Source organism: Alnus glutinosa, chromosome 11 (assembly GCF_958979055.1).
Source record: "Alnus glutinosa chromosome 11, dhAlnGlut1.1, whole genome shotgun sequence".
NCBI classification, from domain to species: Eukaryota; Viridiplantae; Streptophyta; class Magnoliopsida; order Fagales; family Betulaceae; genus Alnus; species Alnus glutinosa.
Genome location: NC_084896.1, coordinates 8,304,166 through 8,448,344, shown reverse-complemented (window position 1 = coordinate 8,448,344; position 144,179 = coordinate 8,304,166). Strand labels below are relative to the sequence as shown.

The window sequence follows — 144,179 nt, the reverse complement described above, 5'->3', positions numbered from 1 at the left end:
ATATAAAAGTGTGTGAATATTTACACTACATATATACATATACACACATAATGACATGCATATAAGTAGTTTAAGAATCATTTTAACTGGTTACTCGTAAAGAATTTTGCCACGTGTTTGAGCAAGGTGTTACGTATTCTACTAGCTAACTTTGATATTAAATGGATTGGATGAATGTTTAGCATTTCCTTCAAAGAAACGTCCTGGCATTAATAATAAATTGTGCTTCTGGAACTATAAAATTCAAGTAAAGGTTGCATGTAAATAGCTGAAGTCCAACCACTAATCATCCCATAGACAAATTACTTGGATTAAATGGTTCCTGGTTCATAACCTTGAGCATTATTTGAAACATGGGATTCTACCTACAATTATTATTATCTTTTTTTGGTTTTGTCTTTCATTATATTGCTATACAATTGAGGTTAGGATCTTCAAAATAAATGAAAAGTGACTTCACTTTACCATCTTGGACACCATTTGTTACAAAAAGTTGATACATAAGCGTGTCTAATGAATAACTTCAAAGCCTGAAACCATGTAGTACAATATGCTTGGTTCAATTACAATTGTGAGTCATGCCAACAGTTAATTAATTGGCATTAGTAATAAATTGTGTTTCCGGAATTATAAAATTCGAACTTTTATTTTACTAACTTGAATTATATGTAACATCAAAGTTTTACTTTAGGAAGTTCGTAGGGGGTGATCTGTCCGCTTGGTTTTGGTAAGCTTTTGATGATAATGCAATGGACCAAGCTGAATTGTGTTTAGTCTAGAACTCATGCCAACAGGGTAGATGGCGGCTACTGGGGCACTATAGGTTTGTAAAAAAGACTCAAACCCAACATCTCACAAGACAAGAAAGCAAACGTGAACGCAATCGGTATTTATTATATGTAGTTAACAATTTCAGCCCAAAGTTGTAGCCCAATTTGAGTTTTCTTCTTTCATCGAATGAGATCGAGCCACGTGGACTAAGAGCAAAAAAAATCAGCACTCAACATTTAGCCCCTAGAGCCACGTGTGACCTACCGAGTCACACGTGGCAATGTGGTTAAGGCTCTTCTACAGGTAATCAATTGGAGCGCATAATGTTTGATTTTTGCTGCTTCCTTGGGCTGCTAAAAGGACTCCTTAAGAGAAAACTGCACAATTGAAAGTAGTACTCTTCCCTTCATATATGTTCACTTTTCCTTTTCTTTGTAGCATGTTTTTTACTTGCTTGATTGTCTATTATCTTCCTTTTCTAGCAACCACCCTCCCTCAATGCTTTAGAGGATAAGGGTAATTCAGTTGAAGAAGATGACAAATAGTATGTTGTTGATTGGTCACAAGCTGTGTTCTTCTCATCTTGCTTGTCATAGCTTGGTGCATTGGATTTGATGTATTGCTTTGGGCTAGATATAGAGATGGAGTCAATGAGTTTGGACAAGCTCATTGGTGAAAATGTTGATGCTAATACTGATCCAACAACTGAGCAAGGACTATCATAACAATGGCTTGAAGACGATGATGCTGCGAATCTTACAAGGAATGTGAGCTTGGCTGAATTAAGAAGAAGTCATAAAAAAAGGTACTTGAACAGCAAGGAATCCAAGGTATGAAAAACTTCTTGTTCTTTTTCTTTTGTCTATTTATGTAAGTTGAATATGATCTTACTTTGTTTTTACATTTTCCATGAAAGATAGAAGTGTAAGATTGCACTTTGTTTGGACCTTCACTTGATTGAAATAGAATAGAAAGCCTTAAAATGGACTGATGTGGACTCGCTGGTTGTGAGCCATAAAATGGAATAGAAAGCCATGAGCCCCAATAAAACAGGATATGAGCAATAAAATATGAGGATTGTTGATGGAGATTTTATGAGCTCTTTTTTGTTGACATTTTCGGTCCAAAGTTGTGGCCCAATTTGAGCTGGCCTCTTCCATTGAATGAGATTGTGCCATGTGGATTGAGAGAAAAAACATTAGTCCTCAATGAAGATAAGATCAAATCTTAGTTATATAAGGAGATGACTAGAGGAAAAAAAAAAAGAAAAAAAGAAAAAAAAAAGATTATTTCTTGCATAATTTATAAGTTTAATGAGACCTCAAGGTACAAAAAGTAATGGTATTCTAAAATCCTCTATGCTTTTTCGAATTCTGTATTTTAAACCTAAATTTTCAATTCAGCTAATTTAACACCAAGTTAACAAAGATTTTAAATCTAAGGCCTCTGATTTTTTTTTTTTTCTCAAATAAATAACAAAAATAATATTGTAATTTTCATGAAAAAAAAAAAAAACTAGATTGGGGTACTACCCCAACCAGATTGGGGTGGCTCACGACCACTTCCGGCAAAGGAAGGGGTGACTCACGACCACCCCCTCCTAGGAGCGGAACCAGGATTTTAGTATGGAGGTCGAAACTAAATAAGCACATAGATACATATAATCTCTTTATGTGTATTTATGCTCATTTTAATGTAAAATAAAAACAGACTAGTCTTAAATTTAAATTCATACTAAGTCATAAGTTATAATATATACAAAAATTACATGTCTATCAAATTATCTTAGAAGAGAACTTTCATTTTGAATACAAAAGTTTCCTAATTTGCTATAACCATGTACCCAAAAAAAAAAATCATGTTTAAAATTAAAAACACTTGACATAAGAGTAGACATGTTATATGAATGATGAAAAAGTAGTATTTTTATAGAACTTTTAAATTTTTTTGGGGTTGCTGAAACCCTCCAAGAACTAATGTAGGTTTGCCGCTGCCTCCTCCTCCATTGAAAGTGGTAGTGAGCCACTCCAGTCTAGAATTTTTTATTTTTTTTAAAAAAAAAAAAAGAAAAAGAAAAGGGAATAATAATATTTTTATATCATTTTTATTATTTATTTGAGAAAAATGGTAAGAGATCTTAGATTTAACATCTTTGTAGACTTGGGTATTAAACTAGCCAAATTAAAAATTGGGTTCTAAAACGTAAATTTATTTATTTATTTTTTTTAAAAAAAGCACATGGAGTGGAGTTATGAAAACATTATTTTTTCTTGTAAAAACTTGTCAAAAGGTGAACTGTGTAATGTGTATGAAAATATATAAGACGGAGATTGCGGAGCGACTGTTGTAGCATGGTTGGAATGTGAGTACCAAGACAAGAAAGTCCTCCTGATCTGACATTGTGAAATGAGCCCTTCCACTCTTGTTTATGGTTAAAGGCTTAAAGCAATTAGAGCCCTAATGAGACAAGTTTTGCTAACAAGTTGGGAGACCAAAAAGGCAACAGTTTTGGATTCGTACATTGGCTTTACCCATCTTCTAAAATTCCCACAAACCCCATTTAAAAATGAGAAATGATTCTTTACTTCGATCTCCCCGTTCATGTAAATTGAATTTAATCTCACAAATTCAATGATAAATTTATAAAAAAGTTAGACAAAAAAAGAGCGGAAGGAAAGACGTGAAGCATGGGTCTTTAAAAAGTGATAGGAAACTCCAGTCTGGATGAGGATAAACCATGTGAAGGGTCAATACTCCAACAAAAGAATCTTCTTTATAATAATCCGAAAGTGGTAAGCTTAATAGTTTGTGCTTTGCTTTGTAGGGTGGGCAAGATTTGAGAGAAGTTGAATTTGTTGCTTTCTAGATTCTAGATTGACACTTGAAAAGCTTAGAAAATAAGCTTGATTGATTAAACATGGGCCGTTGGAGGCCTCAATCAGTTGCCAAGTCTATAAAGGACCACATGCAAGCCATCTTAATGGTTGCCAAGTCTACCACTTTAATACTTTTCCGGATTTCTCTTAAAATAAATGCTACACGAACCTTTGTTTTTTTTTAAAAAAAAATTTACTTTCAAGTGCTTACTTTTTATTATAGTAATGGTCATGTCAGCCTTTTACCTTTTATTTTTAATTTTTAATTTTTAATTTTTAATTTTTTTATTATTATCTCATCGGTCACTTATGAACAACTCACAATCTCTCATTTCTTTGCGTGGCTTTTGTAGGATGATTTGTCTTTATGGTTGTAAAGAGTATTTTGTGTTTTGAGTTGTTTGGTAAAGTCCGTTTGGCTATGCGATTTCGCATGCCAAAAGTGTGATTTTAAACGAAATCTTGAAAAGTGCATTTTTAAAAAATTACAGTTTAAAACAGGAAAAAAAAACATTCTCATTTTCAAATCGCAGGTAATGAGATGTGCTTTTAAAGAATAAACTGCGATTTTAAAGACTAAATTATGATTTTACCAAACTTATAGCTGCATGCATTTTTTAAAATCCCACGTTTTAAAATCGCTATTTTTTAAATCGTACGTTTATAAACCGCAAATCCAAACAGACCCTTAATGCATATGTCTTGACACCAGAAAAAGAAAGACAAACAAATTAACATACCATATTTTTACAGTTAATTAGATTACAAGACATTAATGGAGTAGTTTAATTGAAGATGCATATATATATATTTGGGGGAACTTGGGGAAGGCTTTAATTTCTCCCATATCCAGTTGGCATGAACATGGAAGCTAGCTTCAATATAATCAATGGTTATTCTATTAAAAAGTACTGAAAAAGCAACATATTAGTCAAAATGTTCGGCTGAAACTGTCTTACTGGCATGAATAAGGTGTACATTAGATTAATCGCAAACTGACAAATCTAAGTAACATGAGATTGTCTGCTAAACACACACATAAAACAAGCCTCATCCATAATAAATCCAGACATCTGCATGTGGATTCCTACGTTAAAAAGGTACATGTGATGTCCATGCCATCCCCAAACATGTTCAACACTACTAGTGAGCAGCAAAAGCAAAGCCTCTGGACGCCGCCCTCTGTGGACCCAAGAATCTCCTTCTCCAATGACTTCGCCGACATTCAGCAGCCGGCCGCTGCCAAGCAGGAAAACATCTACAGAGAAGCTCCCGTTTCCTCGGAGTTCGAATTCTGCGCCGAAAACTACACCATGATATCTGCCGACGAAGTGTTCTTTCAGGGCATGCTGTTGCCAGCTGTGAAGAGTATTGATGGTTGTTGCAGCGCCAACGGCCAGCAGAGAAAGATGACTTTGAGAGATGAATTGCTCGCTGTTGACGATGATTATGACGACGTCGTTTTCCCGAGGATGCCGAAGAATTCAAGCCGGTGGAGAGAGCGGCTGGGGCTCAAAAAGGGTAAAAAATATGATAAAGCTGATCATCGTGAGGTGCTGGAAACCGTAGCTGAAGAGAAGATGATGCCAGCTGCATTGGTTCACCATGAGGAGGTCTTTGTTAGCAAGAAAACGCAGGTAATTAAGCTGAAAACGTTAGATTTATTATTTATGAAATATATTTTATATCTAAAAAGTTTGAGGTGTACGTCCATTAAGTTGGATTCGTTGGATCAAATGATTTTGAATCATTGGATGTGTCCAAAAGCACTATATGATTTTCACTTTTATGTAAAAGACAGTGTCAGATGGCTTATTTCTTGTATCCTACAAATTCCTTTTGTGTAATCTTCATTCTAATTAAGGGTGTTTTAGTAGGGGTTTACATGCGGATGAGATTATTTATAAAATTCGCCTCCGATCCGCAAAATATAGATATCACTTTCAGATATTCGCGTCCGCCCCATTTTTTACTTACCGCATCCGCGTGATTATTGTGGTTATTATTCGTTATCTGCATATTAGGTAATGAGCATTTTGGGCCTTCTTAGGTCTTTATTAGGGCCTATTTTAAACATCTCGAAAATAATTTATTTTTATTTTTAGTGTTTTGGCCTTTTTTATTTTTTTTAAGCCCTAATCTTTTGAATTTTGATTTCACGTTACTTTTTTCTTTTTACCCAAGTGTTATACGAGAAATCAATATACCAATCAAACCGACGTAAGCATAGCATATACCTAATTCAAAACAACATCGTTTTGATGAATTATAATACATATTATATATAAAGGGTATGTGGATGCGGTATTAACCGCATCCGCATACTCCAAAACTACTATCTCATCTGCATATGCGGATAGTTGCAGATAGCGGATGCGGACGATTAATATCCACCCGCATGTACACCCCTATATTTTAGTTCACTTTAGAAAGTGTTGATTCTAGAGCAACTCCTATGAACATTTTGTCAAAAACCCTTTAGTATTTTAGAAATGGGACAAAGTAAGTTTTAAAGTAATCATTACTGCGATTGAACCTTGTAGTTTAAACTTGGGCCTTTTTCTTTTTTTCTTTTTTTCTTTTTTTCTTTTTTTTTTTATTGTCTTCATAATTTATCCCTTTAATTCCATACCTTTTTCCAACAGAAAATACATAGTGGAATTAATGAAGATTTGAGTTTATACTCATAAAGATGCACCATATATATACGCTAGACTTACCGGTTTCTTTGTTACACAGGAACTAGTCTTTGAGGGCATGAAGGAGGGTTAAGAAGTAGCAAGTGACAATTTTCAAGGGAAGCAAGGGGTGGCTAATTTTGAAGGTGTTGTACAAATTAATAGTACTGGGTTTCCTACTGTATGTTAAGATTTGATTTTACTCTTTTCTAACTCTTGGTATTATACTATTATCTTTCCCTTTTGACTCAAATAACCCCCTCCTCTCTTTTATTCCCATCGGAAAAAGAAGGGTCGGCTAGCTGTTTTTGTTCTGTACAAAATGTTTGCTGTTGTGAACTTCAAGTCGTGTATTAAGCAGTATTGATTAATGTTATCTGTCTACTTAATTTCTTTCTTTTTTTCCAGTATAATTTTTGAAAGAGATCTATGCCACTCATGATGTAGGTTCTACAAATCCAATCGTTGATTTGAAAAAAGATGTGTAAGAAATATACATATAACGTCTCTCATACAAATGAGTCCCCAACGTATCATCTCAATATGTAATTACAATCACATAAGCTGATACCCAATAATTTTAAGTGGTCATTGGCAAATCATACATAAAATCTAGCATCTCCCATCAATGAATTCTAGTTCCCCTCTCTCTCTCCGTAATATATATATATATATATATATATATATATATATATATATATATATATATATATATATATATATATATATATATATATATATATATATATATATATATATATAATCACCATATATCATATGCAGATTAACCTATTCAAAATTTAATGGTGATTTTCACTGTCATATCAAAAAATAAGCACTTACAAGTATATGTAATATTCCTCTTTATTTTTTAGCAAGCCCAAGGACGTGGGTGAAGGATACGTCCCTCCTCTCGGTGTGGAAACAACTTTTACTCCACTCAAATAAACAAATTATTGTTTAAAGCTACAAAAACTTCTACTCCCACACTTCTAAGTGCATACTCCCTGATGTGACAATAAAAATCACTATTGGATCCAATTCTAATAATCATTCATTAAAATCTAATGGTAATTTTCACTGCCACGTCAAAAAGTGCGCATTTGAAAGTATGTGAGTAAAAGTGTAGAATTTCTCATTCTAGAATGTATACACCAACACCTTGGAGACATACCACTCAAAAAGAGGAGGTTAATCAATTCTAACAAAATAAACCTACCTTCGATTTACCAATACCATATCCAGAAACACTTACAAATAAACTAAAACAGACGGGGAGAAGTTTGATCAACACTGCACAATCAATGATATTTTCACAAGGTATTTGTAATACAACACGTAAATGATCAAACCTCACTAATTAGGAAAACAATATTTGCTGAACCATATACAATAAAAGCAACTTTCAGCATAATTGAGGCTTTAAAAGAATAACATCGTGTAACTGAATATGCCTATTTGATCACTATAATTACAAGGCTTCTTGGGGTGGGTAAAAAGGTGTAAGAACCATTGGGTATTTACAGTTTCTACAAAATTACCGTCTTGTCTTATCCTGACGGGAAAGAATCTAAATGGTAGTTTCCTTTAACTGTACACCTGCATCCAATAAGCCCTGCATAACAGCTCTGAGAATCAGGTAGATAATGGTGTACTATGCCAGTGGTTATGCAAGCAGTTCAGCTGACAGACAACGAAAAAAAAAAAAACGTTTCATGTACTGTTGAAGGCTCATAACACATTTAACAACCAACAATATTTCACAAGATCAACAGATGCCTCTGCAGCTATAAACCATATGATAAGTTTAGCAGTTCATGTATTCCCAGATGTAATGTGAAAATATACAAACACTAAAATATTGAAAATACCATGAAAATAAAAAGATACAAATGATCATACTGAAAGTTGCAACATATAATAGCAGCTACTTGGGTTGCCTAGCATCATCATCCTTCACAGATCAAAATCTGTCACCAGTTAACCACTAATGCTCAAAATCAAATACTTCTCAAGTTTACTAAAACTAGTTTTTTACTTATTTTTCTACCAAATATGACTATAATTTCATAACCTTTTAATTGAGCCATATAAAGAGAGGATGAATTCTAGAAGATAATTTCTTTTAAAAGACTAATTTACCTCCCCTCGGGATGCGAGGGTGTGCTCTAGGGTGTTCCCTAGAACTCTTGGTCTCCCTATTCAATGGGAGTAGGCGTCTTAATGTCTCCTCGATCAGGGGAGTAGGATGTAATATGCATTAGGGCTTTGAGAACCTGATGCTTGTTTTGAGTTTTGTTGCATATCTTGTTTTTTTCCCCGCCCCCCCAAAAAAAAAAGAAAAAAAGAAAACGAATTCTGAAAGAATCTAACTTACAGGATACACGGGCACCTTCACAGCAACAAAGAGAGCTCTTTACCACCCTTTTGTGGATGGGAAAGCACTAGTTTTTTACTAGATCAGTCAAGATATACCCTCTGCAATAATTTAAAGAAGAAATACTGTGGTTATTATAAGCAAGAAATAAATTACAGAAGCCAAGTAAACATATGTTGTAATCCTATAATAGAAATAATAGCTGCACCATTCATCTTGTTTCCAGGACTGAGTGGGACCCAAATATTTCTCCATGGACTCTTTCTTACGCTCAGGATCCAGGCTGCAAGCATGAATCACATCGGTTAATTTTAGGTTCTAGACATTTAAAATAAAGTATTCTGAGAAACAAATGTCAGAACAAGTGAAAGAACTTCAAAATAATAACTGACCTATTTCTGAAGCCAAGAAGAGTATAATGTACAGCACTTGCGCAAGCAGAAACTGGAGCTATAGCAGCACCAGGAACTGCCCGAATAGCAGATGCCAAAACAGATCCGGCACCAGCTCCACGCTGGTATTTTTTCGAGGGAGTCCGAACCAAGGCAGAAGCAGATTTTCCCAAGCCATCACTAAGGCTTTCATAAGCCTGTGTTAACTCAAGAACATTAGAACCACCTCTAAAGAAAGCATGGTACATATCTTTTTCCTAACAGATAACTTCTTATCATCATCCATCAGTAACATGATTTCAACATCCAAAAATGCTTATAATAAATGAAGAAAAACTCCCAGATAATAAGAATGAATTCCCTTAAAATGCATTAATGAAACCCTAGTGTATAAGAGGTCAAGATCTGCCTATATAACTCTGATGCATCAAAAGCTACTTTGTGGGAAGGGAGGAGAATTGCATGAGCATGAAGTACCTTGATATTATATTGAAAGTTGTAGCTCTCAAAATCAAGATACTTCTAAGCTTGATCCAGAAAGGATGGTTATCACTTACAAATTTCAGACAGGACGACCTATACATTCAACTTTAGCTAGTAAAAGAAGTAACTTGAGGTAAATTGACCATGGAAGACATGGCAAGGAAAATAAATGTGGGGGGGGGGGGGGGAAGGGAAATTAGACAACATAATTGAATTTTAAAGTGCTATATCTTCATCAGAAACTCCAATTATGTCATGCTAAGATAATACAGTAAATCTAAGACCAGAGTTGACAGCTAGTCTAACACCTCTAGCCAGCTCTTGACAAAGACAAATCTTTGCATGTATTGCATTGACGACTAAAGATCCCTGTGTACAGGACATTTATTCTGTCGCACTCTTCTTCTTCTTTTTGACAAGATTTACAATAAGTCCATTGAAATAATACTATGGACAAACTGCCCTTGAAATCCCATAAGTAATTTGATGTGCTCCTAATGCTAATTGCAGTAACTAGAAGTGTCTTACTTGAAACCTATTCCTCCGAATTAATGCCGAAATGTGCAGATCAATGATCAAGTTTTGTAAGGACAAGTTTATAAAAGGCATAAGAATTTACACGTGTAAGTGCACAAGCATACACACAATTACTATATCTTTTAAATGTACAAACACACAGGCTCATAATACAATTTTAGTATTACAAGCTACTCAAAGAGTGATTAACAAGTGAGACATGGAAATTTTACCCGTTGGAATCCCTGCTGGGCATCTTTAGGCTGATCAGATCTTACATTTGTCTTCATTTTACTTTGTCCAGCCCACGGTACAGAAGGAGGAATGCTGGTAAGAATATACTCTGCTTGGAGTAAAATGTCATGAGCCCCTGCTGCCAAATGTACCCCAAGTCCAACAGCTTCAAGTGAAATGCTTCTAAGAAATGCAACTGTACCTGAGAAAAAATAATAATTATACTTTTGTCATTACCGAGAGTTATTTAATATTACCCTCCAAATATCAAGAGTATCAACAATTCGTGTGATTAAGGTTTCATGGAGTTTGAGTTGAGTTACACTGCAATCATAAAAAATAAAACAATTGATCAACAATTCATATGACCATACAAAATGGAAGTATAACATCAAAGATGATGATTAGAATTGATTTCATCCAAATAATTGCAAAAATGGACACGCGTTTTTTCAGTTATCAAAACAGAACTTGATATCTAGCCACCAAAAGAAAATAAAAAAAAAAATCTGGATAGCCACAGAGTAAGGCTAAATCTATAACGTAAACAAGCAACCCTCAACCATGCTCCCAGAAACAATTAAGAAAAAACCTAGAATCTTCTGGTTGTCTAATCTTATCTCTCAAATCAAACATCATATCACATAACTAAAGCAACCATTAACACTTGAATGTAATATAGTGACATGCACCACGGAAATCCTATATCATAAAAATAATGTCCATGCAGATCAGAGTGTTATTGAGATGAGAAATGGTGTCTTAGAAAACCAGGTGGCCCTCTCCTTCACTCCCAAAAGAGACTGTCCAGGAGCTTTTAGCTAAGTAGGAAACGGAGTGCGTTCATAGCTTTTCCCTCATAGATTCAGCAGCAAAAGAATCTCTTTACCAATAAGTCTTAGAAAAAGGCTTTGTTGACTTAATTAGGACAAAGTTTGATCCAAATCCCTCCCATAGAATCTCTGATTTAGGCTTATTTTAAACTCTTTGAAGCATTTTCACCACTGACTACACCCTTCAAAGCATCCGAAAATAACCGTACACTCACACAATCTTGCGGGCGGAAACACAAAAAAAAAAAAAAACAATAAAAAACAAAAGAAGAATAATCTGTCGCGATTCAGCTGAAACAATTATACAGATAAAGCTGAATAGCAGCAGAGGACTCTCATTGCCAACAAGTCTCAGAAAAAGGCTTTGTTGACTTCACTACAAAGTTTGATTCAAATCAGTAGCTCTTAGCTTTGTTTGACTTCACTACAAAGTTTGATTCAAATCAGTAGCACTTCAAATGACAATTCCCTCTTCCATCAGGAGAAAAAATTGAAGTCATTTACAAAACAACAGTTAATCACAGTAACTAGAGCTTCGGCTTCAAAACAATTTCACACTTCACCAATAAAATTTTCCAGTTATCAATCTAAGAAGCATTCATTTTATTTCTACTGCCAATGATAACCAACTAATAATCAAATCCCAAACCATCCAAAAATCATTAGGTGCTTGGGATTCCATGTTTAAGGACCCTAGATTTTACTGTTAGGGCATTATTGATAAATTAGTTCAATTTGTTTACCTCTTTGCATTCCCTTGAGTACTCTCCGATCCTTCCTGTAGTTCTCAACTGGCAAAGAAACCAGCTTCGCAGCACCGGAGCCAACAGCAACCAATGATCGGATAGTAGGAAGGCCTCGCAATATTTTATGAACCTACATTGTAGAAATATAATAATTTACTTTTTATACACAATAGTTAAGAAATGGCCAACACAATTGTTATATTCCCAATCATTAAAATGAATGCTACAAAATAACCTGGTTTTGCGAAATATCTTCCAACCAATCACCTATAATTGTTTCACAAACACTGCCCCAGCCATAGATGCCAACAGCATGGACATGCTTCAGCTGTAGCTCAACCCCCTGCCTCAATTTAGTTAAGTATGATCAGACATTTCATTCACACATCTCTTATTCACAAGCTTCAGCTACTTTTTTTTTTTTGCTTGCTTTTACTCACACACCCAAGAGAACTCGAACCCTGATGGCTACTTTCAAAATTATTATAAAGACTGCAAAATTTACCTTCCAGGGGACAAGATTTACAAGTTCTACATACTTTCCGCTTCTTAGAGCTGCGAGATCAACACTGCGGGGACTGTAGTCAACCCGAACAAGAATGGGCCATATATCAAATTTCTGAAACAAAATTTAGTACATTCAGTACATAGACTTTGACTATCACCAAAAACAAATACACTCAATGAAGAACCGAATACAAATTATCCAGCAAAATAAGGACTCCAATTGCAAAGTTGACTATCATAACTATTGAAAAGCAATATAATCTGAAGAATATAGCCAATCCAGACTGAGCAAAGACAACCAATAGAAGAGGGGACTGCTATCTCTCCTGGTATAAATAGGAACTACATGACTAAAGTAATTTTTATTCTGTACGGCTTTTGTTACACTTGCATTAAATTTCGTCTAACTAATCACAAAGACATCTTACACATAAAGATTATGGATGCGACTCATAATAGACAAAAACCAAAAGCACATTGGCCAAAAAAAAAAAAGACAATGCAGAAATATCTAGCATAGATAAATAAGTTATAGCCAACACAACTTGCCTGAAAGTAAGGAAGCATTGCCTCATTTGCAATCCTATGGTCCTGCAACAATTTTGAAGCATCCAAATCTTGGTAAGCAGGAGACTGGTCAACTGATGAGCTCTTTGCCCCAAAAAAGTTGATGAGAAAATCAAGTTGGGACTGATGAAGAGTCAATAGAATGGGAAGGAAAGCAATGCGTAACCTGAAAGGAAAAAATCGCAAGAACCAGCACTCATAACTATAAGCATCATGATAACCACTGTAAACCACGCCATCTCCATCTACATTATAGTTAAACATTAAAGAGGGGAAAAAGTCTGAGCATTCTTAATGACAGAACTTCAATACCAGCTAGCAACCTAACATGAGGTATCATGGTATACATACGAGGGGAGAATCAAAGACATTGTTGCTATCATTATATTATACATATGAGCATGGATTGGTTTTGAAAGCTTTTATGCAAAACCTAATATATATGCCAGAGACGGTTGTTGCATACAGTCACAAAAATTATCAAACCACTAATGTAAGCCTAGTAGAAAACTTCAAGATAGAATAACACATATAATAGCATTCTACGAGAAAGTAAAGAAAAATTCAAATGAAACAGAGGACGTACCGATACTCCTCGAGAGCGATTAGAGGATCTGGTCTGACAGCTTCTAAGTCCAGTTTCAATGCTTTTGAGGAGGATTCCCTAGGGTGATCTTTTGAGTGATAATATCCTAGCACCTTCAATTCAAAATGTAAAGAAATCTTCAGACCGTGTTCAAAAAAGACAGAAGGTAAAGATACTCGTAAAAAAAATAAATAAATAATAATTTCAACATTACCAGTTTCCATGGTGCATTCCGGCTCTGATCGTAAAGATGAAAATCTTGAACGGAAAGAGAAAGTTTAGATACACATACTCCACCAGCTGGGAAAACGTCGTATTGTAATCCCATCCCTAATAATGAAAGCTCCAGACATACAGTTTTATCCCTCCCACGATAATTATTAGAATCCTCACCATTGTCTCTAGAATTGTGCCAGTCAGAACCAGCATACATTCTCCATTTAACATCAATGTTCTTTAAAAGTACACACCCTGTAACCTTTCCAATATCACCATGTCTTGTATTGTCAATAAAAGGAAGCTTGCCTTCCATAACTCGTTTCACACCACTTTGCTCACTTGCTTCTGAAATGTGGTTTTCTACAATTCTTAAAAAGGCGTCCCCATACCATCCACTATTTCCTTTTCCAAGATCTCCATTCCCCACATTCGTGGATCTGCATTTAGGTATCTCATGCAAAGATTGTCTGCCTATAGACAATTCCGACAAAGTGCGCAACTCAGATAAACAATAGCCCTCTATAAACTCAGGAAAGTGACCTTCTTCTAAAAATGAGGTTTGACCACTATCCAATCCCGCTACAGGCACTGACCCATTGAAGGACAAATCATGAGATAAAATTTCAGGATTTTCGATATTTAAGCTACGTGCATCTCCTAGAAGGCTTTCATCAAGTGAAACACAAATGTGAGACTCACAAGAATCAAATTGGTTCATATGATTGTTATTAAAGTGAAATGCATCCTCACATATCTCATCCATCAAGCCAACTAGTCCAGGTTCACTATTTGTATCTTCACTTGCAGCATGCACTTGAGAAGTTGATGGCATGGAATCACCACTGAAGATTTTGGTTTCATCATTGATATTGTTCCTCTCTTGTGCCCTCTGAAAATTGTTCCACCTAGCCTGCAAGTGTGCAACCGTTTCCTCCACATCAGGAGCAAACAACTGTTGGAGTTGAGCAGCCAAACGAATCAGTCCGGAAGTGGTGTCATGACAAGTTTCCAAATAAATGTGAGATTTAGAACATTCAACCTCCCAGAGGAGGCCATTCTTACAGTTAGTTCTCAAGATAACTTCAATGAGTGCCTCCCGAGCAACTCTAACATAACCAACCTCATGAAGATGTTCCACACTGTAAGTGCCACCAATATTCTCAGGCCCTGACACTGTACAAAGCAGAAGCCCAAGATCTTGCACTCTAATTTTGCATTCATTGTCAACTGAGTTTGCCACAGTTGAATTTGATAGATTTAAGGAAGATGCAGCTAGAAGACAAGCAACATATTGCTCACCCACACATTTTTCTTCTTTGGCACTAGAAGAATGAGAATTCGAATCAAGAACTTCACTCCCAGCCCCCAAATTCTTTAAGTAGGGCTCATAACTTAATCCAATATCAACCAAGTTAAGAACAAAAGAAGATCCACAAGATGCATTAAAATCCCCATTCTGCATACTGTTGTCACCTGCTTGTTCAATCTCAGTAGAGGGTAAACTAAAAAAGGAGGATATTGCATCTAACCAATCCAAGCGACCACCTACAGCAACAAGTGTGCCACATCTGACATTTACAGATGTAAAAGCATGAACACTCTGTGGCTCCCACAGGTATACAATATCAGAACCAGCCAATCTAGTTGACAATGCATTGGAACCTCCTCCATCACCACGCTTCATGGTAGAATTGCTACATGAGATTAGAAGAAACTCTTTATCAGGAACCCCATGGATGGAACCCCACAATTTGCCTTCTCCATGGGCTAGCCAAAAAAAATTGGCACCTCCAATACCTCCAATATTTGAGACTGACAGCAATTCAAACTTCTGAATTTTCAGTTTCAGACCATACCATGATCCAGGAAGCTCACTCTGCATTGAACCTCCAATATTCTCCTTTGCATCTGGGCTAATTAAGATTTCTACAGAATCACATTCCACAAGAACTGATGTTTGAGACACAGAAGATCCTACCCTAGAATTGGCAGCATCAGAATCCATGCATGCCAATCCATTTATCACCTGGTTTAAAAGACCATGTAAGCATTTGTACTGAGAACTGCCAAGACTAATTGTAGCAGGAGATAAATGAACATGCAAGAAGAATACAGAACTCAGAATCATCTCTCGTCGAGTTTGAGAATTTAAATCTTCCAGATCTTTCACAGTAGACGCAGAAGCAAACTCATAACCCTTTCCCACAAACTTATATCTACTACCTGATTCCTCTGAAGTGGCTAAGAACTTTGCCCTCCTTGCTATCCAAGGACCAGTCACATGACCCTCCTGCCAAAGCATACTGATGACAGAAAGACAGCCTGTTTTATTTGTGATAGACAGAATGTTCTGAGAAGAAAATTTCTGATTCTGCATGTTACAGGAATTAATTCCAACCTCATCTTTACTTGCAGAAGAGACCAAGTAAATTTCAAGATCGCCAACATTCAAATGCAAAGAACTTGTGGCCGTTGAAGAATGTTTTTTCTGTAGACTTGCATCTGAAATTGGATTGGTCTCTTTATTTGCTCCCTTGTTCACAGCCAGTGGTGATGAAAGATCAAGAACAATAAACTGATCCCAGGAAGAGTAGCCCCTATTATCCTTGCCATTTTCAAAAGGGAAACATAGTATCACTCTAGCATTGGGGATGAATATATTACCACGCAACCTCTCTGATGAAGACAAGGTTGTCACACCAGAAGCAGAACCTCTTCTAACATCCCCATGAGATGATGCTTGCTTCCATTTGAAGGCCTCAGGTGGAAATTCATTCCTTTTGCTGTTCATCTCAGCGTATTTTACCACTTCCAACGATAGATTCAATAATGTATTTATCAGAGGGAAGTTCACCCACAAAAGAAAAGGTGACAATTTCAATGAAAACGATGTTGGCCTCATAAAACTGCCATCTGGCGAACTTGAACTCACAGAAAATTGGCAATGAGTGACGCCTGAAGTTTTAAGCAATGTAACTTTGACAACACCATCCTTACTTCCAAAAGGAAAATCTGCAGCAACTAAACCATTTATTTCATCCGAATAAGGATCTTCAGAAGGAGAGGCAAACGGAGGCAGAGCACCTTGAACTTCAGCTTGCAGTCGATGAATCAAATGAATTTGACCGTTATCCTCATCAGTACACCTCTTCAACCCAAAGTCCGAGGCATTTTTTTCAGTGCTGAAGTAATCAGCAACTTCAATACACTCCACCATTCCTTCAAACTTCATTTCTTGAGGACATACCTGCACACCTTATCAAATGTTTCAAGTGAGTGTAGAGGGATATCATGCCAAACAACTAGTGTAGAGCACAAAAAGTAAACCACAAAATGGACTTAAAAATTCTCGAAGCCCGATTATTACCTGCAAACAAAGAACAATGTCTCTGCACTCTGCACCCAGATAATGAACATTAACCTGATCAACCTCAGGATCGCATAAATGCTTTTGGTCTTCATCATGGAAGGAAAGCACAACAGAAATTTCAGCAAAAGTTGCTTTCACACTGGTTTCGACATGCTGTTGTTCTGTAATCAATCATCAAAGACGAAACAAAAAATCAAAGTTACACTGACAAATGTCTAGAAGCAATTTTAATTCAATTGGAATGAAAAAGTATCATATAATAAATCTTTGAATGAGAACCTATAAGAAACCATCACTCCCAAAAGCTTGAACTAATAAGAAGTGCACCAACAATGTATGGCAATGGCGCACTAGAAAATTCCCCCAACCAAAACCACCCCCCCCTTCCCTTTTCATCTGCAGCCCAGAAACTGCACTTAAACCACAAAATGAAATGGAAAACAAAAACAAACACTGAGATAGAAACTGAAAATGGTGGTTCCCAAAGACCTATTTCCCAAACACTGTTTAGACAAAGACCTATTTCTCTAGCGCCTTTCTTTCAAGTTCTCCTTTTGAGGCTAAATAATAATAAGAATGGACCCTAATCCGTATATATGGTTTTGCACAAGTGAATTCACCCTGGCCTCACCGAGGTTTTGACCAGGCACCAAATACCATTTACAAGCAAAGTAAACAGTGTTAGAGGCCAAAATGTAACATAAGTTATATACAAGTCAAAAATGCAATCTGTGTATTAATATGAAAGCAAATCTTATTACACAAGAACCAACTAACAAAATATTATGTGACTTAACTTTCATGCAAAGATTAATACACAATGCATAAACTAATTTGGCACAGTGGCGGGGAGAAGTGCACATACCAGATGGAATATGCAAAGATCCAGAAGCAAGGCTGGATGCAGCAGTAATTGCACTGAAAACAGAACACGTCAAGTTCCACATCCCACTGCTCGCTAATGCTGATTGGGAACTTCTCATTCCATCAAAACATTCAAAAAATTCATCCACACTACACATAAGCAACAGAATAAAATACTAGAGGCATTAGCATTATTCAAAACAATGATACTTGACTACCAATCAAGGTAAGAACTAGGAAATATAGGGGTGAAACAAATCAGAGTCTGCAACATTCAGTTGTGATTTAGAGCATGTTTGAGATTGTGTTGGGAAATAGAGCTTTTATATCTAAAAAGAGCTTTTAAGAAGAAGGGTTATTTTCAAGCTTTTCCCAAAAGTGCGTTTTGGCCTTTTTTTAGAGCAACAAAGTCAAAGAAGTGCTTTTTTAATCTTTTACCAAACAAACCCCTTTTTGCTTTGCACAGCTTTTATGTAGTAAAAGTACTTTTTAAGCTTCTTAACGTAATCTCAAACAATCCCTAACAAGTGTCCAATATTTGGCATTACTAGAAAAGATAATATGTGAATATGTCGGTATAAAGAAAGATTGACCCTTATTGCAAACTTATTATGCTTTTAACAAGTACCAAAGCTACAATTACTAGGTTGATGCGGAGCATCGTCTTGAGGCTTCAGTTTCCTCTTCTAAGTTTAAAGGGAGTCGTGAAGTGAACAACTTAGAGTGCTCGATCAATTATGATGCTAGAGGTTTAGGTTCTAGTAGGGGCAAGGCTAAGCGGCCTAATGTGATGTATTAGTCTCGGGGTTTTGTGGGCTGGTTTTGTAGGGGTTTTCCGGGTTTCCTTTTGGTAGGGTTTTTCGGGTGTTTTTCCCCTTCCCCTCTCTTTCCTTTTTTGGTGTCCTTTTGTATACTTCCTGTATGCTTAAGGGCGCCTTTACGCTTTTTATAAATTCTCTACTTACTTATCAAAAAAAATTACTAGGTTGAAAATATTGAATAAAATCCATAAAATAGAAACTCTAAATGTTTTGGAAGAGAGAATCTACAAGGTTTAAATGATTTTTGTTTGGTTGGAGGCAGGGGAGCAGTTTAGTAAGACCCAATATCATTTGCAAGAAATAAAACAGAAATCAAAATCAAAAGTCTCTGATGGGAGTGCCAACAGTAGTTTCCTTCTAATGTAGCTGTATAAAATCATTGATATCACAAGAAGATTACTAACCTTGCCCCAAAATCAAGCTCTCCTTCAATAACATCTTTCTGATTTTTATGGACAGAAAATGGCACCCAATCTGAAATTAAACATGTCCCGGGTAGCAGAGCTTCAGTGACTGATTCTTGCAGGTCCAAAGTAGAGACGTCCATAGAAAAACCACCACAACTTGGTATCACCTTGTTGGTAATATTTGGAGTAGAAACTGGCATTGATGAATGGTAGTAGGATGCTGCATTAATATTAGAAGAATCCATTGACTTGTAACGCATATGACTCTCACCATCCTTATCCAGATTCTTCAAAGTTTCCCATGAAAGCAAGAGCCACTTTATTGTACTGGGATGAAGTCTAAATTCTACAGGATCAATATGAACATCTGCATCCACTTTGCGAATGTCTAAGGACCCATTCTTCCAAGGTATACTTAATTTTAAACTCCCAGAAAATCCACCTCTTTTCCCTGTCACAACTGGAGTGGTAACATTTGCGGGACACTGCCCTGAAAGATATTCACCAACACTTGTTTCAGATACACATGGAAAGCTTGTTTTTTTGTCGTCATCATCAATTTGAAGAAGCTCAAGTGTCGCTTCTTGAAACTTTACAAAGTTTGTCAATTGACTTATTCCAAGAAAGCTCTCAACTCTTGCCCCGGCATTTGACTTGGCATCTTCAGAAACACGAGTCCCACACTCTGTTTCTAAAATTCGAAGCACTAGGGTCGGGCGACTTCCCATATTCTTTTCATCGCAATCCAAATACGGATCAAATGCAACAATTAACTTTTTTATCTTAACATGGAAACTTGTAAGCAACCATTTGACCATCTTTGCAATTGTCTTAACACCTTCATGAACATCCACAGAATTAGATTTTGCATCATCATCCACCAAGTCATGCTCAAGCTTTCCTAAGTCAGAACGAAGACCATCATTATTATCCTGAACTGAACCACAAGTTTCATCTCTGGCTGGTGAATTATTCTTCAAACAGGGAGCAAGCACAAGTTCAAGTTCATCTACCTCAACCAGAAAACCTTCAGCCTTCCAAGGCATTTTAACTAGTAAAGAGCCAATGGATCCTTCTTTTATAAGCACTGATGCTGCTGCACCAAGCTGGGGGGGGGGGGGGGGAAGAACATTTCCATAAGAAAACAATATAATGACAAGAAAAACCATTTAAAAGTCAAAATAAGAAAGCAATGAACAAAAATGGTCTTAGCAACCCTCTAGACGTTAAATTACTAGAAGCCTCAACTTCTCTAGTCACAGTTCTACATAGTGATTTCCCCGATCTACAAAAGACAATACAGACCTCAAAGTCAGTTAATATATTATTGGGAGTCTTATCATTAGATATATTTATACAAGTGTGCATGTAAGTTTAGTGATATTCATTAATATTTTCTGCTTTGTGGATAGGGTGATCCAGTGGTGGGATTCTTATCACTTCCAAGGCTCTTCGAGCTTTGTTGCGGCCAGCAAACTCAAGGCTTTGAAAGTTGATTTAAGGAGATGGAATGAATAGGTGTTTAGCGATGTAGGGAGAAAGAAAAAGATCCTTTTGGAAGAGGTATGTGCTTTTGATGCCATTGAAGAAGAGAGGACATTAGGCGACAAGGAGAGAAGGAAGAATGAAGAAGTAGTAAACGAGTTAGAGATCCACTCTCATGGAGGAGGTGAGATGGAGCAAAAATCTAGGGCTTTGTGGTTAAGGGATGGCGATAAGTGCAAGAAGTTTTTTCACAAAGAGGCCACCTCCAACAGGAGGAAGAACTCCATTGACTCCTTGTTGATTGATGGCACACTTTCTAACGACTGGGAGGAGATCAGCAAGCACATTGTCCGATTTCATAAAAAGTTGAATACCAAGCAATTCAGCTAGTGGCTTTGTTGGATGGCCTTTCCTTTGATTCAATTGGTTGGAGAGAGACTTTGAAGAAAGGGAGGTGTTGGAGGTAATAAAAGCCATGAATGGTGACAAGGCGTCATTAAAAATCAAAGTATCATTTACAAACAAAACGTGAGAGATATCAAACATTGTCCCTAAGTCAGAATTGATTCCTGTGGGTAATGTTGTGGCTGTGGATAGGTTGGCAAGGATTATGGGATGTGGGGTTTCCCCTTTTTCCTTTGAAATATCTTAGTCTTCTGTTGAGGGCCTCCTACAAGGCCAAGTCTATTTGGAACGACGTTATTGAGAAGATTGAGCATCGGTTGGCTAGTTGCAAAGTGATGTATTTTTCTAAGGGTGGTATGTTCACCATATTAAGAGTACACTTTCCAATCTACCTACGTACTTCATGTCCCTCTTTCCTCTCCATGCGGGCATTGCTAACCGCATTGAGAAGCTTCAACGTGACTTCTTATGGAATGGGCTAGGCGAAGAGTTCTAATATCACCTGGTAAGCTGGTCCAAAGTTTGTTCTCCGGTCTTGGAGGGAGGGCCAGGGGTCTATAACTTGTTGTTTAATCATGCTCTCTTAGGAAAATGACTTTAACATTGTGCATGAGAGAAAGGCTCGGTGGAGAGTTGTGGTGGACTAGGTGGTATTCTAATGAGCCTCTTAGGACGTATGGGGTGGGGTTATGGAAGAGTATTAAGCGGGTTTGGGCAAGTACTCTAGTCATACTAGATTTGAGGTAGGAGATGGCTCCAAGATTAGCTTCTAGCATGATCTGTGATGTGGGGATATAGCATTTAAGAAAGATTTATATGGCATTGTTTGTGCAAATGATGCTTCTGTTGTGGCTCACATGGAGATTTTGGATGGCTCCAATCAATAGAATGTAAGTTTTGCTAGAGTGGCTCATGACTGGGAGATGAATGTCTTAGCCTCGTTCTTCAGGGTGGTGTATTCAGCTAGAGTGAGAAGGGAGGTGAAGACAAGCTTTGGTGAGTTCCCTCCAAAAAAGGTTTGTTCACTATTAGATCATTCTGCAGTGCCTTGGTTCGCAATGATGGATCTCATTTCCCTTGGAATAGTGTTTGACGAACTAAAGTTCCTTTGAGGGTGGCCTTTTCTGCTTGGTCGACAGCCCTAAGTAAGATCCTTACCATGGATAATCTGAGAAAATGACATGTCATCGTAGTTGATAAGTGTTGTATGTGTAAAAGGAATGAGGAGTCTGTGTACCATCTTTTCTCCATTATGAGATTGCAACGGCCTTATAGGATGTTTTCTTCAATCGACTTAGGCTGTCTTGGATTATTCCTAGACGAGTAATCAACTTATATGCGTGCTGGGGGCCTGCTGGTAATGCTCAGAGTGTTGTTGTGTGGAAGATGGTGCTCTCGTGTCTGTTGTGGTGTCTATGGAGAAAAATGAATGACAGAAGTTTTGGGAACTGTGAGAAGACTTTAGAGGAGATTAAAGCTTTATTTTTTTATACTATGTATCTTTAGATAGCTGCTTTTGTTTCTCCTTTGGTAATTAGTTATCATAATTTTCTTGTTCTTTTCTCCTTCTACCTAGGTGTTTTCTCTTATATAATTGAAGTGTACTTGAAGCGCCTTTAACTTTTAATAATATCTTGATTACTTATGAAAAAAAAAATGCTATCTTTAGACTAAGTCTTTCAATAAAAACATATAATTTCACATTCAATACACTTATCCATATGAAATGGCCAGAGTTTTTTTTTTTCATATCCTTCCATTTCTTCTAATCCACCAAGAATTTCACAAGATCAAATGCTAGTCCCCCCACCCCAAGGAAAGCATGCACTACTTGTTTCTGCGTACTCTTTTAGGTAACCCAGTGAAGTCAAGCATCGGGTGTTCTCCAGTGATCACCATGATCGCCTTCTCATTTTCTACGTTCTTTTGTTCATGAAAAAGCTACCAAAAGTAAAATTCGAAAAATTCTAACAGTACAGATCCAATGAAGTTGAACAAAAAATTCTCCATTACGTATGGAATCTAAAACTTCATGCATCCTCGGGAAATATCTTTCAACTTACAGCATAAACCCGAGCCTTTTCTATAACAAATACATAACCGCACACTAAATCCTCCAAACTAGCATACAATGTTACAAATTATTTAAACCTACTATCCTAAAACCCATAATAACCCATGAATTCAACACTGAAACAAAAGTTAAGGCTAATATTAAGCCCAGTCTCAAAGACGCCTCCACTTAGGTGCGCCTAAAGATACTAATTAGCTTAAATAACACAAATTTCTCATTCTTTCTATTAACCCAACAAACAAACAAAAAAAAAATTAAAAAAACTTAAACAAAGAAAAAACAAATCTTTCATTCCCATGCTGATTATTATTAAATTTTTCTTTAGAGAGAGAGAGAGAGAGAGAACCATGCGCACATTTTTATTGAGATAATCGACATTAAGCGCGAGATCGCTGAGCTGAATCGTGCCCTCCCTGAGCTGCACGTCAAGCTGGTCGAGGTCGATATCCCCCAATATGAAATGCCCCAATTTCTTCTTCAACACGAACTTGCACACCTTCTTGACGGCCCACTTCGAGAACAGCGCCTCGGCCGACTTTGCAAAATTCCACGAGAACATCTTTGTTGGATTTTCGAATCGAGAATTTTATGGTTCCCGTGGAAATCAGGGTTTAAAAGATTGGCGAACTGTAACTGTCGTTGTCGTTGTCGTCGTCGGCGTCGGCGTCGGCGTCGTTGCTGGCGATTGAAGGGAAACCTCCATAAGCGAAACAGCGAGAAAAAGAGGAGGGATGGTTTTGGCTTGCGTAGAAGATGGAATTGGATTGAAAGTGGTCTGCTTGGGTTTTCGACTTCCGTGTGAGTTTTGTCCCGGGAATTTTATCACCTTTTATAATTTATTTACAGTCAAAAAAAGGGGAATGAGAAATGATAGAAAGTAATCTAACGGAATATTTTGAACGGTAACGATGTACAGTCACTCGCGGCTTGCCAATTGTTGCGCACTGGGTGGAAATATCAAATATTAGGTGTTGCCTCTATTTTATTATTTTATACTTCTTTTGACGTAAATATTTAAAATATTTATTATGAATAATGATATATAATAGGATGAGTAGCACTCAAAATCAGCTCTTCATTTTATTGTGGTATTTTTGTTCTATTAAAAAAATTATAAGGTTATTTTTGTCTTTTTGCTGAATTTGAGGGGTATATTGATAATATTTTGGTAGTTTGGAGGAGACATTATCAATTTGGTGGTAACTTGAGGGGGTATGTGGACTTTTCCTATTTTTTTTTTTAAAAAAATAATTGATTTTCAGTTCTATATTATCAAATTATATGATAGTCGTATAACAGTCTACTAAATAACATTATTATTCTATATGTGTGTGTGTGTGTGTGAAGTTTATCTAGAGCATTCACAGCAGCTTTCTTAAAATTTTTGTTTCCCTTGGAAAGCACTATTCACTTCACATTCAATTGTTTATTCATAAAATATATTATCTATTTCCTACTTTATTTCTCTTTCCTACTTTTAATTAAAGTAAAAGTAAAAAATATATTATCTCTCCTACTTTATCTTCTTTTTTCTACTTTTAGTTAAAGTAAAAGCAAAACAATAATATTTTAATGATATATGAAAAAATGAAGAAAAGCTGCTGTAGAGTGTTTTTTTTTTTAAAGGAAGAAAAAATGGTTGGAAAGCTGTTGTGAATGCTCTTGTAGTAGCAAGACTCTCTTAATTTTGGAATAAAAATGTATAATTTCATTAAGAGCTTAAGACTTGAATAACTTATAAATAATAAGTTATCTTTATTTATAACAGTTTATTCTAGTTATGCTCCGTTTGTTTCGGCGTAAAATGATTTCCTGAAAATGATTTCGGTATTTTACGGTGTTTGATAGGGGCGAAAATAACGGTCAACGAAAATCATTTTCGATTTGACCGTAAAATCTTCTTTAATTTTTGGAAAACGATTTACGATTTTTAAAACCGTAAATCGTTTTCCAAAATTATATTCTTCGTCCTTACACGCACGTTTGATATCTGACTGTCCAAATCCTACAATAGTCGGTCGTTCGAAAATAGGTAGCACCGGAATCCGGCATCATCAAGTCACTGGAATAATGCCGGCGTTGGAATCCGACCACCGGAATTCCGCCGGCTGCCGGAATCCGGCCGCCGGAATACCGCCAGCCGCCGGAATCCGGTTGCCGGAACACCGCCGGCCGCCGGAATCCGGCCATGGACAGAAACCTGCCGGAACCCGGCCTGATCTGACCGGATCCGGCCACTGATCCGGCCGGATCTGACCGGATCCGGCCACTGACCCCGCCGGATCCGGCCAAAATGGCCGGGATCCGGCCGGATCTGACCGGATCCGGCTACTGATCCGGCCGGATCTGACCGGATCCGGCTACTGATCCGGCCGGATCTGGCCCAAATGGCCGGAATCCGGCGGGATCTGACCGGATCCGGCCACTGATCCTGCCGAGATCCGGCCAAAATGACCGGATCAGGCCGGATCTGACCGGGCCAGGAGGTGTCCTGCCGGAATCCGGCTATTTTGGCCGGATCCGGCCAAACATGTTTGCCGGATTCCGGCGACGGCGACCGGTCGTCGCCGGATTCCGGCGACAGTTGCATTTTCACTTTTCGTAATTTTTTCGTGCGAACCAAATGTCGAAAAATATTTTCGAGAAAATAATTTCTTTTGAAATTGATTTCGTCGAAAATATTTTACGACGGAAACCATTTTACGTCGAAACAAACGGAGCATTAGTTTTTTACTCATTCTTTGCATTATAAAAGTGTCTACTTAAAGACACCATGAAGTTCACTAATAAATTGAAGCAAAAATTAATAATATTCAGTTTTTCGTCAAACTAGCTTTATTATATCCGTAACGTGCTTACATGGAATTATATGCGTGATTATTTAACATTTAAAGGCGTCCTCACTTGGCTCAGAGAAAGAAGAAAGCAAATAAAAAAACAATGAAATTATAACTGCTCCAGACCATCTAAAAGTATATGTGCTCCAAATTTGGTTGATTTGTTTGAATGATCCATTATCATGCTTTTAACTTATGGCGGTATAAACAATGAGGCTTAAGAAAAAGGGAAAAACAAAATGAGGAATAACTAATGAGTCCTAATGCTTTAGAGAAACGATATATTTATATATATATATATTTTTATTCTTTCTGGTGCTCATCTATGTTCATCTTCGTTGAGTTGGGATGCTCCATTTGCCATTACTTAAAAAAGAAACAAAATAATCAATGGTGAATAAAGCATATAAATTCAATAAAAATGTAAGCGATAAAAATAAAAAATAAATAAAAAACTTTTATTTATTTATTGGCAACTCAGCTTCGGAAACATCCAGGGGTAAACCTACACAGAGCAAAATTTTAAAGTTTTCTCCAAAATTATATAGATTTTTATATTTAGACTCCTTAGAATAACTTTTTACCTTCAAAAAGTTTTCTTTTTAATAATAAGAAAATATTTTTGAGCTTCCTCTCCCTCTATGAGCTTCAACCTACCCCATTTTCTTGGCTGTGCTTGCCCGGGAGCCTCCCTCCTACCGGTTTTGTTTTCCTCTTAGCTTTTTTAGGGTTATAGAGATTTTTGCTCCTCCCTGGGTTGATTCAGTGGAGGCTAGAATCTCCCAGCCATTATAGTTGTGGAGTTTTGACTCCCCCGAGTTAGATCCGGTGGTGGTTGATTTTCTCTTAGTCCTTTTAGGGTTATGGAGTTTTCTGGTTTTTTGGCAGGAACGATCTACCGAGTTATCCTAAAGGGGGAGCGACTGCTCTGATCGTGTCTCCGGCGTTATGCTTGGCCGGAGCTTTAGTTTTCTTCATCTATTATCGAAGCCAGATCTGTGCATTTCTACCGGCTTCTAGTAGACACGCGCTCTTCAGCCTTGTTTGTTGTCATCCTCTGGTTCAGCCACCACTTGTTGCGGTTGTGGTGGGCTTCCGTGACCGACGCGTGGCCAGCACGTGCCAGGATGGTTATCATTTTGGGCGCGCGTGAGGGCCATGCTTCGAGTTTCTGGCGCGTGCATTGTGGTGAGCGCCTTGCTGGATGGAGTTTTTCGGAGTAGACGTGCAATTTCCTAACGACAACTCTGTGTTGGGTGCTTTCTATATTTGTTTTTCTTTGTTTGTTGTTGTTGTTTCTTTTGGCAGTTTGCTCTGTTGTTAAACCAACCTGGTCATTGCTTTTTAACCCATAATGTGTGACCTACTCCCAGATCAAGCAAAGTTTTATGTTAACGCAGATGTATCATTTTGTTGGCTAGGTTTCTATTGTAGCAACTGTCTGTGATGGTCTGAGTCTGTCTTGACTCAGTTTGGTTGTAACTTGTGTAACCATCTGTTTGATCTTGATTAATGGAAAGTTCACTTTTTTCTCAAAAAAAAAAAAAAAAAAAAAAGTTTTCTTTTGAGTTTTACCCTACACAATTCAAATTATAGTTTCACTCCTCTTTTGCTGAGCAAATTGAAACGAACTCATGTTAGCATTCCTAGTAGCACCACTAAAATAGCTATTTTGGTGAGGCAATTTGGTGAAAAAATCACAAAAACCACTCCCAACAGCCTCACCAATTTAACCAAAAAAATTTGGTTAGTGAACAATACTCATCAATTTTAATGAATATTATTCACTCACCAAATCATTAAAAAACTATAAAAATTGTCATTTCCCTCTTTTGTTTTTCTTTTTTCTTTTTTTTCTTTTTTTTCTTTTTTTTTTTTTCTGTACAATCTGACCAAACTTTGACATGTTGAACATCTATTTGGTAATATTTTTAAAAATTTCTATTATCAATATAAAAATAAAAAATAAAAACTTGGGAGCTTTTCAAATGCTGGAAATTATTTTCGAATATCAATTATTTAAATAGATTTTTAAATGTGGCCTTGAGTATTAATACATTTTATCAAAATAAACCATAAAAATTTTTCTAAAACAAAACAATTTTTAAAAAAATATGACCGTTAGAAAAAGACAAACATTCAAAAAAAGATTAAATAAAGAAAAATAAAGAAATCTGAAAAAATATTATTTAAATAGAATAGTGATAGTGAATAATTAAAATGATGAGGTTGCTGAGGGTGCTTTAAAAAAGTGACACACCATAATAGAGAAAAGTAATTTTTAGCTATTTTGGGTAGTAAAATTTGGTAAGGCTACTAGGAATGCTTAAAGGACTTTTGGGCTCTATTTGTTAAAAAAAAAAAAAAAAAAAATTGTTTTTTGTTCTTTTATTTGCTCTTCTCAAAATAAAAATATTAACAAAGGTTAAATATTATTTAGCCCTCTCAACTAACATCAATTTTTGATAAGGCACCACGAACCGACAAATGCCATGATTTGACATTTCAAACTGCTAATCTATTATGATTTAGCCCAATTCGTTAAAGGTTGCCATCTACTTGGATGGAAAATTGGTCACGTGCATGGCCATCCCCATGCGCCTGGAGGAATAAAAAATAGCTAGCGAGCCATCCCATATTAGGTTGGGCGGCCGCCCCATGGGCCAGGGGTGGCCTACGAACCACGCTAGATGGGGCCTGAGATGGCGCGCACCCCCATGTGCCTGGGGTGGCGGCAAGCCACTCAAATGTGGTTGGACCACCTCTGGGGGTGGCTCGCAGGCCATCAGGTTGCTTTTTTCAATTTTTTTAAATGGGTTTAAGTTTTATATATTATATTTTTAATATGTTAATATGTTTTTTTTTTATTAAGAATGACATTTGTCATCATTCTATTGGTGATGACGTGTCACATTAATGAAATATGTTAAGTGTATTGACGGAATTTGATTACAATGACTAAATTGTTATTTTCGCTTACCCCGATGACATCTGAATTATTTTTTTATATCACAAGAAGCGATTTATAATTTAGGTCAACCACAGAGATTGATTTTGCATTTATCTCAACAATTAATTTGTTTAGTTTTTAATGTTTATGTATTTATATTTGTTTTTTTTTTTTTTAAATAAAAAAGTGACATGTGTTATCATTCTATTGGTGATGACATGTGATACACTAATAAAATCCATAAGTATTTTGATGAAATTTGACTGTAGAGACTAAATTGTTATTTTAGTCTATCCCGAGGACTTCTAAATTATTTATTATTCAATTACGAACGATTTGTATTTTTAGTCAACCACAAATAATGATTTTGCATTTATCTTTAGATTTTTTTTTTTTTTTTTTTTAAAAAAAAATATATTGGTCAAATGAATACAAAGGGTAATTTTGGTCTTTCAATTGTCAAAATAATGGTATTTTCGAAATATTTTACTCAAATTTGATTTTCCGTCAAAGATAACGGTCAAAACTGAAGATGGAGTTAAATCATAATAGATTGGCAATTTGAATGGCCAAATTATGACACTTGTCAGTTCGTGGTTTTTTATAAAAAAATAATTGTTAGTTGAGGGAGCTAAATAATGTTTAACCCTATTAACAAACAACCCACACACAAAACTATTTTTATCTTTATGTTTTATTATAACACTTTTTTAAACAAAATAATAAAAAATACCCAAAAATACATTAACAAACAAAGCCTTGGTAAGCTATTTTGGCACAAATAATTTCCTCCCTTTAAATGCAAAATGATATGGGGAAAAGAAATAGTAAAAATATGTTGAACATTCCCTATTATTTTTAGTCTCGAGTTTTTTTTAATTTTTGACATTAAGACATGAGTTATGACTTGTTTTCTAATCTAAAGTCTCTATTAACATTTTTGTCCTTTTTTATTTTATTTTTTTTCTGTTTAATGTCATCTGATGTCTCTCCCCTTTCTCTCTCCTTTCTCATCTCTTAACTGATCACCATGGCTATGGAGGTTAACGTCCATGGTTGTGCCTAACACCCCTCACATTAGGGTGTGAGCTTAGTATGTGAATTAGTTTAATGTGTTGAGTTTAGATGTACATGCCTTGATAATAAGCTTAATTAGCTTAGTAAGGGTGCGTTTGGAATTGCGATTTCGTAAACAATAAGTGCGATTTTAAACCAAATCGCAGAACATAAATCGTTTGGGAACTGCGTTTTTAAAAATTGCGATTTGAAAACGCAGAAAATCTGCTTTTTCAAATTGCAGGTAAGATGGTGTTTTTTTAAAAACGCAGAATTTGAAAGGCTAATTTGTGATTTTAAATGCTAAACTGCGATTTTGCCTGTTTTTAAAAATCACTTTTTTTAAATCACACATTTTACAATCGTGATTTTAAATCGCACTTTTTGAAATCGCAAACCCAAACAGACCCTAAAACTTGGATCAAAACCAGCCCCTCTAGCAGCCCCTCTAAAGGAGATCATAAGACCTAAGGAATTTAATGGTTTAATTTATAACACATGGCATATAACTTTGATTAATTAAGTGATTTACAATGCTCTTAACTCTACTTAACTAAGTCAACTTTATTATCATCTTACTTTGGAATAATCACCTATTAACCATCCAGTTTGATGTCTTGCACTCAACCCTTACCCCTGCCACATGTCCAACCCCATTTTTACCATGTCTTCCCTCATTTATCACTTCTCCCACTCACCTTTCACGACTTCTTCGAACCCCTTCAAACATCTCTATCACAGTAGCATCAAGCGATAAAGTGAACAAATAAATAGGTCGAGTGCAGACAGCGCTTGACCACAAGTTAAAGAGATCGAGCGCCTATAGAGTTCAAGCACAAGATATGGAGCTAGAGCGACTTTACTCGCTCTTGCAGAATCACGAATAAGCAGATATGTAGTTTTTATCTAGAGTCTTCTAGAAGATTCTATAGTTGGTTATTTTGTTAGATGAGCTGGATTGTAAATATTCATTCTGTCTGTATTTTTTATTCCTTTTGTAAAGTCTATACATACAGCACTCTATGCATGGAATGAATAACAAGAATTATTCCTTTCCATTTTCATGCTCTGTTTTTCATTCCTTCTCCATATTTGACAATCTCCACTTCTAAGAGCTGAACCTACCTCCTACGTATACTTCACTAAGTCATAGAAAACGTCATACTATTTAGCAAGAGAGAAGTTCATAAGTCTCCCCTCTTGCTTAAGACCACACCAATATTGTAAGTACTTCACTGATTTTTTTCTCTTTCAAAATTTTCATTGAATGTTATGATTAAAGTGTTTTACGAAAGTTTTTCTTAAACATTGCAAAGCGGGTTTGAACAAATCAATGAACTATTTTGTTGTTTCTATTAAATAACTAAGTTCATGTAGTGTTAGATCTAATGATAATTATTCACGAGGTTATGTGCCAATCTATTTCATGAAAAATATGAATAGTTGCTAAACCTATGTAATACATATGCATCATCGTCTTAAATCACTCTTTATTTTGTCTTAGATGAACATGTGTTTTGTTAACTAGCCAAATATTAAAGTATATATGAGCATCACCATGTTTTAATAAGAACTTGTAAAGTCATATAGTCGCCAAATGCATGATTTCATAAGATGACAGTTTTATAACTTGGATTTCATTAGATATAGGTTTACAAGATATGTTTTTTAAGAAAATAACAAAGATTTGTCTTTTAAAAAGAAGAACATCATTTTGGCCCCCTTAATGATAGTCCTTTATGGAGATGATTTCAGATCCCACGCCCAAAGTCCATAGTTACTAAATTATGTGAAAAATGACTTTTAAAATGAGTCATAATCATATATTTTGGGTTAGGCCATAAACTTTTATGGCAAAAAACCACAAGTTAAGAGGTTCTTTTGATTGTTAAAGGAATTTTAAATACTATTCCTTTTGCTGATGATAAAACTATTTCCAAGAGACTAAGTGGTTTTTCACAAATTGCATTAAAAATAAGCATTGAACCAATTTAAAAAATTTATGTTCAGAACATGTTCAAGAGGTTATTTGATCCAAATTTTACTAAGTGTTAAATCTTATATATGTTTTGGGCTTGTTGGGCCAAGTAGGCTTTGTGTGATATGCTAGTTTAAGCCCATTTAATGAGCTATGGGTCTTAGTGGTAGGACCAACCCTTATCTTGAGAGGGTAGTCAGACCACTCTCTAAAGTCAATTTTGGAGCAATGTGAACACAAACCACTTTCAACTCGTTATAGGGATAGCCCACCACCCCGTCAACTATTTTAAGGTGTTGAATCATCCTAAGAAAATGTTTTAGGGGATGATCGGGCTACTTCAACCACCCATAAAATTTGTTTTAAGAAATCTGCTTTAGGTGTTGAATCTCTTCCTTTTTCTTTCTGCTCCTCGCTCATACCCTCCCCCTTTTTCTTTTCTTTTTTTCTTTGTAGATGTTCTACGATTAAATCAACAATTTTGGCCTCTCCTCTATGCATCCGTTCATCTACCTCAGTGTTGTGCCGTTCATCTCCTCCTTAGTTGCTTCTGTTGTTTGTTGATTGTGTGTTTTTGCTTTGAATAAGAGTTTTATTCTCTTTAAATCTGCCATCATGGGCGATCTATTGGATGAAGGTAACTCAGGTGTGAGGGGTTATCTTTCATGGTCTGAATAGTTCGATGTGAGGGATTATCTCTCACAGCCGGTTTAAATAAATTTTTCTAGGATATTTGGTTACCATTGTCTTAAGTTTAGTCTGCTCGGAGTAAATCTGCTCTTTAACTATTTTTGGACATAGGTTAACGGGAGATGAAAGTCATAAATAACACTTTATTGTAAGAATTTTATTTGTATCTATGACTATGTAACTTCATAGTATGTGGCTATGATTTTGCAGAACTTTATGTTTTGTGATGTAAGAGCTTTATGCTTGTGATCTTTGATCAATGACATACTCAGATCTTTCGTTCAAAAAAAAAAAAAAAAACCACCATCAACTTGTTATGGGATGACTAGCCACCCCAACATAAGTTAAAATAGTAGTCCGATCCTGTAATTAACATTTTATGTTGGCTATATTCTGGATGACAAAAACACTTTATGTAATGGTTGGCAATTTAAACAGGATGATCGGTTTCTATTCAGAGTCTTCATGTACTATGGACAGTGTTCATTTCAAGTCATGTGACTGATCATAAGTTTCTAGAAGATGTCTATGAAGATTCCATGCAGTTTCCAAGTCAAAACAGCTGGTTCCTGTGCAACCATTCGGACGGGCCTTTGAAGACGTCCAGACGCCCCGCAGTGTCTAGAAGCTTCAGCGTTGAAGACGTCCGGACGTCAGAGCAACACCGTCCGGGCGCTAGGTCAAACTTCTCTAATTTCTTCACGGAGTTGAATTTCAGTAGTCGACATTGTTTGGGAAGTTTCTGCAAGACGTCCGGACGATGTGGCAACACGTCCGGACGCTGTCCATCTTTTCAGAATATTCTAGACTTCCGTTCGAACACGGAAATGAGTTATAGCGAAGATTGTCCTGACGTATACCTATTATGGAAAGATTTGCGCTATTCTAGAAGACGGTCGTAGAAGACCGTCCGGATGGGGCTAACTTCCGTCCAGATGCTCGATAGCTAGAGTTCGAATTTGAGTAGATTTAGGATTTCTGTAAGCCTATAAATAGAGGGCTCTAGGCTTGTAATTTGTATGAATTCTATATCGAATTCCATAGTGCTTAGAGAGGGTGTTTAGGGAGAATCGAAGATCCACTAGCTCTCTCGCCCTTGCTGGTATGTGCTCAACAGTTCGTGTGAAGTCTATCTTAGGGGTTGGCCCTAAGGTAAATGAATCCATCAAAGACCCCTTCAAGTAGGAGACTTGGTTGGGAAGCATTCATGATGGGCTTCATGTTATAGTTAAAGGTATGACTACTGCAATGGGTTTTGTGAGTACGAGTGCTTTGTAACTTGCTTTGTTTTTGGATAGTGGAGTTCCTGGGTTTGGCTGCCCCGGAGTGGTTTTTCTCTTCACAGAGTTTTCACTTCGTCAACAAATATTTTGTCTTCTTTAAATTTCGCATTTAAGATATTTTATTGCACACAAACACACATTTAGTTCTTTTAGAAGTCCATATTTATTTTCAGATCCTTCTTCAATCATTTCACTTTTTTTAAATCACCATTAAATCTAGAGTAATACTTGAATACCACCCAAAGATATAACTTTTGACCACATTGCCTTTGTGGCAAGGTGGTTACCCACTACTTTTTGAATTTTTTTTTTATTATTTTTTAAAAATAAATTAAGGTAGGGGACCACCTTACCACATAGGCAAAGTGGTAAAAAGTTGTATCTTTGGGTGGTATTCAATCATTACTCTTAAATCTATGGGGATACACATGGACCCCACATATCCAATAATCAATTTGAAAAATATGAAGATGAGAGAAGGACTAGGAGAGAAAATAAATAATTTATCTTTCTTTTAATGCTTAAGTGGCATAATTTTGTAAATGAACTACATGCATTAAATGAATTTTAAGTCCTTACGATTTTAGAGAACTACATATCCCAACTATAGGCCCTGCTATTTTCACTTGATAAAAAGCACAAAAAACGCCAAATGTGGGTATGTTTGAGCCTGTGCTTTGGTTGCATGGATGGCATGGATGGCAAGATGAAGAACTTCTATGACTCATGATAAGGAATCAAACAGCTCCATCGATTGGTGCTAGATGCTCTCTTATGACAATGACTAAAAATAGAAATTGGAGCGGTAAGTTGAAACAACAAGTGGGAGAATCAGGGAGGGGAATAAATATATTATATATGAGATTTGATATATATATTGTTGAATAAAAGCTTTCATATAACAACAAACAAAAACAACCCTCCAGTGAAAACTAAAACACAATCCGACAAACCCGGATTACATCAACACCACAGCCAACAAATCAGGACTGCAGAAAAACACAAAGACCCAACCTTACAATCTACCAGCACAAACAGCAACCCACCCAACAGAAACTAAAGCACAAGCTCAAAACAAAGACTAGCTATTAATATTCCACCGGGTAGTAAGTTCCAAATTCTTCCTAGAACACCAAAAACTGCCCTAAGCCAAAACTCTCGCACGAACATCCCCTTTAATTTGTGCAAAGATGGATTACTCAGTGCGAGGAGTATTATGGTGAAGCAAATCATTTCTCTGCTTCCAAAGTTGGTACACAGTAGCTCCCAAGCTAAGTCTTCCCAAAGTAGCCTTCAATCTTCTACCACTTAGAATAGCAGTACCCCCATTAGGAATATCATCCCAGTCTAAAGGCGTTAGAAGAACAGAGCACTCAGACATAATTTTTCTCCAAATTTGGGAACTGAAGCTGCATCTAAAGAAGAGATGCTCAATACTCTCTAGAGCACTATAACAAAACAAACAAAGGCTATTCCAATTGTAACCCCAACAACACATATTTTGCTTTGTAACCAGAGCATTACGGAACACAAGCCAAAGAATAAATGCATGTTTAGGTATGACCATGGGGAACCAAACCATTTTCTACCAATTAACAACTGGAAAACTCACTCTTAACTTGCCCCAAGTATTAACACAAAAGTATTTTCCATTTCTGGAATCCCAAACGGATTCATCATATATCCCAAGGCAATTTCATGTAGCTGGTTTTGAATAACAAGTGTATCAGACCTAGCACTAGGCCAAAACCAATTTTCATGCTTTATGACAGCAGCTAACTTAGTATTAAGGGAAAAACCAGATTCATAAAACAATTATGTATCCATATCGATCAAGCAAATAGCCGGTAGGGTGCCAATGATCCAACCAAAGAAACACCCTACTTCCATCACCGACTTTGAACCGGATAAACTTCTTAGCTAGATCTCTAAGTTGGAGGAGTTTTTTTCAGCTCCAAGAGCATGACACCGGAACAAAAACCTGTCAAAAGCTTCGTCCCTTCAGCCAATTTGCCTCAACCCATGCTACTCACATCAAGCCAACTTTAACAAAAAGGTTCTAAATATGATTCAACATTGAAGCCTTATTCCAAACTTCAATACTTTTTATCCCTAAACCTCATTCCTTCTTAGGAGCACAAATCTTCTCCCAAGCCACCTTAGCATGAGTTCTAGAATCACTTCCTCCCCACAGGAACTTATTAAGTTTTTGCTCAATCAATTTGATGACTTGTTTGGACAAATTGAACACTTTAGCCCAATAGACCTACAAACTGAGAAGCACAGAGGAATTGAGTTGCAGACGACCAACAAAGGAAAGCTTCCTCACAGTCTAGGAATCAATTCTAGACGTGATCCGACCAACCAAGACTTTACAATCTGAAGAAGATAATCTTTTAGTGATCAAAAGCACTCCTAGGTATCTCACAGGGAGCTTCCCTTCTTGCATATGGAGCAAAGCCAAAATCTGCTACTTTACCTCACAAGAAGCTCCAGCCATAAAGATGAAACTCTTGGAGGGATTAGCCCTTAGACCCGACAAAGATTCAATCTTAGCAAGTGCGCTAAGAATGGCTAAAAGGGAATTGCAAGTTGTAGTAGAGAAGACAAGCGTGTCATCAACAAAGCATAAATGATTTAACCTCACAACCTTGCATTTAAGATGAAAATTGAACAGAGGAGAAGCTGCAGCCTCTTCAAGCAAAAGTGATAATCCCTCCATAGCCAGCACAAAGAGATAAGGGGATAAGGGATCCCCTTGACGAAGACCCTTCTTCCTCGAAAAATGTCCCACCAAAGTACCATTTCATGCAATGGTAAAACTAGGAGACGTAATGCAAGCCTGAATCCACTCAATGTAAACTGCAGGAGCTCCAAAGTAGTATAGGCAGTGTAGAATATAATCCCAATCCAAAGAATCATAGGCTTTCATCAAGTCTATCTTCAGAGTACACTGAGGGGGTCCTTTATCCTTATGATAATCACAAACCACCTCCGAAGCTAAGAGTATATTTTCAGCAATTCCTCTCTTAGGGATAAAAGCTCCCTGATTAGAGCTTGTCACCTCTTCAAGCCCTTGAATCATTCTATTCGCCAAAATTTGGTAATACATTTATACACCAAGTTGCAGCAAGAAATAGACCGATAGTCCCCCATGGATGTTGCATTCTTCTTCTTAGGGATCAAAGTAAGGATGGTGGAGTTCACCTCTCGAAGGAGCTGACCAGAGGAGAAGAATTCCATAACTGCCTCACATAAATCTCCCCCTATCACAAGCCAAGCTTTTTGAAAGAAACCAGCCGAAAAACCATCAGGTCTAGGGGCTTTACTAGGATTCATAGCAAAGATAACCTGTTTAATCTCTTGTCTAGTGACTGGAGCACTCATTCCAGCAACCGTAACTGTAGAGAATTTCTTTTTGAACAAGTGAGACACCCTGTTAGCTTTCTCGGGATTAAATTCATACTAGAATGGCCAAGCAACTATTTGTAAAAGTTGACTACCATATTACTAATCTTCTGCATATCATATATACTATTACCCTCATTATCCATTAACACTTTGATAAGGTTAGAAGAATTTCTCACCTTAACCAAATTATGGAAAAATGAATTGTTCCCATCTCCAAGGTTGAGCCACTGAATCCTGGATTTCTGTTTAAGAAGGTTCTCCTTTGCTGTTAAAAGAGACATCAACATGTGCAAACACTTTTTTTCCTTCCTTCTACAATCAGTATTACCTCGGGAAGAGATAAATTGGGCTTATGCCATAACAAGATCCTGCCTAGCCTTTGACACCTTCTGACCCAGCCCTCTATACACTTCCTTATTCTTTTTCTTCAACACATCTTTGACTACTTTAAGTTTGGCATAAAATCGGGACATCGAGTACCCTTCAGTATCAAATCTCCAAGCATCTCTGATCCAATCCAAGAAATCGTTGTGATTAGCCCAGAAGTTAAAAAACTTGAAAGGCTTAGGCCCATAACTAACAAATCTAGCAACACTTATAAGGGCTGGGGAATGATCAGAAATCCCCCTCTTTCTCTCTCTCCTGAAAGAATGCAGCCAAGCCCCATTGGATAACACCCTATCCAGTTTCTTTGAAACAAAATCTTCACCAACCTGATTATTAGTCCAGGTATGAAAGCAGCCCGAGAAACTTAGATCATCAATCTCCAGCTGTTGAACACACTCCACAAACTCCTTATCATAGCAAGAAAAACCCTCCTTGCCCCACTTCTCTTGAGAATAACGGATAACATTGAAATCCCCAATTATAAGCTAAGGGAGAGTATCCACTGTCTCTTTAATCAACCTCAATTCCTACAGCAACTTCCTTCTATCAGTCCCAAAATTAGAACTATAGACACCAGACAACATCCAGGAGACACCCGAATCTTTAGATATAACTTTGCAAGTAATAACTTGCTCATGTATATCATAAGGCTCTGATGAGTGCCAAAAAGTGTATATTTGGACCCCTTAATTTACATTAGTTAGAACTTTAGTTTTGTTATGTTCTAATAATTTTGGTTAGTTTTGGTGTTCTATTATTTTTGCAGGTGATTGAGAAAAAATGATGATATTTTGGTGGAATTGCAAATTAATTGGACAAGTGGGGCATTTCGTAAATGAAGTGAGAAAAAGCAAAAGTAAAAAATATATATATATAAAAGACAAAAGAGAGACATTTGACCCCACCATGGAGACTTGCAGTACCTAGCAATAATAGACATGCAAGAAGACTTAATTAACCAAGGAAGGACTTTGTGAAAGAAAAGAAGCAGCAAATCCTATCTCTACACGTGAAGGACAGCACCAAATGGACAAAAGCTGGAATTGTGCACACCTAGACAGCACTTGCAGCTGCTGGACAACTTCTCCACGCCTGGCAGCACTTCCTCCAAGCTTGGACAGCACCTGCAAGACAGCAACTCATCACCTTCCCCAACCGGCCAGCTTGGGCAGCACCTTCCTCCACACCAGCAGCAGCTCCTAAGCAATGTAGCCTGCAGGACAGCTCCTCCAAGCTGCTGATAGCAACACTTCTCTTCTCTCCTCTCCTTCCACCAAGTAGCATCTCCCAATGCTGTCCAAACTGCAACAGCAGCACGCCAGATCGAAGCTCCCCTTCCAAAGCAGCAGCTCCCAAAAGAGGAGCAGCTCTCCACGTGGAGAGCACCCAGCTCAGCAAGAGGTGCACGTTTAGCAACTCCTAAGCATGGCCAGCAGCACAAGAATTCCTTCCACCCAAAAATGGCGGACAGCAAGCATGAATGAAAAAGAAGACCAACTTCTAGCTCTTTTACGTGAAGACTTGTCATGCGGCCAGGACTCTCAGTTTTGAAAAGGACCGAACATGCACGTGAAAGGGCTCCTCTTGGAGTCTGCAGCACCAGAATTTCCTTAAAAGCCAATGTTGTCCAAGACCAGCACCATAAAGAGAGGGATTTTATTTCCTTTAACAAAGAGACGAATTAAATGCAAGGCTCTTCCTTTCCATGCCAAGACACGATTTCCCATGATAGTCAGCATGATTTTCTTCTAGGAGAGACCTAGAGCTGCGTAAATCAATCTCCAAGAAAAGGACACAGATGGACAAAATGGAAAGGGGTAGCTCCGTTACTTGTTTTCTTTTGAGGTGCCAGATTAAACTCCTAAGACTTGGCACTATATATACGTTTGTTTTGCCTTTGTAAAAGGTGTGTGGAGTGGGGCACAACCCTCACGCACCAAGTCTATCTTCTAGAGGATTTTGTTCTTCCATTTTTTTTTTCCTTTTGTAAGTGTTTATTTTTATGCTTTTAATTCAAGGTTTTAGATTTTATTTTTATTATTATGTGTAGCTAAAAGTTCATCTAGGGTTGATGATGAAACCTTACCATTGAAGAGAAATTATGTTTTCATGCTTGTTTATACTATTTGATTTTATGGGCTTTAGATTTCTAATTGTTTTACTTCTATTCGATTTTTGAGATGATTTTTGAGTATCTCTTATGATTTCCAGATACAAGTGATGATTTGAAGTTGTCTCATTTAATTGATGGATTGAGTTTTCATTTATCAAAACATTGGATATTCATTGTGTTTCGTTCTAAGGATACATTTGATGGTTTGGTTTAAACTGGATATCTTTTGTGATTTGTGCAAAGAACGGATTCATTGAATGATTTAATTAATTTTTGAAGCAAAGTAGAGCATACCTAAGATTTGTATGTGAGAAATTCAAATATGTGTGATGAGCATGAGAATAGGTTGCTATGATTTGGTGAGTGTGGATTCCAAAACCCTAGACCCCTTTATTTTCATTAATTTTGTTTATGTTTTCTTTTGTTAAAAATCCATAAATTTGGAACTAGGTTAAAATAGGATTAGTTTGAATAGAGATTAATTTTCGCAACACAATTCCCTGCGGGATCGACCTCGCACTTGCAAAACGCTATATTGCAAACGATTCATGCACTTGCGAGTACATTAAAATTTTAACAACAGGCTCCAAAACATATCCTTCAGGATCCCAACAAATCCAAATCTTCCTCAGATAATGCTGGGAATAGTTATTAATAACTTTCCAACCAGGCAACATACTAGCCACAATCTGAGAGAAATTACCAACCTTCACCCGAGTCTCAACAAGGCAAACAATAGACAAATTAAGCCTTCTAACCACCTTTCTAACCGCTTTTTGTTTTAGAGGCATGTTAAGGCCCCTAACATTCCAAGAGATGAGCTTCACCCGGAGGAGAAAAGCCCCTATCAGTAGGGCTTGCATTCAGCTTTCCCTTCCCCTTATCACAAGAAGAAACAGCCTTCTCAAAAACCTCAAGAAAAGTGGTAGGTGTTCTCAACCTAACATCTATATCTTCTTCCATTTCCTTCTCCAAATTGCCTATAACATCAAAGGAATTCGAAAGCCGAATCCTATTGATCTTGCTCTTAGGCTTTGAACCACCAGCTAGTTTACTGATGACCCTGTCTAAAGGAGTTTTCTTAACCACAGGACTAGTTATCTTCTCTTGTCCATGTATAGGACCCTTAGGCACCCACACCTTCTTTTCTTTTTTGGCACATGCAAAAGCAGCATGTCCAAAGTTACCACAAGTACAATCTTTGTTGGCACAAACAGCATGTCCAAAGTTACCACAAGCACAACACTTAGGAGGTAGCCATGGATATTCAACACCCACAGTAACCTGTCCACCATTGCTACTACATAATGTTATCTCTTTAGGACAATCCGAATTCACATCAATCTCAATTAAGACTCGGGCAAAGCCAAGCCTCTGATGTTCCTCTATAACCTTATCCGCAAATAAGGGCTTCCCAATACCACTTGCCACATATCCCAAGCAAGTAGGAGTCCAAAACTCCATGGGAAGATGACATAATTTAACCTAAACAGGAACAGAGGTAAGATTGAGTTTTAGGATTTGCATACCTGGTTGCCATTTCCTCAAAATTAGAAGCTTGTTAGAAACATGCCATACTCGAGAGTCCAAGATGTCATCACAAGAAGCCTCATCCTGCAGCCGAAAAATGAACATACCATTCTCCAAGGAAAAGACCTCCACATCTCCATACTGTCTCCACATAGAACTTACTGCCTTTTTCACCAAAAAATATGGCAATGACTTGTCCATGAGTTGACCAACCAGACATGTCCTCCATTTAGCAACACCTTCTGCAATAGCTTCTTCTGGAAGAGTAATAAACAGCTTACCCCCAACCCTTTTCGGCTCAAAGTATTGCAGATTCCCTATGGATCTTATTGTCTTAAACAGGCCGCTCCACTCCTTAGAACCATTCCCAACATCCAGCTTAATATCATCAGAGCGAACCTCATGTTTTAGACCTCTAGAACTCGGATCACCCTTTTCAAGAACAGGATCCCTAAGTCTGGGAAATTCGTCATTAGAATGTACACTTTGAAAATCATATTCAATTTGCCGATTCTACTCAATTTCTTCATCATCCTGAATCAATTCACTATCCTCCAAAATTAGAGGAGCTTCCTTCGGTGGAATTGTGCTCGGACTACAAATCGGTGTATCCTCATGAAAGTCAGTTTCTACTGCATCTGCAAAATCATCAGATTTTGCCGGTACATCTTCAGTCAGAACAACTTCGTTTTTACTCACAGAAACACTCTTACCGATTATCCCTATTGGAGTCCCTTTCCCTCTTCCTTGTCCACGCCCTCGACCTCTACCAGGTTTCTTCGCCATACCTCCTCACCACCACACGAATCACCCAACCTCAATCAAGTATCCAAATGGTATGAATAATTGAGAAAGCTTGAGAGATCATTGTCACTAATCTCCGGCAACCTACTCCGGCTCAGATGCGCCCCCACACGCCGTTCCTAGATTGTAACTAATTTTCCCGAACTTTTTCCTTCAAAGCCGTGATGACGTGGCGAGAGACAATCTTGGTTCTATGAGATATGAGATATGATATATGATATATTGCCACTTCAAGACATAACTTTTAATCACCTTTATCCATTTGAAAATTTTTACTTTTACTTTTATTTTTATTTTTTAAAAATTGATATAAAAATATTAATTTGTATTGGGCGGAAGTTTTCATTTATAAAAAAAAAAATAGTAAATTTAATTACTTTCGTTTTTATTCCACTAAAACTCGAGGTTCAAGCGACACCATTTCTTATTTTGATTTTATGATAAATATCATGTGCTCTAGAATTTTTATTTATTATTATTTTTTTAAATTATTGTTTTTTTAATGATAAAAAAATTCTAAGAATTTGTTCTAGAAGGCCAAAACTGGGAAGAATCAATTTGTTTATGTCATAGTTCGTGACATAACATAACTAATTTTACGAGTATTTTTTATTTTTTTTTTGGTGTTCTTTCATATTTATTTATTTATTTTTGTTTTATAGCATTCAACTAACACCTAATTGTGTTTGATTTGTTTTCAAAAAAATCTTCCAAGATAATTCTGAAAGCCTGAAAAGTACCCATTTTTTTATGCCCTATTAATTATGCTTAGTTTATTTTGTCAATAATTTATATTAATATATGTTTGTGACGCAGTTAGATTAAGTTTAAAACTTATATGCTCTTATTTATAAACGTGTGTGCATACACATAAATGAATTAGATGTATTTATGCATTTATTTATATAAGTTCGAACCTCGTACAAAAAATCCTATAGGCTATGCAGATGGTTCGATCCTCTCAAAAATATAATAAAGGTGGCTAAACCACTCTCACACACAAAGTGGGCGGTGGCGGCTTACTCTTTTAGAATTTAGATTGTTTATTTATTTATTTTAATCATTTTAAGGACAATTTCTACAAAGCAACCTAAAAGGGGGCATTTTTGTCCAATTTAACAAAAAATGCCAATGGGTGTGTTAACGGTAACGGACTAACGGGGTCTATTTTTATCTAATAAAAAATAATTTCTGAACCCGCCGGCAGAGGGCGGTGAGTATTAAATGCACGAGAAAGGGGAGTGATCCTTGTATCCTTTGTATACTACAATGGTACAATACCAAGGTACATTGAGGTGAGATTCAATGTGTGGACTCCACCCCAATGTGCTCTGGTGTTGTGTCATTGTTGTGCATTGTAAGTGTTTTGACACAATACCAAGACACATTGAGGTGGGGTCCACACATTGGATCATACATCAACGTACCTTGGTGTTGTACCATTGTAGTGCATAAAGAGTGCAATGATCACTCCCCTAAATGCATATATTTTCTTTGTTGAGGTTTGATTCCGACACTTCACCGGTGTAATAATTATACAACACCCTCTCATATGAGGTGTATCCTACATACTGAGCCCCACCCTATGTGAAGGGGTGTTGTGTAATTATTGTATAATTGTTGAGGTGGTGTCGTAAATCCATCATTTTCCTTCTTTGTTTACGTAAACGATTTCAGATACACGACAGGACCGCTTAAAAGCTTCCGTAGCAAATTGTCAAACACTGGACATTTTCACTCTGTTTCTCTCTGCTCCCAATCTCCAAGCACTACCGTGATAATCACCGCCGAGGGAAGATGGAGCTCAGACCTGGTCTATCAGTTTTGGTCACCGGTGGAGCCTCTGGAATTGGTAAAGCCAGAAGTTTCTTTGTAGTATTATTTGTTTCCTGTTCTTTACCAGCGAAACCAAAAATAGCCGAGTTGAGCTCGGAGACGATCAAGATATGATAGCTATGAATACTGCAACGATATATGTGTTATTCTTATTAATATTATTAATATTATTATTATTATGTATATGACTTAGTCCTTCGCTTGTGTTGATGCTGCTGTTCTCTGTTGCGTTTGGCTGTGCAGAATTGGATCTGATATGATTGTATTCTTGGTTTTCTTATGAATTCGTTTTCGTGGATTTAAGGTGTATGGGATTTATGTCCATTTCAAATTCTGTAGCATCCAAACTGTGGCCTTTGAATTGGAGGTTGTGTTCCAATTCGGAGGAATCAATTTCTTACTATCATACACAACCTGAAGATTCTATGCTATTTGGGCGTGTGTAAATCTGTTCAGCATGACTTGGTTCGTAATGGGAAATGATTAAAAAATGAATTGCGGCTTGTCAAAATTCAATAAAATGGTCATACCTCCAATTCAAATGATGGATATCTGCCTTTCTATTTTTTATTTTATTTTTGGATGAATTACTTTTTTTTTATAGACACAAAACAACGAATACAACTCAAATGCCTTGTAATCCCCATAAGATTCGGTTGGGATGAGATTGCGAAGGATGGTGAAAAGAATTGGAAGGGAAAAAAAACTGAAAAGCATTCTTTGCAAGTTTGCTTTTGGAGCTACTGTGTAATTTGGAAGCATCGGAATAGCCTTAAATTTTGTAATAATGTGAAATATGAAGAACAAATTCTGCAAACCCTGATGATCCCACAACTGATTAATGGTGTTCTTTGAATTCCTAACTTTCACCAAATCGTGAAAATAAGAAGTATTTTGATCACCAAGATTATGCCAATTATTCCTAGACTTCTGTTTAAAGAAAGCTTCTTCAGCCTTAGAGATAGACGAATACTCATGCAAGCATTCGTTCTCTCTGTGAAGACATTCAGCTCTGCCTCGAGACTGCAAAACCAACCTTTGAGCACAGTCCAGTTTTTCCTTAGCCCGAGCAACCTTCTCTTTTATCCCTCCAAAAACTCCAATATTCTTAGCATGCAAAGTTTTCTTAATTGCCTTCAACTTGAAGTATAATCTGAACATAGGACTACCAGCCACTTGAATTTGCCAGCCCTCTCCACCCAATTCAGGAAACTGCTCATGATCTAACCAGAAACCAAAAAACTAATATAATATGCAAAAACTAATATATCCATTAAAAATTTATAATATGTGAATGATGTGGCATATCATATAATTTGTGAATTTTGTTTATCATGATTTTCTTGTTCTTTTTTCCCCTACTAGCTAGGTGGCTTTTCTTGTATACTTCTTGTGTACATGGGGGCCCCTTACGCTTTCAATGATATCTAAATTACTTATAAAAAAAAAGAAATTGAATTTCGTAAATTCCATTGATGTAACATGTCCTATAATGCGTGTTAATATGTAGGTAAAGCGCTTAGCTTGGCTCTTGGAGCGAAGGGAATATTTGTGACAGTTGTTGATTTCTCTGAAGAAAAGGGAAGGGAAGTGGCATCCCAAGTTGAAAAGGAGAATGCAAAGTTCCACTCTAAGTTAGAGTTTCCATCTGCTCTTTTTATAAAATGTGATGTGACCAACCCGAGTAAGTGAAATAATATCTGTTTATGATATATGATCTCATCTCAGTGCCTCTCTCTCTCTCTCTCTCTCTACATGTGTGTGTGCACACACACATAAACACATATATATACCACCTTAAACTATAGGTCAGTTGCATTGTCCCGTACTATTAAATTTTTTTCAAATTTCCTTTACTCTCAATCTTAAAATTCATGTGGTTATGACATTGTCACATTGTCCAATGATTTTTTCTGTAAAAATTTATTCTGTAATCTCTTCATAATTATGTGGAGATTAATGTCAAATATGACAGGAACTGGGAAAATTTTAAAAGTGGGAGAACATTGCATCTAATCACATGGTTCAGGGGGTTTGATTGCTAAAATATAAAATTCAGGAGGACGAAATGACCCAATACTTTTGGGTGGGAAAGTGTCCTCAAGTTAGGAAAGAATAGTGACTCTCAGGCTCAAGCAAGGAAATGAAGCCTAAAGATTTGAGGGGGCAGGAAAGGCTCAAAAGAAGAAAAGCCAAAGCGGCTCGAAAGCTGCAAGGGATTCTCAAACAAGACTTTAGATTCTCTTTTTAGATATGTCTTTAATGGAATTTAAGTCTGACTGAGCTACGAAGTCGGAAACAAAGGATACGTCGAGCAAGCGCTCATTCTCTCCACTCGAATTTGCCTTATTCATATACACACACACAAACGTATTACATGGAATGGCATTTGAACAAGCTTAGTGCCGTGAAAGAGATATTCATTCAGAGTTAAAAAGCAGCCATTTTCCTTGAGTATTTCTATCCTGAATTATTGAAGTTTATGATGAAGAACGTAAACTTATATATAGTTCCATTGGTTTACACCTCTTTGTTCTATCTTCATCACAAGATTAGCATATGTACTCTATGTAATGACACAAGAACATCATACTGAGAGACTTGTGTATATTACAGAGTTTCACATAAAAGCTATCAAGGATAACTGGAAAATTCGTGCTCGTGGCATGTTTTTGTCTGTAGAAGTTGGAATGCCTCTGTCTATGTGAATCTAAACTGTGAATTTGGGTTTATATTTCTTTTAGTTTTCTCCTCTTTTTTAATCTGTGATATATATAGATAACTTAATTTCTTCAACATGTACATTTGGTGGTGCTTTTCAGATAATAAAGGTAATATTTATGGTATGGACAGGAGACATTACTGCTGCTTTTGAGAAGCATTTGTTTACTTATCAAGGATTGGACATCTGTATCAACAGTGCTGGAATTGGTAATCCTATACCATTTCATAAGGACGAAACTGATGGCACTCGTTCATGGAGACACACTATTAATGTGAACCTGATTGGGACTATTAGTTGCACTCAGCTTGCGGTATGCTTAATGTTTAAGCTGGTTTTCTTGTATAATCTCCTAATGTAATGCTTTTACTGCATGCTGCCAGAAGTAGTCTGGTTGACAAAACTTGTTTTCTAGGGAGATAGCGTGTCCATGTTGAGGACATCTTAGAAACTTTTAGATGCAGAGTTGTAGCATTTATTTCTAGGGATATGTCATAAAAATCCCGAAATCTTTTAGTAGTGTTCCTGGAGTTTGTTAATGTAGAAAACTTATTAGCATTGTTTCTAGTTTTTTTTTTTTGATAAGTAAATGAAATTTTATAAAAGCGTAGTTTCTAGCATTGTTTCTAGTTTTTCACCAGTAAAACTTCTTTCTACCAGCCAATCAATGGGTTGTCTAACATTTTCTGAAAAGAGTAAATGCCTGTATGTAAGATATATGATAAGGAACTTTTCTAAGTTGTATTTGCCATTTATGATTGATAAATTGTATTCAGGAAAGGAAATAATTGATAAATTGGGGATGCTATCATCCATGAGGAAAGGGTTTCGATTGATGTTTTTCCTTTTATCAATTCATTGGTGACAATATGTTAAGTATCAATAATCATTTACAGTTTTAAAAACAGATTAAAACCATGGAAGCCATGCAAAAGCCTGGTGTAATTATAAATTTGGGATCTTCTTCCGGTCTTTATCCGATGTACGTTGACCCTATCTACTCTGGCTCAAAAGGTTTGTTCTTTGTGTTACTAATTTCCTTTCCACTCTTGTTTTGAGGAATTTATATATATCAATGTTAACATGGAATCCTAAATTGTGTTTTAATATCTAATAAGTGCATCTTTTGCATATTATTTAATACTCTGTTGTTATGTTTTTGCAGGTGGTGTTGTTCTGTTTACTAGATCACTTGTACCCTACAAACGTAAAGGGATTCGCGTCAATGTGCTTTGCCCTGAGGTAAGATTTTGATATGTTTTCAGTTACATGTTGGCTCCAATTTCTTGGAAATTCCAGTCTCATGAGATATGATCACCACTTTGCTGATGATGGTTGAGCCTAGTTGACCCATAAATGAATAGGCATGTGATATACCATTGTATTTGTATTTTTCGGGTAAATTACATTTTATCATCCCAAATTAACACACCTTTTGCAATGGCCGTGGAGGTGTTTGGACCTTTGCCCTAACATTCAGCTACATTGTTGGCCTCATCGTCATTGCCCTCAACAACTTCCAAGACCAGCTTGACTTCTACATCACCCCCACCTACACCCACTAGAAATAGGCATTATACTCTTTGGAGACCAAGTCTCGATTGGTGTTTGCCTTAGGGTGGTGGGTGTCTGTTCGAGTGGCAATTTGGAGATTGGTGGGGGTTTCGTGCTTATTCCAGTGGCTTTGACATTGTCTGTATTGTTTAGTTTTTGTAAAGGTTGGGTTATTTTGGGCTTTGTTGTCTGGTTCTAGGTGGCCGATGAATGTTAGGTCGAGTAGGTTCAAGTTTTATTTTGGTGGTATAAGGACTATTGGGTGACTCATGGAAGTGTGGCGAGGGTGTAGTTGCATGTGGTGGTGGGAGAATCGGGATGTGTTCTTGAGAACTTGGGTTTAGGTGGATGATGCTCTTTGGATAGGACATTTTGTGGTGCTTTAGTTTTGATGGCTGGCTGATAGTGGCCACAAGTTGTGGTGGCCAGCTTGTGACGTCGGATTGTTGGGTGAGTCATCATGGTGTAATAAGAGTGCGGTCATGTATAATAGTTGGAGAGAAAAGATGCATTCCTGAGTGTTTGGATTTCAGTGGATAGGACATTTCAGGGCGATTCAATTTTGATGGCTGGCCAATGGTGGCCACAAATGCTGGGTGTGCAGGTTTGGGGTTGGCCATGAGTGTGGTGGCTGGCATATGACGTGGGGGATGAGATTTGGTTTTTATTTATTTTTAGCTGGAGGTGGTGTTTGGGGCGTAAGGGGTGGGTTGATTGGGTATCATTGGTGGCGTCCCTTGAGGGGTAATTAGGTCATTTTGTAAGGCTAAAAGTGAGGTCCAATTGCTAACGGGTGATTTAGAGGTGGGAGGCAAATTGTTAGTTTTTTCAAATTGGGGTGTCAATTGAGTAAATAGCTATTTTGGTGGGACATTGCAAAAATGATGTTACGTTAGATTTGTAAAAATGCAATTTACCCTTTTGTCGTTCTTTTCCTTTTTTTTTTTTTTGGGTGATACGAACGGACATGTTCATTTTTGTGATGATAATTCATCTGTTCATGCACATTTCTTGCAGTGAAACTCTTTTCCCTATCGCAACTTCTGTCTGAATTTTGGATGATGTGATCAGATGTTAAAATTTCAAACTCCAAAATCATAAATCAACTGCCTTACAGTATAAACTTGATTTGTCCAATTGAAAGAAGTCACTCAATGTCTTCAGAAATCTTCTGAGCAGTTTCAGATGAGTCAAACATAGAACCAACTAGGCCATGTTTTGTTTAGTATGACTTGAATTCAAAGTGGGGCCCGCATCCTTTCTCCTATTCCTATTGGGTCTGGTTTTTTGGAGATTGGCTTGTCCTTGGTGTTTGTCCTTCTCTAAGAAGGAAAGGACTTGTTTTGTCCTACATGGAACCCAAGAACGACTTGTATTAGAGGAATTGGAGTGCATTGACTTTGCCTATGTATAAAGCCATAGTGTTGTGCGTGAAATTAGAGTGCAGCAATTAGAGCAGCTGCAGTTCTTGTTCTTCTTGATTTTTGGAGGAGCCAAACATAAGAGAGAAAAAGGATAGGGTGTTATAGTGAGAGAGAAAATAGAGACCAGCCGCCATCTATTTCCAGCAAAAGAAGAGTTTGCATTTCTGTCTTTTGTATTCTCATTTGGGGAATAATCTCTATTGTGTGATAATGAGATTTGTGAGTATTGGGGCTTTGGGTTCTAAGTGATTTTCTCTCTACCATTTTGTACTTCATCCTCATAGTGAATTTCTTCGTGATTGCATCCACTAGTTGACGTACCACATATTGAGAGAATCACTTAAATCTTAGTGTTGTGTGTGATTGATTTAATTTTGCTGTCTTCTTATTTTTTCGCGTCTCACGGGTCTTGGGAAATATGATAAATTTCTCTACAACAAAGCTTTTGGTCAAGTGGGAGCGATGACAAGAGAAGAAGCAAAGATTGGAATCGAAAAGTTTGATGGCACAGATTTCGGGTATTAGAAGATGCAGATTGAAGATTATCTGTATGAGAGGAAATTACATCTGCCTCTTCTGGGGGAGCAACCTAACAGTATGGAGGATGATGAATGGCCCCTTATTGATCGGCAAGTGCTGGGAGTTGTCCGGTTAACACTGTCAAGATCAGTTGTGCACAACGTTGTGAAGGAGAAGACCACAACAGATCTAATGGTGGCTTTGCCAGGTATGTAAAAAACCGTCTGCTAACAACAAGATGCATTTGATGAAGAAGTTGTTCAATCTGAAGATGGCGGAAGATGCTCAGGTAGCGCAGCATCTAAACGAGTTCAATACAAGCACAAATCAATTCTCCTCTGTGGAGATTGATTTTGATTATGAGATCTGTGCATTGATTATTTTGGCATCTTTGCCATACAGTTGGGAAGCCATGAGAATGGCAGTGAGTAATTTTGTAGGGAAGAGTAAACTCAAGTATAAGGATATTCGGGATTTGATTCTAAGTGAGGAGGTACACAAAAGAGATTTTGGCGAAGCCTCAAGTTCTAGTTCTGCCTAAAACCTCAAGACAAGGGGTAGAGGATACGGTAGAAACTTTGGTAAGGCAGATCAAGATCCAGCAAAGGTAGAAGCGAATCCGGATTTGGTAATCAACTAGAATGCTGGAACTATGGCAAGACTGACCACTTTAAGAAGAATTGCAAGGAACCAAGGAAGAAGACTGGGAACGACTCAGCAAACGTGGTGATAGAAGAAGTGTATGATGCCCTACTTCTCTCTGTCAACAATCCTCTTGATTTTTGGGTCTTGGACTCAAGAGCTTCTTTCTATGTTGCTAGAGATTTTGGGAAGGTGTACTTGGCTGACAGATTGGCATTGGATATTGTGGGCATGGGTGATGTTCGCATTAAAGGCTACAGTGACTCGGTATGGAAAATGTAGAATGTAAGACATGTTCCAGAACTGAAGGAGAATTTGATTTCAGTGGGACAATTGGATAAAGAAGGGCATGCTATTAGCTTTCGCGGTGGTAAGTGGAAAGTTAGCTCGGGAGCCATGATTTTGGCTCTTGGATACAAGACAAGTACTCTCTATATGACTACAGTTAATGATGCCTTTGGTTATAGGTTTTGGAATGATCAAAACCGAAAAATCATTAGAAGTAGAAATGTAACTTTTAATGAAAAAATGGCTAAAGGGTGCAGATGGGTCTACAGGACGAAAGAGTCGTCAGAGAAAGCTATGTGGCCAAGAGGACTGGTAGAGAAGCATGGTGTTATGTCTAAACCAGGTCCTATGCTCAAGTTCAAGAGACACTTGGACTTGAGTGGCACTTGTAGATTATGATTGCCCTTTGGGGCAATGGGTGGAGGCATATTGAGAGGTGATTGTTAGACTTGATGGGTTTCAAGTCAATGTGGAGATTATTGAGTATGACTTGAATTCAAATTGGGGCCTGCATCCTTTCTCCTATTCCTATTGGGTTTGGTTTTTTGGAGATTGACTTGTCCTTGGTGTTTGTCCTTCTCTAAGAAGGAAAGGACTTGTTTTTGTCCTACATGGAATCCAAGAACGACTTGTATTAGAGGAATTCGATGCACCAACTTTGCCTATATATAAAGCCATAATGTTGTGCGTGAAATTAGGGTGCAACAATTAGAGCAGCCGCACTTCTTGTTCTTCTTGATTTTTGGAGGAGCCAAAAATAAGAGAGAGAAAGGAGAGGGTGTTATAGTGTGAGGGAAAATAGAGACCAGCCACCATCTGTTTCCAGCAAAAGACGATTTTGTATTTCTGTCTTTTGTATTCTCTTTTGGGGAATAATCTCTATTGTGTAATAGTGAGATTTGGGTGTATTGGGACTTTGGGTTCCGAGAAATTTTCTTTCTACTATTTTGTACTCCATCTTCATAGTGAATTTCTTCGTGATTGCCTCTACTAGTGGATGTACCTCATATTGAGGGAGCCAATTAAATCTTGGTGTCATGTGTGATTGATTTAATTTTGCTGGCTTATTATTTTTCGGATCTCACGGATTTTGGGAAATAGGATAAATTTCCTCATATGTTTCCCTTTGGATCAATGGCTACTTTCATATTTACATGATAGCTAAATACAGATTTATTGATCAACTCTAACAAAAAGAGGCTAAAATTAGAATTAACAGGATGAAGTAATCAACTTATGAATTGCTAAGAACTTCTTTTTTTTTTTTTTTTTTTTTTTTTTTTTTTTTTTAAATCAAAGTTTTGTATTATTGGATGATAAGTAGAATAATTGTGCTTGACTATGTCTGTGATTTGATGATCTACAGAAAGCGTTGTCTGGTAAGGTTTGTATGGCAAATATCATAATGGACCTGTGAATTTTGCATGCAGTTTGTTCAAACTGAGATGGGCTCAAAAGTTGGTCCTGAATTTGTTGATTTAATGGGGGGATTTGTGCCTATGGAAATGGTGGTGAAAGGTAATGTCCTATGTGAAATCTTTCCTTTGATGAAGTTTTATTTGAAGTGATTTATTTTTTTATTTTTTTTTGTAGTCAATTTTCCACTTGTAAGCTGCTGTATTAGATTTCTATTCTACATGCTTAGCAACTTTCTCAAATCCCTTGTACGTTTCCTGTAATGTTTATAGAGTTTCGATACTGAAGCACTTGATGTCTATGATACCTCGGCTCAGCTCTTTTTGATGGTAAGGTGGGGTTGGGGCAGGGGGGGTGATTACATTATTTGATCTGTGGTATGATGGTTTTTCAAAAGCTTGGGAGCCCCATGGTATTACGGAAGCCAAAGTAAGTGAGAATTTAGAGTGAACATATTAACTTTGGGGGTTGAGGCATGGGCCCCCAGTAAATTCCATCCTGAGTTGACAGGATTTCTAAGGAGAAAAATATCTAGCATTAGTAGCATGGAAAGTTAGTGTTCTGTAGAATGTCGACCTTATGCAGTAAAAAGTTGAAAATTTTAAAAGCTTTGAGAAGGGCTAGTGGCTATGCTTTTCCACTTGCTTCTAATATCTTGTATATATGTGTACTAGAGTGCCAGGTAGGTAATCCGGGTATATTATTTATGCCACCATGTGATTATTCCTGAAAGTTAGTTATATCCACGTAGAAGATAAATTTTACACCATTTATAAGATTAGTGATTATTCAATCTAATTATTTTCTACCAATTTATGAAGCTCCAAGATATTATTCCTTTTAGGTGCTTTTGAGCTTATCACTGATGAGAGTAAAGCTGGTTCCTGCCTATGGATTACCAATCGTAGAGGCATGGAATATTGGCCCACTCCCACGGAAGCAGCAAAGTACTTGGTACGTTCTTCAAGTTCCAGGAAAAGGTCTCCACTCAAGGTCTCATCAAATTTCCAGCTTCCTCAGAGTTTTGAGAAAATGTGAGTGACTATGTCAAACTTACTGGCTAATCCCTTTTGTATGTTATATGGTTGCTTTATGTGAACCTATTGAGCTTCAGCAATGTTTTTATTTAATATGAAAAGTTGTCTACTAATTTTTGTTTAAGTAGATTTTCACTCAGAACTCGATTTTTTTTTTCTCGGTGATGTGACTTGAACATGAAGCTTCCACTTTAAATTAGATGGCCACCACTAACCTTCCATTTATAAAACTCAGTGCCCTATAGTCCTCTTATCCTTACAATCAAAGCTCATCAAGGTAATATCTAAGATATTAGTATTCATTTTGAAGCTCTTAGTATATGCCAAGGACAGCCAGCTTAGTTCAACTGATTTACTCCTCCAACATACCCCGATATTCTTTGGACTGCTCCTATCTCATTCCCTTGTGAAGACCTTGCCTTCTTATCAGTAGTGAAATGTTTGTAAAAGAAAAAGAAAAGAAAAGAAAAAAAAGCTGGGGGAAAAACGAGGGGTGATAAAGTGGAATACAAGACATCACTAAAGATGAACTTTAACAGAATTAGCAAGGAGAAGTTTGAAAAAGAAAAAAAAAAGAAAAAAAAAGAGCTACAGCAGGGTGGATAATTAGTAGCACCTATGACATAAAAGCGATCTATTTAGTGCATTTACAGTGCTCATGCAATTGGTGTTCGTTGCAAACTTGTAAAACTCTCTATGAGGTGGAGTTTTGTTCTTTTAAATCTGAGTAATATTAATTTCTTCACTCATGCTTCATTTTGTTAATTCATGTCTTCCTGAAAAATAAAACATGGAACGAAGAAGAATTTTCATCTTTAAGTTAACTTACGTATTGATTATTTACTCATGAATTTCTGGAAACTCAAGTGGTTTGTTCATTTATTTCCTTTTGCAATACAAAAAAGTACTTTGTTTATTACTTTCTGACAGTTACTTACTATGGTTTTTAGTTCTTACTTTTCAGAGTTGTTCACACTTTAAGTCACAATTTTCGTAATGCTACCCGCATTGTGAGCATGCCATTGAGACTGCCCATCAAACCACATCATGTTCTTGTGAAAATCATTTATGCTGGTGTAAATGCTAGTGATGTAAGTTTACTACTCTCCTTGTAAGGATTATTTTGATTTTATATATATTTTTTTTGTCAAAAGCGCTTTTTGCATCTCTCTCTCTCTCTCTCTCTCTCTCTCTCTCTCTCTCTCTCTCTCTCGGGATATGTCTAAAATTCGTCACCGGGTCTGTCTGAACAAAATTGAATTTGGTGGTTGTGGTGGTTCAACTGGATAAACAGCTGCCCTTTGCAGTAGCACTGTGGATACCTGCTGTTGATATTCAACTAGAAAACACAATAATATTGTAACTCGTCTAGGTGAATATTTGATGTCCCATAATTTAGTCAACTATAGTTGTCTCTCATGCAGTGATCTTAGACATGCTTGGTTGTATTTTGCTGTTTCTTGGTAGGTTACATTGATTACATGAAAAATATTTTTATTTTAGTCTCTGTCAGTTTCTATTAAGCATATTTGTGTAATCAAATGACTAATGTGCAGTTTTGAGTATTAACTGAGATTAAATTAAGCATAAAGATTGTATATTTTGATTACAAGTTTCTAGTTCTAATGTGAAGTCTATATGATTTCTCCATTTGCAGTATCTAGTTATTTCACTGAGGGAAGCGTTGAGTGATTAAGCAACTAAGACATGCTGGGACCTGAAGCTCTGAGTAGCTTGTTTTAGGGACCCACGTTCTTCCTTTCCACCCCTTCTATTTATCTAATTGGAGTTTAGCCATGACAATCTATCTCAATTGCTTTGTCATGGTCGTTAAGAATTGGTGGTGTCTGCCATGGTTCTCTCTAGCCATGCCAAAGCATTCTTTTTATTATTATTATTATTATTATTATTATTATTATTATTATTCTTATTTTTTATTTAATGTGGCTGGCTTTGAAGAACTGCTTGACTACTGGAGAAAGGTTGCAGAAATGGGGATATCAAGGGGCTGTCTTGTGCTGGTTCTGTCATAGAGAGCTGGAAAGCAGAGATCATCTCTTCTTTAATTGTGGCTTTAGTGGAAGGTTATGGAAGACTGGTTTGGCTAAATGTAATGTGCATAATCATCCATCTGATTGGGATAGTCTAGTTCCTTATGCTATAAAGGAATGGAATAACAAATTGTTGAAAGCCATTATGTGTAGACTAGTTCTCTGTGCAACAGTCTATAAATTGTGTAGAAATAGAAATGAGCTGAAATATGGGATTAATCCGTAAACTGAGGAACAGATTTTTCAGAAAATCTTGTGGGAAGTTCGTACTAGAGTGCTTGGGAGAGGTAGATTCAAGAAAAACCCAGAGAATATTGATCTTTGCTGGAATTGGAGCCTTAAGGAAGAAGTCTTGCTTTAGTGGATAACTCTGGTCTCTCTGGTTTAGTTTCTGTAGTAGGTGTTTTCCCTGTTTTGGGGAATGATGCGGGTTGTTTTTTTGAGTTGTAGTGTGTGCTGGGTGTTTTGCTTGTGAGTTTTGTATTGGTTGGTGCTGTTACGTGTTTTGCTTATACTGTTTTGATAGTATTTTTGTTGCTTTCAGTTTTAGCTGAAGTGTTTCTGTATTGTGTTGGCTGTTAACAAAGTTCTTATTCATAAAAAAAGAAAAAAAGAAAAAGAAAAAGAAAAAAAGAATTGATGAGCCTCTATATCTGCACAACCTGCATTGCTGTTTGACAGATAGATTGGTCTATTGTCCAACCTTGGTAGGTCAGTGAAAACATTCATCAGTCGCTTTGCTGTGGTGAGAAAGGAATTATGGTCATCACTACTGATGGGAAGAACTGTTGAGGATGCGGAAGGGGTTTGTTGGATGTGAAGAATTAAATGGGAAGGGGGTGGGAGGAAATATACGACATAGAAGTCTCATGAAGTCAGACCTTTTTTCTTCTTCTTGTTTTTAACTGTTTGTTACCAAGTATTATGAGGTCGAGATCTTTTGCCTCCGTATGGTGCAATAACTTCTAATAGTTTCACTTTATGTCTAGCATGAGCACACACAGTTGGTTGTTAATATTTTCCAATGAGGCCATTCATCGACAGGTAAATTTCAGCTCGGGGAGTTATTTCAGTGGCAAAGATAAAGGTCAAGGCTCCAGTCTTCCATTTGATGCTGGTTTTGAGGTTAGGAAAGAATGATGTTATTTGTTGATATTCCATCATGTGGTAATATAGTTGTTCGACTCGTGCAAGTATGGCTACTTATGATGGCTAGTTGATCTTCATTTCACTTTATATTGCAGGCTGTGGGAATAATTGCAGCGGTTGGAGACTCTGTGACTGACTTGAAAATTGGCACTCCTGCTGCAGTCTTGATTTTTGGAAGTTATGCTGAATTCATAATGGTCAACTATCTCAGAAAGACATTGTTTTTTATGTTTAGAACAATTTACTTTCATATCTGTGTCATAGATATTTGAGGGATTCCACTTAATGTTGGATTTTGTACTTGAGTTAGGTTCCTTCAAAACACATTCTCCCTGTGGCAAGACCAGATCCAGAAGTCGTTGCAATGCTTACTTCAGGATTGACAGCATCGATTGCATTAGATAAGGTTACTCTTCATAAACACACTTGAAATTTTATTTTCTTTTTCGATGTACTCTTTGTCATCACATCTGCCATTATAACTTCATGTTCAATTCATTGCAAGTATTTAGCATTAATTCACTAGATTCTTTGGACCCGTTATTCAGGACCACCTTTTCCTTCGCCTGACAATATTGTTCTCATGTGGAACTTCTAGGCTGGACAAATGGAATCTGGAAAAGTAGTTCTTGTAACTGCAGCTGCTGGAGGGACAGGTCAATTTGCAGTCCAGGTTTGCTTTTGACGATTGACATACTTTTCTGTGACATAACTTTGCTATTTCTTTTACTAAACCAAATACATAAAACTTTCGTTGTTTGTGCAATAGTGTATACTTGTTCACATGCCAGAGAAACGGACAGTGACTTAGTACATTAATATAATTAAAACGGGAAAATACACTGTATATAGTGTTCTCCATTTTGCTCTGGGGAGAAACCTACTGAAATCTGTTATTAATTATGTTATTATATAGATACTACAAAAATTGATATTACAGAAGAAATGAATATCAATTTTTGAGTATAATAACATCATCAATAACATTTATTTTTATTGTTACTGGTTCTTCTCTTTCTTGTACAGAAAGATGATTATGATTCGCTATATCTGCAGCTTGCAAAATTAGCTGGAAATACAGTGGTTGCAACTTGTGGAGGTGAGGAAAAGACCTTGCTTTTGAAAAAGTTTGGAGTTGATCGGGTCATAGACTATAGAGCTGAAGACATTAAAACTGTATGCCTCTTTAATCCTCATTTTTCTAACTATTTTCCATTTTATTTTATCTTTTCAGTTGTACTTAGTGGGTTTGGAAGCTAAACTGAACCCATGATTTAATTTATGTGATGCAGCAAGTTAACTAAATCAGCTAATTGGTTTGACTACATCAGTTTCTATTTTGCTTTGATGATTTTCGGTTTTCATGGGGTTATCAGAATAAACATGAGAAACAAAAGCACGCGTATGCACATTTTTTGGCCCTTAAGATAAATCACTAATTTAAACAGTAAAAGGGCACAAGTGACGGTTCTTTTAACCAAATTTGTATTTAATCCATGAAATCTGCTCTATTGTTGTTCTTCTCTGGTGAACTAACCTGTACGAGATCTACAAAATCATGAAACTCAAGTGCCAATGAGTATTGGCTCAAATGGCACTTCCCCTGTTCCTCCCCTTGTAAGAACAAGAGGGAGAATGAGGTCATGAGTTCAAAACTTATTAGGTGCATTGCATAAGTCACCTAAAAAAAATCTTGTAAACTCAAGTAAAATTTATTCTGGATCTGTTTGTTGGGCTATCCAATTTACGTTGTAGCATTCCCTGTGAAATTAATGTCATTACTAAAATTATTTATAGAAAGCAGCATGAATCTGCTTGAACCACCCTTAAGTCTGCCAATCTCTGTCCATTTAGTCTAGACAATTCAGATATTAGCTTTGGGACATGCACTTGGACACTACTTGGATCTGTTATATGTGCTTTGTATCTCTGATTTATTTTTTTTGATAAGTAAAATGAATTGTTTCTTTGTATCTGATTTCTCCCAATGAACTGTGTATTTTCTACATCCGGTCAACTAAGTTCATATGCTGGAAATCTTTACGAGTCTGTGGGTGGTGTTGACATGACCTAATTTTTCCAGGTTTTGAAGAAAGAGTTTCCCAAAGGTGTTGACATCATCTATGAGTCTGTGGGTGGCGACATGTTTGATCTGTGCTTGAATGCTTTAGCAGTCTATGGACGACTTATTGTGATTGGAATGATATCTCAGGTTCTTTTTTTCTTTTTCTTTTTTTCCTTTCTTTTTCTATTTTTCCCCTTGTCATTTTTTAATCAGAGCGCTGGGTTCTTTATCCATCTAATTCTGAAGTATGAAGGAGATACACTATATCTTTTCATACTCATGCTAATCCTAGAATTTTATTAGTGCCTTGAATTTGACTGTTAGAATATAGGATGGTTACAACCTTCTCACTGATAATATGGCTTGAGTTTGAAATTATTGGTGTGCCTTTAGTTGATTTTCTAAGTTATATTTAACTCCAAGAAAACAGTTCTTGAGAAGAAATGAAGGCTTTACTACTGAAAGAGAAAATAAAGTAAATGATTGGTGGGTTAAATCTACCTTTCCCACACTGATGTTCACTATTTATAGAGGGAATACAATATGAGACTAACATCAGATAACAAAGTTTATCAAGATAAAGCTAATTAAGACTCCTAGATAATAATAACTTCTGGATAAGATAAACAACTAAAACAACAAGATAAGATAAAAGCTACTCTAACAACTACTTTGCTTAAAATGGTAGTTGAACATGTTTATAATTGTACTTTAAAAATGTGTCCTGTAAAATTGATCATCAGAATATTGAATAGTAAGGTTAGTTAAATTCTAAGTCATAAGGGGTGTACAATATGATATGGGTTCCTGTCAGTAATATATATTGGCATCTTTATATTCCTAACTGAATATTTAACAATGACTTAGCTCTGATGCTCTTTTTCAAGTTCTTGATAGCAAAGCCATGTACCACATATGTTACGGTTGACCTGGAGATTTGAAGAGGACTTTCATTTGAGTGTAGTTTAACCTTATAAACTACTTCAAACAATCTACATTTCATCAATTTGTTGAGTCAACAACAAAACAAAATTTATTTAGCACTATTTTCTGTTAGCCTTTTGTTTCCATCTTTGATGACTGTGCTTAGGCATGGAGTCTCTATTTTGATCTTTCCTCAACAAACTGATTCATTCTGGTCTCAGTATCAAGGAGAGCATGGATGGAAGCCATCAAATTACACTGGATTATGTGAGAAGCTTTTATCTAAAAGCCAAACTGTGGTAAGTAGCTGCTAAAGGATAAAAAAACTGATACTGTTGTACATTTCTATTGCTCAATTTTCATTAGTTTTGATTTCTTCTGGATGTTCTCGCATTCAAATTTTTACATCATTGGGATCCTAATATCGAGCTTTTGGTTGAAATTTCAATCCCTTGACCCCATCATCAGATCTTATGCAGATAATATCTCTCCAAGTTCCCTTGCCCACCTTTAGAGAATTAACTTGCCCTAAGGTCTTCTCAGTGATGTTATCACTAGTTTCTTTTATGCATTGAGATCACTCTTGCATGTCCCCTTAGTTTGTCACATATATGGCGAGTAGTCACATAGAGAATTTGTTACTATTAGAAGCTTATGCCTGTCAGCATTTTGAGATTTGAACACCATGCCTCAGCCTTTGCCTTTTGAGCCTTGATGGAGAGACTTGACTGTTATGCACTTTTGTTTTGTGTATCCGATAAAAGAGGATTGATTATTCCATGAGTCTTGTTTGAAAAAGAAATGGGAAGAAATATAGAGTATTGCACTTCTTTATTATACAGTACTCATTGAGCAAACTGTATGAAAAATAAGTCTGCCGAGTTTTCACATGATAATTAGTTAAACCAATTTTTTTTTTTTTTTTGGTTTTTGTTTCCTAAACAGTAAACTCAACTGAAAGGTAATTTCCAATGATTCTTAGTAATCAAGTGAAGCTTTAAATAAAATATTTTGGGTTATATGATTGTGGACTTCTTTGCAATTTTGTTGTTTAACCATCCCAGTGTTTTCAGGCTGGTTTTTTCCTGGTACAATATAGTCACTTATGGCAACAACATCTGGACAGGCTATTTAATCTTTTCTCTATGGGAAAGCTGAAGGTAATGCATATTACCCTGGGATATGTTTAATACATTTACTTGACCTAGAAATTCAATTTTTTGTAGTTGTTTATTATTATTTTTAAGTAAGCATGTGTTGTTGTCTACACGCTTGTGCCATGGTGCATTGACAATATAGACTAGGAGCATTTATTCCTCTTTAATATCGTTGCGCGTTCTATTAGCCTGTGTGTGGAAATTCGGAGGTAAATTCCAAATAATTTATCATTTCATTGCATTTTATGCTTGGTAGAGACGTTAAAAAGAATGGTAAATTGCATTTTCCCACCATAAATTATGAAGTTATTTGCAATGTTCCCTCTAAACTTTAAATTCGAGGAATTAACCACTTAAACTATGGGATCAGTTGTAATGTAATCCTACTATTAGAGTTTCTCTAATTTCCATTATTTCTAACCTTAAAATTTACGTATTTATCACATTATCTCATAATTACACATGTATTTTGTTTCAGTTTTTTTGTGATCACATGATAAGCATCTTGAAATTAAGGTTAAAAATAAGGAAAATTGAGATTTTTTTTTTTTTTTTTTTTTTAATAATAGAGGGTACATACCATTTTTTTTTTTTTTTTTTTTTTTTTTTTTTTTTTTTTTTTTTCCATTTAAGAAAGATTCATACTTCATTGATAATCATTAAGATAGAGCATGTTGCTCTAACAATACAATTTCATAGATACAATTGAGAACCTTTTCTATCCAAACATTATTCGTGACTTGTTTAAATGCTATTTGGCTAGTCCATGTGCAACATAATTTGCTTCTTTTCTAGTGTGACAAATCTGCCAACTATGCAATCTATTCAAAACTCCTTTAGTATCCTCCCCTAGCTGTCTATATCTACTCCAATTTCGTTTTGTAGCCTTCACAACATTTACTATTTGAGCTGCATCACCCTCTATGATGATTCTTTGTAGCTCTAAATCATGAATAAATTCTGCTACATGCAACACAACCAAAGCCTCCGCCGCTACTGGTTCTAAAATGACCAATTTGGCTGCAATTACATATCCCTAATGATCTCGCAAAATGATACCTATTCCAATACATTTATTAACTGTATCCACTGCCACATCCCAGTTCACATTTTGAAATCCTTGTGGGGATGCTTCCACAACCTTTGCTCCTCTTTAGCCATATCTTTCTTTAGATCATTTTCCTTAGCGTTAACTTTTCTATATTCATCAAGAAATTCAATACCCCCTTGAATAACTTGATTAGGGTGAGTAAACTCTCCCTCATGTACTGTATTTTTTCTAAACCAAAATTTTCCTTGCTATCACCACCATGGCACCATCAATTCACACTCCTCATTTTTGCACCTGTTTGACAGCTCCTCCATAACCTGCATAAACTCAGTTCCATCACTATGATTTTTATCTATCTTTTGCCTACAAGCTTCCCACACATCCCACGCTAGCTGAAGGACAATGAGCTAAGTGCATAATTTAACATTTAAATTAGGGATAATCTATAATCAGGTGGCGCCTGTACAAAATGATAGTAGCTTCATCACTTTACGTGTGAAATGGTTAATCTCTTTGACGGTTTAAAACTTGGGACATGTTAGACATCCATCCCCTAACCATTTCCTACCCATCTTTATATAATCAAGTTTCAAATCCACCGTTGGATTTGTGGGACCCAATGTAGATCTTACAAATCTAATGGTTGATTTAAAAATAAGATGAGTAGGAGATGTGCAGGGAATGAATTTGTATCATTTTCCTCCAAACTTTCAATCTTTTAATTGTCCTTTTTATAGGTGACGGAAGGAGAAAGCAGTGGAATGTTTTTATTCCTTGATCTTATTTTTTTTTTGTTTGGTTTTACACGTAGCTCTATTGTTTGGAAAAAGAAATTAAAAATGTCAGCGGACTATGAAATTTTATTACTTATATTCACTCACGATTTACTGTTTTTGGTAAGAATCAGGATCAATCATTCTCTTTATTCACTACAAGTCATCTCATTATTAGCTTTCCTTCAAAGGAACTTGAACTTAGGTGATTGGAATTTCTAGATGTGCTTTGTAAAGTTTTTGAAAAGTACTTTGGGTTTTGTGTTTTGAAAAGATGAAAATTGAAAAATGTATTTTTGGTAGGAGTCACGTTTGAAAAGTGTTGTCTATTAAGGTTTACAGAAGAAAATTCGATGGGTAAACAAAAAAAATATTTATGAAAAGTGGAATTCTGAGAATCTCTCTTATTTTTTTGATTTTATATATATATATAACTAGTTAGTCTCAACCCTGAAAAAAAAATAAGCACATGTTTTCAAAATATTGTTATAGGGCATGTGAATTTTTTTAAAAGTGTTTTATGGTTTGTTTTGAAAAGTGTTTAAATGATAGGGCAACATCTTAAAATTGTTTGGTAATTATTGTGAAAGTGTTTTTCGTTGTTTTAAAAGGGAAGAGTTCTGAAAAAGTGTTTTTCTAATTCTACTGTATTAGGTTGCCGTGGACCCAAAAAGATTTTTAGGAGTCCGTGCTGTTGCTGATGCTGTTGAATATCTACATTCGGGTAAAAGTGTTGGCAAGGTATGCACTTATGAAAAAAATGGGATTTTTTTCTTTTTCTTTTCTTTTCTTATCAGAATGATTAGTTGTCCCAAACATGTTTTTATCTTACGATGGGAAACTTCTACAGGTTGTTGTTTGCATTGATCCATCGTTCAGTCAAGAAATGGCAAAATTATGAGCAGATGTTGTCAAATTATGTCCCAGATTTTCCTCCATTTTTTGAAACAATTAAATGTCAGTGTGAGGAAAGATGACTGTGGGCTAGCTGTTACCAGATGACCTAACCAGCAAGTCATAGACAATAAGGTTATTTTGTTAACGTATTTGGGTAACTATTCCGTTTTTTTTTTTTTTTTTTGTTTGTTTGTTTGAAAAAGTGTTTTTAGTTTACATTTGAGGATGTGTTTTTCTATATAGTACACCTCTTATTTTGAGAAACTCAAATAAATCTCGAGCCTTGCTTATAAAAGAAATACAAAAGAAAATGGCAGTGTTTTTAGTTGTAAAAAATGAAGATTTAAAGCAGAGATTGTTTAACCTATAGCGAAGATTCTAAACGAAAGGCAAAATGTTAAAAATAATAATAATAAAAGAAGAAGGCAGAATCTAGTAGTGGTTCTCGATGTACATAAATTTTTTACAAACCACATATAAGATTGACATGTGTTTTTCGCTTCTCACATGATTTTTTAGTAGTATTAATAAAAAAACATGTGCTTCTCACATGTTTAAATGATACATGTCAATCTTATATGTGAGTTGTATGGAATTTTTGTCCGTTCTCGATTTGTGACGAAAATGCAAACAATGTTGTTTTACAAATGTTAAAAGTGGTTGGAAAAATTGTTAACCGCTTAGGGCGTGGCGATTAGAGGTTTTAGGGTAGTCGTTAGATAACCACCTAATATATATAAACATTAAAACAATGTCGTTTCACGTCTAGGGTTTATACCATCTTATATTTTTCTTCCTACCTAGAGTTGCACACATTTTAATCTCATTATCTCTTTTCCTCTCGTCTCTCTCCCTTTTCTCTCTCTCTCAAGCATTCCCACCGCAAATCACTACCGCTACGGGAAATAACGCCGTTAGTCCACCTAAGCAGATTGTGAATGGGTTGAATAAAATTCTTTCGTATTCATGGACAATGCCTCCAAGGACAATGTGCCTTTGCTCGGCGTTACCCGTTTTGGCTACTTCAAGGTATTGGGCAAGGGGATCTCGCCCGAGAACTAGCCTCTCGTGGTCAAGGCCAAGCTAGTGTTCAAGACCGCTGAGAAGAAGATCAAGGAGGCCGGTGGGGCGGTTGTTCTCACCACTTAGGAAGTTATTGGGTATTTGATTTTGTGGGTTTTAGTTTTGATTGGTTAATTAATCTGAACTTGTTTAATTGCTGTTGGAATTGGATTTGAACTTTAGATATTATATATTTTATAAAATGTTACGAGTTTCATGTTTTCCTAAGAATTTTTTTAGCTATGTTTGTTGGTTGGGTGTGAATTTTTTAGATGGAAAATATGTTAAAGATCAGTTTCGTATAAGAAAGATTGCAATTTTAAGAGTATGAGATATGTTTGAGATTAAACAAGACCAATATTGTTTTAATAGATCATATTGATTTCTGCCTGATGAGGTTATTATTTTTATTTTTTATTTTTTTGAGAAAAACCAAAACAAAGCCTAAAAAATGTAGCTTAGTGGGCCCAAAAAGCCCTGAATTTTTTTTTTTAAAAAAAGGGGCCAATTTTTTTTTTTTTTTTTTAAGTGAACCCAAAAAATAAGCCCAACACTCAAAATAGGCTTAAAAGAGCCAACTTAGTAAAAGTGGTTAATGGTGCGGTTGTAGGTTAAATAACCGTTAACTGCCTAAAGCGGTTTGCAGAGGCGGTTATTAAATTTCACCAACCGCCTTATGTGGTTACAGTTAACAGTTTTAGTCAATAACCGCAAATTGTAACCGTCTTTTTACTCCTATTTTTATAGTGTCAAACCTTAGCTTATTTGTCAATGCTTTTTAAGATTGCTTTTTGTATTTTTTTTTAATTATATTCGAGAAACCATAAATCTTTTAAAACAACTACTAGAGTTGAATATTAACTTATGACGTCCTTTATTTATCAACCCAAACGGTTTATAAAATATTACAAAAAGAAATGTGATAAATATAAAGTACTTTTATAGAGGTGCATCTTATTACTAACACTTAACGGTTACTAATAAAGATAATGATAACGGTAACAAAATACAAAAATATTAATGAGATAATTCTCATGTTCATCTAATGCTTTTTATTTATTCCGTGCTTATTGTTGATGGCTCCATGCCAGTTTCCCTCGTTTGACTTTCTTTTGAATCTACCAGTAAACAAATTGAAGGGTTCTTGCTGGAAAGAAGAAACAAACAACTTGCATTTTTTTAAAAATTTTTTTTTTTATTATTATTAACAAAATTTTTTCAGAGACTTCATTACAAAATCAGATACAAATAATATTTCCACAAGTTTCAAATACATAAGCTTCAAAATTCTAATTCTGTACCATAGCTTCCTTGGAGCACAATAAGGAAGAAATTCCAGCAAGACATCAAGAATAAAGACTACTTTCTGCCTGGCAAAGAGAGAAATAGATGTAAATGTTAAATCAGAATGCATTTTCTTTAAATATTCACTAACATACTTCTATCAGTTGCTATGCAGAAACCAAGTTGTAAAAGCTTCAGAGTGGAAAACAATTACTTGCTTTGATTCTTTTGGCACTTCTGCCCAAGTGTGAGACATCTGAATCGTTGTCATCGTCTTCATTGTCCGTTAGCTTAGATGCCCTAATGATGTACACCTAGAAAGAATAAACCCCTTTTGTAATAAACACCAGTGCATCAATTTTAATAAGAACGATATGGCCTTCTTTCTCCCATCCTTTCTTTCTTTTATATATTTTATCAACGATAAATAGAGCATACATATTGGTTAAAATCTAATTATAGATATGATGTTTCAAAAGTGCAATTGTTAATAAATGTAAAATAAAATTATTGCATAGCATTATACAATTATATATATAGATATATAAATTCCTCCAACCTAGTCTCTAAAAGTGCTACGTGTCTTGTTGTGACATAATAATTTTAGGATCCCAAAGAAGCGGAAAAAGAACAATAAAAATAACTCAATCACATAGGACACCAAAATTTAACGTGGTTTGGTGTGGAGACGATTAGAACGAAATTCACTATCAAAAGATAGAGTATAAAGAGTAGTAAGAAAAAGACCAATTAAAACTCAAAGTTCCAATACATCTAAATCTCGCTCTCACACAAAAGAGAATTAATGATAAGAGAAAATATTCTCTAAATTCTCTTGCGTTACAAACATGAGAAAAACAGAGATCGAAGAAGGTCTCTCTTTCGCTCTATGCATCCAAGGGTTGAAAGTGTTACTCCTTTTATTAGCCAAGATGCCTGTCTTGCACAAGGACTCTATTTCCAAGTTGAAGAAGTAATAAAGACGGGCTACTAATCTGAAAAGCAAACTAATTCCAAAGAAATTGGGAGATTAAAAAGCACGTGAGCCAAAAAGAGTTATCTTTCAATGTTGTTGGGTCACACTAATCATATATAAAAAATCTCCACCTTGACTTTTCATCAAGTCCCCAATACAAATCTTCTGATCATGACATCTCTTCTAACACTCCTAAAGGTAATCACAAACTACAAACACTAATCAAGTTCAAGCATTCTGAAACTGGCTTAGTCAACATATCCAGTGGATTTTTTGCTGTGCCCCAGTGGATTTTTTGCTGTGGCAATTTTCTTCACTATGATATTACCATGTATCACAACCTCTTGAAGCAAATGATAACATCAATGTGTTTAGTCCTCTCATGATACATTTGATTTTCAGTCAAATGTATTGCGCTTTAGCTAACACAAAACACAATAATCTCATTCTGTTGCAAACCCAGATTGCCAGCCAAATCTCTTAGCCAAAATGCTTCTTTAACTACCTCTACCGTTGCCATGTACTCTACCTCTGTGGTGGAAAAAGAAACTTTCGACTGTAATGTCGCTTTCCAACTAATGGCACACTCCGAGAGAGTGAAAACATAACCCGTTAGAGATCTTCTTTTGTCCAGATCACCAACAAAATTTGAATCGACCAAAGGACATTGGAACCGAGACCACTGCCTCTATCATAGATTAAACCAACATTTGTAGTAACCTATAAATAAATACCGGAGTATCCATTTCACTGCTTGCCAGTGAACCTTGCCAGGATTGCCATGTAGACTAACAACACTTACTACCTATGAAATATCTAGACAAATGCACATACATGATGCTCCAACTGCAACAAGTGGAGTACTCATTGATTTAGAATTATGCATAACAAAGCGTTCAAGTACTTTCTTAATATACATTTTCTATGACAAGTACAACTTTCCCACTTTTCTATCTTTGGGAACTCTATCCCTAGGATTTTTTTTTGCAACACCCAATCATTTCAAACTCATCACCCAACTAAGATTTCAATCTCTTAATCTCTAACGTGCTTTTAGTAGTAATAAGCATGGCATGCACAACGAACCATCTGACAATTGCCTGTAATACACACAATAGCTACTTCTTGAGTAACCATGACCGACCATAAAGTTGTCAAAGCGCTTGCAAACTGCCTCAGAGATTGTTTCCAACCGTATAAGGATCTCCTCAACCGACAAACAAGATATTTTTTTAAATGGTTTCTTCAAGGTCACCATGTAGAAAGCTGTTTTCACATCAAGTTGCTCAAGCTTCTAATCCCTATTATCGTTGGAGGATCCCCACATTTCCGACCTAGAACTTCCACCGAGCTTGCCTTCCATGTGTTTCAACCAGCGGCGGCTAGCATTAGCAAAGATCTTTGTTACTTTTAGATCATTATCCAATGTTTCATGCTTGCCTTCTAACAACCATAATTGACGACCTCGATGGCTTAGAAGCTACCTATCATTGAATCGAGCCTCCTCTAGTTGGCGACGGGTCTCAAGCACCATCACCCTCAATTCGTCAAGTGACAGTTTGTATACGTCAGCAATCATGGGATCAAGCGGTGGCAATGGGAAAAACAATGTTGCGAGCAGGTTCCAACTCTCCCTCTTCTCCTTGTCCATGTCCTCCTTCGTACCTTGATCTCTGTCTGGTCCCCACGCAATAGAATGTTCTCTGTCCGAAGAGTTGTCAGAAACAGTGAACACGCAGCCTTTCCATGATGTTGCAATAACAATGTCACCTCCATGTTGTACGCCTCTGGGAATCCCGAAACGAAATGTGGCATTGTTGCTACCACATCACGAAATCACTTGACTAGGATCAAGGTATTAGTTCATAGAGTCCGTGTCACCAAGGAATGGGATCTTGATATTCGTTGGTCTTGGAAGGGCAAGAGTTGGAACCCTGTTTGCCTGGAATTATTGGAGACATACACAGGAGAAAACATAGTGGAAACATTTGAACTTTATTAGTTGGAAAAAAGTATGCATTCAGAACAAGTAAATACAGTTATTGGCAATATCTTTTCAGATGTTCGCGTTCCAAGGGTGATGGAGTCTTATTCCATCTGTGGTCTCCAAACTACTATTCGATAAGAGGCCATCCTAAGTTGGGGCGAGCTTTCCCTCTGTTGGGTCTCTGGTAGCCAGGGTTACCTTTTGTAACACCCAATCACCGAGTGAAAATCTTATGGACCTTACTTTCTTGTTGAAATATTGGGCAACTTTTTGATGGTAAGCTGCCATGACTATGTCAGCCAGGTCCCTGTGTAAATCCAAAAGATCGAGGGAGAGCTTCAAACCTTTGTCATTTAGTCCAGGACCGTAGTTTTCAACTTGGAAACTGGTCAAACCAATCTCCACATGGATCACTGCCTTCATCCCAAAGGCCAATCCAAACAGCGTGTCTTCTGTCAGGGTTCACTTAGTGGTTCGGTAAGCCCACAATACTTCAGGGAGCTCATCTGCCCATGATCCTATCCGATCCCCGAGTTTCTTCTTCTGAGTCTTGAAGATGGTCTTGTTCGTCATTCCACTTGTCCGTTGGCCTGCAGGTGTCCTGGGGATGAATAATAGTTCCTGATCTTGAGTTTCAAGCACCACTCTTGAAACGGTTGACAATCAAACTGCTTCTTGTTATCTGTGACGAAGGCGTGTGGGATTGTGAAGCGGTACCATCGATGATGTTAGCTATTGTGATTGTGACCGTAGCCTCTGCCTCCACCCACTTCGTGAAGTAATCCACAACGACGACCACAAACTTCACTCCGCCCTTACCAGGAGGTAAATGACCTACAATGTATACCCGCCATTGGGCGAACGACCACGACGAGGAAATGAGGGTTAACTCTTCCGATGGGCTGTTTGATACATTGGCGAATCTTTGGCACTTGTCACAAAGTTTCACCATCTCCATGGAATACTAGTGCATTCGGAGCCAGTAGTACCTCGCTCGCACCGCCTTGTGTGCCAAAATTTGCCCTCCAGAGTGACTTCCACAAACGATTGTGTATTTGGCGGCCCTCAACCGTGTTTACGCTGCCTGTTTCCAATCGTCAGGGATGATTCCTTCCTTCAGAAATTGGATGATGTCTTTTGCCCATTCTTGACCTCTTTCAATCTGGGAGACTTCTGCATCTTTGATTATCGCAGGCTCAGGTAAAAGCCACACCTTTTTGTTAGTTGTCGTCTTCTAGTGCTGACCCCAATCGAGCTAGCTCATATGCTTCCTCATTTTTTTCTCTCGAAACTTTCTTGACTGCAAAGTGTTTAAACTGAGCTGCTAGTTCCTTTACCCTGAGCAAGTATTTCTTCATCCGTTTTCCTTCACTTAATATTCTCCCTAGATTAGCGACGTGATGACTCTCAAATTGCTTCTGACTTCGACATTTTCAGCTCCAAGTTCTTGGGCGATCATCAATCCTGCGACAGCCTCGTATTCGGCTTCGTTGTTGGTGGCCTTGAATCCCATCCTAGTGGCATACTCAAGCTTCTGGCCTCTTAGAGCTAAAGCACTACTCCTGCACCACTGTGCTTCTTAGTGGCAGAACCATCCACATTGACTACCCAAAGTTTTTCAGTGGTTGGTTTTCCTACTCAGGAAGGTTCACGAATTCTACCTAGAAGTTAGACAGTGCTCGCCCTTTCGCTGTTGTTCTTGGCAGGTACTCAATATCAAATTCGCTGAGTTCAACTGCCCAGTTCACCAATCGCCCGGATGTATGAGGTTTGTACAACTCTTTCTTCAGAGGGTAGTCGGTCAAAACCTGAATCGTGCGCACCTAAAAGTAGGGTCTCAACCTTGTGGTGGATGTGACCAATGTGAATGCTAGGGCTATAAACAAGTCGAGCCGAGCTTTAAGATTTCAAGAGTGACTTATTTATGAGTCGAGCTCAATTTCGAGGTGAGCTTTGAGATGTGTGTTCAAGCTTGAGCTTGTTGAGAATGTCATTCAAGCCAAACCGTATACTCGACAAGCTCGGCTTAACTAGAGCTCGAGTTAAGCTATTAAATTTTTTAATATATGATCCGAGCAGAGTTCAATCCCGAGTTTATGAATAACCTTTATACATTTATTTATAGCATAAATATATAATATGTAACTATATAAGGGCATAATATAAAATATAGTACGTAACTATAGTCTGCTACATTCAGATTTCCAGGGCTTATGTGGCAGCACACGTGGTAGTACTAAAGCGTAACTCAGCAGAGAATAAGGAGTATAATCTCCATATTTTATTTCTCTAAGTGTTTTAGCTAATAAGGAATGTATTTTCCATTAGTTTATTTCATTCCTAATTAATTTTCCTGCATGATGTAATGACGGCTAGACCTAATGGTTATGTCTTATGACCTTGCAGTCTTCTATATAAGTATAACCCTAATGAATAAAATATCATGCTGAATTATTATCAAACCTAGACCTTTTTGGTTGTTTTGGAGATCACAACTCTCTCGAAGTAGCCCATATCCATTTTCCTTTGTTCTTTTACTATTTGATTGCATCAAGTGGTATCAGAACTAGGGTTCCTCTCTTTAACAAGAAATTGTTAAACCTTGAGGCTTGGTTTCCCTCAAAAGAAACTAGAAGAAATTGAAAAAAATTTGAGTTCATCACCATAGGCTGTTCCCGCAACAAGAGCAGGGCCTACCCGGACTTTTCGGTTGAAGCAAGGCCAACTACACGTACTATCATGCAAAGAAACCAACAACAAATCATGGATGCTATCTACACAAGGCAGGAACCGACGGGAAGAAGGGGAGAATTTGCAGGGAAGAGCGCGCACAGGAGACAGAGAGAATTTCCAGGCGGGAGAAAAGTCTCACACTTTCGGCCAACGCCATGTCAAGTTGGATTTTCCCCGTATCAATGGGTAAAAAGACCTGACCAGTTGGGTTTGCCGGGCTGAGCAGCAAGAAGGAAGTATAAGGGATTACCAGGAGGTTAGTTGTTTTGTGAGCGGCCTAAAGGAGGAAATCAAGGCAGACGTCACTGCTGGATGATCCCTTACTCTCACTTCAGCCATCGGGCCTAGCAATGGTCTATGAGGCCTGTAACATGGCTCTTGAAAAAAATGTTCCTTCAGACACGCAGAGACCACCATTAACCCCCCGAAGCACCACGGGCCAGCCACCTCTTCCCATCAAAAGGTTGACACCTGAAGAACTTAAGGAGAGGCAAAAGAAGGGGTTATGCTTCAAATGCAATAAGAAGTATGGTTTGGGGCATCGTTGCAAAAAGCTTATATGAGGGAAGATGAAGATGGCACTCCGGAGATTTCCTTGCATGCCATTACCGCCATTACCAGTAATGGCCCCACAGAAACCATGAAGACTTATGGGAGGATTGGGTGATCAAATTTGTTGTTCCTCATTGATTTGGGCAACATTCATAATTTTATGAGTTTATCCCTTGCCCGTGTGTTAAAATTTCAACTCGAAGAGGAGGGAGGGATGGATGTGACCATCGCCTCAAAGGAAAAGATCCACAGTCTAGATAAATGTGTTCAAGTTCCAGTAGAGTTGCAAGGCAGGATTTTTACAGTAGACTTTTATATTCTGCCATTGGAAGATTATGAAGTGGTGTTAGGCACTCAATGGTTGCGAATTTTGAGGCCCATCCACTGGGATTTTGAGACCCTAGAGATGCAGTTTTGTGTGGGATAAGGAGCCAATAATATTACATGGCATTAAAAGTAGGGTGGGCATGTCACAAGAATTCTTATCACTCTATCCAAAAGTAGCTGAAAACAGTAAGGAGATGCTGGAGCAGAATGTGAAGGAGAAAGAAGAAGAGACAGAGCAAGGGTGGGAAGAGCATGGAGTATTTTTTGCAAAGCCCAAATTGAAACAGAATGGGAAGAAGAAGGAAGAAGAGATGGAGCCAAGGATGGAAGGGCAGTGAGTGATTTTTACAAAACTGGAACTCTTCCTTGGAGACAAGGAAGTTGTTAGGGGGAAAGGATGATACGTTCAGATTTCTAGGGCTTATGTGGCAGCACATGTGGCAGTACTTTACAAGTCGGCAGAGAATAAGGAGTATAATCTCCATATTTTATTTCCGTAAGTGTTTTAGCTAATAAGGAATGTATTTTCCATTAGTTTATTTCCTACATGATGTAATGACGGCTAGACCTAATGGTTATGTCTTATGACCTAACCGTATTTTATATAAGTATAACTCTAATGAATAAAATATTGTGCTGAATTATTATCAAACCTAAACCTTTTTGGTTGTTTTGAAGTGTTAGTATTTTATATTGACAACATTCTGGTTGACAAAAACACTTTATGTAACGGTTGCTTTTTAATAGGATTATCGGTTCTTCTCAAAGTCTTCAAGTAATATAGACAGTGTCTCATTTCATGCCATGTGTATGGTCACAAGTTTCTAAGAAAATGGCCATGAAGATTCCATGTAATTTTCAAATCAGAACAGCCGGTTCCTGTGCAACAGTTCGGATGGGCCTTTGAAGGCGTCCGGACGCCCCGCAGTGTCTAGAAGCTTCAGCGTTGAAGACGTCCGGACGTCAGAGCAACACCGTCTAGACGCTAGGTCAAGCTTATCTAATTTCTACACGGAGTTGGATTTCAGCAGTCAACACTGTTTGGGAAGTTTCTGCAAGACGTCCGGACGATGTCCAGCATTCCAGAATATTTCAGGTATCCTTTACGAGCGCGGAAAGGAGATACAACCTGATAAGGATAGAATTGTGCTATTTTGGAAAGGCAGTTGCAGTTAACCGTCCGAACGCATTTCAGGCTTCCAGGAAGATTTTTGCGCATGTCTCAGTGTTTTTATCATAACTTTCTGCTCGAGTATCGGATTGAGACGAAATTGGTATCGTTGGAAAGCTAAGAAAAAAATCCTACAACTTGAACATCCGGACGGCGTCTGGAAGGCCCACCGTCCGGACGGAAAGAGAGTAGCGTCTGGACGGCTTCCAGGATTGCGCTGTTTCTGAAAAGATATCGCATAAACTCTTCTGGACGGGGCTAAATGCCATCCGGACGGTCGACAGTCAGAGTCCATTTTTCAACAGATTTAGGGTTTCTTTTAAGCCTATAAATAGGGGGCTCTAGGCTTGTAAATTGTATGAATATAGTATCGAATTCTATAGGGCTTTGAGAGGGTGTTTAGGGAGAATCGAAGATCCACTAGCTCTCAAGCCGTTGCCGGTGTGTGCTCAAGTGTTTGTGTGATGTCTATCTTAGGGGTCGGCCCTAAGGTAAAGGAATCCATAAAAAACCCTTTCAAGTGGAAGATCTGGTTGGGAAGCGTTTGTGTTAGGTTACACGTCAAAGTTAAAGGTATGACTATTGCATAGGGTTATGTGAGTACGAGTGTCTTTGATGCAGGAGAAAATCAGATACAAATATAGAATTAATTGGCCTATGATGTGACGATGAGATTGATTTGGTTTAAGCAAGAAACGAAAGGGTCAACTACTCAAGAAGGAAAGAAGAGACCTTTGGCAAATTGTGATTTAGAAGATATTCTCTACCGAGTTGTCAACATCCTTAAGGGAAAGACCAAGAAGGAAAGAAGAGACTATTGACAAATCTCTTGATTCATCTTTTAAAGAATTCCCATATTTATATTTGCGTTGTCGTCAAGTAATATTATAGTTTAATATTTTCCCTAATATTGTAATTCCTTGGCACCAAGTATTTTCCATTAATTTGGAGATATTCTTTGGCACCAAGTATTTCCATAATATGCTTATTTGTATTTATTCAAGTCTTAGGAGATTTTATTTCCTTTAGTAGCCATTAGGGCTTTATTATAAATAGGCTTGCCTACTATGTAATCAAAGAACAATCAATGAATTGAATATTGATATTTTCTCAGAGTTTCTCTCTGTGTTTTGGGATAATTTATCTGTCTTCTTCCCTGCAAACTGCCTGTTGATTAGCCTACATAATAATCGTTATTCTGTCCGACGTCAGTCTTGTAACTAGCTTTGTTTTTGGATAGTGGATTTCCTAGGTTTGGCTGCCCCGGAGTGATTTTTTCTCTTCATAGAGTTTTCACTTCGTAACAAATATCTTGTCTTATTTAAATTCCACATTTAAGATATTTGTTTGCATACAAACACACACTTGGTTTAAATTAGAAGTCAACAAATTATTTTCATGAAGATCAAGACTCTCTCGAAGCAGCCCATATCCCTTTTCCTTTGTTCTTTTACTATTTGATTGCATTATAGTCTATAAGTAACAAATTAATAATATGTTATTATATACAACTAGAGAGAATAAACTATAAGATATGTCTAATGTGAGCAAGTAGTAAGTCTAATATACTATGTATAACTAAATAACTATAGTATAAGTATAGTATACAACTATTGTTAACCAGTGGTTTGTCGAACGAACTGGTTTATTTACAACCCTAGCAAATGCCAACTTCTCGATCTGTGGATACTTGGTTTCTGCTCCTCTAAGGGCCCTACTGGTATAATAGACGACCTTCTGAACTCCTCCATCTACTCGATTCAAAGCTGAACTAACTGTTGATGGAGAGAAACTGCTAGGTACAAGTAAGGGGTTCTCTTTCAATGGTCCTACTTAGAATTGGGGGATTGGAAAGATAATTCTTCAACTGCTGGAAAGCTTCTTCACACTCTTCCCCTCAAACGAAGGCCTTTCTCAATATTTTGAAGAAAGGCAGGCACTTGTCTGTTGATCGAGAGATGAATTGGTTTAGGGCGGCGATTCGTCCTATTAGTTGCTGCAACCGCTTGGTTGTTTGAAGAGATTGCATCTCGAGTACTGCCCTGATCTTTTTCGGATTTGCCTCTATTCCTCTCTGCAACACCATAAACCCTAAGAAGTTCCTAGATGAAACCCCGAAAGTGCACTTATTGGGATTGAGTTTCATTTGGTACCTTAGGGTTTGAAAGGTTTCCTCCAGATCTGCAATGTGGTCCTTCGACTCGAGACTCTTGACCAGCATGTCATCCACATACACTTCCATATTCCTTCCAATTTAGGCTTTGAACATCATGTTCACCAATCTTTGATAAGTTGCTTCCGCATTCTTTAGCTCAAGAGCATCGTCTTGTAGCAACACATGCCGCGATCTGTGATGAAAGCAGTTTTCTCTTGATCCATTTCGTGCATATGGATCTGGTTGTAGCCTGAAAAGGCGTCCATGAAGATCAGCAGATCATGTCCTGCGGTTGAATCAACTAGGAAATCGATTTGAGAGAGAGGAAAATTATCTTTTGGATAGGATTTGTTGAGATCCGTGAAATCTACACACATCCTCCACCTCCCCCCCCCCCCCCCCCCCATGACTGGGTAGTGGACCTCCCTTATGAACCCAGCTCCTAGGAGCTTCTATACTTCATTGACGATCGCCTTGTTTCTCTTCTTTTGTTTCACGGGCTTAGGATCCATGATAAGCACGTGAATCATCACCTCAAGGTCAATCTCTGGCATATCATGGTGAGTCCAGGCGAATACATCACTATTTTTCTTCAAAAAATTCAAAAGCTCCTCTCGAGGATTTCTTCTGCCAACTGAGATCTGATCATTACCTTCCGATCGTGATCTTCAATTATTACTTAAACCAATTCCTTGAACGGTTCCCCTTGTTTCAACGCCCATTCATCTCTGAAATCAGTTGTGATAGTGAGGGTCTCCTCCAACCGCGGTTCCTTCAAAACTATGTTGTTGTCCAATCGCAGTTCCTTCAAGATTGTGTTATAGCACAAGCGAGCAGACTCTTGATCTCCTTTGAGCACCCCAGTTCTGTTATCGGTTGAAAACTTCATCATGAGATGGTAAAAGCCCCAATACACCCAAATTCAGTCTATGCTAAGTGAGATGAAACTCCCTTTTTTCTCCTCTCTTTAATTGATATTCACGTTGTAGTCTACTCTTTTATAAGAGAAAAAAAAACAAGTTGAAGTAAAGTGATTACTTCTTCATTAAGTAAAGTGACTACTTCTCCATGAAGTAAAGTGATTACTTCTCTATGAAGCGAAACACTAGCAAAAAACATGGCTGAGAAGAGAAATAATGAACCAACAAAAGTGGAGTTGAATCATCACCACTAATCAAACAAGAGGGGCCCACTACAAGACTTATTAAAAGCAAGTCAACATGAAAACAATCTCCCACTTGACTTGAATTTCATCAAGTCTCAAAAGGAAATTTTCTCAAGACGTCTCCACCGGTCATCAAGCTTGAAGACCAACTGAAGCTGTGCCCAACTTCAGTTTCTCAATAATTACATATTTTGTCAACATGTCTGTAGGATTCTTAGTTCCCCTAATCTTTTCAAGGGTCAATTATTCACTTTCTAGAAGAGAGCGAATAAAGTGATACCTTAACTGAATGTGCTTCGTTCTTGAATGAAACGGTGGGTTCTTCACAAGAAAGATTGCCCTCTGACTATCACTGTGTAGAACACCCTTTTCATCCTTCTTACCCAACTCATCCAAGAAACTCTGTAGCAAAATCTCCTTCTCGACTTCTGTGATGACTACATATTCAGCTTCTATTTTGGAAATAGCAAATATTTGCTGCAACTTTGAAGCCCAACTCACAGCTGTACCACCTAGGGTATATACAAACCCTATAGTACTTTTCCTGCTATCAACATCACTTGCTAGATCACCATTCACATAATTCAAATCTGCACCTGTGAAACAAAGGGTTGTATCTGAAGTTCCTCTAAGATATCTCAAAATCCACATGACTGCCTCCCAATGCTGTTTCCCTGGATTACTCATGTACCTGCTCACAACTCCCACTACATGTGCAAAATCCGATAACTGAGGTGTAAGGTACCTTGCTCATGTATGCTCACTGGCTTAGCTCCATCCATGCTAAATCTACTAAGAATCTTATTCACATACTCTGTCTGTGAAATCTTCAGTGTACTATTGGCCCTTGGCCTTGTCCCTAATGATTCGCATCCCAATGATTTGTTTAGCAACACCCAAATCCTCCATTGCAAACTGCTTTGACAGCTGGTTCTTCAACTTGTTGATGTCTTCCACACTGGCTCCTGCAATAAGCATGTCATCTACGTACAAGAGTAGAATAATGTAAGAGTTTTTAAAACTAATGACATAGCAGCAATGATCTGTATTACACCTCGTAAACCCAGTACTACCCATGAAGCTGTCAAACTTCTTGTACCATTGTCTCAGAGCTTGTTTCAGGCCACACAAGCTTCTTCTCAGTTTGCACACTAAACTCTCATTCCCCTGCACTGCGAATCCCTATGGCTGCTGCATATAAATTTCTTCCACCAAGTCACCATGAAGGAACGCCGTCTTTACATCTGACTGCTTAATAAAATTTTGATGGTCTTCACCATCGGAGTGAATATGTCTGTGTAGTCAATTCCTTCTTTCTGCTGGAATCCCTTGACTGAATCTTGCCTTATAGCGTTTGCTACCATCATGTTCACCCTTTATTTTGAATACTCATTTGTTGTGCAAAGCCTTTCTACTTGCTGGCAACGCTGTGGATGTCTAATATTTCTAATAGACCTTCTGACAGCCATTGTTGGTGTACCCTGTTCAGTTTGCTGATTTATTTTTTCTTCAACTTCTGGAACCCTCTTCAGTTTCTGAATTCCTTCTTTGAGCTGCGCCTTTAGGAATTCCATCTAGGTTGATAAATTCAGGCTTCTTAGCCTCAGATTCTATACTTGCTGGCTCTGCACTAGAACCATTTTTATACACAACATTCTCATTAAAAGTAACATTCATACTTCTAATGATCTTCCGGTTTTGATCATCCCAAAACCTATACCCGAATGCCTCATCTCCATAGCCAATGAAATAACATTTTCTAGACTTAGCATCTAGTTTGCTACAAGCATCAGATGTAGACATATGAAACACTCCAGACTTCTTCAGGTAGTCTATGGACCAATCGATCCTCTGTTTATCAAGTAAGCAGTAGTGCTTATTGCATCCGCCCAAAACGTTTTCGACAGTCCAACATGCAGCCTCATACTTCTTACACGCCCATTGAGAGTCATGCTCAATCACGCCATTCTGCTTGTGGCGTTCTCGATAATTTTCACCATCCTTAACCACACAAAACTGTTTGAAACTCCCATCTTTGTATTCTCCCTCATTGTTTTACACTTCAATTTCAGACCAGTTTCTGTCTCTACCATGACCTTCCACTTCTTAAAATTTTCAAATACATCAGATTTAAAAGTTTTCAGAAGTAAACCCATACCTTCCTACTTGAGTCATCAATCAATGTAACATAGTACCATTGGGGATGGAAATCTGTGTGTGCCAGTTCCAGCTTAGGTGTTTTGCCAACTTTTTACGAAACTCACCTTCTTCTACTTCCCTAGGATGTAGCCTTCACATATGTTAGACTCAGTATCTTCATCCCTTTCTCGCTCATATGCCCAAGCCTTAAACGCCATAATTTTGAATTGACTCTAATGCGAACATCACTCATGCCCACAAAATCTCCAGCAACATAGTTTTCGAGAATTTCACAGATCGTTGTGGTATGAAAGGAGGCTTCTAAGTCCAAAAACCCAAGAGGACTGTCAATAGAGAGAAGTAGAGCATGCTGTACTTCTTCTGTCATCACGATATTTGCAAAATCGTCATCAGTCTTCTTCTTTAGTTCTCTGCAATTCTTCTTGAGGTGACATGTCTTGCCATAGTTCCAACACTTAGGTTGTCGCCCAAACTTGGATTTGCTCCTGCCCTTTCTGGATTTAGATCTGTCCTTCCCAAAGTTCCTCTCTTGACCTCTGCCGTTTTCTTCAGGGTTTAGGGCTGCACCAGAACCAGAGGTTTCATCAGCATCTTTCCTGCGGACCTCCTCACCAAGAACCAAATCCCTGACGTCTTCATAGCTTAATTTACTCTTTCCTGCAGAGTTACTCAGAGCCATTCTCACGGCTTCCCTTTTATTCGGCAAAGACGCCAAGACGATCAATGCGCGGATCTCATCATCAAAATCAATCTCCACGGAAGATAATTGATTTATGATTGGTATTGAATTCATTCAGATGCTGCGCCACCGAAGCCCCTTTCGCCATCTTTAGGTTAAACAATTTCTTCATCAGATGCACCTTATTGTTAGCATACGGTCTTCTCCTTTACAACGTTGTGTGCAACTGATTTTGATAGTGATAGCATGATAATTCCTAGGGCCTTACGATCAAGCAAAGCCCACTCGTTATCATACATGTCATCAGGCTGTTCTCCCAAAAGAGGTTGATGGATCGTAAGGTTCTAGCAGTTATCAGGCTATCACTGTCAAAATCAGTTGCATACAACGTTGTAAAGGATCACAGCTGGTTCAATGGCGGCTTTGTTCAAGTATGTATGAAAAAACCGTCTGCTAACAATGAGGTGCATCTGATGAATGAAGTCAATACAATCATAAATCAATTATCTTTTGATGATGAGATTCGCGTATTGATTGTCTTGGCGTCTTTCCCAAATAGCTAGGAAGCCATGAGAATGGTTGTGAGTAACTCTGCGGGAAAGAGTAAATTAAGCTATGAAGATGTCAGAGATTTGGTTTTTGGTGAGGAGGTCCGCAAGAAATATGCTGATGAAACCTCCGATTTTGGTGTAGCCTTAAACCCTGAAGAAATGGGCAGAGGTCAAGAGAAGAACTCTGGGAAGGGCAGATCTAAATCCAGAAAGGGCAGGAGCAAATCCAAGTTTGGGCGACAACCTGAGTGTTGGAACTGTGGCAAAACAGGTCACTTCAAGAAGAATTGCAGAGAACTAAAGAAGAAGACTGATGACAATTCTGCAAATATCATGGTGACAAAAGAAGTACAGGATGCTCTACTTCTCTCTATTGATAGTCCTCTTGTCTCTTGGGTTTTGGACTCAGAAGCCTTTTTTCATACCACAGCGATCCGTAAAATTCTCGAAAACTATGTTGCTGGAGATTTCGGGAAGGTGTACTTGGCTGACGGATCGACATTCGATATTGTGGGCATCGGTGATGTTGGCATTAGAGTCCACAGTGACTCGGTATGGCAACTACAAAAAGTAAGGCCAGAGCTGAAGAAGAACCTGATTTCAGTGGGGCAACTTGATGATGAAGGACACTCCATTAACTTTCATTGCGGTAAGTGGAAGGTCAACATTGGAGTTAGGATTTTGGCTCAGGGACACAAACTAGGTACTCTCTATATGACTACAAATATTAGAGATATAACTGCTGTTGTAGATGCTAGTGTCAATTCAAAATTATGGCATCTAAGGCTTGGGCCATATAAGCGAGAAAGGGATGAAGATACTGTTGTCTAAAGGAAAACTACTGGAACTGAAGTTAGTTGAGCTTGACATATGTGAAGGCTGCATCCTAGGGAAGTAGAAGAAGGTGAGTTTCAAAAAAATTGGGAAAGCACCTAAGCTAGAAAAGCTGGAACTGGTACACACGAATTTGTGGATTCCCTCCCCAGTGGCATCTCTTGGAGGCTCGCAGTACTATGTTACATTCATTGATGACTCAAATAGGAAGGTATGGGTTTACTTCTTGAAGCTTAAATTTGATGTATTTGAAGTTTTTAAGAAGTGGAAGGTCATGATAAAGACAGAAATTGGTCTGAAATTGAAGTGTTTTAAGATCAGACAATGGGGGAGAATACAAGGATGGGGATTTCAAATAGTTTTGTGCGGTAAATGGGATAAGGATGGTGAAAACTATTCCGGGAACGCCACATCAGAATGGTGTGGTTGAGCGCATGAACATGACTCTCAATGAGCGTGGAAGAAGTATGAGGCTGCATGCTGGACTGCTGAAAACTTTTTGGGCGGATACAATAAGCACTGCTGCTTACTTGATAAACAAAGGGCCATCAGCTCCATTGGGCCATAGACTACTTGAAGAAGTCTAGAGTGGAAATGAGGTATATCTTTCTCATTTGAAAGTTTTTGGTTGTGTTTCATATGTCTACATTGAATCTGATGCTCGTAGCAAGCTAGATGCTAAGTCTAAAAAATGTTATTTCATTGGCTATGGAGATGAGGCATTCGAGTATAGGTTTTGGGATGATCAAAACCACAAGGTCATTAGAAGTATGAATGTTACTTTTAATGAGAATGTTGTGTATAAAAATGATTATAGTGCAGAGCCAGCAAGTATAGAATCTGAGGTTGAGAAGTCTAAATTTATCAACCTAGATGGAATTCCTAAAGGCGTAGCTCAAAGAAGGAATCCAGAAACTAAAGAGTGTCCAGAAGTTGAAGAAACAGTAAATCAGCAAACTAAACAAGGTACACCGACATTGGCTGTTAGAAGTTCTCTCATAAATATTAGACCTCCACAGTGGTATTCACCCTCCTTGTTCTATATTTTGTTGATTGATGGCAGTGAACCTAAGACTTATGATGAAGCCTTGCAGGTTGAGAATTCAACCAAGTGAGAGTTAGCCATGAAGGATGAGACTCATTGATGACTAAGCAGACCTGGGAGCTGATAGAGTTGCCAGCAGGTATGAAGGCTTTGCACAACAAATGGGTGTTCAGAATAAAGTGTGAACATGATGGTAGCAAACGCTACAAGGCAAGATTGGTAGTCAAGGGATTCCAGCAGAAAGTAGGAATTGACTACACAGACATTCTCTCCGGTGGTGAAGATGACAACCATCAAAACTTTACTGAGCATTGTGGCGGTGGAGGAAATTGCATAAAATTTTCCTAGGTGGTACAGCTGTGAGTTGGGCTTCAAAGTTGCAGAAAATTGGTGCTCTTTCCACAACATAAGTTGAACATGTAGCTTTGACAGAAGCCGAGAAGGAGATGGTTTGGCTACAGAGTTTCTTGGATGAATTGGGTACAAAGGATGAGAAGGCATTCTACACTGTGATAGTCATAGTGCTATCTTTCATGCGAAAAACTAGGTGTGTATCATTCAAGAACGAAGCACATTCAATTAATGTATCACTTCATTCGCTATCTTCTAGAAAGTGAACAACTGACCCTTGAGAAGATTAGTGGAACTGAGAATCCGGCAAACATATTGACAAAATGTGTAACTATTGAGATGGTCTTCGAGCTTGAGGAAAAGAGATGTCTTGAGAAAGTTTGCTTTTGGGATTTGATGAAATTCAAGTCAAGTGGGAGATTGTTATCATGTTGACTTGCTTTTAATAAGTCTTGTGGTGGGCCTCTTTTGTTTGATTGGTGGAGATGATTCAACTCCACTTTTGTTGGTTCGTTATTTTTCTTCTTAGCCACGTTTTTTGCTGGAGCTTTACTTCATGGAGAAGTAATCACTTTACTTCATGGAGAAGTAGCTTTTTATAAAAGAGTTGCACTACAACATGAATATCAATTAGAGAGAGGAGAAACAAAAAAGAAGTCTCATCTCACTTAACATAGAGTGAATTTTTGGGTGTATTGGGGCTTTTGCGCTTTGAGTGATTTTCTCCATGTAATCGTTTTGATAGTAAATGTTTTCCTGCGTCTCCTACAGTGGATGTACCTCAGATTGGGAGAACCACTTAAATCTTGGTGTTGTGTGTGATTGATTTAATTTTTCTGTCTTCTTATTTTTCGCATCTCACGGGCCTTGGGAAATAAGACATATTTCCTGACAAGGTGGACATCACAACTTTTACCTTGTTGAGAGTTGGTCTCCCAATAGTCGCGTTATAGCTTATAGGGGGTCCACAATACGTTGGAGAGGTAGTACCTGCTGTGACTTGCAGAGTTATGGATTGCCCGTGAATCTTATCTTCTCGAATGACGACCAATATAAAATATCGTTCCAACTTCTGTTATCGATTAGGATCTGATCGAGGTTGAAATTCGACACAACCATTGTCACAACCAAGGCGTCATCGTGGGGATGGACCACCCCTATGCTTCTTCCATAGTGAAAGAAATGGTCACCGGCTCCTTCCCCGTAGATTTTGAGGGCCTCTCAATTGCATGCACTTCCCTTGAATGCAACTTTCGGTCATGAGCCCTTCTTGCTGAACTAGACTCCCCACCTCTGGTGAATCCTACAATTAAAATTATGGTTTGGATTTCTCTTAGCACACCCCCTTGCGTTTGTCTAAGTGACTTCCTTCTCTGTTGCCCCATCTGCGCTTTCCCGATCACCTTCTTGATCACTCCTCAGGTCGCTTATTTTTGTACTTCTCCGACAGTGATTCTGGCAATCCTATGATCGCGATTTCCTCGATTGTCCTTTCCACAAGGGGGCTTTTGTTGTTGTCTCTGTTTTGAGACAAACCTGGCCAACTTGCCATCCTTGATCAATCTTTCTATCTCCATGCAAAGTGTGATGCATTTCTTAGTGTCATGACAGAGTCTTTGTGAAAGTTCCAGTATTGGTTCATGTTCCATGAGTCAGTAGGTGCCCTCATTTTTCATGGTCACTTGAGTCCCGAATAATCCCGAATAATAGGCTCTGAGACGTTGGTGTTGAGGGGGGGAAAATTGAACTCCCTTTCAGTTATGGGTGTCCGCTTGCCAGACCCCTTGAAACCCTTCCTCAAGCTCCCTTCTTGGTACTGTGAATCCTTCGACTTCTTCCTGGATTCCTTCGTATGCTACCAGTTAGCTTCCGCCAATGTGCAATTGGTTTCCTTTGCGTTAATGAACTCCTCAGCCTTATCCATAAAATCCTAACGAGTTGTCAATGGTCCTTCAAGCCAATTTTGCCATGAAGTTTCTTTGAGGAAAAAAAAATCCCATTAAATAAAGGCTACAAGGACCAAGTTCTCCTGAGCATCTACCACAGTCAACCTCTCTCTGTATTGAATTGTTGAATGTAGTCTTTAAGGGACTTGGATGGTTTTTGCTTCAGGGTCAACAATTATGCTGACGGTCTCTTCTGTTTCCTTCTTGCGAGGAATTGTGTCAAGAACATTCTACTCAAACTTTTGTGAAGCTCTCGAGAGTGAGAGGAAACGCTCGGCATGCTATCTCATCAGGGGTCCCATTCAAAGTGAGATGGGTGATGTTATACTCCAAGTGTTTCGATGGAATCCGTTGTTTCATCGTACACTTTAAGGTGGGGAACTTTGAACTTCTTGGGAAGCGCTACCTTCAAAACCCGTTGAGTGAATGGGAGATTCTTATCTGTGAGTAAGTCTTCTATCGCAAGTCGCCCTCTGTCCAATCTTTGAGCCATCTCTTCATACTTGGCCTTCAAATCATTAAGTGTTGCATTCACGTCTCCTTCCCTTTTGGGGTTCTTTGCTTGGATGGATCTTTGTCTTGAATTATGGGCTCCATAGCTTTGCTGCTTCGATCCTCCTCCTCCTCACTTTCTTCTTCTTGGTAATAAGTTGGAATGTAAGAAGAGTCTTCTTCAATTTGATAATCTTCATCCGTAGAATCGTGTAAAGATTCTTGGTTTCTCCGAGAGGATCTCAAGTGTTGCTTTTCAAAGGGAGGTCGTTGTCGTTGCTCTCCAACGCAGCGTCGTAGCACCTCATTCTAACGATCAAGGGTTTCTGCGGTTTGGAGTTGAGCTTCTAAGTCTATTTCTCGTTGGGCCGAGTGTCTAGAAGTTCCTATAGCTGCAATTTTCTTTGGGGTGTGAGGTGATTTGAGGGATACTTCTACAGATTGTTCGATCCTTTTTTCGGCATTCCTTGCGCTTTGGGACCTTGTATTCACCATTTTTTATCTTCTTCTTTTTGGTTGAGAACAACAAAGAAAGTCATTCCCACAAACAATGTCAAATTGTTAGGACAATTTTTGGGTGGTTTGGTGAACCCTTTGGAAGGGGTATCATTGACCCTTTGGTGAACCCTTCGGGGTGGGCAAATTATCCGATTACCACCTACCGACCGCTTACAGAACTGAACTGAACCGAACCGAACCGCCATCGACTAATTTCGATTTGGTAGTCGGTATAAAATTTTGTTTCGAAAGTTGGTTCAGTTACCGAACCGAACCACCTTTTAACCGACCGATTAACCGAACCGACATAAAACGAAACGACGTAGTTTTAGTAAGAACAAAACGTTTGATTTTTTATTTTTATTTTTCCTTTAAAAAAAATCAAAACGACGTTGTTTCATTACCCATGTTAATCGACTTAATCGATTTAACCGACTGCCTATTAACCAACTTAACCGATATTTTAGAAAATATAATTTGTCGGAATGAAGTTGGTGAATTAACCAACTTAACCGACAAAGTCGGTTAACCGACCAAATTAACTAACTTAACCGCCTACCTAACCGATACCCACCCCTATTCAATCTCCTCAAAAGAAAGGAAATTAGAAAAAGGAACTTGCTGGAGCTGGCTGGCGGGGTACAACTTTAATGCTCAAGTCAAATAGTGTTTGAGGATAAAAAAACTAATGAAATTGTAGAGTTCAAGTATTAGAGAGATCAAGATCCTTTACCATTCTCCTTTTTGCATTTATATAGTTTCTCGATTGTTGGAGTGCCCATGCTAACCCTATCTTGTTGCCTTCGTACCGGCATTAGGTGGCTTAACTGTCAATTCAGACATGTTTGTGGCAGTCTAACCATCCTCAAATACAATGATATATTGTGCTTGCCATGTTCATATCTCGGGATCCCAGAAAGGTATGGCTTAACTGTCAAATCAGATGCCTGTTAGCTGTCAAATCAAACATGTTTATGGCAGTTTAACCATCTTCAAATACAATGATATACTGTGCTGGCCATATTCATATCTCGAGATCCCAGAAAGGTATGGCCTAGAAATTTTTGTGGTGTAGGTCTTGTCAAATCAATCAATAAACCCCTTGCCTATCAGGTAGCGGATCAATCCTCGCATCAATTGGTTTTGTTGACTGAGCCTTGTCTAGCAGGGCGTGTCCTTGATTGCTAGTTGGGGCTTCCCACTCCTAATCGAGGGTTGTAGATGGGACTCGATCGTGAAGGGGGCTTTCATCCATTTAGGCTTCCTGGCAATCGTCGTAAACGAATGGGGTGATACTCGACCCTGACCTTATTATGGTTTCCCAAATGTAGTTAGGGACAAGTCGTTCCCGCTACGGGTAACCAATTTGTAGGCCCGTCATCCAGTTGAATGGGCTCTCGGGTCTTTAGAACTAACCTAAGGATATGGCCCATGTCCCAACACCAAAGAAGCAAAAAAATAATAATAATCCAATCACATAGGACACTAAGATTTAACGTGGTTCGACTTAACAAGCCTACATCCACAGGCGGAGACGACCAGGAGAAAATTGACTATCAAAATATGAGTATAACTAATAGTAGGGAAAAAAACCACTTAAAACCCAAAGCTCTAATACTCAAATCTCATTCTCACACAAAAGATAACTATTGGCAAGAGAAAATATTCTCTAAATTCTCTACGCCAGGTTGCGTTACAAACGTGAGAAAAACTGAGATCGCAAAATCTCTCTCTTCCGCTCAGTGCATCCAAGGCCTAAACATGTTGCTCATTTTATAAGCCAAGACGTCGGTCTATCATAAGGACTCCAAGTCCAAGTTGAAGAAGTGATGAAGACCAACTACTTGGAGATTAAAAAACCCGAGCAAAAAAGAGTTCTATTCAAGTCATATACAATATGTCTCTTCTCATGTGAGAATTAATAAAAAAATAACATGTGCTTATCGCATGGTCAAGGGACACATGACACTTTTAAAGATTGGGTTTGAGGAATTCTTAAAATCTAATTTGTAGGAAATTTATATCCAATATATAGAGCTTTCAAACAAGGTATTTTCTCCATTGAAGTAGACAACGAACATCATATATCTTTACATATAAGAGTGGATAAGAAAACTTTTACACAGATATATTCAATTATAAAGATCTATCTATTGTGTTATTAGAACATGAATAGACAAAAAATCGAATCAATGACATGGGATATAGATATCTAACTTGGTACGTCATATTTAAAAGTATCATGCTGCATAGAGAAATGATCCCTACACTCATTTCTCACAACAGCCCCACAACAAGCTTACCAGCCACGTCAGCTTGTTGTGGGGCTGTTGTGAGAAATGAGTGTAGGGATCATTTCTCTGCTGCATAAAGGCTGAAAAAAACAGTGGAAGGAAATGTGGATACTCACTGTTTAGTCTCCAGAAAAAATAGAAGAATGACAAGAGAACTCTTCAAAACAATATATATTTGTAAATAAAAAAATAATTTCGAAACCGTGCATATTGAACAAATAATTTAAGTAGCCAAACCATGCATATTGAACAAATAATTTTTCAAGGATATATAAACATGAGAAATTTTCTTATTTATCTTTTACTTTTCAAATTTCTTAGGTTGCTTTTTTAAATTAATGTGTTGATAAATATATAGATTTTTTAAAATATTTTAATTTTATGAAATATATAATTGTAGTTAGCTAAGATTATAGATGATAATGATTCTATTGAGCCATAACCGAATCTTAAACGAACTCATGTCAAGGTGGATTTAGCAAATCTACCGGTAGATCCCCTTCAATCTAGTATGAAATATATAATTGTAGTTTAGTCTAATTGTTTATTTATGGTTATATTTTTTAATATTTTTCATTAATTTTTTTGTAATTCTATCTTTTAATCTTGCTCCCTGTCAACCAAAATTCTGGCCCCTCTACTGTTGCTTGCATATATGCTTCAAAGCATTGAACATGACCAATATAAAATAAAAATAAAAATAAAGCATTAAACATGTACCACACAATCATCAATCCAAGTCCAACCGCTCACCTTAAATTTAGTAGGCTGAATTAATTGGAACACTACTGCATCACCATCAACTAGGTCATGATCATTAGCAAACCCTTTCCAACCAGCACTAAGACCAGTTTTGTTAACGAGGTATTTTGTTGGGGACTCATTTCCATCCTCATCTACCAAAGTAATCATTTCGTCCTTGGAGGGAAGGTGCGCCTTGCAAAACTGGACCGGCAGACCCTATTGGTAGGTTGAACCAAAAAGTTATCACAAATATTTAGAAATTACATTCAATTCTATCGTCCATATGAACAATCAAAATTTTACCAATACCATTTTTCATTCTACAAAAAGAAGAAGATATCATGTCCAACCATTTAAAAGGAAAAGAAACGATTGAAAGTCAAAATTTCATTTTCTGTCGTGTTCAAACAATACTTTTTATGACGAATAACCTCTCTAAGGCCGGGTCACTTCGTGTACCCACCCCTTAAGTAAACCTCGGACTCGTGTAAAGCGCCCCCTCCACACGGATTGGGTAATACTCGGGCTTTACTTGTGGGCTGACCCAAAGGAATTGTTTGCACTCATGGAAATTTGAACCTTAGACTTCATGGAATTACCACAAAGACCAAGACCCTCACCACTGTGTTAGGAAATAAGTCCTATTTCCTAGGACCGGTGAGAAACGAAAAATTAAGAAGACAAAGAAAAATTAAATCACCCACATATGACACAAAGATTTAAGTGGTTCCCTCAAACCGAGGTACATCCACTGTAGGAGACGCAGAGAAAATTCACTATTAAAAATAGTTACAGGGAGAAAATCACTCAAAGCTCAAAACCCCAATACACCCAGATCTCCTTCTCTCAAGAAAAGATAATCAAAGAAACAAAGAAGTTCTTGTTTCTTTTACTATACGGCAACACAAAGGAGTAAACTCTCCTTAGTTTTCTTTTTCTTTTTTTTTCTGTGAGTGTTTCCTTCAGATTGACTCTTTTCTGTCTTCGGGTGATCGATTTAAATGCTTCAAGCCTAGTGCTTCTATTAAATGATGCTGTGCACCATCCACTCAATGATGCTGTCCACCATCCACTCAATGATGCTGTCCACCATTGAGTGCATCATTTCCACTCAATGATGTTGTCCACCATCCACTCTTCAATAATCACGAATGGGCTCCACCAAGACTTAATAAAATCAAGTCAAACATAACAATCTCCCACTTGAGTTAATTTTTCATCATGTCCCGAATTTTCTCAAGATGTCTCCTCCACTTGTCTTCAAGCTCGAAGACCAACTGAAGCTGCGCACAGCTTCAGTTTCTCAACAGTCACACCTTTTGTAAACATGTCTGCTGGATTCTCTGTACCTCGAATCTTCTCAAGTATCAACTGTCCGCTCTCCAGTAGTGAACGTATGAAGTGATACCTCAACTGAATGTGCTTTGTCCTTGAATGATACGCCGGGTTCTTCGCAAGAAAAATAGCGCTCTGACTGTCACTGTGTAGAACGCTCTTCTCATTCTTCTTACCCAACTCATCCAAGAAACCCTTTAGCCAGACCATCTCCTTTCCGGCTTCTGTCACAGCCACGTATTCAGCTTCTGTAGTAGAAAGGGCCACAATTTTCTGTAACTTTGAGGCCCAGCACACCGCTGTACCACCCAGGGTATATACAAACCCTGTAGTACTCTTCCTGCTATCAACATCACCAGCTAGATCAGCATCCACGTAGCCCTGCAGCTTCAAATATGCTCCTGTGAAGCAAAGGGACATATCTGAAGTTCCTCTCAGATATCGCAAAATCCACTAGACTGCCTCCCAATGCTGTTTCCCTGGATTGCCCATATATCTGCTCACAGCTCCCACTGCATGTGCAATATCCGGTCTAGTGCAGACCATTGCGTACATCAAACTTCCAATAGCTGAGGCGTAGGGCACCTTGCTCATGTAATCCTTATCCTGATCCGTCTTTGGTGACTGATCCTTGGTTAGTTTGAATTGACTTCCCAAGGGTGTGCTTACCGGCTTAGCTTTATCCATGCTAAACCTGCTGAGAATCTTCTTCACATACTCTGTTTGTGAAAGCTTCAGTGTACCATTAGTTCTGTCTCTAATGATTCTCATACCTAGGATTTGTTTTGCAGCTCCCAAATCCTTCATTGCAAACTGTGATGACAACTGTTTCTTCAATTTCTTGATCTCTTCCATACTGGACCCTGCAACGAGCATATCATCCACATACAGCAGTAGGATGATATAAGAGTTCTTAAAACTCTTAATATAACAGCAGTGATCTGCATTGCACCTCGTAAACCCAGCAGAGTCCATGAAGCTGTCAAACTTCTTGTACCATTGTCTTGGAGCTTGTTTTAAGCCATACAAGCTCTTCCTCAGTTTGCATACCTGACTCTCTTTCCCCTGCACTGTGAATCCCTGTGGCTGCTTCATGTAGATATTTTCCTCCAAATCGCCATGAAGGAATGCTGTCTTCACATCTAACTGCTCAATATGTAGATTCTCTGCTGCCACAATTCCTAGTACCAGTCTGATGGTTGTCATTTTCACCACTGGTGAAAATATATCGGTGTAGTCAATACCTTCCTTTTGCTGAAAGCCCTTGACAACCAATCTCGCCTTGTAGCGCTTGCTATTATCATGCTCACCCTTTATTTTGTACACCCACTTGTTATGTAAAGCCTTCTTACCTGCTGGCAATTTAGTCAGCTCCCATGTTTGGTTAGTCAATAATGAGTCCATCTCATCTTTCATTGCTAACTCCCACTTGATTGAATCTTCAACCTGCAAGGCTTCATCATATGTCTCTGGCTCACCGCCATCTGTCAACAGAATATAAAACAAGGAGGGTGAATAATGCTGTGGAGGTCTAATGGTTCTAGCAGACCTTCGGACAGCCGTTGTAGGTGTTCCTTGCTCAATCTGTTGTTCTTCAGTTTCTTCATCTTCGGAATCTTGTTCAGCTTCTGGATCCTCATCAACTTCTGAATTTCTTCTTTGAGCTGCATCATTAGAAATCTCATCCAAGCTGATAAAATCAGGCTTCTCAGCCTCTGACTCTACATTGACTGTTTTTGCATTCGAACCGTCCTTGTACACAGCCATTTCATTAAAAGTAACATTCCTACTTCTAATGATCTTCCGGTTATGATCATCCCAAAACCTATACCCGAATGCCTCATCCCCATAGCCAATGAAATAACATTTCTTAGACTTAGCATCTAACTTGCTACGAGCATCAGATTCAATGTAAACATATGAAACACAACCAAAAACTTTTAAGTGAGAAAGATTTACCTTCTTTCCGCTCCAGACTTCTTCAGGTAGTCTGTGGTCCAAAGGAACTGAAGGTCCTCTGTTTATCAGGTAAGCGGCAGTGGTTACTGCATCAGCCCAAAAAAATTTCGGTAGCCCAGCATGCAGTCTCATACTTCTTGCACGCTCATTGAGAGTTCTGTTCATGCGCTCAGCCACGCCATTCTGCTGTGGCGTTCCAGGAATAGTTTTCTCTCTGTTTGAAACTCCCATCTTCATATTCTCTCCCCCATTGTCTAATCTTAGACATTTTAATTTGAGACCAGTTTCTGTCTCTACCATGACCTTCCACTTCTTAAAAACTTCAAATACATCAGATTTAAGTTTTAAGAAATAAACTCATACCTTTCTACTTGAGTCATCAATGAATGTAATATAGTAGCGCGAGCCTCCAAGAGATGCCACTGGAGAGGGACCCCACAAATCCGTGTGTACCAACTCCAACTTCTCAGGCTTCGGAGTTCTGCCAACATTCATGAAACTTACCTTCTTCTACTTTCCTAGGATGCAGTCTTCACACAAATTAGATTCAACTGCCTTCAATTCTGGTAGTTTCCCCTTTGACAGCAATGTTAGGAAATAAGTCCTATTTCCCAGGACCGGTGAGAAACGAAAAATTAAGAAGACAAAGAAAAATTAAATCACGTGGGAGATTGTTATGTTTGACTTGATTTTATTAAGTCTTGGTGAAGCCCATTCGTGATTTGAAGAGTGGATGGTGGACAACATCATTGAGTGAAAATGATGCACTCAATGGTGGACAGCATCATCCACTCTTCAATAATCACGAACTTAATAAAATCAAGTCAAACATAACAATCTCCCACGTGATTTAATTTTTCTTTGTCTTCTTAATTTTTCGTTTCTCACCGGTCCTGGGAAATAGGACTTATTTCCTAACAACTGGTATCAGAGCCATTTTTTCTTGGTTAGAGCCAAGGTTTGGTTTGTGTGGGAGCGATGGCAACAGAAGAAGGGAGGATGGTAATTGAAAAATTCAATGGCACAGATTTTGGGTACTGGAAAGTGCAGATTGAAGATATTCTTTATGGGAAGGATCTTCATCAACCGCTTTTGGGAGAACAACCTGACGACATGCATGATAACGAGTGGGCCCTGCTTGATCGTAAGGCCCTGGCAGTTATCAGGTTATCATTGTCAAAATCAGTGGCGCACAACGTTTGTAAAGGAGAAGACCACAGCTGGTCTAATGGCGGCTTTGTCAAGCATGTACGAGAAGCCGTCGGCTAACAACAAGGTGCACCTGATGAAGAAATTGTTCAATCTGAAGATGGCGGAAGGAGCTTCGGTGGCGCGACATCTAAATGAATTCAACACCATCACAAATCAACTATCCTCAGTGGAAATTGATTTTGATTATGAGATTCGCGCATTGATTGTGTTGGGTCATGGACTCGGGAGCCTCTTTTCATACCACTGCGATCCGTAAAGTACTCGAAAACTATGTTGCTGGAGATTTCGGGAAAGTGTACTTGGCTGACGGAACGCTTTTGGATATAGTGGGCATGAGCGATGTTCGCATTAGAGTCCACAGCGATTCGGTATGGAAGCTACAAAAGGTCAGACACGTCCCACAGCTGAAGAAGAACCTGATTTCAGTGGGACAACTTGACGAATAAGGACATGCCATAAAATTTCACGATGGTCAGTGGAAAGTATGCATGGGAGCCAGACTCTTGGCTCAAGGATATAAAATAGGTACTCTCTATTTGACTACTAATTTGAGAGATACAGTTGCAGTTGCAAAAGGTGACTCTAAACTATGGCACCTAAGGCTTGGGCATATGAGCGAAAAAGGGATGAAGGTGTTGCTTGTTATGTTTGACTTGATTTTATTAAGTCTTGGTGGAGCCCATTCGTGATTATTGAAGAGTGGATGGTGGACAACATCATTGAGTGGAAATGATGCACTCAATGGTGGACAGCATCATTGAGTGGATGGTGGACAGCATCATTGAGTGGAAATGATGCACTCAATGGTGCCACTCAATGGTGGACAGCATAATTGAGTGGATGGTGCACAGCATCATTTAATAGAAGCACTAGGCTTGAAGCATTTAAATCGATCACCCGAAGACAGAAAAGAGTCAATCTAAAGGAAACACTCACAGAAAAAAAAAAGAAAAAAAAAGAAAAAAAGAAAACTAAGGAGAGTTTACTCCTTTGTGTTGCCGTATAGTAAAAGAAACAAGAACTTCTTTGTTTCTTTGATTATCTTTTCTTGAGAGAAGGAGATCTGGGTGTATTGGGGTTTTGAGCTTTGAGTGATTTTCTCAGATTGACTCTTTTCTGTCTTCGGGTGATCGATTTAAATGCTTCAAACCTAGTGCTTCTATTAAATGATGTTGTGCACCATCCACTCAATGATGCTGTCCACCATTGAGTGGCACCATTGAGTGCATCATTTCCACTCAATGATGCTGTCCACCATCCACTCAATGATGTTGTCCACCATTGAGTGCATCATTTCCACTCAATGATGTTGTCCACCATCCACTCTTCAATAATCACGAATGGGCTCCACCAAGACTTAATAAAATCAAGTCAAACATAACAAGCAACACCTTCATCCCTTTTTCGCTCATATGCCCAAGCCTTAGGTGCCATAGTTTAGAGTCACCTTTTGCAACTGCAACTGCAACTGTATCTCTCAAATTAGTAGTCAAATAGAGAGTACCTATTTTATATCCTTAAGCCAAGAGTCTGGCTCGCATGCATACTTTCCACTGACCATCGTGAAATTTTATGGCATGTCCTTCTTCGTCAAGTTGTCCCACTGAAATCAGGTTCTTCTTCAGCTGTGGGACGTGTCTAACCTTTTGTAGCTTCCATACCGAATCGCTGTGGACTCTAATGCGAACATCGCCCATGCCCACTATATCCAGAGGCGTTCCGTCAGCCAAGTACACTTTCCCGAAATCTCCAGCAACATAGTTTTCGAGTACTTTACGGATCGCAGTGGTATGAAAAGAGGCTCCCGAGTCCATGACCCAAGAGTCAAGAGGACTGTCAACAGAGAGAATTAGAGCATCTTGTATTTCTTCTGTTGCCACGACGTTTGCGGAGTCGTTACCAGTCTTCTTCCTTGGTTCTTTACAATTTTTCTTGAAGTGGCCAGTCTTGCCACAATTCCAACACTCTGGTTGTCGTCCAGATTTGGATTTGCTTCTACCCTTTATGGATTTTGATCTGCCCCCGCCAGAGTTTCTGTCTTGTACTCTACCTCTAGTCTCGAGGTTTAGGGCTGTACCAGAAGTCGAGGTTTCACCGGCGTCTTTTCTCCGAACTTCCTCGCTTAGAATCAAATCTCGTATGTCTTCATAACTTAGTTTGCTCTTCCCTGCAGAATTGCTCACAGCCATCCGCACAGCTTCCCAGCTATTTGGCAACGACGCCAACACAATCAATGCGCGAATCTCATAATCAAAATCAATTTCCACTGAGGATAGTTGATTTGTGATGGTGTTGAATTCATTTAGATGTCGCGCCACCGAAGCTCCTTCCGCCATCTTCAGATTGAACAATTTCTTCATCAGGTGCACCTTGTTGTTAGCCGACGGCTTCTCGTACATGCTTGACAAAGCCGCCATTAGACCAGCTGTGGTCTTCTCCTTTACAACGTTGTGCGCCACTGATTTTGACAATGATAACCTGATAACTGCCAGGGCCTTACGATCAAGCAGGGCCCACTCGTTATCATGCATGTCGTCAGGTTGTTCTCCCAAAAGCGGTTGATGAAGATCCTTCCCATAAAGAATATCTTCAATCTGCACTTTCCAGTACCCAAAATCTGTGCCATTGAATTTTTCGATTACCATCCTCCCTTCTTCTGTTGCCATCGCTCCCACACAAACCAAACTTTGGCTCTAACCAAGAAAAAATGGCTCTGATACCAGTTGTTAGGAAATAAGTCCTATTTCCCAGGACCGGTGAGAAACGAAAAATTAAGAAGACAAAGAAAAATTAAATCACCCACATATGACAAAAAGATTTAAGTGGTTCCCTCAAACCGAGGTACATCCACTGTAGGAGACGCAGAGAAAATTCACTATTAAAAATAGTTACAGGGAGAAAATCACTCAAAGCTCAAAACCCCAATACACCCAGATCTCCTTCTCTAAAGAAAAGATAATCAAAGAAACAAAGAAGTTCTTGTTTCTTTTACTATACGGCAACACAAAGGAGTAAACTCTCCTTAGTTTTCTTTTTCTTTTTTTCTGTGAGTGTTTCCTTCAGATTGACTCTTTTCTGTCTTCGGGTGATCGATTTAAATGCTTCAAGCCTAGTGCTTCTATTAAATGATGTTGTGAACCATCCACTCAATGATGCTGTCCACCATTGAGTGGCACCATTGAGTGCATCATTTCCACTCAATGATGCTGTCCACCATCCACTCAATGATGCTGTCCACCATTGAGTGCATCATTTCCACTCAATGATGTTGTCCACCATCCACTCTTCAATAATCACGAATGGGCTCATCCAAGACTTAATAAAATCAAGTCAAACATAACACACTGGAGCCAAATCCTTGGGATGTTTAAACAATATCTTATGACACAAAATCCATAAACAATTTCGTTTACAACAAGTCTAAGAACAAACAGTGACTCAACACCTGCCTACTACTACAGATTACTGAAAGAACAGTCTTGGTTCAGAATATAATCTAATTTGTTTGTACAAGTCATTAACTTACCAGCCAAAATCCTCTGGTGACATGTGAATGGAGCATGGGCTTCAAAAAAGTGGGGAATTCCGATCCCAAACCTGATTCAACTTGTTCTGCTCTCTCAATTGCATCTTGCCTTGCTTCATTCGAAGCATAAAATCGGTTCAACAGGTCTCTTGGTCGATAGTTCCTACAAGTGAATCCCACAAAATACTCAAGTCTTTCATTGATTACTAAAAAATTGAATGCTGAGACACACACCAACCTTATGGACCTCCCCAAAGGTTCAAATGGTACCTGCCAAGAATCCAAAATAAAGCATTTGAACAATGTAAAACTATGACTAAGCGCATCCATAACAACTCAAAACATTACCAAAACCAATTTAAGAAACAATTAAATACTTTGTAATGGAAATCAATTAGGAGGGCAGTGTAACGTATCTGCAACTCCAAGTTCAATCGGTACTTCTTTAATATGGACCCTATAATCTAAGTCAAGTGATCTTGATGGCCACGGAATAAAAAGAAAACAGCAGGGATTCTAGAAAACAGAGAAAACAGAGAATAACACAATACAAAATGCAAGATATAATGAAACACAAACCTAGTGCTTTATGTAGATGTTAGTATGATAATACTCGCAAGTGAAGATTAATAGACGACATCAAACTTTATTGTTTGCAACATTGGCAACAAATTAAAGCAACTCGGGATTGGAAAAAAAAAATTCTCAAAAATCTAATCTGAAATCAACCTAGTAATCTTCCACAAACGGTTTCATTTTCAAACACAGAATTACCATGTTCAGAAAAAAAAAATGATAAAAATTATTAAAAAAAAAAAAAACGAAAAAGAAAAAAAATGGGACCGAAAACAAATGCATAGTGATCAGAGTCTAGATTAGATTTGTGTGCATGTAATACAAAGAGAGAGAGAGAGAGAGAGAGAGAGAGCTGACTTCGTGGTAATTCGAGGGGGGCTTTGCGGCGACGCGGCTGGACCTTCTCACGCTCACCGAAGAGAGGTCCACCGGCAGCTTAGGTCGCCTCACCTGCTTCGCCTGCCCGTACAAATAACCAAAAAAATAATAATAATTCCACCATTACAATCAAACTTCAAAACCGAAAAAACAAACAGAGGGAGTTATCAAACCCACCGCCGGAGAGGGCCTAGGGCTCGAGGCCTTGAGAGCTTTAGCGAGCTTCCCCAGATTCAGCTCCTCCAGTCTCTTCTTGTTCTCTTCCAGCCTCTGTCGCCGGCACTCCTCATAGCTTGACTTCGATTTGACTACCATTATCCTTCTCTCCAAACAACGATTCCTCTCTCTCTCTCTCTCTCTCTCTCTCTCTCTCTCTCTTTCTCCAGAGGAAGACCTAACTCTTACAAAGAAACATTTTTGACCGTTGGACTGTCCTTTGCCCTATTCTGGACAATGGGAAGAAATGTGGTATGGGCAACGGTCGTATTTGAGAGCTGATTTGTTTAAACTTTAAAACTTTTAATTTCAAAATGTGGCAACGTCACTAGGACACGTTGCACTTTCCTAGGATTTTGAGCATTGGTCCTTCCGAGGACATGTTAACAAACGCTCCTCTCAACCCAATTCGGGTTCGTGTTTTGTTGAGCCGTTGGTATACAATTTTATATGAGCAATTTCCATTTAATTAAATAATTTAAATCGATAAATAAAACACGATACATTTAACTTATTTAATAAAAAAATCATATCGATTAACCAGAAAATGTCCAATTTAACCATATTGGACATGTTTAATATAAGATCTGATTAAAATAATTTCATATCTCATAAGTGAATATTATATTTATTATAAAAATTCAAAACTAAATTCATAATAATTAATTTAATCTTGGATATCCAATTATTCATAACCATCATTAATAACATAACCCAAGTTCCCAGCAAAATATCCAATCAACATCCAATAAAATTAATTTTAATATACAAACACGTAACCATCAAATAACATAATAAAACTTCATCACTAAGCAACATCATTCGTTAGTAATAAAATGGGAGATGGAGTTAAAATGTAATTTTAGATTTGTATGAATTACGCGGGTCAACTATAGGTTAAGTAGGTTGACTCGAAATTGACCCGTTTATTAACTGCGTCTAATCAGCTCAACACCTCAACTTGATTTGACCTGAATTTGATTACATTAAACTCTAACCAACTAATTTCTTGTTTTGTTCATATTAAATTCGTATATCATGTAAAAAATTGTCACTTCTACTTTTAATAGTAAACTACTGGCATTTTAGCGCCATAAGGTATTTATCACTAATACCGAATTGTTTTTGTCTCGAGAATGAGATGAGATTAAATTCTTAGATTATTCTAACATCTAAATTTCTTCGAATTGTAACTATTATTTTTTAAAATGTGTTTAGTGTTATTTTCTTGCAAATCTACCATCGAATTTGTAGAACCATACATGTGACCCAATAAATTCAATAATGGATCTGCATATTTCTTGTATGGAGATGGCTAAAAGATATGCAAGTGAATGAAACCAAACATTTATTATTTTTAAGTTCAATTTATTAAAATTGTGTTACATCGACTTCTATTATTTTTAAAACACCCCCGATTCTCGTTATACTCTCCATTTTTCCAACAAAAGACAAATATAAACAAAGATTAAACTAGAAATTGGAAAATAAAACTTAGAACTTTAAAAAATTACCTAAAAAAACCTCCTCATTTTCTTCTCCTTTCTTTGAAATTGTTAATAGATATCTTTACTACATGTGTGACTTGGATTTCTTTTTTTCTTTTTTTTTTTCCTTACCCTAAAGAGTGATTTATAACTTTTTAAAACCCATGGCTCTATTTGTCAAAACCTTGAACTATACCAATAAAAAAAATGCATTTATCCCTTTAATTAACTTCTCTTTGTCCACCCCTCATTCGCTTAAGATTTAGTAGATATTTTGCATTGAACAAGCGCAATAACAAAAAGTTTCATAGGTTTTAAAAAGTGACAAATCACCCCTTAGGGAAAGCAAGAAGAAAAAAAGAAAAAACAAATTGGGGTCCGTACCGATAGAAAAGTTAACAAAATCCATTAATATGCCACATTAGCATCAAGCATAGTGTGACACATGTCCCTTTAATTAACTTCGCTTTTTCTATTCCTTATTCGCTTCAAACTTTGTAGATATTTTGCATTGAGAGAGCAATAACAAAAGGGTTTACTTCTCTTTGTTTTGAATCTTCCAGCAAAGAAATAGAAGCAACTGCCCCGATACATTGCTCCTTACCAAAAAGCAAAAAAAAATTGCCATTCAATGACCCCCGACATTCAACGAGCCAATATTTATGGTCACATGAGTAGTTTCTTCCCGAGTTTTGGGGACAACGGTTATTGTAAACTTCCAACATGGAGAATGTTATGGAGAAATTTAGGTGTATGGCTAGTTTATTTCCCGGTATTTTTGGGAAAATGTATCTTCAGAGTCTATGACTGTTTTCTGTAGAGCGTGTTTGTTCTATTGGTTTTATGAATGAAATCAAACCTATTATTTAAAAACAAAAGAAAACAAAAAAAAGCCAATATTTATTTCATAACGTTGGACCATCCATATTAAGTTTAAGAGACCCTAAGATTGCATGTATCCAGTGGTTTTCTTCTAAGGTTTCTTGCTGGAAAGAAGAAACAAACAACTTGCATATTTTGTTTTTCTATTGAATGACAAGTGTTCCATATCAAAATCCAAAATGGTAGAAAGAAGGGCTGCATAACCTATAAATTAACTAGAATCTAAACCTTAACTGCCCCCATAATTGTAAGCTTCAATCATCATCAATGTCGTTGCTCTGTGTTACAATACAATCCACTAATTAATAAAGCTGTCTAACTAAAAGAACCTGTGTATTTCAAAGGTCTGAAACAAATATTCCTAACTCCCCAAATACACAGCAATATTCTCAGTTAGCCTAGAGAAAAACCCCGCGAATGGCGAACCAAATTAACATTAGTATAACACAGAGGAAGGTACAAAATTCTAAGCTTCAATCATCATCATCATCATCAATGCCGCTGCTCTGTCACAATACAATCCAATAATGAAGCTGGCTAACTAAAAGAGCATATGCATTTCAAAGGTCTGAAACAAATATTCCTAACTCCCCAAATACACAGCAATATTCTCAGTTAGCCTAGAGAAAAACTCCACTAATGGCAAACCAAATTAACTTTAGTATAATGCAGAGGAAGCTACAAAATTCTAATCCTGTACCATAGCTTCCTTGGAGCAAAATATGGAAGAAATTCCAGTAAGACATCAAGACTAAAGACTACTTTCTGCCTGGCAAAAACAGAAATAGATGTAAATGTTAAATCAGAATGCATTTCTTTAAATATTCATTAACATACTTCTATCAGTTGCTATGCAGAAACCAAGTTGTAAAAGCTTCAGGGTGGAAAACAATTACTTGCTTTGATTCTTTTGGCACTTCTGTCCAAGTGTGAGACATCTGAATCGTTGTCATCATCTTCATTGTCTGTTAGCTTAGATGCCCTAATGATGTACACCTAGAAAGAATAAATCCCTTTTGTAATACACACCAGTGCATCAATTTTAATAAGAACGATATGGCCTTCTTTCTCCCATCTTTTCTTTCTTTTATATATTTTATCAACTATAAATAGAGCATATATACGGGTTAAAATCTACTTATAGATATGATGTTTCAAAAGTGCAATGTTAATAAATGTAAAATAAAATTATTGCATAATATCATTCAATTATATATACCTTTCAAACAAGGTATTTTCTCCATTAAAGTAGACAATGAACATCATAGATCTTTACATACAAGAATGGATAAGAAAACTTTTACACATATTCAATTAAAAAAATGCATCTAGTATTGTGTAATAGAAAATGAAGAGACAAAAAATGAAAGTATGACAAGAGACTGAGAGAGCACTCTTTAGAACTATATTTATTTCTAAATAATAAAATAATTTTGAAAATGCAGAATTGAAGGACAAATAATGGATGTAGCCAAACCGTGCATATTGAACAAAGAATTTTTCAAGGATAAATAACCATGAGCAGTTTCATGTATATAAAAATAATAATATATAAGCATATATGCTGTTCAAATGATCCATACATGTGACATTAAGCATTAATACATAATGTATTACCCTAATGGGGATCAAGTTCCTCTACATTTCTTAGAAAAACTTTTACATAGATATCTTCTATAAAACAATGTCACATTTAAAATTATCATGCTGCATAAGGGCTGAAAATACTCACTATGTAGTATCCAATAAAAATAAAAGTATGACGAAATTAAAGAGCACTCTCTAGAATATATCAATTTCTAAATAGTAAAATAATTTTCAAATATGTGAAAATGAAGCATGAAGAAGGCAATTAGTGAGACCACAGATATATAAGTATGAATAGTTTTATGTACGTAAAGAAAAAAAAATAACATTAATATATAAACAAAAAAAAATTAACATTAATATATAAACACTTATGTTGTTTAGAAAAGCCATACATATGGCATTCATAACTAATGCATAATGTATTGATTAACGAGGATTAGGATCCTCGAGATTTCTCAAGAAAACTTTTACGTTGACATGTTTAATGAAATATATCTGGTTTTGTGTAACAAAAAATGAGTAGGCGAGATCAGATAGTATTGTGCAGATTCAGGGTCGGCTTCCTGAGGTCCTTATAGGTGAAGCTGATCAACCTCTTTGGAATTCCAAGAAGGGGTCCTATTCTTGTGCTGAAAGTTGGGACTTATTAAGGGAGAAAAAACCAGATATCCCCTGGTTTAAAGTAGTGTGGTTCCCTATGGCGACCCCTCATCATTCTTTTATGCTCTGGTTGGCGTTTAAAGGGGCCCTTGTCACGAAAGTTAGGTTGTGTGGTTGGGGATGTGGAAGGGATATTCTCTGCAGTTTCTGCTATGGAAAATAGGAAAGTGTGGAGCATTTGTTCTTCCATTGTAGCTTCAGTAGGAGAGTTTGGAGGGCTGTAATGGCTGATTGAATGATTTTCAATCCTATTGTTGAATGGGATGAAGTGGTGAGCTGGAGTGTTTCAAGTCTCACGGGTAGTAGCTTGTTGGTGAATTTATGCAGACTTTGTTTAGCAGCTTCGGTCTACCATTTGTGGAAACTTAGAAATGACCTATGTCATGGGAATATTCCTAGGACGGAAGAGGCAGTGGTGAAGCAAATCAAGTGGGAGGTTAGGAGCAGGATTATGGCTAAAGGGAGATTCAAGAAGACTGGCCTCAATGCTAAACTTGTACAGTTGTGGAATTTGCATCTTTTGGTGTAATGTTTGTTGTTTTGTCATTTGGTTTAGTTGCTCTGTTCTGGTTTGTTAGGTAGAGTGAGTTGTTTCCCTCTTAGGGAATTGAATCAGTGTTTACAGGAGAGTTGTAGAATGTTGAGTTTGTTCCTTTGAAAGGTTTAATTCATCAAAAAAAAAAAAAAAATGAGTAGGCAAAACATCACATCAATGTTGTAAGATACATATCTAAATAGACAATATATCATTTGAAATGTCAATTTTTAAGTATCATGTTCCATAAGGACTGGAAATCAATGAAAAGAAACGTCGATACGTGTTGTGTAGTGTCTAAAAAAGGAAACATATGACAGAAGAGCATTCTCTAGAACATATTTGTTTCTACATAACAAAATAACTTTGAAACATGTGAAACATGAAGCAAGAATAATTCAAGTAGCCAAACCATGCATATTGAATTAGGAATTTTTATGTATGTGAAGAAAGTAAAACATTAATATATAAGCATATTATATGTTGTTTGAAGAATCCATACATATATGGCATTCAACCTTAATACAGAATGCATACCCTAATAGAGATCAGGATCGACCTTAAAATTACATAATGCATGCAGTACAAACAAACTTAAAAAATGTGTTGTCCCAAGAGTACATATTAGGAATCATCTACAATTTTAAAGAAATTTGAAATTCTCAAATTATGTGAATTCAAGTCATTTTTTACATCGAATGATGTGAAAAATGCTACATATTAAAAATGTGACATGCTATTGAAGCAACAAAAAAAAAAAAATCATTCCAAAAGGCGTTTTCTTCACTTTTGAAGAGACGATTCTTTACTAAACCAAAAAACAGTTTTTGGCTCAAAGCTTTTAAAGTGTAAGAACCTAGTAAAAATATACTCAATTCTCATTGTTAATATGTCACGTTTTTAATATGTAGCTTTTTTCATGTCGTTCGATGTATGAAATGACTTAAATTCACATAATTTGAGAATCTACAATTTTCTTTAAAATTGTAGAGGTCCCCCAAGTACGATAGCACCAATAATGTTAATGTGGTTTAGTGATCATACCCTTTTTCTGCTCATAATTACAAATGTTATTTCACAATTAAGTTTTTTCTAATGATCATTTCGTCGTAGAACATTGAAATTATAAAAGGGAATGACATGGTAGAGATATTAAATAAGTTTTGCAACATTAGAATCGTACCACACGTAGGCATATGCCACAACATTTGTCATGAAAGTATTCACATATTTTTTGGCTGCATGCAAATTAGCAGGGGGAGGAGAGGGGGCAAATGACCCCTGGCCTACTATATATTTCTAACCGTTGTTTGCTTTTTACTTGTACACACATAGCACATGCATTATGCATACAATTTTTATTTTTATTTTTTTTAAAAAAAAAAATCTCTCTCTTTGTGTGTGTTTGTTTTCTATCATTTCCAATTATGCTAATTTAACTTGATCAAAAATTAAGTACAGATTTGATAGTTATGATGCAAAAAAAAGCTTACAAAAAGGGATTTTTATTACTTTGTAGTTTTTCCTTCTTCTTCTTCTTCTCTTTTTTTTTTTTTAATTTTTTTTTAATTTTTTTTTTACTTGGTTAAGCATTCACGTTATGTTTAGCTCCCTTTCCAAAAACAAGAAAAGGAAAACAATTAAGAAAAATATATATTTTTCTTAATTCCCTCAAACTGATCTTTCTTTGCAAAAAAAAAAAAAAAAGTGTTTTCTTATATGTATTTTACTTTCCAAATCTCTTAGGTTGCTCTTTTGAATTAATGTGTTGATAAATATATATAGATTTATTTTATATATATATTATATGTAGTTAGCTGATATTATGGATGATAATGATTCTATTAAACCACAACCAAATCTTTAGTGAATCTACCGGTAGATCCTTCAATCTTTGTCTAAAATATATAATTGCAGTTTTATTGACTTGTTGAAAGACCAGACAACTCAAAATGTCTTGATCATACTTCTCATACTTATGGTGCAATGCCACCCTTTTATCGAAACTTTGACAAGCAGTCTGCAGCACCTAAACAACTGCTAAAGATTAATTCTACCTTTTAATCTTGAGATGTGTTATCCAATGCTAAATGTGAGTGTGTACACATAAAGCATGTACAAAAAAATGTGTACAAATACCATTTAACTTTAATCTTGCCCCCAGTCAACCAAAATGCTAACCCCTCCACTGTGCATGCATATATGATTCAAAGCATTAAACAAGTACCAAACAAACATCAATCTAAGTCCAACTGCTCACCTTAAATTTAGTACGCGTAATTACTTGGAATACTAATGCATCACCATCAACTAGCTCATGATCAATAGCAAACCCTCTCCAACCACCACTAAGACCAGTTTTGTTAACGAGATATTTTGTTGGGAACTCATTTCCATCCTCATCTACCAAAGTAATCATTTCATCCTTGGAGGGAAGGTGCGCCTTGGAAAACTGGACCGGCAGACCCTATTGGTAGGTTGAAGCAAAAAGTTATCACAAATATTTAGAAATTACATCTATTGTCCTATGAACAATCAAAAATTTTACCAACACCATTTTCATCTACAAAATCAACAAGATCATGTCCAACCATTTAAAAGGAAAAGAAAGAATTGAGAGTTTGAGGCCTTTCAATTATATGTCCAAATTTCAGTTTCAGCCGTGTTCAAACAATATTTTATGACACAAATCCATAAGCAATTTATGTTTACAACAAGTCTAAGAACAAATGGTGACTCAACACCTGTGTTAGAACAAGTGGGTCATATTCTCTTGGGTATAGAGAGTAATACGAGAGTATTGTTCAGTAGGGTTTTGTTATAAATATGTTATGTTGTTGCAACAAGGGATGGTGAAGGCTTATATGGGACGAAAGCAAATGATAAGCCGGACATAGATTGGAAGGAGCTTGAGGCGAAAGTGGTGGCTACTATTCGGCTTTGTCTGGGGGATGACGTGATGTATCATGTCATGGACGAAGAATCTCTGGCGGCGGTTTGGTTGAAACTGGAGAGTCGGTATATGTCCAAGTCGTTGACAAACAAGCTTTTTCTAAAACAGCCGTTGTACGGGTTGAAGATGGCGGAGGGCTCAGATTTGAGCCAACACATCAACGTGTTCAATCAGGTAATCAACAATTTGAAGAGGGTTGATGTGAAGTTCGAAAACGAAGACAAGGCGTTGATGCTATTGAATTCACTCCCAGCTTCTACCATGTATGAGAATTTGGTTACAACTCTGACATGAGAGAAAGAGTCCTTGGAGTTAGAGGACGTTACAGGAGCCTTGCTGGCTTTTCATCAAAGGAAGAAAGTCAGTGATGAAAGTTCTCAAGGAGAAGGGCTTTTCACCAACCAGGTACGGTTATGAAGACATGGCTTCTTATGCTCTTGTCATTAGCAGCGGAGATCCTACTACTTTTCAAGAGGCTATCAATGGCCAAGAGAATAGTAGATGGGTGGGTGCTATGGAAAGGAGATGGAGTCTCTACATAAGAACCAGACTTCGGATTTGGTGGAGCTTCCACAAAGGAAGAGGGCGATAGGGTGTAAGTGGGTGTTCAAGAGACATGAAGCAATATCAGAAAAATGGGGGAAAAAGTTCAAGGTTCACCTGGTAGCAAAGGGTTACCCACAGCAGAAATGGGTTGACTATGGGGAAATATTTTCCCCAGTGGTCAGACGTACTTCGATAGGAGTAGTATTGCAATTGGTAGCTCATTATGACATGGCACTGGAGCAGATGGATTTGAAGACAATTTTTCTCCATGGTGATTTGAAGGAGCAGATTTACATGGAGCAGCCAGAAGGGTTTAGTCAACCTGAACAGGAGCACTTGGTCTTTAAATTGAAAAAGTCACTTTATGGGCTGAAGCAATCTCCAAGGTAGTAGTGGTATAAGCGGTTTGACTCCTACATGATCAGAATTTGCTATAGGAGATGTGAGTATGATTATTGTGTGTATGTGAAGAGCCTTGATGATGACTCATTTATTTTTCTGTTACCGTACGTGGATGATATGGTAATTGCAGCTAAGAGTATAATGGAGGTCAACAATTTGAAGGTTTTGTTGAGTAGAGAATTTGACATGAAAGATTTGGGCACAGCCAAGAAGATTCTTGGGATGGAGATTCGCATGGACAGGGATGTCAGGAGATTGTGGCTATCTCAGGCCGGTTATGTGAAGAAGGTGTTGGAGAGGTTTAGCATGGAGAATGCAAAACCGGTGAGTACACCTTTGGCGAATCACTTCCGTGTGCCTACCTGACAATGCCCAAAGACAGTTGAAGAAACTGAAGATATGTAATATGCCAGTGCAGTGGGGTGTCTAATGTACGTTGTAGTATGTACTAGGCCATATTTGGCTCAAGTAGTCAATGTCGTGAGCAAATACATGACAAATCCAGGGAGAACTGGGATGCGGTCAAATGGATTTTCAAATACTTGAGAGGTACTACAGACTATGGCATCATTTTTGTCAAACAGAAGAGTGATTTGTAGTTGTTAGGTATACAGGTGCAGATTATGCAAGGGATTTGGATGATAGGAGGTTGACCACAGGTTATGTGTTCATTCTTGCAGGAGGACCTATCTCTTGGAGGTCTATGATCTAGTCCATGGTTGCGATGTTCACAGCTGAGGCAAAGTACATGGCTCCAGCTGAGGCTGCAAAGGAAGCTTTGTGGCTCATAGGGTTAGTCAGGGAGTTAGGTATTTAGCAAGGTGGAGTTCAATTACATTGTGACAGTCAGTGTGCCATTTATTTGGCAAAGAACCAAGTGTATCATGCGAGAGAACCAAGCATATTGATGTGAGGTTTCACAATGTCAGGGAATCGATTACTACAAGTGAATTGTTACTTGAGAAGATCCACACTTCTAAGAATGCAACGGACATATTAACGAAGCTTGTTACCCTAGACAAGTTGAAGCATTGCTTGGATTTGACAAATGTCTCCAGGTGCTAGAAAGGAGAGGAGGCGGCATCCCCAAACCTACTAGTTCCAGGTGGAGGTCCAATGCTTGTGATATCAAAGAGGCGAATATTCCCACAAGGTGGAGATTGTTGGAAATAGTGGCTCATATTCTCTTAAGCATAGAGAGTAATACGAGAATACCAGTATAGTGGCCAGTTGACGAAGCATCGCAACAGGGTATTTTGGGGCTTTCCATATTTGTCTGTACAGTAGTATTTTGTTATAAATATGTTATGTTATAACCCTAAATCATTATTGAATATAGCCGTACTCTTGTGGACGTTGGCATATTGCTAAACTACGTAAATGTCTTAATTTTCTCTTACTCTCTCTTTTCGATTCTATATTATTCATCATTGTTGTACACGTAACAACAACCTGCCTACTACATATTACTGAAAGAACAATCTTGGTTCAGAATATCATTTAATTTGTTAGCACAAGTCATTAACTTACCAGCCAAAATCCTCCGGTGACATGTGACTGAAGCATGGGCTTCAGAAAAGTAGGGAAGTCAGATCCCAGACCTGATTCAACTTGTTCTGCTCTCTCAATTGCATCTTGCCTTGCTTCATCCGAAGCATAAAATCGGTTCGACAGGTCTCTTGGTCGATAGGTCCTACAACTGAATCCCACAATAGGCATATTATAAACACGCTACACAAGTACTCAGTCTTTCATTGATTCCAAAAAAAATGGAACACTGAGACACACACCAACCTTATGAATCTCCTCAAAGGTTCAAATGGTACCTACCAAGAATCAAGAAGCTTGCAGATGAATCAAAAATAATGAATTTGAACAATGTAAAACCATGTCTAAGCATCCATAACAACTCAAAAAATTATCAAAACCAATTTAAGAAACAATAAAATACTTTATAATGGAAATCAATTAGGTGGATAGTGTGACGTATCTGCAACTCCAAGTTCAATTGGTACTTGTTTAATATGAACCCTATAATCTAATTCAAGTGATTCTAGAAAACAGCAGGGATTCTAGAAAACCGAAAAAGCAAAGAATAACATAATACAAAATGAAAGACATAATGAAACTCAAACCTAGTGCTTTATGTAGATGTCACTGTTAGTATGATAATACTCGCAAAGATAAATAGACGGTATCAAACTATATTCTTTGCAACAAATTAAACTATAAACTGTCCAAAACACTAGCATTAGCAACTCCGGACTTGAAAAAAAAAAAAAAAAATCTCAACATTTTAAACTGAAATCAGCATAGTAAGCACCTTAAATCTTCTACAACAAACAGTTTCATCATTTTTGAAAACAGAGTAATTATGTTCAGCAAAAAATAAAAAACGAAAAAGAAAAAAAAAATCGACTCGAAAACAAATGCACAGTGATCAGAGTCTAGATTAGGTTTGTGTGCATGTAATACAGAGAGAGAGCTCACTTCCTGGTAACTCGGAGGGGGCTTGGCGGCGACGCGGCTGGACCTTCTCACCCTCACTGAAGAGAGGTCCACCGGCAGCTTAGGTCGCCTCACCTGCTTCGCCTGCCGGTACAAAGATAAAAATAAATCCACCATTTCAATCAAACTTCAAAACCCAAAAACCAAACAGAGGAAGTTATCAAACCCACCGGAGAGGGCTTCGGGCTCGAGGCCTTGAGAGCTTCAGCGAGCTTCCCCAGATTCAGCTCCTCCAGTCTCCTCTTGTTCTCTTCCAGCCTCTGTCGCCGGCACTCCTCATAGCTTGACTTCGATTCGACCACCATTTTCCTTCTCTCCAAACAACGATTCTCTCTCTTTCCTTTTCCTTTTTTTTTTTTTCCCCAGAGGAAGAGCTAAACAGCGAAATCAAGAAAATGGGGGAGAGATAGTAAGCTACTAACTAGTAACTACTATCCCTCAAAAAAAAAAAAAACTAGTAACTACTAAGCTGACCGTTGGACTGTTCTTTGTCGTATTCTGGACAATGAGGAATGTGGAATGGGCAACGGTCGTGTTTGAGCGCTGATTTGCCAATTTTTAATTTCAAAATGTGGCAACGTCACTAGGACACGTTTCACTTTCCTAGGATTTTGACCTCCCCTTTTAAACGCAAGAGATTTGGGTTGGCTGTATTATGTCGAGTGATATGACGACAGCAATATGGTATTTTGTTTTTTTTAAAGCACTTCAGTTGTAATAATAAATAATATTTTTGTCATGGACTCGTATGGGTGAGGCAGTTTTTGAAAAATCGAAGTACATTGCACATATGTAAATTGTTTATTAGACTCCTTATATTATTTGGGGATAATTGCACCGTTGTTCCATGTGGTATGCCATAATTATTTTTCACTCCCTATGATTTAAATAGTTCATGGGAGCTTCTCGTAGTATGCAATAATTACAAATCGATCCCTGGCATCAAATTCTGTTAAAATTTTAACAAATTCCATTAAATGCCACGTCAGCGACACGTGTCCATTTTAATAAAAAAATTCAAATTTATTAAAAATTCAAATTCAAAAATAATAATAATAATAATAATAATAATAATAATAATAATAATAAAAAAAAAAAAAAAAAAAACTGAAAGGGTGGCAGGGCCACCCCCGGCCACTGGGGGTGGCGCGCGGCCAGGGGCGGAGCCAGCTTTTAGGCTTTGGGGGGGCCAAATTGAAAAAAAATAATTTGGGGGGCCAAAACTACAAATTTTTTAAAGAATAAGGGTAAAAATTATATTTTTTCTTTTTTTTTTTAGATTTTTTTTTTTTTTTGGGGGGAGCCCTTTGGCTTGGGGGGGCCCAAGCCATAGTGTGGCTCCGCCCCTGCGCGCGGCCACCCCCAAAGGGGTGGCCCAGCCTTCAGCTTTTTTGTTTTTTAAATTTTATTTTTATTTTTTTAAAAAAAAATATGTATTTTTATTTATTTTTTAATAATTTTTTTTTTTTTAATAAGATAGACACGTGTCGCCATCTTATTGGAGACACGTGTCGCTAACGTGGCATTTGACGGAATTCGTTAAAAATTTTAACAGAATTTGTCGCAAGGGATCGATTTGTAATTATTGCATACCACGAGGACCTCCCATGAACTTTTTAAACCAAAGGGAATGAAAAATAATTATGGCATACCACAGGGACCAACGGTGCAATTATCCCTATTATTTGACTTAAAAAATAGCAATCTTAACGTGCTCTCTAAATTTTAGCTAAAAAAATTTATTTTTATTATTTTAACTACTACTTTTAACAAACTTCATACATTAAACTCTTCAAATATTTCTATATTTTAACTTAATATTAATTTTTTTATTAGTTTTAAGCAACCACTCCTAACAAATAAAGAGAGAGAGAGAGAGAGAAAAAAAAAAAAAAAAAAAAGGAACGTGAAATAAGAGAAGAATTCTAAAAAATGATAAAAATAAATAAATAAATAATTGAATAGCCTATAGGATTTGTGAGCCAAATTTAGAGAGGGTTGACGAAAGAGTAAAGAGCTTGCTGTAGGGGGCAAATTTTGATTTTTCTCTAAAATTTAATGAAACTTTCAAAATAAAGAGTTTGATGGGATGCTCTTAAATGATAAAGTTATTTAATCCTAATATTTTTAAAACTATTTTATTGATCAAATAAGAGAAGTTGTTTTAAATTATACTCGTACTTTGACGGGACATGGACTTCTAATTGAAGAAAGAAACCGATCCTTTTTCTACCTTGTAAATTTACACAACTTTCATCTGTTTTGTGCAGAGTAATTGGGTCAAGTGAGAAAAATTGTTTTGCGGCCTCTTCAGATAAGAGGTTTGCAAAGAAGGTTTTGCTATTATGGGTTTCAATATGTTCTTTTGTTTGCAAAGTATTAAAAAAAAATTTGTAAAAATCATAATAGTTAAGATCTTGAAATTTAATAAATATTTTGTAGATATATGTTTCATAGAAACTACATGGCCTCTCTACATTGGTATAGTTTAGAGACCCATTTAGCTCATTTTTTTCTCTTAAATTTTAGGTTGTATTAACCTTTATGGTAATTTGTATGAACATGTTGGGAGCTAAGTTTGAATAGGAAAGCAACTCTGTCTCAACTTTAAATTCTCAACATGAAATGAATTCTATCCATTTTATTTGAAATTGAGATGATCATATTCTGTCTTTTAGAACCTTTGGATTTGAGCAAAGACAAACTTGTATGAGAGAGAGAGAGAGAGAGAGAGAGAGAGAGAGCAATGGCTCATGAAATTGTCTAATAACTACAGCTTTTATAATAGGTAATCATCGAAAGGCTTACAAAAGAGAGAGCAAATAGATAAAATAATATCTCCTCTGGCTATTGCTAACAGTTGTATTAGTTTCTCCAGTCATCCATCCCTATCATTAATCACCTTATCTTACAAAAAGATAGTTGGCCCATAAGGATGAATTTCAATCTAAGGCATCTGATACCTCAACCTCTCCTTATGCCAATGGGTCAACTTCAATGGATTCTGATCTGATGCTGGTATCAAGCTCAATCTGGAATTAGCGATTCATTTACATTACATAAATAGTCTCCTTAATCACCTGTCAGAGTGCCAAAGGCCCATACGAAGGCTTACCAGTCGTGTGCTTTCTAATGGCAGCCCCCCTCAAGCTGAAGGCGGGTGTGATAGCACTGAAAGCTTATCCAAAAAGTGGTTCTACCGCGAGTGACTAAGCTCCGTCTCCGACCTGATGACTGGTGTGCTGATAAAAAGTGTTCCTTTGTGAAACTATCAATTTATGTGAGAGAAACTTCACCAAAAAATCAATATACCAGTAAAACAAAACCGCTCTTCGCCATCAAGCATCGACATATTCCTGGTCCTGGAATAGTTCCTATACTTTACACAAAAGCTGTGAACCAATGACAATAGTTCCTCATTACCAAGGGGCATTAGCCAGTTCTTCAAACATAAGCTCAAGCCTCTCAGTAGTAGGATCCAGATTCTCAATCTCGGCATCAAGGCAATTCATTCTCTCTTTTATTTCCAAAAGCTTTGCCTCCAGAGTTTGCTTCTCCTCTTCTGCATGATCTCGTTCAAGTCTAGCTTCTTCATACCTCTTTGATTTCAGTGAAATATTCACAAGCTGCTCTAGCCGAGCATGCAGGAATCCCACATTCATCCCCAACACCTCAAAAGCTTTCAAAGTCTTTTCCCAAGTGGAAAAATGATCTAGTGACGTGCAAATCTTGCAGGATCTAATGGCGTCAGCAATGTTAATAGTCTCAGAAATTATTCCAGCAGCTAATTTACAGTTAAGACCCTCGAGGAGACACTCATGAAGAAATGATTTCTGACTGCAACAGAGCTCATAGTACTTGGTCAGTAGGAATTTGGGAAGCTCAGAGTTTATAACCAAACCATTAACGAGAATGATGAAACCCTCAATACTTCTAACATGTTTAAAATCAACCACAGATTCTGATAATTTGATTCCATCCAAAATTTCTGAGCCAAAATCACTGTGATCTTCTAAAGGATCTGATATCGGCCCAAGATCCATAGTATTTTCTTGAGAAAGAGGCTCCAAACCCTCATTTACTGTCTCTTCACAAGCATTGGTTTTCGTATCTGATTCACACAATTGAAACAAATAGCAAGGGAATTGAAGAAAGTAGCATTTGGTAGCCATTTAAAGATGATCAAGGAGAGAGAAAAACCAAAAAAAAAAAATGCATTGTGAACTGCAAAACAACTTACTGCAATTCATTTGTTTCATGCAAGTATCCAATTTTAAGAGGGCAAGAGCACCATCCACTTCATCTGAACTATTAGATCTCACAATGTATACCTAAAATGGATCAGGTAAAAATTACACATATAATAGCAATGACAAGTACCAGCTGCAAGCAGCATAATAAATTATATCCTTTTAATCAACAAGCATTGGAAAGAGAAAACCTCCATTAGACAAAAGCCCTTTAGGATTTTTTTTTTGCTAAGTAAATTGAAAGAGGAAAGAAGTGGATAAGGCCTTTAGGAGAGTTATTTGTTAAGGCAAAAATTTCAAAATAATTGATTAAGCCAACTCTTTGGTCCTTTTCAGTTTCTGCAGAATGGTTTGTCCTTCACTTAAAAATAAATTAGGCACTTTGATGAAATAATCAACACCAAGCAATGTAAACAGTATTTACTGTAATTTGAACTGGTTTTTGACTTGCCCTTTTTAGACTTCTATCCAGTCAATATATTTGATTGATTCTAATGGAGTACTTAAGGGCATGTCTGGGGAACACTTTTTTTTATTATTATATTTTATTATTTTTCATAAACATGTTTGGGTTGTTTTTCTGAATTTAAATTATACAAAAGTTTCATACAACTTTTTTCAATTTTGTCTCAGGTTCTCTAAACCATCTAAACATAATATCAAAAAACAAATGTTCTCAGTATTTACAATTTTAAATATAGTAAAAAATACTAGAATATAATACAAAAAAATCACACACCCAAACAAGCCCTAAATTACACCAAAAGTATTATCATCTTGATTGCACCAAATTACAGTGCATGCATTGAATATTAGCAATGGAAATTAAGCACTCAAGGATTTTGGGCGCAAGGTAAGCTATAAGCAACAACAAGAAGGTTCAACTGACTACCTTAAACTTGGAAGGCTTGACTAAATGGAAAATCACGATATCTCCCACCAGTAACTTGTGAGCGATAGAAAACCCTCTCCATCCAGCACTTAGTCCCACCTTTAACCAAAGATATTTTGTTTCAAATTCTTCCCCACTTTCATCTTCCAAAACAATTTTGGTATCATGCTTAGGCAAATGTGCATCACAAAAGTGCTTGGGGAGACCCTGTTATCCAAATGATTAAGCACATAAAATAAGTTTAGTGACCCATACTTTATTCAATTTACAAAAGCATGGACAAAGTAAGACTTACCAGCCAAAATCCAAAAGTAACATGAGATGGAAGCATACTCTTAACAAGGCTAGGGAATTTGGGATCTAGATTTGCTTGAACCTCTTTTGCTTGTTGTAAAACAGAAGACTGAGCTTTGGATGTATCATATGAGCTGTTGACTGTTGTTCTCTTTCTTTTAATACTAAGGCTGAAAGTGGAGGCAGCACTGTTAAAAGGTTATTAATTCTCCAAAATGATAACAGATTAAGTAGCAACCAACAATACTTACTGACCTTTTTAACTTCTCTGCATTATTGACTGCCTGTTCAGGAATCCATCAATAACTTCCATTAATTCACTATTATAATTAATTAAATAAAAAAAATATATACACCACCCACAAAATTCAAAAGAATGAGATATTTGAACAATCCAACAGAACAGAGTTCTGTATAATGCAGAGACAATAAACAGTAACCTAATTGAGTAATGGGAGAGACTGGCCGATGTGGTATGTGTATAGAGCTGGCCAGCACAAGTACAATGGAACCTGAAATTGGTTTAGTAACATATTTGGAAATAAGGGTTGGAGATTAGTGACTATGAGAATAGCAAGTCAGCTTTTTTCTTCATTGGCACAATTTTCAGAAGTCCCAACTGTGCCCTAGAGCATGCAGTACAGAGATAGTTTGAACTATTTTTGTATTCAAAATCAAAAACAAAACAAGATAGAATGACACAGAAAATGTATTTATTTGATGACTTCTAAAAACTGCTTTTCAAAGAGCTAGGGCGTTCAACCACTGTTTCCTGTTTTCAAGAAAGCCAACTTAGGTACCCTGTCTCCACTATATATACCTCCCATTTAAAGGTAAAAAAAACTGAGGGCAGTGTGGACACATACGTGAAGAAAGCGTAAGAAAATAATCCATTAGTTTCTAAAGATTGTTGCCAAACGCCAGCTCCAGTTAGGGCTTCTCTAATTGAATTTAAAATTGAAGACAATGAAAATACTATAGCATTGGTGGCTACATTTGTTAAAATTCTTCTTTTATGTATGTTGTTTTCCTTTTTCAAAACAAAAATATTAACGAACAACCTAAAAAAAACTCATAAAAAAACACAAACTATTTTTACCTTAATGAACACTTTTTCCAACCAAACACAAAAAATACCCTCCAAAACACGTTAACAAAACAGAGCCATTCATTTTTCAAAAGGTTTCCTTTAGTAAAGGGACAATATATATATTAAGAATCATCAAAAAGACTTCCAAACTTTTGTAACCTCTCAAATGTATTCTAAACAGCTCTCAAAAAACTGTCATTTAACATTAAAAACAGAAATGAGTTAACAGTGATAAATTTTTTTTTTTTTAGATGAATGAACTGCAGAGTACAAGAAACCTGCACCTATACGAACAAATGACCTTTCGAGCTTTAATCAACTGGACTACACATCAAAATTCAGAACAACCAATCTCTACAAGTATACGATCAGCAACATCCCAATTGTTGCACAGCACAACATTCTCACTTGTTCTGCGAAATCTCCCCTTAGCAATGACCCTTGATCTTATTTCCTACTTAATCCACCGAAGAACCAGTTCTTCTATTATGATAGAGCTACCATGCCTGATAATATCATTTCTTTGCTTCCACAAATGATAAACTCAGAGAGTAGCTTTCATTGAGTTGTTTGTCAGCTGCTTAAAACCCCATTGAAGAACATCATCACAAACGGTCAAAACAACATCAACTGCGTCTGCACACCATTGTAAAAGCTCCTTCCAAATTCATTTACTAACGCCATTGTAACAGTGATAAAACATGAAATATTAAGTTAAACAGTGATAAAAAGAGTTTGAACTCGGCTACCTGGTACCATCATAAAACATCGACCAAAGCTAATGAGAAGTTGAGTTTAATCACTGAACATTCTATCAGACAGAACGACATTACAATGTTGACACTCGGAGATTTAGTTGCAGTGCTTATCTCGGAACAAAAGATCAAAAGTACCCAACAAAAAAAATAACCATCTAAAACAGGAAAAAAAAAAAAAAACTACGATAAATGATTCTCACTTGCTTAGCAGTCGTCGTGTTGAACCCCGAACCCGAGGTTCCTCTCTGGAACAGCTTTTCCTTGGTCTTCGGTGGCGTCGCCCGCTTTTTCATCCGAGACGGACGGACAATATCAGAGAAGAAGCGAAGCTCATATTCAAGGTCGGGGACCATGAGAGAAGAAATAGGAGGGTCATCTCTCTGCTTTTGAGCTACAGCCATTGCACTCTCTGTCTCACTTTCTTTTTGTTTTTTCTCAAGAATGAGCAACAAAGAAAGTGGAAGATGAGAAAGGACTTTTTGTAATTTTAAATTGTGAGGCCCTTCAACAGTACTCTTTACTATTTACCAAAATGGAGCCAAAAATTTCAAAAATTGCACGCAGATCTGTGCAACCCTTTACCGTACCCGACCTGCTCACGGGCCGGAAATTCAGGGTCCGAAGCATCCACAAAGCATCAAGTTTATTTTGGAAAGCTTTTTACTTTTTTTAGCAAAAATAATAAAATAAAAATATTAACAAAGAGTAATTTTTTTTTTTTTAAGTACAAATAACCGCTTAAACTATTAATTGTGTCAATATCCTTCCTAAAGTACTAAAAAATATCAATGTCCTCTCTAATGACAAAAATATCATTCATAAAATTATTAAAAAAAATGTAAAACGGCAAAAAAGCTATACAAAAAAAAAAAAAAAAGCTTTTTTTCCTTTTTTCTATTTTTTTTAATTTTCAGTTATTTTTTCGATTGTTTTTTTTTTTGAAAAACAAAATCGTTCTTTTTCGCTTTTTTATTATTATTATTATTATTTTTGTTTTTCCCTTAATTTTTTAATTTCTTTTTTAAAAAGTTTTTTTTTTATTTTTTAGTTTTTAGTTTTTATTTTTTTAGAATTTAAAAGGACATTTTTGTCTTATTAAAAAAAATTATGGTCATTTTTATCTTTTTGTTGGTCTTAAGGCGAACATTAACATGTTTTGATAGTTTGAGGGGTAACATTGACACAATTTGTAGTTTGAAAACATCATTAACAAATGAGTAATAGTTTGAGGGGATATGTGTAATAAAGAATAATTTTATTCTTCACCTCTATCACTCTCATCTTTCAAAGATTGAATTTTTCAATTAAAAAATTAATTTCTATACACCAAATGCTATAGAAGATCACACCACATAGGTTTTGAGGACATGAATAATGGCACTACTCATTAACAGATAATTCAACATGCAAAATACTCACAATATATTTAAAATTACTTTCATTTTTATATCATATCATAACCAAAAAATAAAAAGCACCCTCCAAAATAATTTATCCGATGAACATTTTTCGAATCAAACGCCACACTAATATAATTAACTAATACAACCATATTCCATTTAGTAAATATATATGATTTTAGAGTGAATTGTTTTAAATTTTATAAAGTGTAATAAAGTCAAATTGTAAAGCCATATGCCCATATTAATGTTTGGTCGATTGAATACTCGCATATTCCACGTGGCATTACTACTTTTACTTAATAGTACTGCAGTGAAAATTGCCTTATTTTTATTTTATTTTTTTCTTTTTTGAATCACAAACTCGTCTTTATAAGTGTAAATTAAATTGACATCATAGCACTAGTCTGAAATAAACATTATATAATTATCTGTCATTACATATTCCCAAACAAACAATATTAATTTATAAGGTTTTCAAAAGTGCCACCCCAGGCAATCATAGCTAATGAGTTCCACAAAACTCAGCCACATCCAACTAACCTAATTAGAGGTAATAATCTAAATGTTGGTAGATGTCTTCTTTGGCCGCTGCGGCTATATTTATAAAATTTAACAAATTTATTGCTAAAAATAGAGAGTTCACGGCTCAAAAAGTAAACACAATTCGAACAAAATTGTGTTTGTGACATCAACCCCTTATTTAAAACTTCTCCCTGTTTTAGCAGGTTTTCAAAAATGATGTAGCATTTTCATAAATCTTGCTTAAAGTGAAAGTATGATTTTTAAATCATTTTAACTTATGGAGATCTTTCTTTTCATCATAGATTTCAAGCTAGCAATGCTCTTAACATTTTCTTTTTTATAATTATATTAGCACAGCTATATACATATGTAGAAATATATAATTGGAAAATAATATGAAAGAGAAAGAGACTGCGGAAGCAGAGAAAAAGACTGGTAGGCCTACGTCTTGTATTGAAGTACATATTACATAAAACAAAATGTCCATATTTATAAGAAAAATGTGGTAGGTGGAATGAATGTAAATATGGTAAATTACAATAATACATAAACGGTAAATGACTCAATTATGGAAAATACCAATCAATATAATATAGAGACAACATATTTAAATTAGCACAGTTGCTTGAGATAATAATGCATGGGAAACCATATTAAAATTAGGGGAAAATGCTAAATTAGTCTGTGTGATTTGAGGTTTTGACAAAGAGCAGTGATAGGCAGGGGCAAACCAACCAGCCCCTGCCCGACACTTTTCATTTAAATAGATTTTTTTTTAATCAAAAACAGTTTCTGATGTGACATCAGAAGCTGTTTTTGATTATTATATTTTTTTTTAATTTTTAAATCATTCTGCTGGGGGACAGTAAAACGTCCCCCAAGTATCATTTCCCTTTGACAAATAGTTTATTGAGGTTTAAAAAGTGACTAAATACTTCCTAGGGTAACTTCAAAAAACAAATAGATCTATGCAGTTAGAAAAGTTGACAGAATTCGTCAATGTATCACATCAACACCAATTATATTCTGACATGCGTTTTTAACAAATTGCGTCAACTTTGAAGCCTCAAGCTCTCCAGGCCAGATCAAGTCGGTACCTTCTTAATTATATATATCTTCAACGTGAATGAACTCTATTCGCTCATCCTAAGGAGGTGCTCTAGCTTGGAAAATTTGCCTTGTACTAAAGAAACTTACAAAACTCAATATGCTCAATCTTTCTACTACTATCAAATGGTCAAAGGATGGTTCAACCATTCCTTTTGGCCAAACCACCTCAATGGCTATATATATGTGTGTGTGAAGTTGAGGTTGTATTTTGTGTATACGTGGAGCTATTTTATTGAGTTGGCATGGTCTTGCACCTACGTGTCATAATTTCTGTTAAAAATCCTAACCAACAAGTGTACAAAAGAAGCGATTTAATAACAGAGCATATCTAATTGATTTGATAAATTTTAAACTCTAAAAAGTGATTTGATAAAATGTTAAACCCTTAAAGACCTTTACAGAATTTTTTTTCCTTTAGTTTAAAATCGGACTATATATATTTTTTTTTATTAATTTACAAAAGCACGCACGAATTCGATTACAAATTCAAGAAACTAAGAATCAGTTATATATTTTATAACAATTGACGACGAATTTAAAATTTATTATGTAATTCATGGCTTGCCCTATTCTTTTTAACCAATCACGCTCTTTTAGGGACACCCAAGAGAAGAAAATAACCCTTCTCCAATGTAGGTTGGTGATTTGGAAGGGTACCCGAAGAACGAAAAAGTTGGGGCTTAAGCCATTGTACGGCAAGTTTTTGGCTCATAAAAAAAGTGTAAAAATCTGGAAGATATTTTTCATATTTGTCTACATCAATTATCACTAGGATTTATTTATCTTTCTTAACTTATCTTCCTGATTAATGCGCAAATCTCTAGCTTTAGTTCAAAAAAAAAAAAGTTTAAAAAAAAAAAAAAAAAAAAAAAAAAAAAAGTGTGGGCATCACAGTTCATCCATATTCATCAAAAATACATGAGATATTAAATATCCAATTTACAGGATCGTCCTAATCCTTGAATAATTAAAAAAGGGAGCAAACAGAAGATAAAACAATATTACTATCAACTCTTCCTCTTATTTACAAGGTACATTTCTCCAGCCTCATGCTTGATCATTAGGAGCTCGCACATCTGTTGTTGTTGATACTTGAACTACAGCCACCGTCAAAACCGACCTTTGTAGAGATTACTATACAAAAGAAGAAGAAAGAAAAAAGGAAAAAAAAAATACTATACAGCATCTTAGTCAACCAACTCCTTACCCCATCAACAACTGCAGTACTGAGATTTAGTTTTCAGAAGCCCCACTTCTGGTTGATAGCAGCCATCTCCCAGCATCAGCTGATCACTCGCACATTTATATAGCTTATTGCACTGCCAGATAGGAAACAACATACACCTCATTGGATACATATATGATCTTATGCTCATTTATCTGCACACATACATAGCGTATTGAATGGGCGGATAGGAGATCGTAACAAACATACACCTCCCTATTGATGTATGAACTTCATGCCAGAGGATTAAAGTTAGCTTTAAGTCATGGAAACTGTTTCAGCTGTTCCACAGGATGTCCAAGAGAACTCAAGTCCACTACTAATTTAAGCATCTTGCAGGAGTTTGATTTGTTTGTAACATCTTAGAAGCTGGCTGCTGGATAATTCATGCAAACGTATAGCAGAGTTTCCTAAAAGTCTTAACCACTAGGAGATGTTATAGTTTTGACCGACGAATACATTTAATACTATGAAAAGGTGAATTCCTTCGAGCAGAAGCAAACGGCTGCCCATTGAGAGAGCCACCAAATTTAATATCCCAACCTTCAACATTCTTGGGAACACAAACATCAAAGAGGATTTGGCCGAGTACGCTATTTGCATTGATGCTTGTGCTTAGGGAGTCAGGCAAATAAATTGATCTTTCTTTCTGTTCATCTTGTAGATTCGCAGAATCTCTACTACTGTGATACTCTGCTGAGCTTGGCAAGAAGAAGTGGTCGCTTGGCCCCTGTGCGACTCTTCGTAGGCTCTGGTTTGAGTTAACTGCTACTTCCTGGAGGTCACAGATTAGCTCAGATATCTCATCATGCATGCCCTCCATGCTACTTCTTTCTCCAAGTAGTCGAATTTTTTGAGAAAAAACTGAAGCTGCCTTGTGAAGCAAATTGGTCACAGCAGCCCTATATTGGATTGGATAATGCTTGTAATGACCTGACACAACATTAAAAATCATGTGAGTTCAGTTCTAATGAGCCACAAATATGTAACTAACAGAAAATCTGAATGCGGAAAATGCAAGTCTTTGTTCACAAATCCACAATAGGAAATCCCGATTTTCAATCATGTAGACAAACACAGAAATAACCGGCAGGCTTAATAGTATTTGTATTTGTTTTTTTTTTTTTTTTTTTTCAGGTTGGGAAGACAAAAAGGGAGAGGACGGGAGAGGGGATTTGTAAGCAACTTTAATGAAATAACTAGGGACTTTAGGCCATCCTGTACTACATGCTAAGGGGCAGTTTCTCAAGCACCAAGGACTCCACATAAAAGATTGTAAATGCTATTCCCTCAATCACACAATAGATACAACTTTACTGATGGCACACATTTTAATGAAACAAATATGCTTCCTGAAATGTCCTTACATTCGCAGGAAATGTGCAAAGTGAAAAGGGGTGGGTCAGTTCAAATCATATGGAAAGTTAAATGATTCAATGCTTTTTCTTTTTTGATGAATAATAATAATATTTATTGAAAAATAAATATTCAATGCTTTCACTTTCAAAACTTTTCATGTATCTAGGGGAACACAACCTTTATTATTGGACAGAGGGAGTAGCAGTTAGTTGATTAGATGAGCTTCAAAAGCTTTTGGACCACTAAAAATACTCTGTTGTCCAAAAGGTCTAGATCAAATTCATCCTAGCTTTTGCACGTTGCACCCAACTTCTTTTTTTTTTTCAAAGATCCATTCTATGCCAACCACATGGTGAAAGGGGGAAAGAAGGGTGCTTGTAAAGTCACAGTATTTGAATTCAAAATCTTATAACACAAAGATTCACAAGCCCTAAGGCCAAGTGGTACCTAATCCCCTTTGATGAGCAGGAGGCAGTGAAAACAACCAGAGCGGTGGAAGGGATTTGGGATTGACCTTGCATATATAAATGTGTGTGCATCTATGCATGCATGTGTGTGTGTGTGTGTGTGTGTGTAAAACTTAAACAATCAAAACGGTTGCGTGCTGACATAACATAGAAAACAATGTATAACACAACATAGATCAAGGACATTCGTACTATTTAGCAACAAAATGCACCCAAAGCACTAAATAGGGCAGGGCAAAAACTGACAGAAAAAACTGTCAGTTTCCGACAATCAGCAGGTTAGCGGGGTATGAAGAAGAAAAAGAAAAAGAAAAAAAAGAAACCATCAGGGCAGGTGTTGATGGTGGATGTCGGAAACCAGACCCAACCGACAGTGTCCCATATATATATACATTCTTAATTTTAGGGTTTTATTGCCTACCTCTTCTCTACTTAGAAATGCAACATCTGGCTAAAACTGACCAGCCAACCAAAGATCGACTAACACCTGTCAGTGTTGGTGTGGTTTAACAGTTGTGCACCAACCGATCAATTTGGGGGGTGAGTTGCAACAACCAACACTTCTCAGTTTGGCTGTTGAAATAGCCGGAAACCAACCCAAGGAGGTCAGTGTCCAGCCTTACTAAAAAAAAAAGATGCTTGAAAACTGGGTTGGGTCTGGTTTTTGAGAGCCAAAATATTTGTATGAGTTGTGAGGTAGCTTATCGATGACAATATTCAAAACTAGAGTATTGGAGATAACAACAAACAACAAATGGGTTAGAGACAAACCTATGTGAGGGGTGCCATTCAATTTCACAAGCTTAACATCCCCCCCAAGATCTTGTAAACGTTGCGCGAAGTTGCAGATAATATCGTACGGTGCAAGGTCATCATTTTCTGAGCATATAATGAGAAAAGGAGCACCCAAGTTCTACCAAACAGGGAAAGAAATGTTTGATTAACAGATGAAAATGAATTAAATACAACTTCAATGGCTAAAGGCAAGATAATAACTTACAACAGAGGAGTACAAAGCCTGCCAATACTCAACACGTTGGGATTCAAACCTAGTAAGATATAATGCATCCAGACCAGAAGCAACACCTTTTGCCACCCAAGAAACAAGTTTCGATGAACCGGGCATTTTAAGAATGGAGGGGTGTAGTGCGAATCGAGTACCCAAATCACTTGTAAAATCTACTGGACTAGAATCATAGATGTGTCCAGAAACACAATTTCTGACCAACTGATATTCACCCTTCAACAACCCAAAATAGAAAACAAGTGAGAGAGAGAGAGAGATTAATGAATGAAGTTATTTAAGTAGACATTGTAAATGAAAAACACAACTTATAGCTAGCATGGTTAGAGGCCGCTCAATAAACAAAATGTCTAAATGTTTTCCTTTGGGTCATTTGAAAGTTATCCAACTCTGAAAGTTTAAACTACAACCAAAGAAACAAACATACCCCATACAGCTCACCACCACGTGTTCCGTCAATAATCTGCACAATGAATGGTGGATTTATTGCCATGGCCTTATTGAATAAAAGTAATCAACAATTTAAAGCCCAGCAGAGCTTATATTGACTTACACTTCTCTGCACCAAATAGAAAATTGGATGTCTATTATTTCACAAAATTTACCTGAAAAAGCTTGTACATGCAAGCCTTTGGACCACCAGAAAAAGCTACAAAGACTACAGGACATGGCTTAATCCTTAGCTCCTGCACACCCAAAAGCGACAAGGATTTTGCAAGTGTCAAATGTAAACCAAATTTAAAGCTATAAAGTTTCCGAATCATCTCAAATAATTTACAGAAGTTGTCTGGTCTTGGATCCACATGATATTTGAAGTTGATGTGGGTTTTGATTCAACTCAATTTTTTTTACCAATATGGCAATCAACCCCAATCATGAATTCTGCATCAGATTAAAGCTCTACACTATTGACAAAAATTTCAACCGAAATATTTCAAAATACATCTGAAATCTGCAAACTAAATATTAAACTGACCTGAACAAGCTCATCGAGAACAACATATGCTAATGAGAAGGCCCTCTGAGGATAAAATCTGCACAAACATTATCATTTGGAAAAGAAAAGACATTCTCGTTCAAAATGCAGCGATCACACCACCCAAAGCAAAAAACAAGCAAGAATACCAATCCACTAGAACTCGAGACTGTAATATCATAACCCCCCCCCCCCCCCCCCCCTCCCCCCCCCCCCAAAGTATGTCCAAATTGGACCTAATAAGAACTGCAGTGAGGTAATTAGTGCTACTAGTCGCAGCCATGGAAGTGGCCTTAAGTTCGTGAGCCTAAATCATAATTTTTCTCTCATTTTCCCAGCAACCAAACGGAGCGAACGAAATGAAGAACTTACGCGCTGAGAAAATCGGCATGAGACACGAGGCAATTCCATCCGAGGGACGCGTACAAGTCCACGTAGCTCTTCAAGTGCCGCTCCTGAATCGAAGCCCAAGCGAAGATCACCGCGATTCCTTTTGACTCAGCTCCCTCCTTTCTTCCCCAATATATATCACCTCCACCTCCACCTCCACCTCTACCACCACCCCACATAGCTTCTTCTTCAGTAACGAGCACAGAAATCGAGTAGGTCTTTCCTGCAAAATTCAAAACTTTGGGGAATTAGGGTTTTGGGGATTTGTTGTGGGTTAGTTTGAGCCACTCGTGTCGTGTGGGTGAGTACTGCAAAATCTGGGATCCTAATGGCTGCCTCGATGGTCGTGGTGGTAGCAAAAGGGGTGAGGGCTCCACGTCAGATCCTACGGACCTCGCGCATTTTAGGAAGGATAAGCCCGTATTCTTCACCCGGTGGGGGCCACTTTCAGCTTGTCGGATTAGAAGACGTTCTCTGCCAGGAAATCGACCCCTTGTTCGGATTATCTCGCCCCTCCTTTAGAAACGGACAAAAAGATAAACGTCACAAATAATATAAAATTGACATGTATTTTTTAAACATAAAAAATTTATATATATTTTTTATTAATATTATTAAAAAAACATATAAGAAATACACGCTATTAAAATAACATATATTTTTTATATGTCAAGAAACGAAAAAGAAATTATATTTGACCGCCATGATATAATTATTGACCATTTTATTTTGTTAAAAAAATATAAAATCATGTAAATAGGTGGGTTCCCATTTTGTATTTTTTTTACAAAAAAAGTAAATATATAAATAATAAATAATAAAAAAAAAACAAAAATAATCAATAGCAATATCACGTGGTACGGTGGTAGTCGAATCCTATTTCTCAATCCGCAAAAGGATAAAAATACAAAGGTACAATCAAAAACAAAAAAGAAAAAGGATTTGACGTAATTTGATTGCTATATTTAGGTTTTTAATTCTATACATATAATTTTTTTTTTTGGATATTTAATTGTTTAAATAAATTATTTGTATCTATTTATTATTATAAAAAATTAGGGTTAAATACCTCAGAGGTACCTGAGTTTTAAATGTTTTTAAATTTAGTACCTCAGTTTCATTTCGTATCACAGGTAGTACCTGAATTTGGAAGAAAAAAACTCTAGGTAGTACCTGTCAGATTTCTCGTCTAAATTTCAACTTCTCGCCACGTGTCAACTGCTGAGGTTGACACGTGGCACCACATAAAAAAAAAATTAAAAATTAAAAATTACAAAATTAAAAAAATGATTAAAATTAAAAAAAAAAAAAAAAAAAAAAAAGAGGGGTGGCTGAGCCACCCCCCTTGGCCACCCCCATTTTGGCCAAGGAGGTGGCCCAGCCACCCCCTTGGCCGGTCTGGGGTCGTTCGGCCACCCCACAGTTGAAAAAAAAAAAAAAAAAAAAATTTGAAGGGTTTTGGCCCTAGGGGGTGGCCGAACCACCCCCTAGGCCCACGGGGGTGGTTCGGCCACCCCCAGTCCGGCCGGTCTGGGGGTGGTTCGCCCTAGGGGGTGGTTCGGCCACCCCAGACCGGCCAGACCGGCCAAGGGGGTGGCTCAGCCACCCCTCTTCTTTTTTTTTTTTCTTTTTTTTTTAATTTTAATCATTTTTTTTATTTTGTAATTTTTAATTTTTAATTTTTTTTTATGTGGTGCCACGTGTCAACCTCAACGGTTGACACGTGGCGAGAAGTTGAAATTTGGACAAGAAATCTGACAGGTACTACCTAGGGTTTTTTTCTTCCAAATTCAGGTACTACCTGTGATACGAAATGAAACTGAGGTACTAAATTTAAAAACACGTAAAACTCAAGTACCTCTTGGGTATTTAACCCAAAAAATTATTAATAAAATTAATCACATAAAAATAACGTGTTTGTAAGAGTATTACAATTTTTATTATAAGTCCTATACAACTTGCCACTTCACCAATTAAACATTTAGATTTGATTTTGGTTGCCACTATACACATTATTTTGTTAGTCCACGTAATACTTATCATGTCAGCTGCTAAATAATAAAAATTGATTGTGGCAATGTGATAGTGCCATATGGTCTGACATGTTTGTTTGTAAAAGGTTATAGTAAGATGTAATATTGCAGGCATTTTCCACAAGTAATTTGAAACCATCAAAAGGTGTAATTGAAGAAGGAAAACGCCTGGAGAAGTGGAGAACTGCTATTCCTGAATATACGTCTTACAAATTCAATGATGGATTTAAAAAAAAATATGAATGGAGATGGATGAGAGAATGCCAAGAGATTGAGGAATAACATTCTCAAATACTTATGGTAATACAACTTTTACTACAATCTTTTTATAAATTGATGTAACAATCTATAATTGATAAAATGATTAAGGGTGTGTTTGAGATTGTGATTTCGTAGATAATAAGTACAATTTTAAACCAAATCGTAGAACATAAATCGTTTGGGAATTGCATTTTTAAAAATTGCGATTTGAAAACGCAGAAAATCTGCTTTTTCAAATCCCAGGTAAGATGGTGTTTTTCTAAAAACACATAATTTTAAATGCTAATTTGTGATTTTAAAGGCTAAAATATGATTTTGTTAAACGCTTAACTGCGTTTTTAAAAATAATGATTTTAAAATAGGTTTCAAATAGCATATTTTAAAATCGTTATTTTAAATCGCACTTTTTAAAATCGCAAATTCAAACAGACCCTAAAGTGTGTGGTTGATAAGTCAAATACTAAATAATTAAATTGACAAGTCAAATTTTTTTTTTAATCATTTCACTAATTATGAATTGTCGAATTAATTTATAAAGTATTTATAGTAAAAACTCTAATATCCTTAACTACACTTATCCAATAAAAATGTGGATGAGCGAATATATGGGATCACGTGTACCTCGTATAATTAATTACATTGATGATTTGAAAAAATAAAATAAAATGATATGATGGTTGATTAGATTAATTAGTCAAATTAAGCGATAAATAAAGCTATTTGACGCCGTAATGAGTTGGAATGGTTGGTATGAGTTCCTATTAGTCAAAAGCCAAGTTAGCTGAGTAGGATACTCACGGACCAAGTTTAAGCAAATCTAACCTCAGATTTGTTGTTACGCTGGTAATTATTGAAGCAATGCATAGTTATTGCTTAAACGTATATTTATAGAGGAGGGTTGGTTGGATTTGTGAGTTTAAAAGGCATTATTTTTTTTTAAAGAAAAAATATGATTTTTAAAAATATAGTTAAGCGTTTGCTAAAATTATAATTTGACCTATAAAATTACAGTTTAGCATTTAAAATTGTGCGATTTCAGAAAAAGCACCACATTACCTGCGATTCTGCTGATTGAAATGTTTTTTTGAAAACGCATATTTTTTACGTTTTCAAATCGCAATTTTTTAAAAACGTAATCCTAATCGATAATTTTTTTACAATTTGTTTTAAAATCGCATTTTCTGTCTACGAAATCGTAATACCAAACGCACTATGAGAGTAATATTACTCTTCACACCAAAATTTTAAACCAGTTTCATACTAGTTGACATAGCGGGTTTAAGTGGTTTCTCATGTCAATCACTTAAAACCCGTCACATTAGTAAAAAATGTCAATCACTTAAAACCCGTCACATTAGTAAAAATCTAATGTAAGGAATAACATTACGACTAGAAACCATATTTTTTAAAATATGTTTATCCAATCAATCTTTTAATTGAAATTGATTGGGACTGACACGCCAGCATTATGAAATAAAATATGGAGAAATGATCCCTACACTCATTTCTTACAACAGCCCCACAACAAGCTGAGGTGGCTGGTAATATTTTATTATTATTTTGTTTTGTTTTCATTTCTTTTTGTAAAAAAATAATAAAATATTACTAGCCACGTCAACTTGTTATGGGGCTGTTGTGAGAAATGAATGTATGGATCATTTCTCTAAAATAAGATATATATCTATAATTTGGAAAGACCACGCTATCTTTATTTTTATTTTATTTTTTCTCCCAACATTGACTGATTCCTTTTTTTTTTAATTGGGCTCTTGATAGTTTCTATCCTTCCGTCCCAACCCGTCCTTGTTTGGGCCCACGAAAGAATTCAGTCTTCAGGCCCATATCAGGGCTCTGATCCAAACGGACAAATATTTAGCAATATGAGCTTAGGTGCTCTGTCTTCGGCCCTATTCAGAAGGATGCCCTTGCCTCTAAGCGGCTGCTGATTTTCTTCCCATACCCCTTTTTTTTCTTTTTTTCTTTTTTTTTTTTCCTTATATTGAAAGGATATTGTCCCTCTTGGCTTTGAATGATTTTGAACCTCTTTGATCAATCGTTGAAATTGATTAAATTATCTCCAAATTCATTTTAAGTGAAAGAGAGAGAAATCATTTTATGGTTCAGATTAAATTTTACAGCATCTGACAGTATATATAGTACTACGTATGTCATTTAAAACTTTTAAATAACGTGACAACATAAGTAATGTATATACTCTTAAATATTGTGAAATTTAATCTGTACCATGAAATGGTTCCTATCCAATTCATTTGTACTTGTTGTAATTATTATTACTATATTTTTGTGTGAACTGACATAGTCATTTATTTATTTTGAGCCCATAAATGGATTGGGCCAATTTTAATAGTTATTTGAGAAAGCTTATACTCTCACCCTATATAAAAGTGGAGTTGACCCATCAGATTTTATTATGTAAATGAATGAGATTTTATGACTGAAGAACTAGTTTTCTCTACACACAAAAACACAGGTTGCTTTTGCACTTAAGGCATCAACTGGTGTACACCAACGGTAGCAAGCGGCAAGAAACAAAAAAGAAAGTTCATCATCGATGAACGGAGTTATGTGTTATCTCTCTCACAATTAATTTATACATGCTATGAATTAGAGCATAACTTTTTTGATTAATTCTAACACATGTTTTGTATTATTAAAAGAAGAAAAAAAGAAAACTATATATCTTATAGTTTGGAAAAATATAAAACTAATTTCTTTTCTTCTTCTTGTTAACACTATTGATAGAATAGGATCAGGATCACCTTAAATTTTTTTGAAATTTGTTAAACCCTGGTCGTACTTTGGATATGACAAATTGAAACATGCCAGCTGTCAGGTATTTAAATGTTTTTCCTCCCAAAACAAAATGCTTATTCTTCCTAATGCCAACTGTTTCTGAAAAAAATAATAATAATAATAATTGTTTTTTTATCAATTAATAATTTCTACAGCAAAGAAAAAAAAATAAACCAGTTAAAAGAGAGTTTCGGCCACCACAAGAGATGTAAGTATTCTGGTCCTCTCTTTTCTAACCGACACAAATTAAACAAAGGGTCAAGCTTCGAAACAATCCCTCCTCACAAATTGTTACGTGTGGGAGAATAGAAGCTGGGTTAGAGTTGCAGTAGTAGTTAAGTAATGTTTTTTTTGCATAATTTTTATATAATTTTTTTGTACAATTTTAATTATTTTATTTTTTATTTTTATAATTAACCATTACATTTGTTTTCCTACATGTTAGCCTTAAATATTCAATGGTTGATCTTAAAAAAAAAAAAAGTTATTAGAATTGTGTAAGACTTAATTAAGTACTGATTCACCACCACCTTAAGATACAACTTTTCACCACTTTGTGGCAAAGTGGTCCCTTACTACTTTTTAAGTATTTTTATTTTTTAAAAATAAATTAAGGTGAGAGACTACCTTGCCACATAGATAAGGTGGCGAAAAGTTATATGTTTGGGTGGTGTCGAATCATTACTCAAATATAAAAGATTAAAAATAAGTATAATTTAATTTGATTACTATCAATTAGGTACAATTAATCCTATTAAAATTTAATAATGATCAATCGCAAACTCAATGGTGATTTTAAAAGACATTATTTGTATAGGAAGACAAGTGACAAAAGAGTGACTTATATCATTACTCGTGTGAGAAGTGAGTGATTTTAAAAGTCTCTCATGTGTCACTTTTATGACCCTCTAAAATTAATGTGGCTTTTAAAATTACTGTTTGATCAAAATTCAATAGTGATCAATAACAAACTCAATAATAAAATTACCGTTTGATCAAAATACTATATTCATTACACCATTATACGGTGACAGTAAAAATTATCATTAGATACTACATCGTATTTTTATTTGTCATTTTATTTTATAATAATTTTTACTGTCAGGTAAGACTGTCGACACCCGAGAATATGCATGTGCAGTACTCCACAAAATAAATATACACCGTAAATATTCGCTGACATACGTACAATATATAATCAATTTCGTAAAGAGAGACACCAGAACCGAAACCTAAATATTATTAATTAATTAACTCCTCCATGAAATAAGCAAACATTCTATCCCCACCTCTCTTTCACCTCTCTCTGAAATAAATAATAACCGGCAACAGATCCAAAGCTAGCTAGCCAGCCAACTACAGGAGACCAGCAGACCACCGCACCACCGCTGCACGTGCATCCAGCCGGCAGCCCTCTCCCTTGTTTTTTTTACTTCCCTTTATTTATTTATTTATTTTTTCTTACTTTAAAAAGGTAGGAACTAGAAGGCTCCAATCCCGGCACCCCCACATGCTATACCCTAGTATAGGACTGCTTTGCTTCCATTTTTGTCACCCATGTATCTTTTGCTTTTGTTTCTGACAATACCCTCTGCCACCCATTCACTATCCCCATGCTCACTCATTCAGGAGAGACCTAAACTACTGGTCTCTTTCAATAAATTTTACACAGTTCGATTATCTTTTCGAACATATATATCATTAGCCTAAATTGCTATCAATTTGGACGGGTAATTGTTGCTCTTAGCTTACAACCAATAATTTTTAGTGTCCTCTCCCACCCATTTGCTATCCTCGATGCTCACTCATTTCGAAGAGACCCGATCTACCTCTTTAAATAAATTTTAAATCGTTTGACTATTTATTCAGACATATATATTATTAGTTTAAATTGCTAGCAATTCGAACAGGTAATTATTGCTTCTAATTAACTTATGAGTTATGCCCAATAATTTTTGGTGTCTTCCCTTCTTTGACAAGGTGTTACATTAATCTTTTTCTTGTTCTTTTTGTTAATCAGCAATCATTTTCTCGTTCAATATCTTCTATCACACCCTTTGATATCCCATGCTCACTCATAATTCATGAGGGATTTGATTTACCTGTTCAAATAAATTTTTTAGAGTATCCGACCATATATCAGCATATTATCAGTTCAAATTACTATCAATGCGAACAGATAATTATTGCTTCTAGCTTATGACCAATAATTTTTTTGGTGCCCACCCTTCCCTCACAAGGTGTTACATGCATGATCAATCATTTTCCTACTCTTTTTGTTAGCAATCCTTTTCCCATTCAATACCATTTGTCACAATCCCTTACTATCGATCCCATGCTCAATCATTTAGGAGAGACTGATCCACATGTTTAAATAAATTTTAAACTGTTCGACTATTTATTCAGACATATATATTATCAATCTACATTGCTAGCAATTTAGACATGTAATAATTGTTGGTTCCGGCCCATCCTTCACAATTAGGTGTTACGTTAACGTTGTCAATCCTTTTCCTATCCTTTTTGTTGGCAATCCTTTTCCTGTTCTTAAAAGAAATGAAAGAAAGCTACTTTGTCTACTTGCTCAAACGGCTACCACTCATATGTAAAAGAGAGCTTCATATCCTTTCTGTAAAGTGGGTTTCTCAACTGTGAAAATGGGAGCTGCACTCTGCGGCTGCGTGCTCTAAGAGAACAATGGCGGCCCACCATGCATGTCAACATCTCAACGCAAATTATTAGGAGGGATCACATTCACAACTTGATTTTAATCAACTATTATTTGTCGTCAAAGTTAATTGACAAATAATTATTAATCCACAACTAGGCATTCACAAAAGATAGCAACTTCATTAGTATTCGAGGGTGTGAGTGAGTCTTCTTCTTCTTCTTCTTCTTCCTTCTTTCTTTCTTTCTTCTTCTTCTTCTTCTTCTTCTTTTTTTTGGGTAATTGATTGGGAAAATAGTTACAGAAGAGGATTATTTTCACTCTTGATTCGAAAGGAAGAGGAAATGGATGATCCTAAAAACGAAAAAAATGAGATGAACTTCCCAACAACAAATTCAAAATAAACTAAAACGGTGCAGAAATAATTGCAAATAATAGAAAATGGGTTAAACAAGTGACCCGCTAAACTTTGTTCTTACGAAAAATACGTTTTGATGGAGGAACGAAACTAGAAAGTTAATTTTAAGGGTCCAGTAAAAAAATTTGAGGGGCAAAAGTAATAATACATGACCTCAAATGTGTTTTTTTTTTTTTTTTTTCAAAAAAATAAAAATAAAAATAAAATAAAATAAAATAAAAGCTAAAAGAAAGGAATTTTTAACAATTTTTTTTTTTTTTTCTCACACCAGCCCCCTCTACCTCCGTCACCGGATCGGATCTCCTATGGAAAAATATGCATAATCTATGAGAGGAAGGAGAGATCTCGATCTCGTAATTAGATGATCGATGGCTTGTGTAATTGGAGAAAGAGGTACTGTTTGGTAAATTGATCAGAGATGTATCTACAATATATCTATCGTGACATTTATGAAATCATGTTTGTTATGGGCTAATTACAAGAATAAACCTTCCACCTACCAAAAAATTAAATAATTAATTAAAAAAATATTTAAATAGAATAGAGAAAGATTTAGAGAATTAGATGTGTGATGATTTTCAAAAGTGATTAATTAAAATAAAACAGCATATTTTTTAATTAAATTTTAGCTAAAGAATAGCTAGTTCGATCACTATGAATGTTCTTTAAGAGTGCATTTGACATTCCGGTTTCGTAAACTAAAAGTGCGATTTTAAACCAAATCGTAAAAAAATGTATCGTTCGTAAATGCGTTTTCAAAACTTGCGAATTGAAAAAGTAAAAAAAATCTGTCTTTTTAAATTTTAAGCAAAAAGAGTGTGTTTTTAAAAATGTACGATTTTAAAGGTTAAACTACAATTTTATTAAAGGATTAACTACGTTTCAAATCACAATTTTTAAATCGAATGTTTTGAATTCTAAGCTTACTTGCCAAGCCCCTCTTTTTGTTGTATGCTAAAAACTTCAATAATAGAGAGCAATCTGTCGGGCATTATTCGCAGACTCAAAGAAACGATAGCTGTAAGAGCTGTGTGGTTGTTTTATTTAGATGGGAATATTGGAACTACAGCATGGTCCCAACAATTATTAGAATCATATTCTTTTATTGAAAGTCCAAAAACAGGCTTGGATCATAGTGAAAAAAGAAAAAACAAGGATAAGAAAGTAGCTGCAAAAAGAGGCAGCTGGGAGCCTGAAAAGGAACCTTAACACAGCCAAAACAAGCCCAAACAAAAAACACTTTTCATACGTCATTCATCAATGCACGCACCCCTTTCAAAACACACAAAGAAAAAGAATTAAAATACAAATACAAATCACTGTCTGTACTGCCGTATCAGTGAAATTCTGGAAATGTCTTTCTTTTTTTTTTTTAATTTTCTTTTATACATGAAATTTTGTTTCATTCCAAAAGGGAGGTTAGTTTGCAGAGACAGAAGCTTCTTTTAGTAGTACAAAGCTTTGTTCTTTTTACATAGTAATAGTAGCAGTACTAGTAGAGAAAGAAAAGGCTGTACAATAAACCAAGAAAAACACCTTCCTAAATTTTCTAAACAAAAGAACAGTCAAAAGTCGCATGCAAACTCTCTATGCTACCCACTGTCACTTTAGCATCTCTCTCTCTTTCCCCTAATTCATGGCTTCAAACGAATCCACTGGTACCGACCCTCCAAGGGCACATCCTTCGCAATGTCATAGTTGTACCTGAAGGAAAAGGGTAAAGTTTGTTAGTCAGTTAGGGTTCGATTCCCCATCCACTAAAATGCGCATGTAGAGCGTAACCGCTTATCCTGCGCACTCATACACACGCGCGCGCACAGAAACAATACTCACTTCTCGGCGAACCGCTTTTGCTCGTACTTCTCAGCCATTGCGAAGAACTCCTCGATCTCCGCCTTCGGTGGAGTCTTCGCCGCCAGCGAGTCCATTTCGTTTGAGTCTCCGCAGAGCTCGCTCGACGGCGTCGTCTCTCTGCTGCGTAGAAGAGGAATATGAAAGAAACGAACCGTCACGAAACGTTTCGTTTTGAATTCATGCAATTTGAGAGAGAGAGAGAGAGAGAGAGAGAGAGAGAGGAATTATAATATACCTGAATTTGCTCTTGATGTACGTTGAGTCTACGGTTTCGGAACTCTTGGCCTGCAATGATACATTCAAGAAGCGTGAATAAATTTGAAATTTAAAGTGTGTTACTATTTATTACGAGCAATTAAAGTCGGTGGAACCGAAAATTGCGAAAAATACCGGTGAAACCTGGTTTGGTTGCTGAGAAAATACAGGGAAAGGAATGTAAACAAGAAATTCTACTCAACTAACCCTAAATTCAACAATTTCAATTACTTGTGTGAAGCTCGTCATTTTTCTTGGTAGAAAAAGCGAAAAAAAAAAAGGCTCAAAGCTTAGTTCTCTTTCCCTTTCCCCCGTTTTCTCATCAACCACGCGCGGGGTAACAGAAACAAATTCGAACCGAATGGAACCATACTGTAAATTGAGAAATTCAAACTCGAAATTCACCTCCAGATCTAAGCGCCTCAAGTTGTCCCTCATGACCTCGCTCGACTCATTGCTGGAGCAACAAGACGACGGGAACTGGTCCGTACAAAAACTCGAGCACAAGTCACCGGCGTTCATTCCGCCGGAATCCATGCACAAACGCTGGTTCTCTAGCTCGACATTTGGCGAAGCAAAACCAACAACTCTCCTCCTCTTCGCCACCGCCGCGCCTGTGCTTGAGCCCTCCACCACAGCATTCCGCTTACAGTTTCTCACACAATCCCCCTGCATTATCTCTCTCCTCTCTACCACCGTTTTCTCTGACTTTTACAAGTAGTATTCCTTTTTCCTATTCCTTCTAGTTTTGCTATTTTGGGGGTAGTGAGACTGGAGTGAGAGATCCGAGACGGTATATAAGGGGTGGGGATGGACGGTTGAGATTCGATGCTAAAAAGGGTGGTTTGTGTTTGTTAATTTTGTTACTGTTATTGCCGATTGGTGTGGTCCTGACTCATCAATCGGTGACAGGACGACGCCAACGGTGGAGTGCTGCGGTCCACCACAAGATCTGGGCGGTTGAGGGATCCCATGTGCTTATTTATTTATTATTTTTATTTGATCCTAGGTACTTATGAGTAATGCTACACATCATCCCTTTATCCTCTTTGTCCTCCCAAAATTGGATCAAAATCTAATAGTCATATATCAAAAATTCAATGGTAATTTTAAGAGCCACATCAATTTTAGGGGGACAAAAGAAAGACAAAGGAATGATGTGTAGCATTACTCGGTACTTATTTACTACGGTTACTAGGGCGGTGTACCCTTAGGTGGGCAGTTATTAGCTCAAAACCGCCTCCGTAACCGCATTCAACAAAAGGGCGATTTTGAGTTACTATCCTCCCGTCTAGGATGGGTGGATGCTGCCAGTCACCGCCCATGGGCCGGCAAATTTTTGGGGCCATCAGCTCAGACACATCCACGTATTGTGTACAGGTTTTTTAACATATACAATACAAAGCCGCTCCTTCACAATTTTATTTTTATTTTCTCATTTTCTCACCAACCATGCGGACAAAAGGAAGCCCAACGAGAGGCTAGAGCAATAGAAAGTACCATCTTTGAGGGGGGTCAAGCACTCGTAGGAGATCTCGAACTAAAAGGAGGTGAGAAACGATGCTAGTCTAGATTACTGCGATGTGCCAGTGATCATAGGTTGCAGTGAGAGGGGGAGCTGTGGTGAGAGGGGGAGGGGCATATAAGGGTAGCGATTCGGGAGGCGAGGATTTTGAGGCACATGCCAGCGATTCGACAGAGCTTGAAGGCGGAGAAGCCGAGGGAAGTCATGTAATCGACAATTGATTTGATGTCGGAGAGAGGGGCGAAGAGGATTCGAGGGTAGTGGTTGATGAGGGAGATGAACTTAGGGTTGTTTTGTTCGAATGAAATGAAATGAAATAATATTCTAATATTGTAACGCTCTCGGATTTAATTAACTTGTAATTAACTCGGTGCACCTCCTTGAACTCATTTCCCGAGTAAACAAGTTCTAAGGATATTAGGACCTCATCAAAGAGCAAACTGTAGACGACTGAATCATTATATAATAAGATAGCTATCATTATACCACAACCCAATAATAATAACATGAGCAATTATTAAAACATCATAATATAATTTAACATAGATAACATCAAGTGTCTCGGTCTAAGATCGGCCATCGAGTCAAATATCTAAAACATTCTCTAAAATAATATCTCAAGAATTATACATTGAATAATTAATGTCCTTAAAGGTTAACTCAGAATTAGGAATAAGCTCACAGTCTGGTTCATTGAGGCCTACAGAGAACCATTCTTTCATGGTAGTGTTGCATTGGATACAATACATGATCATCAAAACCCTATGAATTTGTCATGAATTCCCTTATGCTCTAACTATAGTAATCGAACAAACTAGGGCCCAATTCCACAAATACCATTCTCGCTAAATCCTCCAAGGCTTTCGAAAACAAGGGTCTCATCATCTAAAAGCCATATAATGGTAAGCCCTTGGCTATCATCTGTACATGGTGGGTCACCTATAAAACCATTTGATTTAAGGCTAAATATAAAAGTAAATCTTTTTGACTATAAGATTAACCTATATAATAGTAGCTCATGACCATTATCTCGTTAAACATTGTACGATGTCATACGATACAATTATTCACAGTCTTTTACATGCATACACTTACAAAACTTATATATTTCTTCATTTCATTATTCATCACTCATTTTCACAAAGTAGTAGAGTTCACATTATTTTAAAATGTATTTCATGTGAGTTGTAAGCATGTATGTTTGATACGTAAACTAATCATGTTATGAAAGAATTGAAATAACAAGAATCCGTTTTGAGTTTTACTCACCTGGGTCAGAAGGCTCTTCCAAATAAATTTCTAGAGTCTCCTCACCCTCAAAATCTAAGAAACGGTCTACCATTAGTCTCTAATCTTATTCTAAGATTGTTCTAAATCCTAAATAGGCATTTTGTCAAAGTATTGAACGTTCGGTTGGTCTGGCAGAGTCCTATTTCTAAAAAGGTCCTAGCTTTATCCATCCTAACACGATTCTAAGATTTGATTACACTTCTTAATAATATTTTAAGCCCAATATAACTTTCATACATATACATGCTCATCCATCATCATCTAATATCTAACCCATCATTAATCCTACCATAAAGCAACATCAAAACATATTAGATCTTCATTAATCTCTTTCTAAACAGTAGGTAAACCATAATGAACAACAAGATATCACATGCTTAACAAAAACTACAATCAAAATGCCCAATAATCAACATTAAACTTCGAGAAAAATGCATTTTATCTCTAAAAGTTTGATAACTTTTTCACTTTTGCCTCCAATGTTTAAAAAGTGGCAAAATACCCCAACAAAGTTTCTGAAACTTTCAATGTAAGCACTCCGTTGGCCATTTTTGTCTTTTTTTTTTACGGAAAATGGCTCACGTGCTCCGCATGTACATTTTTGGGTACAAAATTTACAAAACTGCACCACATACACGTGTTAATTCCCAAAATGAACTCATTAAAAAAAAAAAAAAAAAGAAGAAGAAGAAGAAGAAGAGAGAAAAAACAAAAAACAAAAAGAAAAAAGAAAAAAAAAGGGTGGCAACATTTGGCCCCTTGGGGGTGGCCGAACCATCCCCTTGGACTGTGGGGGTAGATCGGCCACCCCCATTTGGCTCCTTGGGGGTGCCCGAGCCACCCTTATGGGCTGTGCTTACATTGGAAATTTCGAAAACTTTGTTGGGGTACATTGTCACTTTTTAAACATCAGAGGTAAAAGTGAAAAAGTTGTCAAACTTTGGATGGTCAAAATGTATTTTTCCCTTAAACTTCTAAGATTCGTCTTAAAAACCTTAAACAACAAACACGTTAACTAAATACATACACAAATCACACAAATCTCGAAATAGTAAATCTATGTACCAATAATGAGTGGAAACTTCAAGAAATTTAAAGAGAAGAGTGTAAGATCTTAACTTTAAAGCTTTCTCTAAGTCATTTTGCTCCAAACACACTCCCTCCTAGGGGTGTACATGCGGATGCGATTATTTGCAATATCCGCACCCGCAACTGCAAAATGCGAACATCACTTTTATATATCCTCATTATATTTTTACTAACTGCATCTGCGCGGTTATTGCAGTTATTAAAAATTCAAATCTTTCACATTTCCTTCAATTTCTCTCTCTCTCTCTCTCTCTCTCTCTCTCTCTCTCTCTCTCTCTCTCTCTCTCTCTCTCTCTCTCTCTCTCTCTCTCTCTCTCTCTCTCTCTCTCTCTCTCTCTCTCTCTCTCTCTCTCTGTGTAGATGCTATTGGGTCATGTATGAAAGTTGGGACCGCACACAATAAAATCATAGCCCAAAACAACCTTTAAATAGCCCAAAAATTTGATATTTTTGCATTTGAGGCAAGATCAAACGCTCCATGTTTGTCCTCGGATGTTCAGAGTTGACTTTTTAGCAGTTGATTGCATCACACTGTATTTAATAAAACATGCATAACTTTTGCTACAAGTCTCAAAATTTCACGTTTGACCCCATTTCGGAAAGATTTTTTTCGAGACACACGTCATGGTAACCTTTTCAAAGTTTTTGAGTGTTTTCTTGGGATTCAAAAATCCAATGTTTTCCCTCTTAAAATTGTTTCCAGTGCTTTTCCGCACTTTAAAAATCCTACCTTAACCTTCGCACCATCACTTTGAGGGGGGCTGGTAATGTGAATAATGCAGGTGACACCGATATAGGAACATAATCAGTAGCAATAGTAAATTGTGCTAGATATTGTACAAGACATGCAATAACAGATATTGAAGATCATATGGAAAGGCCTATGACTGCAAGTTCAGCAAGTCAAGATGGAAAAAGATTAGCTATATCAGGAAACATATATGCTGCAATATCAACTCGTGATATCAAACATGACCTCCAACACAAGCGTGATTCCAAGAGAAGCAAACATGACCTCCAACACAAGCGTGATTCCAAGAGAAGCATGACCTCAAAGATAAGATCAGATGGAAAAGGAAAGTATCAATGCAAAGAATCTTAGAGTAGACTAGGGAAGATCGTACAAGGAATATGAGCATCACACAAAGAAAAGATTTCTACCATTACTGTGATTGACACTACAAAAAAAAGGACAATTATGGATGGTTTTTTCTAGACGGTTTCTAAAACCGTCTAGAATTAAACTCTTATAGACGATTTTTTAAAAACCGTATGTAAATAAATAAATATGGACGGTTTGAGTAAACTGTCCATAAATTTACAGACGTTTTAAAAAAACCGTCCGGAGATGTAAATTTCCAGATGGTTTTGATAAAACCGTCTCTAAATTTGTAGACGGTTTGGAACAAATCGTCTGGAAATTTACATTTTTGGACAGTTTGTTTCAAACCGTTTGGAATTATTAATATTAATGATATTAATATATATATATAAACAAAAATCCAGACAGAAATCGCATGGATAAAAAAAAAAAAGAAGAAGAAGAAGAAGAAGAAGAAGAAGAAGAAGAAGAAATTATTAATTATGGACGGTTTGAAAAAAACTGTCCAAAAATGTAAATTCCCAGACGGTTTTGATCAAACCGTCTATAAATTTATAGACGATTTAGAACAAACAGCCTGAAAATTTACATTCATTAGTCAAATGACGCGGATCGACACCCTCAGCCGTAGATTGAAGCACTATCGATGGCTTAAACACGTCTAAAGAAACACCCAAAATAGGAGTCATTTTCTTGGTGAAGAAAACACGTTTAAGTGGGGTTCAGAGGGTTCACCAAGCAAAATGATGTGGATTCAGTGGGTTTCAGAGGGTTCACCAAGCAAAGAAGGCGTTTTTCTACATATCTGGTTTTTACAGATTCATGAAGTTCTTCTTTTTTGGGTTCTGGTTTTTCTACAGATCTGGTTTCTTAGATCTGGTTTTTACAGATCTGCTCAACCACCGGTTCGGCCTTGCAGTTTTGGTGTGGTTTTTTAGAGATGGCGGTGGGATTCAAACATGCTAGAGGTGGTGGTGTGGTCCAGGGTGGGTAGTGCTCGGCCCAGATCTAGCAGAAGATTTTCTCTAGGTCTGCACAGATTAATGTTGAACTTTCTGGAATGCTTTTCGGTGAGGACCTTAGGGGCATGACCGGAGATGCCGACGTCGGAGTAGAGGGGCCGTTGGTGAGGACCTCAAGCCCGATCTCGTGGACCTCCGGGATAGGAATTTTTTTTTTTTTGTAGTGTGATATTCCTTTTGTTTTGTTTCCTTTGTTGTAAATCATCACATTCACACTTGTAGTGTATATAATGTCAAGTGCCTCACCATTGTAATTCAAGCCATTTGAATATATCAATATAGATTTTTTTTTTTTTTTGGGATGGTTTATGGTAGTGGTGAATGAGAACCATCAATAAAACGGAAGACATTTTGTCCATGGAGGTAAGGCAACATTATGGCTTTCTTGGAGATATAGTTGTCATGATTAAGTTTTACCGAGACAAAGTGAGAATTTGCGATGAAAGGAGCAGGGGAGGATTTCATCACGAAAGTGACAATGGAATGAGTAATTGTGGGATATGACATGTCGACAATTATCTATTTCAGTTAAGAGTATGAGTCTGTAGCACTACGGTTCAGTGCTTTATGACTATAGGTCTCTATTGACTTAGTTTATTAGAAGTAGGTGTAATACCCCAACTATTAATTAGGGTTAAATAAGCTTTAGTTAATCATAATAAGGTATTAGGATTGGTTAAGAAGGTGAATCTTGATTTTCTGTCCTAGCAGAACGTTCAAGAGATGTCGAATGTTTGATACAATAGTACACTGAACTTTCAAAGCTTACATCACTAACGTTTGATGACATGACATATGTCACTATTCAGGCAACAAATTTTGTGTTAGAAGGTACATTGAACATTCGACCACAGGGAGTCGAACGTTCGATTAAACCTAAAATCGTTGGATAATATAGTACACCAAACGTTTGACAAAAGTAGATCGAACGTTTGACTTTTGGCATAATTGTGTAAGAACAACTCATCATTTTCTTCAGACTTCTAGGCCTATAAATACCCCACCCTCTACGCACCTTCAACCTATTTCCACCCTCTCTTGCTCAGTGTATTCCTTGTGAGTGTGTGTTAGTGCTTTGAAGGAGGAAGAAGCTCTTTTCACCCCAATGAGGTAACCTTCTTTGCCTGGTTCATTTTTGTAGAGTTATCATGTTGTTTACTTATTGCTTTGACAATAACTCTAAGTAGTTTTACATCTTTGCTTGGTTTTGGCCCTAATACTAGCTTAAGGATAGATTAGTGATTTGATGAGGTTTGACGCACCAAGGTCTGCATGGAGAAATTATTGTGGCTTAAGATTCTGTTAGGGATCATATTAAGACATTACGACTTGCCTAGATGTAGTTTTGTGGTTTTTAGGTTTGAAAATGGGATTCTACCCAATATCGAACGTTCGGCCCTTCATTGGACGAACGTTCTATGTTGAAGCCGAATGTTCAACTCTTTTGTTTGAACATGCATGTTTACAACTCATATGAAATACACTTTTGATTACTATGAGATCTATTTTATGAAAATGAGTGATGAATAACAAGACAATGAAAATGATGAATTTATATAAGCATGCATGAAAAAGATGACGAATATTAAATTACATTGTATAACATGGTACATTGGTATGTGTGGGATAACGACTATGGGCTTACTATTATACAGGTTAACATTATGGTCAAGAGACTCATGCTTTTATTATGATAGGCCTTGGATCCTAGGGGTGGGTAAATTATCCGCCTACCGCCTACTGACTGCTTATCGAACCGAATCAAACCGCCATCGACCGCCTACCGACTAATTTCGGTTCGGTAGTCGGTATAAAATTTTATTCCGAAAGTCGGATCGGCAGCCGAACCGAACCGTCTTTTAAGCGGTAACCGAACCAAACCGCATTCTATTCCGACCGATTAACCAAACCGACATAAAACGAAACGACGTCGTTTTAATAAGAACGAAACGTATGATTTTTATTTTTTTTTCCTTTTCTTTTCTTTTCTTTTAAAAAAATCAAAATGACGTCATTCCATTACCCATTTTAATCGAATGTTAACCGATTTAACCAACTTAACCGATCGCCTATTAACCGCCTTACCGAGTAAACCGACCGCCTATTAACCGCTTTACCGAGTAAACCGACCGCATATTAACCGCTTAACCGACTTAACCGACCGCCTATTAACCGCTTAACCGACTTAACCGAAATAAATTCACCGGCTACATTCCGACAAAAGTCGGTTAACCGATCGAATTAACCGACTTAACTGCCTACCGAATCGACGCCCACCCCTATTGGATCTAATGATTGTTTTGTGACCTGCGCACCATGTTTGAATGGGGTCACAATTATGACTTTGCTTATAGCGTGGGCCACTCGAGGTCGGACTTAGTCGGCCTGCTAGTATATGACAGTATGCATATAATATCCAGGGCACCGATGTTGTATTACAGGTCCCTCGTGACAGCGTCAACCCTGTCTAGAAGGGGTTAATATCCTATGACATGATTCTTTTATTATAGCATATACTATATTTATATTGCATTCGTGACCACTTTGTGAAATGATAAATTA

At 36.9% G+C, this 144,179-nt stretch overlaps 8 protein-coding genes across 15 annotated transcripts; 2 read left to right on the top strand and 6 right to left on the bottom strand.

The window, feature by feature from the left end:
• The first annotated feature begins 4,716 nt into the window (after positions 1-4,716).
• On the top strand, positions 4,717-6,721 carry LOC133882425 (uncharacterized). Its single transcript, XM_062321599.1, has 2 exons — positions 4,717-5,284; positions 6,387-6,721. The coding sequence occupies exons 1-2, from the start codon at positions 4,757-4,759 to the stop codon at positions 6,417-6,419; spliced, it is 561 nt and encodes a 186-aa protein (XP_062177583.1). The 5' UTR covers positions 4,717-4,756; the 3' UTR covers positions 6,420-6,721.
• Positions 6,722-7,599: 878 nt separating this feature from the next.
• On the bottom strand, positions 7,600-24,013 carry LOC133882543 (autophagy-related protein 2). 2 transcript variants are annotated; one of them, XM_062321739.1, is made up of 15 exons: positions 23,567-24,013; positions 19,245-20,353; positions 18,021-18,169; positions 17,153-17,316; positions 13,781-17,032; positions 13,567-13,679; positions 12,963-13,146; positions 12,412-12,525; positions 12,142-12,249; positions 11,904-12,036; positions 10,327-10,529; positions 9,095-9,291; positions 8,911-8,985; positions 8,703-8,803; positions 7,600-7,940 (listed from the first exon to the last, which is right to left on the bottom strand). In XM_062321739.1, coding segments are annotated over exons 1-14 (6,006 nt in total). In that variant the 5' UTR covers positions 23,771-24,013; the 3' UTR covers positions 7,600-7,940; positions 8,703-8,802. The 2 variants fall into 2 exon arrangements, with proteins under 2 accessions (XP_062177723.1, XP_062177724.1); XM_062321740.1 differs by lacking the exons at positions 7,600-7,940; positions 8,703-8,803; positions 8,911-8,985; ... (3 more) ...; positions 12,142-12,249; positions 12,412-12,525 and having other exon boundaries at positions 13,126-13,225.
• A 19,920-nt stretch (positions 24,014-43,933) lies between these two features.
• On the top strand, positions 43,934-64,019 carry LOC133881909 (uncharacterized). The gene is made up of 18 exons (XM_062320978.1): positions 43,934-44,102; positions 45,597-45,770; positions 46,940-47,121; positions 47,717-47,822; positions 47,974-48,050; positions 52,666-52,753; positions 53,496-53,685; positions 54,653-54,779; positions 56,784-56,864; positions 56,984-57,085; positions 57,199-57,294; positions 57,487-57,561; positions 57,945-58,064; positions 58,972-59,100; positions 60,099-60,176; positions 60,951-61,037; positions 63,513-63,599; positions 63,709-64,019. Exons 1-18 carry the CDS (start codon positions 44,048-44,050, stop codon positions 63,757-63,759), a joined length of 1,905 nt encoding a protein of 634 aa, XP_062176962.1. The 5' UTR covers positions 43,934-44,047; the 3' UTR covers positions 63,760-64,019.
• A 2,023-nt stretch (positions 64,020-66,042) lies between these two features.
• LOC133882352 (B3 domain-containing protein At3g19184-like) lies at positions 66,043-98,269 on the bottom strand. Of its 2 annotated transcripts, none has more exons than XM_062321499.1 (7): positions 97,925-98,268; positions 97,727-97,828; positions 97,032-97,063; positions 96,794-96,956; positions 88,771-88,977; positions 66,316-66,415; positions 66,043-66,183 (listed from the first exon to the last, which is right to left on the bottom strand). In XM_062321499.1, the coding sequence occupies exons 1-7, from the start codon at positions 98,060-98,062 to the stop codon at positions 66,164-66,166; spliced, it is 762 nt and encodes a 253-aa protein (XP_062177483.1). In that variant the 5' UTR covers positions 98,063-98,268; the 3' UTR covers positions 66,043-66,163. The 2 variants fall into 2 exon arrangements, with proteins under 2 accessions (XP_062177483.1, XP_062177484.1); XM_062321500.1 differs by having other exon boundaries at positions 66,075-66,187; positions 97,925-98,269.
• Positions 98,270-100,448: 2,179 nt separating this feature from the next.
• On the bottom strand, positions 100,449-109,932 carry LOC133882467 (B3 domain-containing protein At3g19184). 5 transcript variants are annotated; one of them, XR_009902672.1, is made up of 8 exons: positions 109,697-109,932; positions 109,509-109,610; positions 108,813-108,844; positions 108,549-108,717; positions 105,378-105,584; positions 101,229-101,328; positions 101,033-101,097; positions 100,809-100,838 (listed from the first exon to the last, which is right to left on the bottom strand). XR_009902672.1 is itself a non-coding variant. In XM_062321654.1 (7 exons), the coding sequence occupies exons 1-7, from the start codon at positions 109,829-109,831 to the stop codon at positions 100,825-100,827; spliced, it is 759 nt and encodes a 252-aa protein (XP_062177638.1). In that variant the 5' UTR covers positions 109,832-109,932; the 3' UTR covers positions 100,449-100,824. The 5 variants fall into 5 exon arrangements, 4 of the variants coding, with proteins under 4 accessions (XP_062177638.1, XP_062177637.1, XP_062177640.1 ...); XM_062321654.1 differs by lacking the exon at positions 101,033-101,097 and having other exon boundaries at positions 100,449-100,838; XM_062321653.1 differs by lacking the exon at positions 101,033-101,097 and having other exon boundaries at positions 100,449-100,838; positions 101,233-101,328.
• A 2,332-nt stretch (positions 109,933-112,264) lies between these two features.
• Positions 112,265-117,232, bottom strand: LOC133882580 (B3 domain-containing protein Os01g0234100-like). The gene is made up of 6 exons (XM_062321784.1): positions 117,011-117,232; positions 115,218-115,246; positions 114,964-115,132; positions 114,669-114,875; positions 113,767-113,857; positions 112,265-113,637 (listed from the first exon to the last, which is right to left on the bottom strand). Exons 1-6 carry the CDS (start codon positions 117,209-117,211, stop codon positions 112,946-112,948), a joined length of 1,389 nt encoding a protein of 462 aa, XP_062177768.1. The 5' UTR covers positions 117,212-117,232; the 3' UTR covers positions 112,265-112,945.
• Positions 117,233-120,749: 3,517 nt separating this feature from the next.
• Positions 120,750-125,664, bottom strand: LOC133881816 (uncharacterized). The gene is made up of 7 exons (XM_062320857.1): positions 125,269-125,664; positions 124,897-124,954; positions 124,526-124,606; positions 124,348-124,383; positions 123,897-124,136; positions 123,668-123,809; positions 120,750-122,003 (listed from the first exon to the last, which is right to left on the bottom strand). The coding sequence occupies exons 1-7, from the start codon at positions 125,463-125,465 to the stop codon at positions 121,507-121,509; spliced, it is 1,251 nt and encodes a 416-aa protein (XP_062176841.1). The 5' UTR covers positions 125,466-125,664; the 3' UTR covers positions 120,750-121,506.
• Positions 125,665-134,836: 9,172 nt separating this feature from the next.
• LOC133882429 (cyclin-dependent kinase inhibitor 7) lies at positions 134,837-136,345 on the bottom strand. Of its 2 annotated transcripts, none has more exons than XM_062321606.1 (4): positions 135,995-136,345; positions 135,570-135,619; positions 135,314-135,454; positions 134,837-135,184 (listed from the first exon to the last, which is right to left on the bottom strand). In XM_062321606.1, the coding sequence occupies exons 1-4, from the start codon at positions 136,262-136,264 to the stop codon at positions 135,115-135,117; spliced, it is 531 nt and encodes a 176-aa protein (XP_062177590.1). In that variant the 5' UTR covers positions 136,265-136,345; the 3' UTR covers positions 134,837-135,114. The 2 variants fall into 2 exon arrangements, with proteins under 2 accessions (XP_062177590.1, XP_062177591.1); XM_062321607.1 differs by having other exon boundaries at positions 135,314-135,451.
• Between the last annotated feature and the right edge of the window lie 7,834 nt (positions 136,346-144,179).

Bases quoted from the DNA above. Each gene is read 5' to 3' on its own strand.
- LOC133881816 (XM_062320857.1), bottom strand. From the start codon at position 125,465: ATGTGGGGTGGTGGTAGAGGTGGAGGTGGAGGTGGAGGTGATATATAT. The intron at 124,607-124,896 runs GTCAGTTTAATA...TTGGGTGTGCAG, and splicing joins TTCTCGATGAGCTTGTTCAG to GAGCTAAGGATTAAGCCATG. The intron at 124,384-124,525 runs GTAAATTTTGTG...TTCATTGTGCAG, and splicing joins GCATGTACAAGCTTTTTCAG to ATTATTGACGGAACACGTGG.
- LOC133882425 (XM_062321599.1), top strand. From the start codon at position 4,757: ATGTCCATGCCATCCCCAAACATGTTCAACACTACTAGTGAGCAGCAA. The intron at 5,285-6,386 runs GTAATTAAGCTG...TTTGTTACACAG, and splicing joins TTGTTAGCAAGAAAACGCAG to GAACTAGTCTTTGAGGGCAT.
- LOC133882352 (XM_062321499.1), bottom strand. From the start codon at position 98,062: ATGGTAGTCAAATCGAAGTCAAGCTATGAGGAGTGCCGGCGACAGAGG. The intron at 88,978-96,793 runs GTAAGTTAATGA...ACCTACCAATAG, and splicing joins TCACCAGAGGATTTTGGCTG to GGTCTGCCGGTCCAGTTTTG. The intron at 66,416-88,770 runs GTGAGCGGTTGG...TATTCTTTCTAG, and splicing joins TTCAGCCTACTAAATTTAAG to GTGTACATCATTAGGGCATC.
- LOC133882543 (XM_062321739.1), bottom strand. From the start codon at position 23,770: ATGTTCTCGTGGAATTTTGCAAAGTCGGCCGAGGCGCTGTTCTCGAAG. The intron at 20,354-23,566 runs GTGCGCATGGTT...CCCCCCCCCCAG, and splicing joins TCGATTATCTCAATAAAAAT to CTTGGTGCAGCAGCATCAGT. The intron at 12,037-12,141 runs GTTATTTTGTAG...TCTACAATGTAG, and splicing joins AAGATATTTCGCAAAACCAG to GTTCATAAAATATTGCGAGG.
- LOC133881909 (XM_062320978.1), top strand. From the start codon at position 44,048: ATGGAGCTCAGACCTGGTCTATCAGTTTTGGTCACCGGTGGAGCCTCT. The intron at 45,771-46,939 runs GTAAGTGAAATA...TGGTATGGACAG, and splicing joins ATGTGATGTGACCAACCCGA to GAGACATTACTGCTGCTTTT. The intron at 57,086-57,198 runs GTCAACTATCTC...TACTTGAGTTAG, and splicing joins GTTATGCTGAATTCATAATG to GTTCCTTCAAAACACATTCT.
- LOC133882467 (XM_062321653.1), bottom strand. From the start codon at position 109,831: ATGGTGGTCGAATCGAAGTCAAGCTATGAGGAGTGCCGGCGACAGAGG. The intron at 109,611-109,696 runs GTGGGTTTGATA...TTGTACCGGCAG, and splicing joins CGAGCCCGAAGCCCTCTCCG to GCGAAGCAGGTGAGGCGACC. The intron at 101,329-105,377 runs GTGAGCAGTTGG...TATTCTTTCTAG, and splicing joins TTACGCGTACTAAATTTAAG to GTGTACATCATTAGGGCATC.
- LOC133882429 (XM_062321606.1), bottom strand. From the start codon at position 136,264: ATGCAGGGGGATTGTGTGAGAAACTGTAAGCGGAATGCTGTGGTGGAG. The intron at 135,620-135,994 runs GTGAATTTCGAG...GTATCATTGCAG, and splicing joins TGAGGCGCTTAGATCTGGAG to GCCAAGAGTTCCGAAACCGT. The intron at 135,455-135,569 runs GTATATTATAAT...TCTTCTACGCAG, and splicing joins TACATCAAGAGCAAATTCAG to CAGAGAGACGACGCCGTCGA.
- LOC133882580 (XM_062321784.1), bottom strand. From the start codon at position 117,211: ATGGCTGTAGCTCAAAAGCAGAGAGATGACCCTCCTATTTCTTCTCTC. The intron at 115,247-117,010 runs GTGAGAATCATT...ATTCCTGAACAG, and splicing joins ACACGACGACTGCTAAGCAA to GCAGTCAATAATGCAGAGAA. The intron at 114,876-114,963 runs GTAAGTCTTACT...TTTGGATAACAG, and splicing joins TTACTTTTGGATTTTGGCTG to GGTCTCCCCAAGCACTTTTG.